The following is a 136517-nucleotide window of genomic DNA, read 5'->3' on the forward strand; positions in this document are numbered from 1 at the left end:
ACCCATCACAGCATGTAAAGAGGAGATTTAGACACACAGAAGAGAACCTGGGGTTGAATTAGCCATAAGTACAAAAATGTCCAGATTCCAGGGAAAACAAAAAAAAGAGGAAAAACTATTTATAGACTACTGCGCAGCTCAGCTGTAAACAGCATTTTCGTGTAAACTCCAAATACTGATTTTGCTAAAGTTGGATATATTTCTGGTGGGAGGATGGGGGAGGTGCAGTGTGTGTGTGTGTGTGTGTGTGTGTATGTGGTGGCTGATTGGAGAGGGGAGGCCACAGGGAAATGCATAAACTAAAAATCAAGAAGCAGCAATAAAAGTGTGCTATTTAGCAACACAAGGTAAACACCAAAAGAACCAACTAGAAGTTTGAAAAGGCTTGCCTCTGGGAAGGAGAAAAGAGAGCACTGTTTTTTGTAAAAAGCCCTATAGAATTATTTGGCTTGCAAGAACACTTTTGATAAAAATTCAAATACATATATGCATTCTCGTCCCCTTGCCCCCAGCCTGGTGGAGGGGAGCCCCTCGCAGCCCACTGCATCTGGTTAGAGCGTGGCTGGGGGAGCACTGCACAGCTGTGGCTTCTTGACCTGCCGACGGGGAGGGTGGATGGGACCTGCTTTCCTGAGCCGTTTCAGGGCCAGAGCAGCCCCGGGGCACTTCCCCACATTGAGGAAAACCTCAGGCTGCCGGAGTCCCCAGTGCCCCCTCTTTTGTGGACACCGAGGAAGGCTCCTTGGAGGGTTTGGTTGCAATTGCAAAGAGCCCAGGCGCTTGGCTGTGCCCTGGGGGCCGGGTCTGGCAGGAAAGGGGCCTGGGGGAGGCTCCTGAACAAGGCCCCGGGGCCGCTCCCTCGGGTTTGTGGAGCCTGCCAGCAGGGAAGGGTTGTGGGAGAAAGTGGGGTGGCCTCTCTCAATGCTGCCATCGTTGTCTGATGCCCCGCATGCCCTGGGGGTGCCAGGCAGTCGGCGCTGTCCATCCGTCCGTGCGGCCAAGTGTGGAGGGACAGAGGTGAGAGGAGCCATGCAATTTCAGAGGAAATCCCCGGTGACAGGACCCTGCGCCGGCCACAGAACACCCCGCGGCCTCTTTCTCTTGGCTCAGAGCGAGTTTCCAGCCGTCTCCGCATCCTGGGGCTGCCGGAGCCAAGTGCCTGCAATGGGTGGCTCTGAACGGCAGAAGCTCATTGTCCCCAGCTCTGGAGGCCGAAAGTCCACAACCAAGTGTCGGGGGTCCAGGCTCCCTCTGAAGGTCCCGGGGGAGGACACTGCCTGCCTCTTCCAGCCCCTGGCATTCGCTGGTGATCCTTGGCAGCCCTTGGCCATCCTTGGTGGCCCTTGATGGCCCTTGGCGATTCTTGGCCGTCCTCGGCCGTCCTTGGCCTGTAGTCACGTGGCTCCAGGCTCTGCCTCTCCCGTCTTTGCACAGCTGCCTCCGTCTGTGTCTGTCTGTCCCTGTGTCGGAATCTTCTCCTCAGTAAGGACCCCAGTCATATTGGATTAACGGACCCCCTGCTCCGGGCTGAGCACATTTTAATATCTAATTCCATCTGTGACGACACTATTTCCAAATAAGGTCACATTCTCAGGACCAGGGTTAGGACTTCAATGTGCCTTTTTGGGGGACACAGTTCACCCCCTAACACCAGCCATCTCATCCAGGCCCACCGCTGCCGCCCACAGCCCCCCGGCCCTTTGCTGAGGGGTGGCTGTGCTGCTGTCTCCCTGCTGCTGCAGGTCGTTGTGGACGCAGCAGAGGCAGAGGGGCTGGGCAGGGCAGCTGCTGCGGGGTCACAGTGGGTGCAGCCGGGGTGCCAGGCCTGGGCCGGAAGGTACAGGGGTGTGAGCTGGGTGGTGGGGTTGAGTCATGTTTTCGGGGTGAGGGAGCTGTTGTTCGGAGGCTCTGAGACTTACTGACACCAACACTTGTCTTTAACAACAAAAATTTAACTTGTTTTATTCACAGTGCTTTGGGGATCTGAGGTCTCCAGAACTCCACATGGAGGGCCCCCCGGCCCTTCTCTCTTATGCGGCCTTTGCACGGGCCCGGGCCCCCGAAGAGGACAGCAGCACGGCTGGGAGCTCCGGGAGCCCCTGAGGGAGGGGCTGGATGGCAGGGAGGGCTGAGTCAGACAGTGAACTGCTGCAGCGGCCCCCTGGGAGGGAACGTGGGGACCCCTTTCTTCAGGCCTCGTTTTGCCAATTCAGGGTAGACATGGGGAGATGCAAGTTGGGAAGTTTCTGGAAATTCTGAGTGAGGAACTCTGTCTCCTCCTGACAGGCCCTCCTTGGGACCAGACTCTGAGCCTGGCCCTGGGCCAGGGGACATCATCCTGTAACACTGGGGGATGGTGTCCACTTCTGTCCCCAGGACTGACCACACCCGAACCCCATGTGGGAAGGACCCCTGGGGGTGAGCCTCAGCCCTCAACAGGGGTATCTGGGCAGCTCACACAGCGGTGGCAGCAGAGCTGCAGGCTGCCCGAGGGGAGCGGCCTCCAGTGTCTGCCGGGGCAGCCCAGCTCTCATCTGAGGTGGCCCTTGCAGGCCCCCTGCTCTCTGTAGACAGTGTCGGCAGCTCCCCAGGGGCCTCCAGGGGGCAGGGGCACCCCTGAGAATCTGAGAGACCCTAATCTCCAGAGCACCGAGAGGAATCTCTTGGCAAAGACTGGTTTTAATTTAGAGTGGGGTTTTTTGGGGGGGGCAGGGAGCATGCCTCTTCCTTGGGGTGGGCTGACGGGCGGCTGGAGATGCAGAGGCCCAAGGCCACGGTGCCCCTGAGCTGGCCGCCCCCCATCATGGCTGGGGAGATGGCGCCACCTGCTGGCGCCTCCCACGACTGACCGCGCGTGCTGGGGGGACCTGGGCTTGCACAGGTCAGACAGACAGCGGGTCCCCAAGGGGGCTCCGGGTGTGGCAGGCGCCCGCGTTTGGGGCTCGGCGGGAGAGGGGACAGCAGCCCCACCCTCCACAGTGGTCAGCGCCCCTGGGTGGAAAGCTGTTTTTGCAGTGTATGGGGTGCAGGGGAAAGAGCAGCCCCAGAGATCCAGCATGCGGTCCCAGCCACCACCTCCCCAAGGGTGACCCCTGCCCAGCTCCAATGACCTCCTGGCTTTGCCTGTGGCGGTAGTTAAAATTTTTTTTTATTGAGGTGAAATTCACATGACAGAAAATTAACCATTTAAAAGAACTCAGAGGCATTTAGCCCCCAATCTTGCGCACCATCTAGCTCAGGGTAGATCTCCATCACCCCCGGAGGAGACCCTGTACCCTGGGCACCGCGCCCCCAGCCCTGGCCCCAGTGGGACCTGTCTCTGTGGAGCTGCTGGCTCTGGGGCGTTTGCAGATGGGGACTCAGGGACTCGGGGCTGGCCACTTTCACCTGCATCCACCGCTTGGTCACTTTGGAGGTGGACGGAAAGGGGACACCTGGTGGCCACACTGCCGGCTCCCTCTGCCCTCCTCACCAAGGCGCTGTCCCGCAAGGCGGGGTGAGGGGCTCATCTCCAGGTGTGCATGTCCCAGGGGTCACCTGTGCTTCAAAGAAGGGCGGTGCTGGAACCAGGCCCACTCCCCATTGAGCTGGCTCAGCTGGTGGCTACCGGGCAGCCTGCCAGGGACAGGGGCACTGGCTGTGGTTCACGCGGGGGCGGGTGTCAGGGCGGAGGGCAGGCCCCGGCGGGGGTGCTGGCAAGTGCCCGACACCCTTCCCCCCTCCCCACCCTGCTCCCTCGGGCTGGGGCTCAGAGCGACCCAGGTGTGTGCCCCCCCAGGGTCGGGGCGGGGCACGCAGGTGAGGTCCCCAGCGCGTGGCGGGCGGGGCACCAGGTCCCCGGGGGCTCTGCGAGGTGGGGAAGAGGAGGAGGAGCCGGCGCAGACGCGGGGGTTTCTCTGGCAACGCCGGAGCAGCGCGCGTCCTCCCTGCGTACCTGGCTGCGGGGCCCCGCGCTCTGTGCATGGGGTTTGCGCGCCATGGCTGCCCCCCGGCGACCTCCGGTGGAGAGGGGCATCCGGGGCCTGCCTGCTAGTGAGTACCTGAGGACGGGACGCGGGCAGGGCCCATGGGGGAGGGTCCTGGCCTGTCCTTCTCCACGGACTTGGCCCTGCGCGACTAGGCACCCCCCACCCACAAGCTGCTCTCCCGGAGAGAGGAGTCTTCCCCTCCGGGGGCTCCATCTGAGGGCTGGGGTCTCAGAGCCAAAACGAGGCTGCCCCTGGGAGTGGGGTCCTGCCAGGGGTCTACCCACTGGACCACCCCACTTCTGGACTCCACACACTGGGCCACCCCACCACTCAACTCAGGACCTCACCCACGGGGCACACTGTTCTGGGCTCAGGACCCCACTCACAGACCCCACCCTTTGGGCCACCCAGCCTCCAAGCTCAGGACCCCACCCAATGGGCACCCCACCCCTGGGCTCAGGTCAGGCCGAGTGGCCCAGGCACTAGAGCATCTAATGAACTTGGGCCGTCGTTTGCCATCTGTCTCTCAGTGTCCCCCTTACGTCAAGTGGGGGTGACGCTGGGTTCTGCATTTGGCCCAGGCTGCAAGTCCTGAGCTTGCTCCCTATTAGCATGACAATGGCGGGGGTGGGAAGAGGTTGCCCTGGCTGGAGGGCCCCCACCTCGGCAAGCACACCCTCCAGCGGATCCCCTGGAGCAGAGGGCCGGGGCTCCTTGCGCCAAGCCCACTGCTGGAAGGGCTCCCATTGGAGACGTAGAGAGCGGGAGTCAGAGTTCAGCTCACCCAAGGAGCCCCTCGGCCATGCTCCCCAAAGCCATGGCCCCTGGGTGCCCACTTGAGCCCTTGAGGATGGTTTTGTCTCGGGATTGGGGTTCTGTCCGCACAGGCCCCTCTCCTGGGAAGCATTTCCATGTCAGGGGTTGCCGGGTGGCAAGGCGCCCTGGCCGCGGCTGCTCTCAGCTCCCCTGGTTCGGGGGGCGGGGGGCGGGACCGGGGTCTGCTCTGCCTCTCGCGGTTGTGTGCCTGAGGCCAAGGACCTTCCTGGGGGGCTGTGACGAGCGGCCCGAGGTCACCCGGGCAACTTGCTGGGCGCAGGCCTGGCCCCTCGTGAGGCGCCCTGTGGGGTGGCCGGCTCCACCGCAGGTCACGTGTCGCTGGCTGTAGCCTTGGAGGAGGCCACCCAGGCGGGTGGGTGGGGTGGGTAGGACCCGGAGGGGGCTGGGCCCGGCCCTGGGGCTTGAGCAGCAACTGTAGGGTATGGGGGGAGGGGGCAGAATTCGCTGACCCCCTCTCTGACTTGCATGGCCTGGTCTGGCTCGGGCTCCTGGACCTGTCTGGGGCTGGGGGTGCCCTGTGCGGCCTGTGGGCAGGTAGGTTTTATTGGACGGGGGGATCCTGCCTGATTCTCAGATGAGTGGCCAAGGGGGCTTTCAGGCACTGGCCCAAGACGTGGGAGGCGGCCGTGGCAGCTGGGATTTCATCCCCTAATGCCCTCTGTCCCCGAGCCCCTGTCTGCAGCGGCCGACGCTAGCGGATGGAGACATCGGAGCACGTTCTTGCTCTCTGCTCGGCCATCTGGTGTCCCCCACAGCACCTCCTCCCAACGCTCTCCCACAAATCCCTGGCTATTAAGCTACCCTGTTCCCGCCCCTGCATCTGCTCCGTGGGGCCCAGTCTCCAAGGGGCCCCTGCAGCCAGGGCATCCGTTGGTTTCCCTGGGGAGCAGCTGGTGGGGTCGCCGGAGTTCAGACCCCTTGGCAGCCCCAGCTGCTGGCCCGGCCCCTGTCATCTGCATGTCCTTCCCCCTCGAGGTGGCCCAGGCCTGCACCAGGCCCCACAGAGCTGGGGCTGCGGTAGGTGCTTCCCTCTGGACCCTCAAGCCCCAGAGCCTGGAGACCCCACTGCCCATGACTTCAGAGTGTGGCTTGACGGCAGCTGGGTCCTCAGCAGGGTGCAGTCCAGTTAGGGTCTGTCTGAAGCTGGGGTGGGGCGGGGGGAACAGGGCCCCCGGCTGGGGCCGAGCGGTGGCATCGAGGCCTGAGCCTGGCGGTGCCACTGCCGAGTTCTTTGTGGCAGCGCCGGGGGCGTGGCAGCCTCTCTCTCCGTCGCCCCCGGCTGCATCCGTCCCCCGAGCCTGCCTGGGCCTGCGCGGGGTTTGCCGTTCCGGGGCGAGGCGGTGAGAAGTAAACAGCGTCGCTAATGAGAGCCGAGGCGCTGCCAGATTCCAGAAGGAAGCCCCTCCCCGCCCTGCTGCCCGCCAAGCTGCCACCGAGGCTGTGGCATACACCACAGATGGGCGCTGCTGGGCCTTCCACTGTCACAGCCGGCTGGGGGTGTGGGGTGCCTGGCTGCCTAGGAAAGAGCAGCCCCTGGTGGCACCGAGGGGCAGGGGTGCTGCCCCAGGGGGTCCCCACTGGACCTGTGGAGCCAGGCAAGGGCCCAGGGCCCAGGCAGGCAGTGTGGGCTCCGGGTTGGCTGCCTGGGCCTGGCAGAAGTGCCCTGTGGGTCAGGCCAGAGGCCCCAGACCCCAGTGTCCTCTAGTCCACGTGTCTTCTAGCCTTGCAAGAGGCCTGTGAAGTGGGGCTGATGTGCTGCCCACTTTCCTGATGAGCAAACTGATGCCCAGAGAGTCTGGACAACTTGCCTGAGGCCACCAGCTGGAAACTGGCAGTGCTTCCGGGCACACGGGGCCATGGCTGGGAGTCGGGGCTCCTGACCGCTGCGCCCACTGCCTGGCCAGGCGGGCAGAAGACAAGCAGCTGATTCTGCGTGCTGCTCGGGCCAGCTCGTCCCTGCCGAGAGCACCCCACCACCATATGGGGGCTCAGGGGCTGTGTCCCTCCTGGGATGTGGTATGTGGTAGGGGCCAGCGTGCCAGGCACGCCCACTTCTGACCCTGCCAGGCCTCTGAGCTTCAATTGGGACTGTGCCCCTCACAGAGACTGCTAGGGATGGCGTGCGCTGGAAGTCATCAAGTCTTAGCACAGTGCCCGGCCAGCTCGGGGGCTTGGTTGACTTAGCCCTATAGATGTGAGTGTTTGCAGAGTGTCCTGTGAGCAGGGCCACCTCCTGCCCTGGAGGAGTCCCCAGCCCCGTGGGGGAGGCAGAAGAGGGCACAGGTACCTCCTAGGGTGGGGGCAGCTCCAGGAACCCACCTGCACAGAGCAGGTATTCAAGGAGCTGTCCTCCCAGAGCAGGTGCCGTCCAAGGTGATACTTGGAGCAGGAGCAGATGCAAGAGCTAGAGGGAGGCAGGGGGCTGCAGCAGGGGGCAAAGGGCCGGAGCCAGAGGGCCATTGCTCGGCCCCTCACTGAGCCGGGCTTAGCACAAACTGGGCAGCTTGAAACCACACTCACTGGAGGCCAGGAGCCCACGTGGAGGTGTTGCCTGGGCCGCGCTCCCTCGGGACCTCCTCCGGCTTCTGGTGGTGCCCTGGGCTTGGGGCTGCCCCGCCACCCCTGCCTCCATCTTCCTCAGCCCCTGTGTGGCCGGGTCCGAACGTTTTCTTCTAGGGAGCCCAGTCATACTGGACCCAGGGCCCCCACTCTGGTCTGGCCTCCTTTTAACTAGTCCCACCTCCCGCTCGCCACCCTCCTTCCTGTCACAGGTGCCGGGGGTCACCTCACAACCTGTGACAAAGAGGAAGCAACGAGGTTGTTGGGGGAGGGAGAGCCTGCAGGAACTGGCGCACGGGGTTGGGGGCTGGTGAGTGACTCTGCCGGGCGTGGAAGCCGTGGGCCAGCGGGGCGCAGCGGGCCGGGGTGCCAGGGCGAGGGGGTGCTGCCGGGCTGAACCCCAACCAGCGGCCTTCTGGGTGCCTGCCGCCCCCGCCTCCCGCTGCAGACCCAGCTCAGAGACGCTGCTCCCTTGGCAGGTTAGGGCGGGTCGGTGGGCGGGTCGTCGGCGGGGCGGGGGGGCGTGTCGGTGGGCGGGTCGTCGTCGGCGCAACCGGGGGCGTGTCGGTGGGCGGGGCGTCGGCGGGCGCGGGGAGGGCGTGTCGGCGGGCGGGGAGTTGGCGGCGCAACTGAGGGCGTGTCGGCGGGCGGTGGCGGTGGGGGTGTGTCGGTGGGCGGGGCATCGGCGGCGGGGGGCGTGTCGGTGGGCGGGGAGTTGGCGCAGTGGGGAGGGCGTGTCGGCGGGCGGGGAGTTGGCGGCGCGGGGGAGGGCGTGTCGGTGGGTGGGGCGTCGGCGACGGGGGCGTGTCGGTGGGCGGGGAGTTGGCGGAGTGGGGAGGGCGTGTCGGTGGGCGGGGCGTCGGCGGCGCAACTGGGGGCGTGTCGGTGGGCGGGGCGTCGGTGGGCGGGGAGGGCGGGTCGGTGGGCGGGGCGTTGGCGGCGCAACTGAGGGCGTGTCGGCCGGCGGGGCGGCGGCGGCGCGGGTGCCGCAGGGTCTCCTGCCCTGGAGCGGGGTTCCGGCCACGGAGGCCCCAGCCTGAGCTCCGAGCGGGCTTGGCTCCCGGGCCGCGCTGCTGCTTGCTTGGTTTTCTTTTCACATCCACCGCGCATCTGTTTCCGTAATTTTGCCTTTATTGACAGTAACGCGTTTCCACCGTCGCGGCCTTCCCCGTCTCCCCGGGAGGAGTGCAGACGCCGATGCCTGCGCGGGCTTCCCGCTAACGGGGAGACGAGAGCCAGCGAGCCCCGTTAGGGGAAGCTTCTCGTGGGCGGCTCCCACCTCTGCTGCTTGCACGGCCGGGCCCTTCCTCCCTTCCGGATGTCTCCTGATTTGGGGCCTGAAGGCCTGGCAGGAGCAGGGGATCCCTCTGAAAAGTTGCCCACCTCTGCGGGGGTGGGTGGGGTTGACCTGACGCTTCTGCAGGCTCTGGGGAGGGGCTTTGGGGGCAGAAGGAAACCTGAAATAGAGCTGTCTTCACATGTCACCTCCTGGTCATCCAGGCTCCGAGGGTGATGTGGATGGCCCGTGGCCACCTGACCCCACCCCCTTGAACTTCCCGTGACACCCCAAGGCCTGTCACCCCAAGGGCTACCTGCAACCCATGTACAATCGGAGGTGTCATCTCTCTGGTCCAAGGAACCTGCTTATTCCCTGCAGCATATACTGGAAGGGCCTGGAAAGTTCTGGAACCTTCTTCTGAATCTCCAGGGTTTCCCCATCTGCAGCCCCTGCAGGAAACCCCTGGGGCTGCTGATCTTTTTAAGTGTCATAAAGAAGCACACAGGCCCCCTCTGATCAATTTCAGCCTCCCCGGGAGACATCCCCAGTGGGGCTGGTAAGCCTGGGCAGGACAGGATCACCGGCCAAGAGGACGGGGCAGAGCCTGATGGTGGCCACGGAGCCGGCAGAGGGACCTGGCCGCAGAGGTACGTCATCCAGACCATGAGGCGTGATGAGCTGGGGCAAGCCCTGCCCGTCACCGGGCCCAAGGGTCTCCGAGCAAAGGGGAGGGAGGGACCCGCACTGGTTCATGGAGAGGTGGCACCTTCCAGGCAGGAGATGTCCTCACCACCCACAGGCAGCCTCTGGGGACTCCCCTCCCCTCCTGCCCTCTGGACAGGTGGATGGGAGGGTGGACCAGGGGGAAGGACTCGGTGGCTGCAGGCGGCTCTGACCCCATCCTCGGACAAGCGTGGCTATGTCTGCCGGTGGCCAGGCCCCCCCTGGCCTGTGCCTGGTGCCCTGTGCCGGTGTGGAGCTGGGCTCAGATGGCTGTCTGCCACCCTCTGCCCCCTTGTTTCCCAGGAAGGTTTTGTGGAGTAAGCCTTGAGAATAGCGCTCCATTCTCCGGGCCTGCCTTGGACCCAGGGGTCCTTGGCTACAGACCCTTCTCTCTGGACATGATAAGGAGGGAGCAGCTTTGGGGCTGTTCTAAAAACAGTGTTAACAATAATATACAAAGAATGTGCTTGACGCTGACGATTGCCCAGGTTGCGCCCAGCCCCTGCTGTGGAAGTGAACTCACCAAGTGCTCATGATGCCCGGGAGCCGGGGTGGGGCAGGGGGTCTCCCGTTGCCCGAGGTTACCCTGGCAGCTGGGGCAGGGCTGGGCTTCAAACCCGGCTCTGCCGGACCCCAGAACCCATACCCCTCCCCGGGGGCCACACTGGGCCCAGGGCCATCTGACGGCAGTGCCCGTGTCCTCACCCCCACACGCCCCACAGGACCGCTGCAAAGGTGACAGGGAACCCCTTGGAGGTTGGATGGGCCACATGCCCTCCCTAGAGCGTGGGGGCCGAGGAAGCAACTCCGGAGCGCCTGGCACTAGGGTGTCTGCTGCCTCGGGCTACTATTCCCACAGGCCCTGGCAGGCAGGCCCCAAGCACAAGCCAGGGTGGCCGAGAGGCCAGTGCCCATCTCCCCTGAGCCAGCCCAGAGAAGCGGGGTGGTGGCATCGATGTTTCCATGTTAGAATGTCAGGACTCAGCCCTCAGCACTCCTGCTGCTGGGACGTTGCCCCAGGCCACCTCCCCCTTCTCCCTCCTGTACCTGCTCCCAGCCTGACACCCGCCTTGGCTTAAGCCCCAACCCAGACCCCTCCTTGGCCAACCTGAGCCCTGCTGAGCCCCCTGCAGCCCCCTGCCTCCTCCTGGACACCCCCAGCTTGGCCCACTCAGCTCAGCACAGCCATCAGCCCTGGTACTGGGGAGCTGGGGAGGGGTGCTGCCTGGGCCCTGGGAGGCTTGGAGGCTGAGTTGTCGCTGAGTGACAGGGTTATTATGCTGTCACCAGCCCATCCAGAATTCTCTCCCACCCAGAGGCAGTTCACCAGGGAGGCCCCCAAGGCTGTGGCCAGCCCAGGACAGGCGGCCCTCCATGCCCACCCCATTTCGATGACTGTCCCGAAGGCATGCCTGGGGCCTGAGGACCTGCTCAGGCTGGCATCCCGGACAGGTCGGCGGCCAGCCCTGTCTTGGGCGCTGACAGCTGCAGGGAGCTAGACCACGAGGCTGCCATGTGAAATCACGGCAGACCCCTGGGACGGGGCTGGAGGCCGGGGGCCGCCCCTGGGGCTCACCACCCTGAGCCCTGCAGCCGCACCCTCTACCTTGGCCATGGGCGTGCCCCCCACCTGCCTGCTGGACACGCTCCAGCTCTGTCCCAAGGATGGCCGGAGGCAGTGCCCATCCTCCATCGGGACCCTGGAGGGACCCACGGGCAGGAGGGTCAGTGCCCATCCCAGGTAGTGTCTGCCGAGCACGGCCCAGGGGTCACTACACAGGGCCTCGGGCACAGCGTGGAGTGGGGGATGGCATGGCCCCCTGCAGGAAGGGCACCAAGCCCATGCGAGGAGCACAGGCTTGGGGTCAGGGTGCTGGATCCCCTTCCCAGCCCAGATGCATGCCCCTTTGGACAGGTGGCCTGGTCGCCCTGAGCCTCAATTTCCCCATCTGTAAAACAAGGATATCCGGCTTTGGGCCCAGGAAAGCAGACAGACGCTGCCCACCTTCCTCTGCTTGGGGCTTTTTATCCAAATCCTGATCCTTTTTCAGGCTGGGGGCTCGCTGAAACAGAAAAAGGGGGGAGCATGAGTCTGGAGTGCTATGCTGCGTGCCTCCAGGCCTTGGCGCCTGACCCCCTCGCCCTGCTTCTCTCTCCCAAGGGAAGGCATGCTCTGTCCTCCTGCAGCCAAGGCTGGCCTCGTGGCCTCCCTGTGGTGGCCCAAGTCCTCCTGGCAGCCAGGCGAGGCCCCGTCGGACAGCGAGGAGGCCAGGGACGGGGACAGCTTGGTGTCATCAGGCCGCCTGTCCGGCTGCTCGGGGGGCCATGAGTCGTGCAGGCCCTGGCAGGAGAGGCCCCCCCCGGTGCGGGGGCCCCCACGGCAGCCCAGGACCAGCGACCCCCGGCTGGAGCGGCTGCGGGACCGGATCCGGGCGCAGGCACGCTGGCAGGCGAGCTGTGGCTCCCTGGGCACCTCGGTGCCTTCCAGCGCCTCACGCCTATGCAGACCCTCCTGGCCGGCGCCCCAGAGGAAGGTCCGCAGGGCGGCACAGGCCCCCCCGGCCCCCGCACACCCAGGTCAGTGGCGCCTCTGCCCACGAGGGGCGGGAGGGGGGCACGGCTGCACAGAGAGGGGGGTGGCGTGTGGCAGACCCCAGGCCAGTGGCCAAGGTGTCCCCAGGGTACCAGGAGGGGTTCCCGGCCCAGGGAGTGGAGTGGAGTGGGGGTGGGAGTCCAAGACAGGGTGCGTTGGCGCGGGTTTCACGGGTACATAAGTGATCATGGGAGGAGATGGCGTGGGGAGGGGTCTCCGCTTCCCGTGGCTGTTGTGGCAAAGTGCCAAGGCCTGGGGGGCTTAATACAACCCAAGTGTGTTGTCTCCCACTTCTGGAGGCTGAAGTCAGGGGTCTCCCTCTGACACACATGGGGGGCTCCTTCCTGGCCTCGCTGCCATCTGGGGTTGGCTGGCACCCTCGGCGTCCCTCGGCTGCAGCTGCCACGTTTCCCTCTCTCCGTTGTCACACGGCCATCCCCGGGTCTGTCTGGGTCACCTCTTCTGATGAGGACACCAGTTGCTGGAGTTGGGGTCCTCATCGTAACAGACCCCACCTCCCGCAGCCCTATTTCCAAATAAGGTCACCCTCGCCAGTTTTGCAGGACTAGGACTTCGACGTGACTTTTGGGGGGACACATTTAGCCTGTGACAGCAGGGCACAGGCACTGCGGGCAGGAGAGGAAGCCAGAGGATGGCGCGGTGGGGAGACGGACGGGCCTGGAAGCCGTGCCAGGGCCGGCGCTGAGCCATCAGCCTCGGGGAACTCAGGCTCTAGGCCGGCAGGAGGCAGCGTCCGGCTGGGGAGGGCTCAGGCCAGCAGCACCCCAAAAAGCCTGTGTGGTATCACAGCCCTTCAGCTGCTTCCTATATGGGAAAGACATGGACTGTTTCCTGCAAGCGGGAGTGGTCATTTAAAAAATATCCGAACCTCAGTTTCCCGCTGGGACCACAAGGGGAGACCCAGCCCTGTGGCTTTGCTCCCTGTTGAAGGGCTTTTAAGTCTTCTCTAAGGAGGTGCGAGAGACGCTTTCTTCTTTTTGTATTTTTAAAGCAATAGCTTCATTTTCTGTGTCAGCGAGGAAGGCAGTACTTGTTTATTGTAGGATGTTTAGAAAGTGTAGATGAGCAAAAAGGATGCAATCGGTTCTTATCACAGCAGCTTTGGCAAACTAAAACAAAAAAGAAAAAGTATGCGATAAAAATCGTCTGTGTTCTCTGGCCAAACCCACCAGCCCTGGCTACCGTTTGGAGTGCACCTTTCTGTTACTTTCTGCGTAAACCTCTCCTGCTGCCTCACCTGCCCTATGAGCCCCCGGGGTTGGTGTCCCAGCCTGGGGGTGCCCAGAGTACCTCCGACTTGTCCCACGAGCCCCGGGCTCAGACGCTTCACCCCACGACAGCGACACGTCCGTAGCTGCTTCCCACCTTAACTGGGCACGGGTCCGGGTGGACCCCACGGGACGCAGTCCCAGACATGGGGCGGCCAGAGGCCCCGGGTTTAAAGCTTTGACGTGCTGCCAGTGAGGAGCTTTCCCTTGACACTTCACTGACTCTCTCTCCCACGCTGCCCCTTCTGGTCACCCTGCTCCAGGCTTCAGCATCCAGAGGGCGGCTGAGAGCAGAGTCAAAGAGAAGGCGTCCCCCGGCCAGGGGATCGAGCCCTTCCACGGCCCCCGGCGCCAGGCTTCAGGTGAGTGGCTCTGCAGTCGGGGTCAGATCCTTGGGCCGCAGTGCGGGTGGCATGGGTGCCGGACCGAGCACGCTTCATGCAGCTACTCACTTGCCCCACGCAGTGGGCTCCATTATGATCCCCACTCACAGACAAGGACACTGAGGGTCAGAGAGGACCCCCAGCCAGGAAGTTGGCATTCTCTGGAGCCCTCGTTCTAACTCTCTGCAGGCTGCCTCCACCTCAGGGAGGGAATCCAGGCAGACCCTGCCGGGTGGGGGGCTGAGCAGGGGTGTCTCCTGGCTGAGAGCCCTTCTGCAGAAAATGGGTGATCTTCCCTGACTGCCGCGTGGGGCAGGGCCCAAGGCCCTCGCAGTCCTTGCTGGTGGGAGACCCTCCCGCCTGTGCCTCAGTCGCCCCTGCCGGGTTGATGTGAGTCTCCCTGTGAGCCGCAGACCCCCAGCTGGGTGGGGAAGGGCTCAGGGCCAAGGCGACTGCCAGGGCTTTGCTCCCTCGTTCATTTGGCACCCGGGAGGGGAGAGGCTGGGGGGTGGACAGGAGCCGCCCCTGGGCCCCTGGGGCCAGGGTCAGTGCCAGGCAGCTTGGCCCTTATCCAGGGCAGCGAGGGATCCGTTGGAGGGAGGGACGGCGGGTTCGGGTTCCGCAGGCCCCCCTTGCTTACCGGGCAGGGACAGGGCAGAGGAAGGAAACCAGGGCGGGCGCCTGCTGCGGGCTCTGGGGGCCCCGGGGAAGAGCGGAGGAGGGGCTGTGGCAGGGGGAGCCGAGGCTCTGCGGGGGAGGACGAGGTGGGAGCAGGAGCCCCGAGGACCGAGGACCGTCACGGCCGATGTTGCAGCGGGAGCTGGGTGGCAGGGAGGTGGTCGACACCCCCCCCAGGTGTATTTGCAGGGGAGGGGGCTGCAGGGTGCTGGGGGCCGCCCGACTCAGGCCAGGGACAGAACTCTCCCAGCCGCCCCGTCCCAAGCCAGTCACTACTCCCTCGTCCTTGCCTGGGGCCCAGGGGCTGCCCCAGGAGGCCACGGGGGCCCATCTGTGGTCTTCAGGCCTCACGGCCTCGGTGGGCAGCTGTCGGCCCCCAGCTCTGACGCTCACACTTCCTCCTTGTGGTTTTGGTGCCCTCTGGTCTCCAGGTCCTTCCTGCCACTGGATTCTGGGCATCGGAGGCCCAGGGGCTGGGGAGGGTCAGGGGCTGGGCCTCGTAGCCCTCTGGAGGCCTGGGCCTGGGGGGTCCTTTGGGCCAGAGTTTTTCCACAAGCCTCCCCCTTGGCCCCCCCAACCTGACACGGCAGGCCCACCACCCCCCCCCCATGCAGCTCACTTGCCCGTTAGCTTTTGGGGGTTTCACAGACACAGCACCCACCCCCAGCCACGGACAGACACCAGTGGCCCGAACGAAGCGGGAGAAAGACGAGCGGGCCAGCTGCCTCTGCTCTGTACAGCCCTGCACATGCTCTGGGACTTTGGGTGACCTCCGCCCACTCAGGGTCCCTGTGTCGGGGTGCCACGGCCCCTTGGCTCCCGCACTCGCCCCTCCTCACCGTAGCCCAGGCCCACACTCGGTGCAGCCGGCCACCACGTGCTGGTGACTTGTGTTCACTTGTGGGCTGGGTCATGTGGTCATTTATTTGCTCAACAAACATTATGAGCCCCGAGAAGTGGGTTCCTTGCTTGGGGGGCAGCCAGCCCGGAGGGGGGCTGGTGCCAGACGTGGAAGGGAGGGTGGGAGTGCACAGAGGCGGCCTTGCTGGACCTGGCAGGGGAGACTCCCCAGGGTGGCCCTCACGCAGGGCCCTGGGGGGTGTGGGACATGTCTCCTCGGCCCAGTGGGTGCAGCACCAGCGTGCCTCACAGCCCAGGGTCGCCGTCTACCCAGATGCCCGGGTCGGGAGTGAGGCAGCCCCCGTAAGCCATGCCCCTGCTCACCCCCTCCCTGCCCTTTCCTCTTCTCTGCTGAAGTTCCACGGGGAAAAGGCAAAAGGACCAAAAGTTGTTCCTGCAAGAAAGAGAAGGCACCCACTTCGCCCTCCCTGAGAAGAGCTGCGAAAAGCAAAGGTAAGGTTGAGTAATCTGGGGGCCAGGCAGGGTCTGGGGACACAGTTCTACAATCCTGGCTCACCAGGGAAGTGGGTGGGCTTCGCATCTGCCGTGCACAGGATTCCGTGGCATCTGGGATCAGCAGGGCATGGGGCTGGGGGTGGAGTACGGTCTGCGTTGCACGGAGGAAGCCCAGTTTCAAAGGCTGTGTGGCATGCGTCTGGGGGACCTCAGCCACCACCGGAGAGTGGGGGGTTCCAGCCCGTGCAGGGGCACAGCTGGGCGTGACAGCCCACACATCCCTCTGGTGGAGAGGCTCCGTGACACGGATCTCTGCAGCCGCACTTCAACGTGCATTCGGCGCTTACTCTCCCTAACGGCAGTAGCGCACGTTTGTCTGGGTCAGAGGGGGAGTGCCGCTTCCTTTGTTACCCGGCGTCATTTAGCGAGCTGTTGCATTGCAGTCTTGCCACGTTCAGCGTGAGGAGCCTGGTGGAGGCACTGCGTCTCCCTCTCCAGCCTGGTCTGTGTTTGGAATGCAGACGGCGGGCACAGAACATCATTCTCACACCTGCTCTCGGTGGAAGGAAAGGGCTGGGGCTGGGTCCCACGCTGTCCAACAGCTTTGGGGACCTGGGGGCATCTGTGTGAGGATCAGTTTCAAAGAACTGTCCCAAGAAAGTCCTGTTAAGTGAGAATCTTATTGTTTCCAGTCCAGGAATCTCGTCTGAGGGATAGAGCTGTGTGTTGGTGGCAGGACCCCACCGCCCAGCCTGGGGATGGTCCCAAGGAAGGGGCGGATGTGCACATGTGTGTGTGGACAGGGATGGATAGAGGAAAGCAGGCGGAGTTGGCGGCTCCTCCAGGGATTTCTTCTAGAATGTTCTCGGCCATCAGCTTCGGTGTTGGGCCCTGTGTCCTAGCCAGGGGCCGGCTCTGTACCGTGCCCTCTGCAGGCATCAGTCCCTCTAACCCTCTCCGCTCCCCTCATGGGTGGGCGGGTTTGCTTCTGGTTTGCAGCTGAGCCAGGGCACGGCCGTGCTGGGCCCTTCCTTGGGAGGGTCCCCTGTGCTTACCTGGGCATCTCACAGAGGCCCACGGGTGGTGGGGCATCTCCAGGCGCCCCAGGTGGGGAGCACCCTACCTGCCGAGGCAGTGCTGGGATGCTGCTCACAAGCTGCTCCTGCTCAGCCTGTGCCTCAGTTTCCCCCACAGCCTGAGAGCACAGACCTGAGGGCCCTCAGATGGGGAGCGGGTGCCGTGGGCTCTGTCCACGGACAGCGCAGAGGCTCCTCGCCCACGCTCAGCAGCTGGCACTCGAGCGAGAGGAGAGGCTCAGGCAGGGCCGCGGGGCCCCGAGCGGGCGTGAGTATTCAGCAGGAGGGGCAGGAAAACCTGCAAGCCAACCCGAGGTGGGTGGCACAAAGGGACGCCGGGGAGCACCAAGGTGGTCCGGAAGGTCCTCCGAAAATGCATAAAACATAAATTTTCTGCATCCTCATCTCCCCCCTCCCCCAGCTTTTTGGTTTGTCTTATTTTAACGGCTCGCTTGAAAAACGACCTCCTTGCTGCCTGACACGGGGCCAGAAGGGCGCGCCAGGGGCCGTATCCATCATCGTAACCGCCGCGCCGCCCTCTCGGGGCCGGTCATTAGTTTCTGTCAGGGGCGAAGTCACAGCTGGGCAAAGGAGAGATGAGTCCGCGGTCAGAGGTCAGAGCCACCGGACTTGGGAATTGGATGAATTAGAAATCTGCTGTAGTTAACAAAAAATTAAATCACAATAGTTATAAAATATTCATCCATCCGGCCGAAGGAAAATGAAGCCGGATATTTAATTTCAGATTGTATCACCTCACTTTGCATTTTTTATCATAGATTACCTTGGCCCCGGAACTTTGACAGGGCACTTTGGGACTTAATCCATTTCCACAGATTAAAAATCCTCTCGTAAAAAAATTAATTGCTGTTAAACTGCTCGGCGGGAGGAAAAAATGTGTCCATCAGGACCCATTTATTTACCTGATCCCCTCTGGCAGGCTCACGGGGCAGCTGAGCAGCCAGCAGGGGAGGGGCCGTGTGCATCCCCCACCCCCGATGCAGGGGTGTCGCTGGGAGGGCCTGGCTGGCAGGCGGCACCCCCCCCAGCTGTCCACCCAGCAGGTCCTGGGTCCAGTGCTGCATTCCAGTGTGGGGGGGTCACGCCAGCTTTGTGCAGTGGAACAGCTGGAGGGGGCCAGGGCCGAGCCCCTCTCTGGGGTAGCCCAACCCCACTGGTCCCCCCCGCCGCCTACCCCCCAAACTCAGAAGTGGCCAGCGGGGCAGCCTGGCCTCTGACTCCACCCTGACCCCTTTCTGGGCTCAACTCTTACAGCGATGGTGACCCTGGGGGGGGGGTGCTGTTAGACATGTTCATCATTTTACAGGGGGGGAAACCGAGGCACTGAGCGGTTAAGGCACTTGGCCGAGTGAGTGGCAGAGCTGGGATTTAAACCCAGAGACCATGCTCTTCACCTCTGGAGTGGTCTGGAGCAGGGGGTGTGGTTCTGGGGGTCTTGGCTGTGGGGGTGCCTGGCAGAGAGAGGGCCCCAGGGGAGAGGCCGCTCCAGGCCTGTAATTGAGGGTGCTGGGGTCAGAGCAGTCCCAGGTGGGGGTGCCGTGTCCGGGCGTGTATGTGGGAGTGGGGGTCTCGGAGCCCTCCTGGCTGCCCGTCCTGGCGACATCCTCAGTGGTCCCTGCTGTGAGGTGCCGTGTGGCAGACCCTGTGGTGGGGGGAGGTCTTGCCTGGCCGCATGGAGTGGCCCATGTGTCGCAGCCACCCGCCGTTCCCGCCCTGCGCTGGCCTCCCAGGCCGAGGCATGCCAGGGCCCGCTGGGCAGGCGTGCGAGCGAATGGGGGGCCCTTGGGAATGGGTGTGTGAGGACGGTGGTGCCCATGTTGGCGTTGGCAAGTGTAATCTGTGATTATGAAATAAAACCTTGATAAATGATGTTTATTATGTGATACCAGTTATTAAAGAAAGCTCAGGACCCTCCTGCTGCCAGCCTGGGGGTCTTCATTGACCACCCCCCCCCCAGGGGCTGCTGACACCCGCTGTTTAGAAACAAGTCGGTTTCCTCCTCCTCAGCGCAAAGGGTGGCTGCAGCGTGGCCTGTCTCCTCCCCGGGGCGAGCCCTGATGTGCAGAGGCTCCCGGCCCAGCACTGCGGGCCCAGCCCCATCACGGCTTTCGCTGCCGTCCTTGGTGAAATTTACTGGGTGCCCATGGCGTGCCAGGTCCACGTTTCACTGACACAGCCCCGTGGAGAAGCTTTTATTTTCATTTCACCGAAGAAGAAACCAAAGCTCAGAGAACTTAGTCCCTTGCCCAAGTCCATCCAGAGACTCGGCCCCTCTTACCCGCTATGCCGAGGGTCCAGCCCCATGAGGTGCCTGGGCGTGACGTGTTGTCCCCCCCCCCAGCCCCTCTGGAGTGGTGTAAATTGGCCCCAGGGTGTGGGCACCCACCTCCCTCCCATCTGGCCCAGCCTCCGGGGGTGCGGGCTCCCTGGACATGTGGGCGTGTGTTCTCTGTTTAAGATCCCAAGGTGGTTGGCGTTTCCGCCTGGAGGAAAGGACAAGCTCTGGTCAGGTCACTGCTCAGGCCCCCTCCCGCTCCCCCCAGATGCCAGAGCAAGGCACCCTGGAGAGACCCGGCCCCCGCCGTGGAACTAGGTGCCTCGTGCCCTCCGCTCAGGCATCTGGGGGAGTGGGGGGCTGAAGGGGGAAACGGGGAGTCTCCACTCCATCTGGGAAGGACGGGACATCGGCCTGCGGGGACTTGACTGAATGTCTCCAAATCCGCTGTCAGAGAGGGGACTTGGGGAAATAATTATTTTTAAAAGCCTCAGGAAAGTAGCCTCAGGGAGCTCCTGGGGAGGCGGAGCCCGGCCGTTAGCCACCCTGCCTTACGGAATGCAGGATGGGATCCCCAATGGGCACTGCCACCCACCCCGTCACTGCCGCCCTCAGAGGGGCAGTCTGTGCCAGGTGCCTGGGCACTGCTGTGTCGCTCACATGTGGTACCCGCCCTCAGCTTGCATCTGTGTGTCCGTCAGGAGTGCAGAGGCCAAGGGGCACTCACTGGAGGGAAGGGCTGCACAGTCCCCTTGTCGACTCCCCTCCTGGGGCTGCCAAGCCCTCCAGCCGGCTGTGCCTTTCCCCACCGTGCCCCTCTCATGCTCCGCCCCTGACTGTCTTTGCAGGGGACAGCAAGAAAGTTCAAGGTGCCGAGGGCCGGCCGGGTCCCGCTCGGACGCGCAGCCCGGCCTCCACCTGCAGCGACCCACAGGCACCTACCCTCGCCCTCAGCCAGGCCTCCAGGGACCCGCCGGCCACCATCGAGAACGCCATGTCCATCCTGCAAGACCTCCGCCAGCAAATCCAGGCCGGGCTGGAACTGGCCCAGGACCCCCTCCGCAGGCAAAGGACTGAGCCCGGGCGGCAGAAGCTGCGGCTGCAGGACCCGGCCGCGTGGAGACAGTGGGGCTCCTTGAGCACCCCCAGTGTGCAGGTCCCCTTCTCCAAAAGGCCTTGGGCCACGACTGCGGGGAAGGGACCCCCTCTAGAGGGGGCTTCGAGCTTGCCTGCCCGGCAGCCCTGGAGCGCCTCGGCGCCATGGGAGAACTCCCCGCGGTGGGCCTGGGCGGCTGAACGACGGGACGTCCCCTTCCAGCGCCCTACGAGCCCCCAGGGGAGGCCGGCCGCCCGGCCGCAGCGGCCCTGGAGCGCCTCGGCAGGGCAGGTCTCCCGTCTGGACACGGCCTGGGACCCGTCTGAGGACTGGGACGCCCCCGCTCGCAGCCCATGGAGCCCCGCGGACAGGCGGAGCGCCCCCGCCCCACAGCCCTGCAGCGCCTCCGTGGCGCAGAGTACGGGCGCCCCGGACCCCGGCGGGGGCAGCGCCGGGCGCCCCCCGGGAAGGAAGAAGGAGAAGGAAGAGGGGCTGGCGTCCTGCCGGAAGCCCCGGTCCGTCCCGGGCAAGCCGCACAGCGCCGAGGCCCAGCGGGAGTTCCTGCCGCAGGGCGCGCCTGCCCGGCACCGCCAGGTCCTGGAGGAGAAGGCGGCGGCCGCCCGCGCGCGCGAGCAGAGGGAGCAGCGGCTGCGCGAGGTCCTGCGGCCGCAGAGGGAGGCCGCGCACGGCAGGGCCGCGCCCGTGGTCTCCCGCACCGCCCCCGGCATCGTGACCTTCGTGCCCCGGCCCGCGCCGTCCGGGGTACGCGCTGGGGTGCCCGCCGGGGCGTGCGGGGCCGGGGCGGGCCTGGAGGGCCTCCCTGGGCGCGAGGCGACCCCAGAGGGCAGCCGGGCAGGAGGGGTCCCAGGCCCTGCGCGCTCCGAGGGGCCCGGCCTGAGGCCCCTGCCTCGAGGCGGGGTGTGAGCCGCTTCCCTCCCACTTTAGGGCGCGGAGGCCACCAGCAGCCCGGACTCCCCGGTGCTGGAGTGGAGCAAGGTGACTTCCGGCGTGGTGCTGGGAGACCAGGAGGCGCAGGGCAGGTGGGTGCCGGGGGCCCCGGGCGCACTTCCGGGGCGGGGCCTCGCGGAGGGCGTGGCTTTGTGGGCGGGCCTCGCGGTGGGCGGGGCGATGTGGGCCGCACTCGCTCGTGGGGCGGGGCCTCGAGAAGGGCGGGGCGCCGGTGGGCGGGGCCTCGGGCTGACGGCGGGTCCTGGGTCTTTGGGCCCCGCCCGCCTCCCCCGCGGCCCGCAGCACCGCCCAGAGCGCGTGCTCGCCGCCGTGTGCTTTGTTTTTTTCGAGGTGAAATTCACATAAGAAATTAACCATTTTAAAAGCTAGACTTCAGTGGCATTTAGTACATTCCCGACGCTGTGCAAACACCACCTGTCAGGTTCCAGAACAGCCCCCCAAAGGAAGCCCCTCCCCATTAGCAGTCGCTCCCGGCCCCTCCTCCCCCAACCCCTCAGGCTCCGCGGGTTTCCTAATCTGGGCATTTCATATAAATGTAATTACATACAGTGTGTGGCCTTTGTGTCTGGCTTACTTCACTGGATCTGATGTCTTCAAGGCTCATCCGTGTTGCTATGTGTCTCAGAATTTCATTCCTTAAAAATATATATATATATATATATATATATATATATATATAGTTTTACTTATTTTTAATTGTGGTAAAATATATATAACATAAAAGATCATTTTAACCATTTTCTAGTGGAAAATTCTGTGACATTAAGGACATTGACAATATTGTATAACTTTCACTGCTGTCTGTTTCCAGACTGTTCTCAGCACCCCACATTGAAACTCGTACCCATTAAGCAATAACTCCCCATCCTCTTCCCCCCACCTCTGGAAACCACTATTCTGCTTTATCTCTATGAATTTGCATCTTCTTAGTATTCCATGCAAGAGAAATCACATGACATTTGTCCTTTGGTGTCTGGCTTCTTTCACGCAACGTGATGTTTTCAGGGCTCATCCGTGTTGTTGCATGTATCAGAGCTTCACTTCTCATTACAGCTGAATGATATTCCATCGTACGTATTTACCACCTTTTGTTTCTCCGTCTGTGGATGGACATGGGCTGTTTCCGCCTTTTGGCTGTTGTGAGTAAGGCCGCTGTGAACACGGGTGTACAGTATCTGCCCGAGTCCCTGCCTTCAGTTCTGGGTGTGAGCCTAGGCGCCGGGGCGCTGGGTCCGATGGTGATTCTATGTTTAACTTTCTGAGGAGCCGCCAGACTGTTTTCCACGGCAGCTGCACCATTTTACATTCCCACCAGCAACGCGGAGTGTTCCTATTTTTCCGCATCTTTACCAACACTTCTTATTTTCCGTCTGTTTTTTACTCCGTGTATTTTAATGGAACCAGAGCACCTTTCCAGAAGGCCCCCTGCCCTGGGCTCCTAGCGGCATTTCGGTTCCGGGGACCTCCCAAATTGGGTTGCGGGCATTGCGCACTGGTCCCTCCCTGGGGGCTTGTGTTCCCAGCATTTCTCCTCGCGGCGGCTTGGGAGGGGTTCCCTGGCCTTGAACTGTGGCCTTGGGCAGTGCCAGCCACCCTCTGGCTTGTAGTGGTCACTGCTGGGTGAGGGGCTGGGCGATAAGGACTCCCGACTGGGGGTGGCAAGTGGGGGCAGCCTGGCTCCTGCACCCTGTGGAACCCTGTGGGGATGGGGTGGGGAGCTGGATCCCCCAAGATGCCCACAGCTCACTCAGGACCCTGCTCCTGGAGGCTCAGGGTGGGGGTGGGGGGTCCTCAGGCTGACTCCCTCTGTGCTCAGCGCCCCCTTTGTGGCCCGTCCTGAATCCCCTTACCCCCTAGGTGGGACCAACACCCCTCCCCGGCTTCTCGCTGCTGGAATTTTCTCTCTGGCTCCCTTTGGTTTCACTTTGTCTTATTACCTTGTTCATAGCAGCCTTACTCACAACAGCTAGAAGGCAAAAGCAACTCAAGTGTCCATCCACAGATGACGGAGAAACAAAAGGTGGTGAATATGTATGATGGAATATTGTTCACCTGTAACACAGAATGAAGTTCTGATACACGCAACAACGTGCGTGAACCTCAAAGACATACTGTTGAGTGAAAGAAGCCAGACAAGAAAGGACAACTATTGTATGATTTCTCTTGGATAAGATACTTAGAAGATGCACATTCATAAAGCCAGGAAGTAGATTGAAGTTTTCCAGGGCTGTGGCGTTAGTGCTTAACAGAAACAGAGCAATTTTATGTTATATGGATGTTACCACAATTTTTAAAAAGACTCTGGATTCCTAGAACTGGGGGGCAGCCTGGCATTTTTAAACTCTTTCAAGGTGACATCTAGTTAAATGCAGCCAGGACACAGGTCATGGGTCACCTGCACCCATCAAGAACCTGAGCCCCCGCCACGCCCAAGGGCAGCCCCTCCCTGGCTCCCTGCAGCACGGATGGGCCTACCTGCTCTTGTTCGATGTTAAAAACTGGGGCAGGGAGCCCTCCTTGGAGCCCACTCACCCACGTCCACGCGAGAGGCTGCGGCCCCCTCACTGTATCGCGCGCCCTGCTCTTTGTACCAGCTGACGCAGGGTCCTGTGCACAGATGCTCCCACCCGTCTCGCCAGCCCCCTGAGCAGGCACTTGGGGCTGTCCCTGTGCCATGTTGTTTTGCATGCACGTGGGGTGCTGCTGAGCTCAGGACTGACCCCCCCGTCTCCCCCTCGCAGCTTCTGCCTGTTTTTGAACAAAGCCTTGAACCACCCTGACAATGTGGAGAAGGAAAGCATCCGGGACGGCTGGGATGGTGCCTCTCTCCTGGTGCCTGCCAGCTCCCCCCTCGGTCCCCTGGCCATCCGCTACCCGTCCCCAGGGCTGTGCATCTACCTGGACTCCAGCGAGGCCGGGCAGCCTGGCGTGTCCAGCTCCCCACACCTGCAGTACAAGCGGGCGCGGCTGCAGGCTCTGGAGTCCATGGCCAGTGTCCTGAAGCAGCGGATCGACGTGCTGACGGCCAAGCTGCACAAGCCGGAGGCCACGGAGGCTCCCAGGGACCCGGCCTCAGACCCGTTGCCGCGCCCTGGGGCCGCGCTCCCGGCCCCCGCCTGCCCTGGAGACTTGGTGTCCCACGGGGAGACAGGGCCCCCCCAGGGGGGCACACGGGGCTGGGCGGACATGCAGGCCAGGCCGCTTCTTTCTCCCACCTGCTTCCCAGATGGCGAAGCGCTGTGGGAGCCGCAGCAGCTCGGGACCCCGTGGAACCAGCACACAAGCAGGCTCTCAGGTAAGACGGCACCCGGGAGGGGCTGCTCCACATGGGGCGGCTCCAGGTAGGATGGAGCCCAGGTGGGGTGGTGTCCAGGTAGGGTTGTTCCCAGGTGGGGTGGCTCCCAGGTAAGAGGGCACCCAGGAGAGGAAGGATGGGAGCCCAGGTAGGGTGACTCCCAGGTAAGGCAGCTCCCAGGAAGGGTGGTGCTCAGCTAGGGTGATGCTCAGGCTGAAGACCACACATCCCACAGGGTGGCAGGGGGTCCAGGACCCCGTTTTCTTGCTGTGGGCCTTGTGCCTGAGGCTTGCCTTCCCTGTCCCTCTTTCCTCTCTGGATGAGGATGTGATACGATGAGCCACCACACTGTCCGATGGACTCGAGGAGGCCATGGCGGTGGACTGCTGCTCCCGTCTCAGGCCTGGGCTGGTGGAAAGTGGGGCCTAGCCATGGCTTGGCCACCCACCGAGGGCAGACTGCTCAGAAGTCCTGACATGGTGCCTTCTAGTCTCTTCCCTTGCTTGAGCCACTTGTAGCTACCGGCAGCTCCCTCCTGCTCACTTGGGAAATCACGGTGCCCTCTCCCCCAAAGGTTTCCTGGAGACTGGCCATGCTGAGCCGGAGAGGTGGCTGGCGAGAAATTCAAGCTCCTTCCACGCCGTCAGCCCCTTCTTGGGGAGGTAAGCTGGGCCAAATGCCCTTCACCATTGGCGACTGGCTTGCGTGCCCCCCTGCGCTGGGGCCAGGGCCTGGGGTCCAGAGCAGGCAGGCGGGCAGGGGGTGGACGCAGCCACTGAGCCTCAGGGCCAGGGCCAGGGGCCCATGCCACCGGTGGCTCCCAGCACCTCACGGGCAGGGCCCGGACCTGCTAGCTGGGCACACACCCCGAGTCCCCACCAGTGGGCGAGTAGCTTGTAGGGGCCCCCAGACGTGCCTCGGCCAGCTCCAGCCCTCAGAAGAAGTGTCAGCAGGGCTTGCCTGGGTGCTGGGCATTGGCTGACTCACGTCCCTGTGGCCCTGAGCAGGTCATCTCAAACGTGGCCGTGGCCTGGGACCATCCTCCACATACCCTTGTGCTTCCCTTCTGTGTCCAAGCCCCACCTGGCTGCGGCCTCTCTGGGGGCCGTTTACCCCCAGGTCACTTAACCCCTTCCCAGGAGTAACTGGGCCCGGCCTGGAGCTGGGGGCTGGGGGCCCTGGCCTCTTTCCTGGGGACCCTCTGCCTTCCCACCCCCAGCTCGCAGCTCCTTCACTGACCCCTCCCACCCTTCCTTCCTGGCATTGGCTGTGGCTCCTTCTCTGGTCTCCTCAGAGGCCAGCAGTGACCCCTGCACCCCCATGGCCCTCCGTCCTGCAGCCCTGGGCCCTCTGCGGCTCTGTCCCCGGCAGCCCCACATCCTCCTGGAACCGCCTGAAACTCAGAGCTGGTGCAAAGACCTGGAGTAAGGGTGGGGGGAGGGGGTGCCTGGGAGGTCAGGCCGGCGGCACCCTCCGGGGGCCTTTGTCCCCACCCAGCTGCAGCACTCTTCAGCAGAGACCCCGGGACCCCCTGAGCCACCAGCTGCCTTTTCCTTCCTTGTCACCTTCCACCACCCTGGCCTGTCCCTGGGTCTGACCCTGGGGTCATGGGCCTCGTGGGGTCGGCTCCTCCTCATGGTCTCCCCCGTGTGCAGCCCAGACCCCGGTGTGTGTTAACAGCAAGAACCTGCTGGGGGCGGGGGACGGGCTGGGGAGCGAGGACTCCAAATGGGGGGTGGGGGGCTTCTCAGACAGGAGGTTTCTCACACCTGGTGGCTCCCACCACACGGGGTGTCATCAGGCCAGGGCGCTCCGGGTCCGAGCCCTGGTCTCGCGCTTCCAGCTGTTGACCTTGAGCAAGATCACTCCCTTCCCGGTTGCCTCTCCGCTCCTTTTCCCCTCCCGTCTCTCCTCTCCCTCCCCTCGCCTCTCCTCTCTTCTAGATGCCCACCCTGCTTGTCAGCCCCCGGGAAACTACACCCCTCTTCTCCTGAAGCCTCCCTTGACCCCACAGGTTGGTGGGTGGGTTTTGTCCCGCGTCGTGGTTCCTTGGGGCCGTGTTTTGTCCCACCCCCACCCCCAGTCCTAGCCCTGGGCCTGCCCTGGACCTGGCGGATCCGCGACGGTGGAGCTGCCGGTCTGGTGCGGCAGGGGGCGGCACCGAGCTGCTCGGCCGACCTCCGCGGGCCCCGCCCCTCGCCCTCGCTCCGCCCCTCGCCAGCGCCGCTCTGCCCTCCGCCGGCCCCGCCCCGCCCGGCGCCAGCCCCGCCCCTCGCCCTCGCTCCGCCCCTCGCCAGCGCCGCTCTGCCCTCCACCAGCCCCGCCCCGCCCGGCGCCAGCCCCGCCCCTCGCCCTCGCTCCGCCCCTCGCCAGCGCCGCTCTGCCCTCGCCGGCCCCACCCCGCCCGGCGCCAGCCCCGCCCCTCGCCCTCGCTCCGCCCCTCGCCAGCGCCGCTCTGCCCTCCACCAGCCCCGCCCCGCCCGGCGCTAGCCCCGCCCCTCGCTCTCGTCAGCCCCGCCCCTCGCCCTCCGCCGGCCCCGCCCCGCCCGGCCCCAGCCCCGCCCCTCGCCCTCCGCCGGCCCCGCCCCCCGCCAGTTCTCGGGAGGCTGGACCAGTGCCCGAGGGGCCGAGGCGTCGGGCTGCGGCCTCGGGTCTCGGCGGTCTGGGCCCAGGCAGGCCGATGGGGGGGCGCCCGGGCCCCACGCGGAGGCACGAAGGGGGCCCATTCACGCCGTCCCCCGGAACTGTCTGTGTTCACCGTGACGACGGCAGAGGACCCTTCCCGTTTCCCCGTGTGCGCTCAGTCCGCTGGTGCCGCTGACGGGCACGCCATCTGCCGCCGCCACAGCCACGAGCGACGCTTCGCCCCTCACACAGCGACCCGGCCCCCGACGCCCGTGGGCCGCTCCTGACTCCAAGCGTGTGCGTGCTCCAGGAGTGTCATTCCGGAGAGGCCATGCGTTTCTGCCCTTCTGTGTCTGCCTCATTTCCCTCGACGTGACGTCTCCAGGGCCCATCCGGGTTGTCGCCTGCCCCGCACATCACTTCTTTTTCCGCCGAGTAAAGTCCCCTCGTCCGGATGGGCCACGTCCTGTTTCTCCTCGTCCGTGGCCGGCACTGGGCTGCTGCCCTGTGGCTCCCGCGCCCGGTGCTGCGTGGACACTGGTGCCCAGACTGCCGGCCCGGGCCCCGCTGCCGGCGCCTCTGAGTCCTTTACCCAGGAGGGGGTCGCCGGGCCTCGTGGTGATTGCACGGAACTTTCTGAGGCACTGACAGGCTGTTTTTCACAGCAGCTGCACCGTTTTAACTTGATATCAACAATGTAGGAGAGTTCCTATAGTCTGCATCTCCCCAGCACTTGTTATTTTCAGTTTTTGTAATAGGAGCCATCCTAGTGGGCATGACGTGTTGTCTCACTGTGGTTTTAATTTGCATGTCCCTAGTGGTTAATGATGTTGAGCATCTTTTTGCATACCTGTCAGCCATTTATATATCTGCTTTGGAGAAATATCAGTTCAAATCCTTGGCCCAGCTTTTAATTGAGTTGTCTTTTTGTTGTTGGGTTGGAGGAATTCTTTATATATTCTGGATATTAAACCCTCATCAGCTTTATGATTTCCGAATATTTTGGTTGTCTTTTCACTTTCTTGAAAATGTCCTTTGATGCACTAAAGTTTTTAATTTTGACGAAGTTCACTTTATCTCTTTTTTCTTTTGTTGCTTGTACCTTGGGTGTAAAGTCTAAAAATCCATTGCCTACTACAAGGTCCTGAAGATACTTCCCCGTGTGTTCCTGTAAGAGTTTTACAGTATTAGCTCTTATATTCTGTTGTTGATCCATTTGGAATTAGTTTTTGCATATGGTGCGAGTGGGGGTCCCCTTTCATTCCTTTGCATGTGGATTGCCAGTGGTCCCAGCACCATCTGTCATTTCCCCATCGACTGGCCCTGGCTCCCTTGTGGAAAACCAACTGGCCACAGATGTGTGGGCTTCTGTCTGGGCTCTCAGTTCTATTCCATTTGTCTGTGTGTCTGTCCTTACGCCAGGACCACACGGTTTTCGCTTACTGCAGCTTGGTGTAAGTTGTGAAGTCAGGAAGTGTGAGTCCTCCAGCATCACACTTCAGGATGGCTTTGGCCACTTGGGGCCCCTTGCAGGTCCCCTGAATTTGAGGGTCCAGCTGTTTCCCATTCCTGTAAGAAAGGCTGCGGGATTTTGATGGGGATTGCGTTGAATTTGTAGCTTGCTTTAGGCAGTATTGACATCTCAGCAATACTAAGTCTTCCACTCCATGAGCATAAGAAGTCTTTCCATTTATTCAGGTCTTTCATTTCTTTCAGCAATGTTTTGGAGTTTTCAGCCTACAAGTCTCTCATCCACTTGGCTAAATTTATTCTTAGTACTTCATCCTGTTAGATGCTACTGTAAATGGAATTGTTTTCTTGATTTTCTCTTCAGATTGTTCGTTCCTGGGGATGGAAACCCAACTGACTTCTGCGTGTTTATCTTCTGCAGGTTTATCTTGCATCCTGCTGCTTTGTGGACTACATTTATTAGTTCTCGTAGCTTTCTTGTGGATTCTTTGTGATTTTCTATGTATAGGATCACGTAATCTGCGAACAGAGATAATTTGACTTCTTCCTTTCCAATTGGGATCTCTTTTATTTCTCTCTTTTGCCTGATTGCTCTCTAAAACTTGCAGTACAGTGTGACTAACAGTGGTGACAGTGGCATCCTTGTCTTATTATCTCAGGGGAAAGCTTTCAGTCCTTCACCATTTAGTAGGATGTTTTCTGTAGGTTTTTCGTAAATGCCCTTATCATCTTGAGGAAGTTCCCTTCTTTTCCTAGTTGGCTGAATGTTTATCATGAAAGGATGTTGGCTTTTGCCAAATGCCTTTTCTGCATCAATTGAGAGAGCATGTGGATTTTTTCTTTCGTTCTATTAACATGTTGTATGTTATGGATAGATTTTCCTGTGCTGAACCAGCCTTGCTTTCCTGGAATAAATCCCACTGACCCATGGTCGATCATTCTTTTAATACCAGCATCTTCCCTTGAGGCTGTAGTTTTCCACTAAACTCCAGTGTTTCAAAATAGCTGATTCAGACAGTTCCTGCGGGTTCAGTGTTGTCTTGGTGGGGGGGCTGACTTCCGGAGCTCCCTGCTCTGCCGTCTTCCCCCAGTCCTTCCCCTGGGTGCCTCTGGTCTCCCCACACTTTCCCGCACCTCATGCTCTCAGCCACCCTGTGCGATGTATTTTCACCCCCATTTTATAGGTGAGGAAACGGAGGCTCGGACAGAGGTGGCTGTGGGAGGGCGCGTGAAGACTCAGACGGGGGGCCGGATGGCGAGGCGCCTGGGGGTTTCCGCTGCACCCGGTCCCTAAGCTGGCGGTTCTCTGGCCGGCTCTCTGGACCCAGCACCCCCTGGGAGTGCCTGAGAAGCGCCCCTGCCCTCGGGATTGGAAGCTCGGGGGTGGGCCCAGCTACCGTGCTTTCACGGGGCCTCTGGGTGCTTCCGGCACACGCTCTAACCTGAGAACCAGTGCCTGCAAGTCTAGATCCGCGGTCGGCAGGTCACTTCCCGCGTGGCCCTCCACCTGCTCTGTAGATAAAGCTTTACTGGGACACAGCCACGTGGATTTGTCACCGCCAGGGGCTTTCACTCCTACACCGCAGGGCAGAGATGCTGGGACAGAGGCTGAAGGGCCTATGAGGCCGAAAACATTTGGCCCCTCTGGCTCCTGACGGAAAATTTGCCGACCCCTGGCCTAGGTGACCGAGGGGCGGCCTGCCCTCCCTCTCGTGAACCCTAACTCGAACTCTGCCCGGCTGTTGGCCGAGCCCTGGAGAGGACTCTGGGCGGCCTCTGCCTCCTTGTGGCGCGGTCCACCTGAGCAGCCCCTGCCCACTGCTTCCCACGGGGCCTGGGTTGCTGACCCCCCACCCCAGAAGCCCCGGGGCATCACCCCAGACTCCTCCTCAGCCCTTCCTTCACCAGGACTGCTGTCTCAGCCCCCACGGCGTCTCTCAGCTCATCCCCTATCTGGAACATTCTTCCCACACCTGTCCTCCCACAGTGCCTTGCAGCACCACCACGGCCTCCCATTTCCCTTGCAGGGCTGGGAGCTCTGGGAGGGTGGGGACCAGAGCTGGGGTGGCCCCTGGCACATAGGGGATGATTCGCAAACGCCTGAGGACACAGTGTCCTGGGGTCCCTGCAGAGCTGCTGGAGGAGGGTGGGACCCCCCAGCCCCCACGGCCCCCAGGTGCGGCAGGCGGCTCCGGGTCATGCCGAGCTGGATCTCAGAAGCCAGACTGATGAAGACCTGATATGAGGCGGGCCGTGCCAGTGGCCGATGACACACGCGCCCCGTTTACAGGCCGCTTTTCTGAGCCTGGAGATGCCCCACACGCCCAGCGGCTGCTGCCTGCCTGTCTCTGCAGCTTGCGCACCCCACTGGGTGGCTGCCATCCTAGGAAGGTCCCACATCATGCCGCCTCCTGATCTCGGAAGCAGAACTTGCCGCCCAGGCAGGAGCTGGGGCTAAGGAGTGCACCTGTTCTGCTCCGGCCTGCGGGTGCTGCCCCTTAGTAGATGGCACAGCCTGTGGCCGAAATGTCCCAGCACAGCCCTTTTGTTCTTCCCCCAAAGGGCCTGGCGTGGGGGGCAGACCAGCGCTTGGGGCAGTGCCCCTGGGATCCACATGCAGAGCCCCCATGTGTCCAGACATGGCCTGGCTGGCCTTTCCCAGGCCCCACCCCTGTGCCGTGGACTTCCTGTCCCTCCGGCCACAGCCCCATCCCCTCCAGGCCTTTGGCCCGCATGGCTGGGACACTCCCAGTCTGGCCTGTGTGTGCCTGTCTGGCGTGTGTGGGCAGAAGGGGTGTGTCAGAGCTGCCGGGGGCCCAGGAGCCCAGACCCCTGCCCAGCGGAGGTGCTGCCCGCCGATCCCTCCAGCGCCCCCATCCAGGGTCCGGCCATGCTCACACGCGTGTTTGTGTCTCCCCCAGCTCCCTCAGTGTGCCCCCTATGTTGGATCCCTTGGGTGGCTCCCCGCGGCTGGAGGAGAGGCTGGCGGCCAGAGGGGCCGGCTTGCTGAAGATGCCCCCCACCCGGACCTGCGGTAAGGGCGAGTCTGCGGCCAGGCCCTGGGCTGGCTGGTCAGGGGGCCAGGGCGGCCTGCCGGGGACCCCCTCCACGGCTTGACTCACCGGGCCCGGGCCTGCGGGTGGAGGAGTCCCCTGTGGGGAGCACGCACGCATTGTATTAAAGGTTCTGGAGGCTTTGGTGACGGCTGTCTGCTGTGTGTGCTCCTCACGCCTGCCGTGGATAGTCTGCGGTGGGATAACGGCAAATCGGCTCCTTTTGGTGACGCCATGCTTGGGGTGTCACTCTGCAAGCTTGCATCAGCTTAAGGGATGCTTCGGCAGCTCGGGGCTCTGCTCCCCTCACGCTCTTCCATGTTTCCATCCCGTGTTACAGAGGACAAAGCCTGCCTGGGCTCTCAGAGCTGTCAGCTGGCGGAGGGCAGGGGTGGTGACCCCCACGTGCCTGCACACCCCCTTGAGGCCTGGGGCTGGGTGCAGGGGCTTTGTCTTGGGAGCAGGCTGGGCCAGTGCCCCGGGGGAGTGGGGTGTGGGCAGGGCACAGGGAGACCCCTGCCCAGGGTGGGTCCCAGGGAGGGGGTAGCTGGAAGGGACCGTCACACAGCAGCTGGGGTCTGGGTCGCATCTGAGCAAGGGCATGAGCCGGTTTATTTTTTATTTTCCCGTTGATCTCCTTCAAAAGAACATGCTGATGTCTGATTGCAGGAGAGCGGGGGCTGCAGGCCATGTAGAGGGCTGTAAATGCCCCGGCCCTGCCCCTGCCCCCGCCTCCCACCCCCTGGGGTGGCCCCCAGAAGGCTCCACCCTTGCCAAGGTGGGGTGCACCTACCCATTTGCAGGGAGGCCAGGAGGCCCCTGCGTGAGGCCTGGGTGGGTGAGCTCCATCCAGCCCTGGTTGGGGGCTGGGAGGAATCTAGGCCTGGGCTCCGGACCCCGAAGGGCCTGGTTCCCAGCTGCTCCTCCGTGTGGCAGCCTCATGCCCCTGCCCCGGCGCCCACCTTGGGCGCAGCAGACACACCTGGCAGGTGCAGGGTGGGCTGAGGAGGGGCGCAGTGGGCGGGACCTCCCCATGGAGACGGGGTGGGCTTCCCCAGCTGGCAGAGTGGCCCCTGCGTCAGGAGCTGGAGCTGCCCTCCAGGGGCCGGGCGAGGGTCCACGTGGACATGAGTGTGTGTGGGCAGAAGGGGTGTGTGTGGCTCGCACCTCGGGGCCCTCTGGAAGTGGAGGGGTCTCTGCTCCCCACCCCCAGTGGGTGCACGGCAGACGGGTGCCTCAACCCCCAAGGTCAGTCTCTCCCACCCTGGTATGGGTCAAGGTTCTCCAGGGACAGACCCTACAGGCAACCCACGCACCCGTCGAGGGCTGGGCCCGGCACTGGCTGTCTCCTCGGAAGGGAGCAGCCCGGGGTCTCTGTCCAGTTCCCTGTGCAAAGGTGCAGCCCCAGCCCCCAGGGACAAGCAGGAGGCACCCCCTCACCCTTAGAGGAACCCCACGGGGGCCCCAGGATGTCATGGCCGCTTCAGGGGCGCCTGTGTGGGGGACGCTGCCATCCCAGCAGTGAGGGTGGGGGGCAGGCCCATCAGCTGCCTGCTGCAGGAAGGCACATCAGGGCTTCAGGGGTCGGTGGGGACGGACTCCCTCTCTCTGCTGTCCCCAGACCTGGGGAGGTCACTGCCCGGAGACCCTCGCCAAGGCTGGTCCCAGGGCGGCGGGACCAGTTGCTGGTTCTCTGGGTACAGCCATACATTCCGGAAAGCTAGAGACCTCGCTGGCCGCCGGGTTCCCCATCTGTCAAACGGGGTGATGGTTCAGGCCAGGGGACTCGGCCCAGGAGTCGGGACAGAAAGTGGCTGGTGTCAGGGTGCCTCCCGCTGCCAGGTCAGCTCTGGGAGCAGGGCTCGCGGCCCCACCCTCCTGGGTGCACAGCCCTGGCCCGCCCACCCTCCCTCCGTCGAGTGCCCAGTGTGGGGTGGGCGCCTGTGGCGAGGGGCCTGGGGGCAGTGTGGGGGTGGACACAGGACCCTCCCCACTTCCCCGGGGAATCCATCGGTGGCTGATTGAAAGGACAAAACGCCTGAACAGTGACCCCAAGTCATCTCTGGAAGGCGTTGGCTTTTGCCTTGAATAATTCACCCAGGGGGTGTCGGGGAACTGCCTTGTGTGCCAGAGCTAGGGGGACAGCTGCCCCCTCCCCGGTTGGTGCTCTGGGCCTGGGTGAAGGACGAGCTCCGACCTTCTGAAAAAGGGCTGCAGGAGGGGCTGGTCAGCGGGAGCCCCAGCCAGGCCCACCGAGGGGCTTTGGGCCCCGGGGTCCTACCCAGGGAAGGGAGACAGGGCAGGGTGGTCGCCATGGAAACTGTCACGGTGTCCCCATGCTCCATGCCCCATCCCTCTGAGCTTCAGGCTGCGTGTCCACCTGAGCAGGCCCAGTGCCTTCCAGAGAAGCCTGCCACCTCCCTAGCTCTGCCCTCCAGCCGCCTCCCCATGGCTGGAGGAGCCTGGCGGGGGTGGGGGTGGGGGCTCACCCCAAGTTCTCAGTCCTTCTCTGTCAGCAGGGCTGGGCAGGCTCACGTTCTCCAGCAGGACTTTATCCTGCAGGCAGCCCCAAAGAGACCCCAAAGCTCCTCCCTGCCCTGAGGACGGTGGGAACACCCAGAGGGGCTGAGAGCAGGGTCTTCAGGGAGCTGAAGACCAGGTGGTGATCACAGAGACACCAAGAGGCAGGACACCTCCTCCAGGTAGCCTCCCAGATTCACCCCCATCGTAACCTGCCCTGTTTGCCTGGAACCTGTGTTTGTACATCCGTCTCCTCTGGGCACCAAAACCCTGAGAGCAGAGACCATGTCAGGTCCTCATTGCAGCCTGGTGTGAGGAGAGCCTGGAGAAAATTTGCTGAAAGAGTGAATGAATGAATGAATGAATGAGTGGATGAGCGAATGAATAAGTGAGCACCTGTGTACCCCTCGGCCAGGCTGTCTCGGGCATCCATCATCTCATTGGTCCTTGCTGTGCCTCAATGGCAGGTCCCATCCTTATGCCCCTTGTTACAGAGGAAGAGCCCGATGCTCAGAGAGGCACCCACCACCTCAGCCAGGATGCGAACCCCACTCCGCGTTTATCACTGTCCGATAGGACTTGCTGGACTTCAGCACCCAACACTGCATGGTTTGATGGAACAGTTTGCAATGAGGGGGATGTCACTGCTGGCCACACAGTTGAACCTTTGAAGTGTGGCCAGTGCCTGAGAAGTGGGACTTTACTTTTTACTTCATTTTAATTTAAGTTGAAGCCTAGCACGTGTGGCTGCCATGCTGGGCAGCGCTGCGCCAGCTTTCAGCGGATGGTGAGAATGCTGCCTGGGGGCTTTGGGGAGCCGGAGGCGCTAGACTCCCGGGCTCCTCACCGACTGTCGCTAAGGGGTGGGGAAAAGAGGCCGGTGGCGTCCTTCATTCCTCAGGGGGCTCTGGACCCCCCACATCCAGCTCAGGGGCTGCACACTTCTTCCTGGGTTCCAGCTCAGATTCCGGAGCCCAGGGACATGCAGCCTGGGCATCCCTGGTGACCTGTCCGGAGTGCGGCCTGGGCTGGAGATGACCGGCTGTGCCCCCTCCTTGGGCTGCATGGCCAGGGGACCTGCGGGGACCAGCCTGGCGATAGGCTGTAGCCCCTTCTTGGGCCTCGGCCTCTCTCAGGGGCCACAAAACAAAACCGCAGAGAATGTTCTTCCCTTGGAGAGGGAACTGGCTCAGCACAGACGTGTTCATCCAATTCCCGAAAGTGCCTTCACTTCCCGCGGTGGCCGCCATGGGAGAGCCTGGAAGTGGGTTTAGCCCTTGTGCCCAGCTCTTTGGCTGCTCTAGCCGTGGAAGCCCAGCAGGGGAGAGCCGCCACGCTCTGGGTGGCAGACGGGCGGCCACAGGCCCTCCACACACTCGCTAGCGACAGCCGGGCCACCCGGGGCCAAGGAGAAGGCGGAGGACAGGGACTAGGAGACAGCCCGCTCTGATCCCCCCTGTGTGGAGCCCCTCACGGCAGCCTCGGCGGGAGCTGGGGAGCACCAACAGCGTGCAGACCGTAGCTGGGGCCCTCAGGGGCCACCACGGGGCAGAGGAGACCCCTCCATGGCCCCGGAGGACTGTACAATCCGAGGCAAACTCTGCCAAGTTTCTAGAAACCCACCTGCCCACAGCAAGAGGAACGGCTCTCAGTTGCTTAGCTTCTGTGAAATGACCCGTGGAGCCCCTCACCCACCCAGGGAGGCAGGAGCTTCTGGGTCCCCACGGAGACTCTGGGGCCAGGGATCCGTTCAGGGTGACTCCGCTCATGCATGGCAGAGCCGCGTCCAGTGGTGAAGCCCAAAGCAGGTCCCTGACATCTGTGCAAACTCAGAAGGCACCTGGCCAAGGGTCGGGGAGGACGGGACCACGTGCAGCTGTCCCCTTCTCCGACAGGGCTCTCCTCGGGGTAGCCGGACGCCAGCCCACCCCCGGGGTCAGGAAGCTGGGCCGTCACCTGTGCCTCAGTTTCCTTCCAGGTCTACAGATGCGTTACCCTGGCCTCCAGCCTGAGGTGGCACTCCAAGGCCCGTGGCCCCTCCTGGCCATTTAGTGGCTCTCCTCCTCCGTGGTTTCCGTAGGTGAGCGGGGGGCTGGCGGCCGGCGTGTTGGAGACCCCTCTACTGCCCACCTCGCCGAACTCCAGCAGCAACCCGTGAGCTTTCTCGAGTCCCTGAAGGTACGTCCAGCCCCTCAGCTGACGGCCACTGTGTCCCCTTCAGGCCTCCTCCGTTTGGGGGTGAGCTGGGAGCAGCCCTTGTCCCCACCCCCTGGGGCTGAGCGGAAGAAGCCCCCAGTGTGGGAAACTGTAGAATTTAGACCCAGGGCAGCCGTGAGGCCCCGGCGAGGGATGAGGGCAGGGGGTGGGGGGAGCCCAGACTGGTCCCCAGGAGGCTCACCTGCCGGGGAGACGGGACGGGGGTGCCCCAGGCAGGGAGAGTAAGGCAGGGCGGTGGTGAGGAGGGGTCTTGCACCGTGGGGTCCACAGGGCTGGCCCCTGCGGGAGTGTCCTCAGTGGCGCCCAGCTGGCCCCCCTGGCTGGGGGTTGCAGGGAGCCGTGGGGGGCGGGCCCCTCAGGCTGGGCTCTCCCCGCAGCTGCAGCAGCAGCAGGAGCAGGTGCTGGCCCTTCTGCGGCGGCAGGCGGAGCTGGAGGTCTGGGAGACGCAGCGGGCCCTGGACGGCCTGCTCTTCAAACACCGGCTGCAGGTCGGCCAGGACCCCCTCCACGGGCTCCCCAGGCTGTCTGCTCCCTGCCCGGGCACAGGGTGCTGTGGAGAGCAGTGGCCGGGTGGGGATGGGGAGAGCGGGTGCAGCGGCCTGTGGCATGACGGGTGCCCCCCCGCTGACGGACACCTGGGCCACCCGGAGCGCAGGCTGGAAACGCAGGTGGCAGGAGCTCCACACGGAGGGAAGGGCAGGGGCTCTGCATTCTGCCCGACGGCCCGGCCTGGGCCAGCAGCACCGCGTCCCCAGTGGGTGGCCCTCGCCGTCAGCGCAGTGCAGAGCCTGCTCCTTGACGGGAAGGCGACTTGGCTCGGGGCGCGGAGGCCGAGGAGTTGTCTGGATGGGGTGGGATGACCTTCTGGGAGGGTGTCTTTTCTTGGGCGCTCAGTCCAGGGGCTGTCAGTGGGGAGGGGTCCCCATGGGATGTAAAAGGAGCATCCTGGGGGGCATCCCCAAGCCTGTGGGAGTCTGCGTGTGTGTTCATGCGTTCACACATGTCCACCCGTGCCTGCCTGTACTGTATGATGTGGATGTGCACGCACGTGTGCTTGTGCGTGTGTGCACACCTACAGGCACCCTCAGACCCACACGGGCACGGTGCACCCGGCCAGTGGCCCCGGCCCCCTCCCCCTTTCCTCCCACTGTCCAGCTTGTCTCCCGCCACACCCCGGATCCCAGCACCCGCCTGCTGGGTGACTGTCCACGACCCTGTTCCCTTGTAGATGTCCCTCGTGCAGCTGACACCCCTGCACCCCGCCTCCAACCCCCACACCGTGGGCTGCTCCTGCCCCTCCCCGCCCTGGCCTTGCTCCGTGGCCACAAGCACCCAGAAATCCACCTGCTGGGCCGTGCCACCCCCTTTGCCCTGCCAGCCCTCTGGGGAGGCAAGGGGGACGGGGAGCCCCGCTGGGAGGAGGGGAACGCGAGGCCCTGAGGTTAGAGACGTCCCAGGTGCGGGTCCCCCTCCCCACTCCTCCCTAACTCGGCGCCTTTCCGGCCCCGCAGCAGCGGATGCGGAGACACAAGGCCCAGGCCGGGCCAGAAACGGCGCTGGAGCCAGAGCAGCTGCCGGCCCGGGGGCGCCTGGGGCAGGCAGCCTTGCTGAACCCCGGGACGGTCGGACCCAGGTGGGCCCCCACCCCCACACGTGAGGAGGGTGGGGGAGGTCTTGGGGGGTCTTGGTATAGCATTGGGGAGCCCGAGAGCCACTCTGGCCTCTCCCTCCTTCCCTCCTGTCCCCTCTCCTCCTTCCCTTCGGGAGCCGCATCGTCCTCTCTCTGTGCCGGGTCTGCAGAGCAGCTTTATGCTGTTTCCCCAACGCCTTTGGGCCCCTTCTCCCACCTCCTGCTCGTTGCCCTCCAGGCCCGGGTGCCAGGTGCCCCCGAGCTCCCAGACCCTCTGAGCTATGGAGGCAGTTTCCCCTGTGAGCGGCCGTGAGGGGTGGGGAGCCCCTGCTGCTGCCTTCCATGGCTCGGGGCTTGTGTTTGTCCCTGGCTGCTTGGCCCTGAGACCCCCAGATCTGGAGGTGCATCTGCCCAGCACCCCACGCCACGGCCAGCCCCCTCCCAGCTCCTGCTCTGCTGGGGTCTGAATGTGCAGGGGCACAGGGCAGCCCCCGGGCCCTCCTGGAAAGGGCTTTCCTGCTTTTCTGCCCAGCCCTCGGGGCCCTTCGCAGTGGACGTCTGGGGCTCAGTGGGAGCTACTTCAGCAGGCAGGGCCTGTGGCAGCAGCTGGCCGGGGCAGGCGGGAGAGGGTGAGGTGGCAGGAGAGCGGAAGGGGCATCTACCTGGTCCGGCTGCAGGGCAGCTCTGGCCACGACACAGGGTTCTGGGGTCCCATCAGGCCTCCCCCACAGACCTGGATGGAGGCTCTGCTCTAGAACATTCTGTGCCAGAAATTCCGAGCTCCAAGTAAATAGCCTGGGAGGCACTGTCCACCTGGCAAATGACTGTCCTCCCAGAGGGGTGCGTCCCCCATCAGAGCTCAGGCCCGACTGGGAGAGGCCTAGAGCTGGGCCCTGGCACGCTGGGTCAGCACAAACAAGAGCCGGGGGACCCTCCTTCAGGGGCACCGCACTCAGCCCCCACAGCTCCTGCGGGCCCCCATGGGCTGGGGCTTCATTGCCCCCACTCTGCAGAGGCTCAGAAGGGGCCAGGGGCGAGACCCTCGCAAGTGGATTCAGACTCACATCCCAACACGGCAGTCTGTGCCGCATCAGAGAGCCCCTTCTGAAGTGGGAATCACTTCACTTTACAGACAGTGGGGGGCAAATGGCCTCCCCCAGAGCAGCCCCTGGGAGGGTCGGGCAGCCCGCAGCACCGGGCGAGGGGAGGCGGGCGGCTGCTGGCCCCGGGATTCTCTGACATGTATTCTCACCCAGCAGAGCACACTTTCTCCGGGGTGAAGCTGCCGTGCCCTCCGGGGTTCCCGAGCCACAGGGCAGTCAGCTGGGCAAGTTCGCATCTGCAGGTAAGAAAGAATATCCTCCAAACTCCACCACGAGCACCCCAGCTGCCTTCCCTAGGTGTTCTCCCTGCATCCGACCTGGGCGGGGGGATACTGAGTCAGGCACACGACCGAGCGAGGGGCATCCAGAGGGACAGGGTGGTTTGCCCATGGCCATGCCCTAAGGGTAAAACCGGGATTAGAAACCACGTCCGGCTATGCCGGAGCCCGTGAAGCCGACCACTGGGCCACACTGCCCTGGGTCTTAAGGCCGAGCTTGGTGTCCACTGAGCCACATAAAGCTAGGGGCAGGCGAGTCTAGACTACAGCGAGAATGCTTTGGGTTAGATGCCAGGTAAAACGGCCCAGCAGCGAGGGCAGCACAAGCTGAGGGGGAAGAATGTGGATGCCATGTCGTCCAGGAGCCGAGTCGTCCAGCCCTCCACTCCCGGCCAGCTCCGGGTTAGAGAGGGTCTCAGCGCAGGCAGCAGCAGCTCAGCTCCTCCCGGCTGACACCAGGACAACCGTCACCATCACCCTGAAGCCCTGGTCCCAGCCGGCCTCAGCCTCTCTGGGACAGGGCACCCCATGCTCTCCCAGGCCTGCCCATGTTCCCACCTCTGTCCCTTCAAGCGGCTTTCCCCTGGGGCCTCTTGGGTGCTGGCCTTGTAAACGAACTCCCCTTACACCTGATGCGGGTTGGCGTATTAGGGTCTGAGTTTGCAGGATGTGGTAGCAAAACCCCCAAAGAGCGCTTGGCACTGGGCTGAGCTGGCTGCGGCTGGGTCCGAGGGAGGACGGTCCCAGCAGGACACAGACTCTCCGTCAAGAGGCTTTGCTCCTGTGACTGATTTCCAGTTTAACTTCATCGTGGTCTGTCAGAAAGCAGACTTTGTATGATTTTTAAATATCTTGAGATTTGCGTTTTGGCCCCGAATGTGGTCTGTCTTGGTGGATGTTCTGTGTGCACTTGAAAAGAATGTGTGTCCCGCTGTTGGGTGGAATGTGCCACAATGTCAGTTGGATTAAGTTATTTGATAGTGTTCAAATAGTGACCATATCCCGTGGATTTTCTGCCTCCCAGGCCTATCAATTATTGAGAGAGGACTACTGAATTGTAACAGTGGATTTGTCTATTTCTCCCTGCAGTTCTATTCATTTTTGCTTTACGAATTTTGAAGCTCTGATAGTGCATAAACGTTTTCGATTATTATGTCCTCTTGATGAACTGGCCCCTTTATCATCATGAAATGGCCCTTTATCCCTGGCTTTGGTCAGAAAACTGCTTTTGAAGTTACTATAGCCACTCTAGCTGTCTTTGAACTAGTGTTAGCACGGTCTACTTTCTCCATCCTTTTACTTTTAACTTACTTGTGTCTTCGTATTTAAAGTGTGTTTCTTGCAGGCAACTGTATTAGTCAGGGTTCTCTAGGGAAACAGAACCAACCGGAGATATCTGTAAATATGAGATTTTATAAAAGTGTCTCATGCAACTGTGGGGATGCACGAGTCCACATTCCGTATGGCAGGCGGCAAGCTGGCAACTCTGATGAAGGTGTTCAGTGAATTCCACAGAAGCTGGCTAGCTGAAATAGGGATGGAAATTCTCTCTTCTGACTGATGAAGTCATCACTTCTCCTTTGAAAGCCTTCAATTGATTGGATTAAACATCTGTCATTGCTGGAGACCCTCTCCCTACTTGATTGCAGATGTAATCTGCCATAGATGCAATCAATTTACTGGTGATTTAAGTCCACAAAATATCCTCACAGTAGCAATTACGCCACTGTTTGCTTGGCCAGACAACTGGAAACCATCGCCCATTGCCTGGCCAAGTAAACACATGAACCTAACCATCACAGAAACGTATAGCTGAATCTTGCTTAAAAAAAAAAAAAAATACAGTCTGGCAATCTCTGCCTTTTAGTCATGATATTTACACCATTCACATTTATTTAATTATTGATATGGTTAGGTTTAAGTCTGGCTATTTAGTTTACTATTTGGCTCATCTGTTCTTTGTTCCCTCTTCTGCCTTGTTTTGTATTAAACAAGTACTTTTTATGATTCAGTTTTATCCCCTTTGTTGGCTGATGAGCTAAAATTCTTTGCTGTTTTAATAGTTGCTTTAGGGTTATAGTACACATCACTAGCTTATCAGGCTCTACCTCCAGGTAATGTCCCAGCACTTCTGCTTCTCCTTTCCTGGATGTGTGCTGCTATAGTCATATGTTTTACTTTTTAAATATTATCAATTCTATATTATATTGTCATTATTTTTAAAGTCAATTATCATTTGATAAGTTTTAATAGGAAAAAAGTTTTTCTGTGTGTGTGTGTTTTTCTTTTGGATAGTTTCTATTGCTGTATCTTCAAATTCATTCATCTTTTCTTCTGAATGTCTAATCTGCTGTTTATCCCATCTAGTGTATTTTTCATCTCAGATGTTTTAGTTTTCATCTCTCAAAGCACTTGGATATATATATGTATCTTCCATGTTTTTACTTAACTGACAGTTATGAAAACCATTTTAATTGTCCTTCTCTGCTAATTCTAATAACTGTGTTGATTCTGGGTCAGTTTCAATTAATTGACTTTTCTCCTCATTATGGGTTGTTTTCCTCCTTCTTTGTATGCCTGGGAACCGTTGTTTGGATGCCAGACATTATGACTGTTCGGTGTTGGATATTTCTGTATTCCTATAAACCTTCTTGAGCTTTGTTCTGGAATACAGTTATTTGGAAACAGTTTGATCCTTTTGGGTCCTGCTTTTCTAATGTATTAGGTGCAACCAGAGTGGCACTCATTTTGGGGCTGGTCATTCCCCATGACCAAGGCAAGGACCCCAAATCCTGAGGTATTCCCATCTGGCTAGTGGAAGCAGGCCCAGCCGCCAGACTTCTAAACCTCCTGGATGCTTCTTTCACGGCATCAGGCAGCTTCCTTCCATGCATGTGTTGATCAGTTGTCTATGAGCTGTCCTCTCCGATACTCTGTCCCATGAACTCTAGCTGCCTGGGTCTCCCTGGACTCTCAGCTCCGACTCCTCGACTCGGGGGTCTGCCAGCTCTGCCTCAGTTTCCCCTCTCTGTGCTGAAGCCTGGACAAGTTCTCAAGGCAGTGAGCTGGGGCCATCACAGATCTCACCTCATTTGGTTTCCGTCTCTCAGGGTTCACTGTCCTGAGCTGCCTGTTGTCCAGGTTCTTGAAAAATGATCTTTCATATAGTTTGGGTTTTTGTTTGTTTTAAGTTTTTTTTCATGTGGGAGGGTAAATCCAATCCCTTTTATTCTATCATGGCAGGAAGCGAAGGCCCTCAGTGATGTGTTTAGAGTATAGGATCCCTCTCCCATCACACCCGGCAAGAAAGCTGCAGTAAACCAGGGGGGGGCTTGTGACAAGTCCAAGTGACATGCACCCCTGCATGTTTTAGGCCCTCCTGTGAAGAGGCTGCTGGAAACAGGCAGCTCAGAACCCCAACCCCTGCCTGCTTTCTGCCCCCAGGGCCAGTGCAAGAGGCCTGGAGGCCAGACACAGCCCCCTCCCAGCTGCCCCAAGCCAGGCTCTGCCTTTGGGACCCCTGGGGGAGGCAAGATTCTACCTACCAGGTACAGGGAAAAGGGGGTGGTGGTGGTACAGACAGGAAGCCCAGCGGGAGGCGGGCATTAGCTGGGGAGCCCTGCACCAAGGGGGTCTGCTCCCCCTGCTCCCCCCCAGGTGACAGGCGCAGGCAGGCATTTTAACAGGGGGCTCCAGGCCAGGTTGGCCTCTGCCCAGATTGCTGATGCTCAGTATCCGATGCTGCGCATTTCTGGGAAGGTGCCTGGCCTAGAGTCGGGGTAGGGGACGGGCCCCGGGGGAGCGCACCATCGACTGAGGGATACCCTGCCTAGGGAGGGGATAAGCGCGAGGCGGGCAGACCAGGAGGGCTTCCTGGAGGCGGAGGCCCCTGCTGGAGGCTGAGCGCCGCTCCCACCCGGCGAGGCCGGTCTCGGGAGCGCCGGACAGCCCGCCAGTGACGGCCCGGCCCGTCTGTCCCTCCCCAGCGCCACCGGGAAGTGTCCCCGAGCGCGGGCCCGGGAGCCCCGGACGGCCTCACGCTCCAGCTGCTCCGGCAGAGCCGGCGGGAGGAGGAGATGCGCGCGCAGCACCAGGCCGAACTGCTGCGCCTGCGCGGGAAGGCGCTGCAGGAGAAGGGGCGCGCCGAGCTGGCCTGGCTGGCGCATCGGCGGGGGTGAGCGCACGCGCCGGCCCCGCCTCCCTGGCAAGCCCCGCCCCCGGCCTGGGCCTCGTTTTGGAGACTAAAATGGGTTAAACCCAACATTGACAGTTGTTCTTTGCGGAAATGTAGATAAGGCAGTGACGTACAAAAAGCAATCTCTGCGCGCATTTCCCGTCCATCTCAGCTCCTTTTGAGGGAGAGACATGTCCGGCCCTTTACACAAACTGGAGGCGCCGGCACCTGCTGTTTGTAACTTGAGTTTCCATCTGGAAGGTCGAGAAACTTCCCTATGACCACAGCATCTCAGGGCCCGCGGGGCGCGCGGGCGTCTGAAACGGCGCACTTTCCCCAGCCGGTGCCAGAGCCGGGCCTCTGCCGTTTCCAGCCTTCAGTTCTTACAAATGAACGTCCCGCGAGGTCGTTTCCTGGAGACACATTCCTGGAAATGGAATTGCTGTGTCAGTGAGAATGGGTTCTAAGCCTCTTGGTATTGCCAAGTTGGCCCCATAAGGGGTATTCAGTTAGAATTCTCGCCGGCAGCTGTGGGCCCCATGGGAGTGGGGGCTGTGAGGGGGCGGACAGCCCACCTCCCTCTCAAAGGACCCTCCGGCCTGGGCTGGGTCTCCTAGGTGAGAGGCGCTGCCCTCGGCCAGCCAGAGTGACTGTGGAGGGTTGGAGGGGACAGGCTCGAGCCTTGGCCTCGGCAGCTTGGGCTGGGGCCACCGGAGCCTGCCCGCGCCTGGCTGTGCCTCCAGGTGCCCGCGCTGCAGGAGAAGGGACCGCCTCCTTCTGCAGTGGGGGGTGGTCACCCCACTGCTTTCCCCAGGTGCCTGGAGAGCGATGGGGACCATGCAGCCGTGGCTGCCTTGGCGGAGCAGCAGCAGCAAGTCCTGGCCAATCTGTGGTGGGAGCAGGTAACACCCTGGCCCGGACTGGGTGGGGTGCGGGAGGCCGACACAGCGTCGGGGGCCACGGACAGCACAGCCCGGGGGTCAGGCCCGGCCTCCCACTGGACATGGCCTTGGGTTGCTGTGCTGGGCATCCTCTCCTTCCGGTCCCCCACATGCTCAGGGGCCCTCAGCCGGGGAGTGAGGGGCAGTGGGGGAGGGGGGCTTCCAGGCTGAGGGGACAATGAGAGGACACCCAGCTGCCCTCCAGGGCAAGGGAGGCAGAAACATCGGAGACCCTTTCCACAGGGAATGCCGGGGCCAGTGTGTCAGGAAGAGGGCTTGGAAGGGGCCCGGCTGTTAAATGGCACTGGGGGTGCTGGACGGAATGGGCCCTGGCTGGGGCCCCAGGTTGGCTGGTGGCCTGTACCGCTCACCCAGAGTGGGGCCTTGTACTGTTGGCAAAGATGCCGTGGTAGACGGTGGGGGCGGGGGGCTGCATGGACAGGCGAGGGGTATAGCCAGCCCAGTGCAAGTATTGGGGTGCCCCTGTGCACCCCCTTTCCTACCAGTCAGGCTTTGCCTTTTCAGGGTGGGGGGTCTTGTTGGGGTGGGGGTGGCACTGATCTTCCCTCTCTTTGGCCGGCTCAGAAGGAAATCCAGCACCTGCGGAACACCCACCTCTGGGCACACCGAGAGCGCAAACTGCTCCTGCAGCTGCAGGAGGGCATCCTCTCGCTGCAGCAGTCCACAGCCCGCCTGCGGCAGGACCTGTGGGCCCCAACCATGCGGCCACAGGTGGGCACTCTCACCTGGCTGGAGGCCCAGGTGAGCACCTGGGACCCAGGTTGGAAAGGGACTTGTGAAGGATGCAGAGGGGGGCCTGGATGCTGATAGTGCGGGGAGGCCACTGGCCCGGGTGGCTGAGAAGGTTTCTTGGACAAGAGAGGCTGGAAGGTGAAGGTGGGAGCCCCGGAGACAAAGGAGGAGGTGAGGCCAGAGCTGCCATAGGGATAGTGCAGGGCTGGTGGGGGAGCATGGGGGGCCAGGCCACAGGAGGGCTGGGCAGAGCTGTCCTGGGGGACTGGTGGGGGGCAGGGGTGCTACTGTGAACATGGCCCAGGCTCCTTGTGGAGGGGAGCTTCCTTGGAGACCCCGACAGTGAGGGGGCCTTGCTGTAGTCCCCACCCTCTGGCATGGAGGAGGCCACATGGGGGAGGGGCAGGGGGCCTAAGCCCCCTCCCCTCTAGCTGGGGTGACCGTGGTCTGCCCTGGTGGGTGTCCTCACCCTGCAGGAAGGTGCTGCCTGCCCATCCTGTAAGCCCCCTGTCCTGGGCCTGGAGGCCCCACCCAAGCCTCACCTCTGCACCTGTCATGGAGGGGTCACAGGCCTCTGCTGCAGGGTCCCACCCAGTGCCTGCTCATGGGGGGTGCAGGACTTAGTGCTCTGCGGTGGTGGCTGTGGCACGAAGCCCCCTGCCAGCTTGCCCGGAGGTGGCTGCCCAGAGGCACCCACGCTGGGCTCCCCATGTGCTGTTTCTCGTAGAGTTCCAGCCCCGAAGCCAAGGCTGCCCGGGAGGGGGGCTGCAAGACCAGCTGGCAGCCAGAGGGGCAGGCTCAGGACTCGTCATGCCCCCAGACACAGCATAGGCCCGGCGACCCCACCAGCTCCAACCTCTGGAGAAGCCCCCAGGGCCGCCACGTCACACAGTGAGTCCACAGGGTGGCCTGTCTGGGGCGGAGGGGGGAGTGGAGGAAGAGGAGGAACAGAGGGGAGGCCAGGGAGAGGAGGTGGGGGAGGGCCAGGGAGGGGGCACCCCTTTGGGCACCGAGTGGCATGGTCCTGAGGGGCGTCCTCCCTCCCTGAGCCCGTGTCCGGGTCTGTGAAATGGGGGTGGGTGGCCGGGCCTGGCTGGCGGTCACTGTCAGCTGTACTGCGCCAGGTTGGCCCGGGGACCCCACCGGCCTGGTAGGCTGGGCCTTTCCCCTGCTGCCCCCCGCAGCCCCCCGCAGCTGTGGCCCTCCATTTGCAGCAAAAGGCCCCCCGGGGTAGGGGGACCCCAGCCTCGGCCCTGGAAGGGGAGTGGAGCAGCTTTCCCCACCCAGAGCTCCGGGCATCCCTGCCCTGCTCTCTCCCTTCCTTTTGGATTGGAAGGGCTCTCCACAGCTGGAGGCCTCTCTCCTCATGCTGCAGCCCCCCGGCCGGCTGTCCGCTGGACTTCAACTGCAGAACCCTCTAGAAGCAGCAACCCCACAGGGCTCAGACGGGGCTCAGGGGTGAGGAGGCAGGAGGTGGTCCCCACCCAGGCAGGGGCTCATCCCCGCAGAAGCGGCCATTGCAGGGCCCCCCGGCTGTCCTCGGGAGCTCCCCGCCAGCCCCGGGGCCATTTCAAAGCCTCCATGAGGGAAGGGGGTCCTTGCCGGCTCCTGGGGGGCTCCTCACAGCCCTTCCTCAGCTTCCCTGGGGGCGGTTTGCAGATAAAGCTGGGCCTGACTGATCTGTAATCCACAGGTCCGAGTACAGGCCAACCCTCAGCTCTTATGACTGAAGGGTTTGCTCCAAGGGCCGGCGCCGGGCTGGGACCATTAGTGGACGGGATGTCCTCTTGGGTGGGGTGGGCAGGAGGCCATTAGGGGGTTTCCAGGCGTCCCCCTCGGGGTGGGACCAACATCCTCCCAAGGCATCTGGAACCAAAGATGGGCACCGAGAGGCCCTTGGGCAGGGACAAAATGCTGTCGGGGGTTGGGGGGAGGAAGGTGGGGAGGAAGGAAGGGGACGTGTCACACACAAGACAAACCCGGACTCGGGAGGAGAGACTTTATGGGAAGGGGTCATGGTAGGTGGGGTGGGGGGCAGGGGCCACGATGGGCACCCTGACATGAGGCCCTAGGCTGGAGGTTTGGGCTCCAGTATCACTGGACCAAGGCAGGAGGTTCTCTGCCCAGTGCACTCAGATGACCGATTCCTGAGACACGAAGGTTTCAAAGAGAGAGAACGTGTCCTGCTGGGCACCAGGCAGGAGAGCCGACTGCCTAGCAGCCCAAAACCTGCCTCCCTGAAATGCAGGAATTCTGATAGTTTTATAATATTATAAGATGGGCGGGCTTTAGGATAATGAGCCACAGTGGCCCCGGATGATGCAATTAGAAGTGATTTAATTATTGAGCATGCGCAGATTGATGACATGGTTAGTCAGAATTTATGTAAGAAAATGGCGGCCTTAATTGATGATGGGTGTGACTTTTAGTATTATGATGAGGTACAGGTGACTCGTAAGTTAAAGTCTAAGCTACTGCACATGGCAGGCAGGCCCATTTTGGTTAGATCCAGCTTCAGCTATCAAGATAACTTTGGACTTGGGGTGGGTGAGTTCTGGGCTGACCCAGAATAAATATCAGTATCATATATTATTTATCATTTATCATTCATAAACATCAGGAGCTGTCTTTGGTGATCATAAGATAAATGGGTATAAGTGAAGGTCAGTCACAAGGTTTTTATAACCACAAGGGCACAAGATGAAGGCTAAACAGTCATCATCAGAGATCAGGGCAGCTGGGTGACAGTTCAGGTTTCAGTATTTCTCTCTGTCTCTCTGATACACCAGGGAGTGAAAAGGAACTCTGTGTAATGATTCAGTCTTCACAGCCATCCCCTGAATCCTGACTTCTCGGTTACACCAGGACAGGGGCTGGGATAAGGGGGCAGGTCAGGCAGCAGCGCTCAGCGGCCTGTTTCCTGGGGGCACTGGGGGCTCCGCCCTGGGGAAGGAGAGACGCGTCTCCCAGGTTTGGTGAACGAGCTTTTTGTCCGATGGATCCATGGGGACGAGCAGTTCAGCTGATGTTGATGAGGCCAAGAGGAACTGGAGGGGCTGCGTCTGTCCCACGTGGAAAGCGGACCCCTGAGCCTCAGCCGCACGGGGAAGGGTCTTTGCAGGATGCCGTTTTCTGGAACACACAGAATGGGGGGGATTTCTTTCTCTTTGAAGATTTTACTGTGGTCACATATACCTATCATAACATCCCATTTTGACCACTTCTCTGGGTACAATTTCTTAACCTTCGCTGCCCTCTGGGACCCAGGGCATGGTACATCCAGCCAGCACTGTCAGGGGTGCCCCTGGGAGAGCAGCGGAATGTTCTAGGGCAGGCCTCGGTCGTGACCTGGCAGGGGGCACCCAGGGCCCACAGCAGGCTGGGCGGTGGGTGTCACGCTGGCTGCAGGGCCTTGGCCTCCCACGGGCTGCCGCCTTCCATGGGGACTTGGGGTACCAGGTGGGGGCACACACCGTGGGGGCTGACCCCCGTCTTCCTTTGCCGGTATGCAGACCACTTGGCTACCCACTGCCACCCCCCCAGATATGACGCAGGGCTGTCCCCAGGGGCAGGGCAGTGTGGAGCGGCGGCTGGCTGCGGTCACCCTGGGTGGCACTCACCCCGCTGTGCACTGCTTCGCAGCCTCCCTGCTCAGCAGGAGAGCGTGACGCCCCCCTGGGCACCCTCGGCGGTGGACGCTCCCTGGCAGCCTCCGAGGCCGGCTTGGGGAGAGGACACGCTTGCGGTCAGCCTTATCAGCCAAGGTAACTGGGCAGGGCAGCGGCAGCGGCCAAGGATAGATGGACAGACAGTCACTCCTCGGGGGCCCTGGGGCCATTTAGGGCCACATCCAACTCGTGGTCAGACAGCCGTGTGTTGCAGCCCCCTCCGAGCTGCGTGTCCTGGCTGTGCCTCTCTGTTCCTATCCGTGTACAAGTGGAGAACAAGGGGCCCGCAGGGGGACAGGGGCCACGCAGAGCTGAGGAGCCTCCCGGAGACTCAGAGCGGGGACTGAGCTGCTGGAACACGCTGTACAGACCAGCTCCCGCACCGCTGCCAGGCACCCCCTCGGGAAGGGGCCGAGCTGTCACGGGCTCCACATGGGGCAGGCAGGGACGGCCAGTCGGGGCATCTTTGGGGACCCGGCTGCCCCATCTCCTGCATGGTTGGGCCTTTCATAGGTGACTTCGAGGTCTGTCCTCATGCCTTTGACACCTGCCACCCTCCCCACACACAGCCCCCCACGCACAGCCCCCCCCCACAGCCCCCCACGCAAGCCCTCCACGCACCACTCCCCATGCACAGCCCCTCACGCACCGCTCCCCACGCACAGCCCCCACGCACAGCTCCTGCCTGTGTGCTGAGACTAGTATAACCCAGGGTCATGAATCCGGTGCGCTTAAAACAACAGAAACGGATTCTCTCACAGTCCTGGAGGCGGGAAGTCCCAGAGCTACGTGCGGGGGCCGTGCCCTCGGAGGCCCTGAGAGGGCTCCTTCCTTCCAGCCTCTTGGGGCTCCCGGGGGCCCCGGGCTAGCTGGGCTTGCAGCCCTGTCCCCCTGTCTCCACCCCATCCTCACTCAGGCTCCTCGGGGGTCTTCTCTCTTCTGACTCTCATGAGGACGCTCGTCAGTAGATTTAGGGCCCACTCAGACAACCCAGGGTGGTCTCAGCTCGAGACCCTTCACTTGCTCACACTTGCAAAGACCCTTTCTCCAGTGGGGTCACACTCATATCACAGGGTCTCGGGACATGAGTGGATCTTTTTGGGGGTCCCTTTCTACTTTAAAAGTCTGAAAGAGGGACAGCTTCCCCACCCCACCCCCACAGCCAGGTGGGGGTCAGGGTGACCCCAATAGGACCCCTCAGCCCGAACTCCAGTTGACTGACCACCCTGGTCCCCCCTTCTCACCCAAGGCCTCCAAGCAGCCACACTAACTTAAGGAAGTCCTCTGCAGACAGATAGGAGGACACGGTGTGAGTTGCGGGGGGTTCCCCGCTCCCATCAGGCCCCTGGGAAATGTCTCGGAACCCAAGGGTTCCCTGGAGCACAGTTTGGGGACCAGTGGGTAGGGGCGTTTCCGGGTCCGGCTGGCAGCTGCGGCTCCAGAAGCACCAGTGTCTAAAGCTAAAGGGAGTGACCGTGGATGGAGAGGACGGCGTGGAGGAAGGGGGTCGGAGTGTGGCCCTGGGTCCCGGAAACTGTGGGGTCCATGGGGGAGGGGCTTCAGAGAGGGAGGGGCGGGGGGACAGAAACGTCTGTGCGCCCCTTCCTCAGAGCCCAGCTCTGCTTCCTCTCCGGGCTGTGGGGGTCTTCCCCAACTACTGGGGGGCGCCTGGAGCCCCTCAGACCCATGTGTCTTTCAGATCCTGTGCTGTGCCATCAGCGTCCCGGCTCGCCAGAAGGCAGGAGGGCACGGAGCCGGCCCTCTCCTGTACGTAGGCCCCCAAGCTCCCCTCCAGCCCTCCTGGCAGGGTCCGCCACCCTGTCCTCATCCGCGGCACCCCCAGGCGCCCGCGTTCCAGTGCCATGCGCTGGCTGGGGTGGGGGGGGTGGTCTCCTGGCCAGTCCCATGGATGGTGTGGGGAGGTGGTCTCTGGCCCCCCCCTTCCCCACTGTGGCCCCCTGGAGGCTCCCATGCTGCATGGCTCCCTCCTGTCCTGCAGACACAGTCCAGCGAGGCGGAGGGGGGTGTTTCCGCGGCTCAGCTGGGGGTTCAGGAAATGAAGCCGCCACCAGGTGAGTGCCCGGAAGTGGCTTCGGGGCCTCCTCTGCGGAGACCTTCCAGAAGCTTCCCCCACGTCTGGCACATCCTCTCAAGGCCTCTCCCTGTCCACCAAACAGGCAGAGCCCATTTCCCCGGGAGTGGGGGTGGATCTGCCTGTCCTGTCCCTTCTCTTCCCCTGGGGGTGACGTGGCAGCTTCTCTGGGGAAAGAGAAATAGTGACTGGCTCCGATTGTTTCAGTGACAACTTTGTGTATCTGAAAAGAACTTTTAAGAAACTTGGAAATCAGCATGACCAGAAGCTGATGCCAGGTTTTTGCACAAATCAAATGATTCTCTTTCCAAACCTTACGCCTGGCCCCGAGGCTTCCCCAGGGGCCCGTGCTGAGAGCTGAGCCCGGAGTGGGGTGGGGGCGAAGTGGACTCCCCATGTGGGGAAGCCCTGGGGGCATATTCGGGGCCAAAGAGGCTAAACAGAGAGCGGCTCACCCCCCAGGCCACAGCCTGGCACCTGCACCCCACTCCTCATTTCCTGCTGAGGTGGATGCACCCGTCACCCCACTTTGTGGACGAGGAGACTGGGGTGCAAGAGGTGACCTGTTTGTGGTCACATGGCTTTTGGGTGGCGGCCTGGGGCCCGGGCTGGGTCATCTGTCCTGGCACCCAGCTCTCTCACTGCCGCGCCGGGCAGGGGTCAGGCCTGCCCCGGACGCGTGTCTGAGCATTAGGCGCAGTTGGAAGGGGGCTCCCCAGAAAACGCCCCTTCCCAGGCGCCATGGGAGTCCAGGTCCTTGCCACGTGACCCAGGGAGCCTCAGCCTTCCCCAGGGGCCATGACAGGGGTGTGGCTGTCCCGTTGGCGGAAGTTCCACCAATCCGGACTGTCACCACATACCTCCGGCTCCCTTTGGCTCGGGGGCCGTGGGCTTGTCCCGACGTCCAGGTCCCGGGGCGGGACGGAGCTCTGGAAGATCGTGATCGACCACCTGGGAAGTCCTTGGGACGTGTCCCGGCGATGGTGCTGTGACAACCCCCCCGCCCCCCTTGGCTGATGTTCGGCGGCGCTGAGGCCGGTCCCTGCCCGATGCGTCCGTGCCCGCTCCCTGCCCGGACGTGGCCGGGTCCCTGGAGGCCAAGCAGCCCCGGCGCAGTGGGTGCTCTCCCGGGCATGGGTGCTCCCCGCACAGCCGGTCCCGCAGGGGTGGGCACCAAGCAGAAGAGACCAGTTCTGGCCAAAGGTTTCTGAGTCACTTGGGGAGTTTCTCCCCAAAGTGGGAAAAAGGGTCTCTGCATTTAACGGGGCTTTTCTAAATGTTTTTTCCTGGGACGTCAGCACTGATGATCCCCAGACGGGGTAACTTTTAGGAGCAGCTAATGACACATTTTATATCCTCGTACTAACCAAATACCACAGGCAAGGTTTGCACGTATTTTGGATTTTTAGATGTTTTTCACGTGGCTTCAGAATCCCACATTCTCTCCCCCGCTTTCTGAGCCCGTCGGCACTGACTGTCAAAGCTTTGCCTTGCAGGAGACCCCCAGACTGACCCCAGCCCTGGGTTAGCAGAGGATGAGGTCCGGGCTCTGACCAGGAGGCTCGCCCGGGACGGCCAGGGGCAGAGCTGGCACTCCCCGGGCAGGGACGGCCCCCATGGTCCCCGGGAAGCAAATGTGAGTCGGGGCTCAGCCGGCCCCTGGCCTTGCTCTGCCGTGGTGCGTGGGTGGAGGGGACACGGTGTGTGGGTGGCTCCTTGGAGCTGCTGGGGGAGGCGGGTTAGGTGAGCAGGGTCTCCACGGCCTCTCTAAGGGGTGATTTTTGCCCCTGACCGTGGTCGCCCTGGAAGCCTGGAATCTTTGTCCCTGGCTGAAGGACCTGGATGGAACCTACGGCAGAGGGTGGAGTCCCACCCCAGAGGTGGCCGCGCCCTGAGCCCCTCATCTCTCTGTGTGTTCCCAGCAGGTGGCTGGAGGCACCGGGAGCCGAACGGGGTCAGAAGGGGGCCTGGACTCTGCTGGGAGCCCCCCGGGGCAGCCCCACGAAGTGGACAGCTGGCCGTCCCAGGAGCAGAGGTGTGGGAGCTCAGGGGGGCTGCCTGGCGATGGGAGGGGGCCCTGAAGGACTGGAGACGGGCCGGCCAGCGCCCCCCGTCGCTGCCGATGACCCTCGTGCCCCTTGCACCCATCGTCTGGAGGCCCAGCTGGGCACCTCCCCCTTCCTGAGCCTGGGGCCCCCTTGGGCAAAGAGGTACCGCCCAAGCAGTCCCACCCCCACCCAAGGCCCAGCCGTGGGGTCAGCAGGGGCCCTGCCTGGGAGCACGTGCCCTCCAGGGCTCTGTGGGGACGGAGATCGAGGGAGTGCTGCGGCCAGAGCCGCTCGCCCCCCCCGCGAGCCCTATGCATGGACAGTCCCCTCACGTTGGTGGCAGACGGCAGGCAGGGATGTTTTCAGGAGTACAGGGTGTCTTCTCAACCAGGTTTATTTAACTCCACTGAGGGACCCAGAAAGTGAGGCGGGGGTGGGGGGGATAGGGGGTGTCCAGACGGGGTCGGGGTCCTCCCGGGCAAGTGCTCCAGGTGCTCTCCATGAACGCGCTTGCAGGAGAGACACCTGTTGGCGAGGAGATCCCAGCGTCCCCTGCAGCTGCCTGGAAGCCACCCAGCTTGCTGCTGCTCCAGGTGAAACCCCCGCGCCCTTGTGGACCCCTCCGTCCCCACCCAGGAATTGCCCTGTAAGGGCCGGCCAAGGCCAGGTCCAAGCCAGAGCCGGCCTCTCCCCGGGCACACAGGCCCTGCCCCTCCTCAGCTGACAAGGTTGTCAGGGGGAATCAGTGATGGTAGGTTGGCTCCTGCCAGGGGCTTTCCACACCTCAAATGAAAATGAAGAAACCGAGCATTCAGTCTTTGAATAAAAACTGCAGTTGTGCGAGGCTGGGTCCCTGGGACGCAGAGGCGTCTGCTCGGAACGTGACTCATGTACCTGGGGGTGGGTTGGTGTGGGGGTTCGGCGTGAGGTGTCCTGTAGGTTGGCATTGGTGGCACCAAGTGCACAGGCCCTGTCTACCTTCCATCTGCCTCTGGGGTGCGCTTCTGGCCCAGCCGTGGCTTTGGGGCTTTCCTAGCGTTGGGGTGGGGTGAGCTGCCTCAGAGATGACATCCACTTAGAAGGCTCTGGAAACCACTGACGTGATTCCCGAACTCTCTTGGCAGCTCCAGTGGCTCCTGAGGGGGAGGTGTCCCCCAGCCAGGCTGAGGGCAGCCCCCTGCCCGGGTCCTCTCCCTCCGTGGACTGGGGCTCCGAGTCACTTCCTGGGACCTGCTTGGGGTCCTCAGAAGCCTCGACGTTTTCCGGCGCCTCCTCAGCAGGCTCGGCGAGCTCTCTCGAGAGCTTCCAGAAAGTGTCTGCCACACTGGTCCATGTTTCCGGGAGCTCAGTCTCCCCAACAGACCCAGAAGAGGAGGACATCCCAGATACAGACCTAAGCGGGTCCTGGGAGGACGTGGGCTGCCCTTTGTCCGAGACCCTGCCCGGTGTCCCCACGGACATGGCTGTGGCGGGGAGCCCCGGGCTGCCTCTCCCCGACACCCCCTCTGCAAGGTCGGGGTCCGAGCTGTCTGAGGCCTCCAGCGAGATTTGGCGAGAGGACCACCAGGAGGACGTGCTGGGGCCTGGCGCTGGGCCAGCCTCGGGGGGCTCCCCTCTGGCAGAGGGCTTGTCTGACCTTGGGAACGGCGGGGCCCCGTCGGCCATTCTCCCTCCCCTGGGCCTTGGGCTGGGGCTGGAGGTCTCTGGGACCAGCGAGAGACCGAGTAAAGGAAAACCTGTGCCGAATTCCCCGGCGGCCTCCTCCACGGCGTCCCCGTCCGAGGCCTCTTCCACCAGCGACCTGGACGCGTGGCTCTCCTTTCCTTTGGGGGCCTCCGTGTCAGAAGAAGCAGAGCTTGGCGGAGCAGGAGAGACTGGCCACCAGGAGGGTCCCCAGGACACTGACCGGAGGCTGTCCCCTCCTGGGCAGCCCTCGCTGACCATGCCCAAGCCTGAGGTCCCCACATCCCTGCAGGCTCCCACGGGGGACCCTGGGGAGGCAGGAGCCCCCTCTGCCCGGGGGGATGCCCCGCTCCTCCTGGCGGGCAGCGTCGTGGCCGAGATCCTGTCCCCCGTCGACGAGGTGCTGTCCTACGGCAGCGCCGACCTGTCATCCACCCACCGGGCCGCCACGTCCCCACCCCCGTCTGAGCCGGCCCTCCCGGTGGAGAGCGGGGCCGAGGACGCCCCCTCGGAAGACTCCCCGTCGCCCCCAGAAGAGCTCACGTTCCTGGGCGAGGATGCTTCTCTCGCCTCCGACGAGCTGTCCTCCCTGTCTGAGGGGCGGCCGCTGGGGGCCCCGTCCCCGGAGCTGCTGGGGCTCTGCCTCGGGGGCGCCGGGCAGGGTGGAAGCCTCGTGGAGGATGCGGGCGATGGGACGAGCCCTGTGGCGGGCAGCAAGGCCGGGGGCAGCCGGGAGTCTGACCCGATCGGCTGCCTGGGGTCCCCCACGTGCAGGGGGGCCGACATTGCCCCTGAGGGGCTCCCGAGGTCATCGGTGCAGCCCCCAACTCCGTCCAGGGTGGTCTGTGTGTCTGGGGAGGGTCTGCTGAGGCCTTCGGTGGCTGACAACAGAGAGCACACAGGGCACCCATCCTCTGGCACTTGGGGGGCCGGGGCTCCTGCGTTGGGTGCGGAGCCCCGGGCTGGTGTGGCCCTCGCTTGGGGCAGCCGGGGTGAGCCCTGGGATGTGGTGCCGTGCTCTGAGGCTGCAGAGGACGAGGAAGGGCTGGCAAGACTTTGGACAGGCCATGGGGAGCACCTGGGTGCCCCTTTGCCCCTGGCTGGGCCGCTGGGCAGCAGTGACTCCTTGGCCGAGGGCCAGGACCCTGGAGAAGTGCTGGGGGAGGGCGTGAGGGGGTCCCTACGCCTGCGGCCTGCGGCCCTGGCAGCCCCTCCCCCGGGCCAGCTGACCTTGGTGGCCAGCGGCCTGGCTGGGTCCCTCGAGGAGGCCGCGGGAGGCCTGGGCAGCCAGGAGGATGGCCAGCCCAGACCCGGGGACCCACGGGCCATGGAGACACTGCCCGGGCACGCTGCGGACAGCTGCCCTGCAGCCACCGAGGGCCACTGCGTGGAAAAAGCCGAGGCAGTGGACTTGATGTCCACCCAGCTCACCAGGAGGATCCTTTGTGACACCTTAGCCACGCTCTCAGAGCTGGCAGGGGTGGGCAGCCCGCGGGCAGGGGAGGCTCCCTGAGGTCCGGACTGGCCAGTCCCAGCCTCCCTGCGTCTACAGTGTGGCTGCTGGGCAATCTTGGGGGAGCTGTGGGGAGTCTGGGCCAATGAGGACCACAAGGAAACGTTGTATACTTGTGTGTGTGTGTGTGTGTGTGCACAGGCCCGAGGCAGCATCATGCTGGACAGCCACCCTCCAACTGGGCTCCACAGACCAGTCACCGGCGACGCAGCCAGGCTGCACAGGGACTCGGGCAAGTTGCATCTGTCTGCGTTTTCCTGGATGGAGGGTCCGCTCCTCCGTCAGGCCCTCACCCGAAAGGGATGTGGAGGCCCGGGCCTTCCAGGTCATGCAGGCCACTGCCAGTCGAGGAGCGAGTCGTCCCCAAAGGTGGGAGAGGGAGTGCCTGGGGAGGGGCCCGTGGGACACAGCCAAGGCACAGACAGGAGAGGGGGAAGCTTCTGGAAGACAGGGAGGCAGAGCCGGGTAAGGCGCAGGGGCCCCCGGCCTGGTGGGAGGACACACTACGATTCGCTGTCCGCGTCTGACTTTTGGGGGACTGCAGTGTTCCCTGCCTGCACCGTCCATGACTGGGGTGGCATGTCCTGCGCTCCTGAGCTGTGCCAGCTGGAGGGTGCAGCGGCTCAAAGGCTCCAGTGGGCCCGGAGTGGCTGTACTGGGTGCTGGGCGCTGGGCCACGGCCTCTTCCTGGAATGGGTCCAGGCCCCGCCGAGCCGGGTGTCTTCCCTGTGGCACAGGGTGCTGGGTGCGAGGGCTGGGGCCCCGTTTCCCGGGTGGGCCCCACGTGACTCCTCGGGCCACACACAGCACCGGAAGTCCCAGGAACAGAGCAGGCCCTTCCGTGTTTCCACTTTGGCTTCCCTTAGAGCAGATCTTCACATTCTAGGAAACAGATTGTGGATTCAAGAGCAAAGAGGATTTCCTGTGGGGAAAGAAGTCTCCAGAAGACGAACCATGAGAACAAAACATCTGCCCGGCCTCAGGGCTCACGCCGGCTGGAGAACTGAGCTCACTGGGGCGCGGGGGGAGGCCCAGGGTGTGGGGGTCTTGGGGCCCCAGGGCAGGCTGGCCCCTGAGAACAGCCTGGATGTGTGTTGGGAGGAGGGAGCTGGCTCCCTGACTGTCCTGGGCCGGAGGGCTGGCCCTGCTGCCCTGGTCTCTGCCCATGGGGGCCTCCAGGGCCCAGCTGTGGCCTGGGGAGGGTGGGCTGGTCGGGTCCCTGCAGCCCACCCTCTCAGGGTGGCCGCTGTGGCCTCGGTGACCTCCAGGCCTCGGGGCCCCAGGCAGCAGTGAAGCCCCGGGGCTGTGGCTCTGGTTTCCCCACGATGGTCAGAATGATGGTGAGTGGCAGGGCCCTTGATGGACGCTTTAAGAGAGTCCCAGCAAGAGGGCACACCGCAAGCTTGTGCCTAAGGATTCACGTGATGCCTCGGTCGGGGGGCTCCGCACGCGCGCGGGGGCCTGAGGAGGGGCATGGACTTCGGTATTTTTGTCCTGAACTGTGTCTTCCATGTGTAGGGGGGTGGCCTTTAAATGAGCCCAGCAGTCGATTCTCTGATAAAGGGAAGCAGCTTTCAAATCTGTTTTCGTGCCTCTACCATGGTTAGGAGTTCTAAGTGAGGCTCATTACACCGTGTGGACCTCTCCATGTTACTGTCCATGTTTTGGAGCCCACTCTCTCTCCATCTATCCGTCTGTCTGTCTGTCTTCCATAGCCATCATCCAGCTAGCTATCAGCTAGCTAGCTAATGCTCCTATCTATCTAAAATCTATCTATCTAATGTCTATCACTCGTTGCTCATCTCTCTATATATCTATCATCTATTGCTTGTCTATTTATCCATCTATCAATCACTCATCACTTATCTATCTATCTATATCTCTATCCATCTACCCCTTTCCAGTTGCTTCTTGAATTGGAAAATCCCTGCTTGACGGGAAGCCCGGAATTGGCCTTGGGGACCCCTGGGGGCTGGTTTCTCCAGGTCCCAGCTCTTCCCGCGCAGGCCCCAGGCTCCACGGCTTTGAGAGAGGAGCTCCCCAACCCAGCCGGGAGAGCCGGGCTTTTCCGGGTATGTAGTTCAGAAGAGAGCAAAGTCCTGAGGGGCAGGTGGGCAGGTGCCCTCCACTGAGTAGCTGTGGTGACCCTGCAGCCCCCAGAACCGAGCAGGGTCCCCTGCAGCGTGGCAGGAGCCCCCCCTCTGGGCCACAGCCGGGCCTGGCCTCTGCGCTCTGGGTCCGGGGCGGCCGGCGGCTCTCAGGGCTGCCCCTGTCCCATCCCGGGTGCGTCTCCCAGCCCGGGGCAGCAGCCTCCGAGCCCACCGCCTGGCTCTGCACCCCCTCCCCAGCGTTGCTGAGCGCACAGAAGTTTGCTTCCGGTGGGAAGGTGTTCATTCTCTGCGTACACAATTTCAAAATGAACTTTGAGCTACAGCTTTCTTATTGATTCCTTTCTAGTTTTCTGAACAAATTAGTCTGTAATTTTTTATTTTTTTTCTCTTTATCGCTGGCCCTTTTGGATTTATGAGGCCGTGCGAGAGGAATTATGTATTTTACACAGACGTGCTCGGCGCGGTAATAAATCTCCCACGTGGAAACTGCAGATTTGTCTCAAGTTCATTGTCCACCACCCCATAGCCGTGGGGTCGGGGGGTAACATGCGTGCTCGGGGGGCCTGCTGGAGTGACCTTCCCCGGGTGCCGAGGAGCTGTGAGCCTCCCCAGGGGCGGTTTTCAGCCTGTGGCTCCGAGTTCCTGAAGGACCGTCTGTCACCCTGGGGAGACGGTCTCCGGGGCTAAGGAAAGCGGCGACCACACCTGCCACGACAGCGAGATCTAGAGGAGGCCAGAGCCATAAAATGGCTCGGCTGCAGGAGAAAAGCCTGTCCTCCGACGGCGCGAGACAAATTTAATCTCCGCCAACAGAGGGCTTTGGCGTTCAGATATATTGACCCCGGGCCAGACTTCAATATCTGGATGCTTCTCCTCAAGGTCTGCGCTCTCTCGCCTCGGCTCCGAGCCACGGCCACCTTTCAGGCCGATAAATCTCGGTTCCAGCCTCGGAGACAGTCATTATCGGTCACAGAAAATAATTATTTCTCCGTTAAACCCTGCCTTTAATTTTCCCGTGCGCCGTCTCCTTCAGCACCCTCACTCCTGACTCCCACATAAAGTACCCCCAAATGTACCTTCAGCATCCACGGCCCTAAATCCCCACCGGCAGGCAGTACCGTGGGGCCTTTCCACCGTCCCAGCCTCGCCCATGAAACACACACGAGGACCACGGGGTGGTCACGATGTTCCCGGGGGCCCGGCGGGGTGGGGGTGGGTGAGGACACTGCCCGCTGGGTCCCCCTGCCCCGTTAGTGAATGCCCAAAGCTGGGCACAGGACTCCAGCCCTTTGCCACACCTGCTCACGGTGTCGGTCCTGCCGGCCCACCCCGTGGCGGCCATGAAACACCACACTGTTCCTCTGCCGGCCGGTGGGCTCCCACCAGCGTCCCTCTCTGCACCGAGCGGGGAACCTGCCCCGCCACCCTGGGAGCATGGCAGGGAGCGGGCCACAGTGTTTGCACACCTGACCTCAGACCCAGGGGTGGACGGGGTCATGCCCACCGGCCCCCGGCCCTGCCCACAGCCCCCTGCCACCCACCTGCTGCCACTCCCCTGTGGGTGGGCTCCTCTCGGGCTGGGTCCCTCCAGGCTGTGGCCCCTGCAGGGAGCTGCCCCCCAGCCCGACGCAGCAGGGACCTCAGGCCCAGGCTGCCTGCTTTCCAAGCCCTTGTCGGGGTGAATTGTGTGCCCCCAAAAGATGTGTTGGTGACTCCTCTGTAAACCTACGACTTCTTTAATTAAATAATAATAATTAAAAAAGAAAAGAAAGCTCAGCTCTGGGGAGCCGTGGGACAAGCTCCTGGGGCTGCCCTGGCCTCACCCCTCCCCTCAGCAGGGCAGCTCAGAGGCGAGTGGAAAGCAGGGGCTCGAAAGGATCGGTGCACACTAACGTGCGTCGCGGCATCATTCAGTCGCCAAGAGACGGACGCGACGCGAGTGCCCATCCACGGGAAATCGATAGACAAAATGCGGTCTGCACATCTACGGAAGAGTGTTCGGGTGGAAAAAGGAACAATGTCCTGACACGTGTGACAACAGGGGTGATCCCTGAGGGCATCATGGAGCGAAATGAGCCAGACGTGGAAGGACCTATTCCTGCCAGGGAGTAATTAGAATAAGGAAATTCATAAAGTTGCAAACCAGATGCAGGCGCTGGGGTGGGGGTAGGGAAAGGGGAGTCAATGCTTGAATGGTTTAGGGTGATGGTGAGCGTGGGTCGTGGATGGTGGTGACGGTGGCACGACGTGGTGACTGTAACAGCACTGAAGTGTGTATATGAACGTGGCTGAAAGGGGAAATGTTATGTTGTGTATATGCTACTAGAATTAAAATATTTTAAAAACCCACAGGACTGTACAACACACAGGGACTCTAAAGTAAACCATTGTGCCGGTTTGAATGCATTTTGTCCCCCAAATGCCATTATCTTTGATGCAATCTTGTGGGGCAGACAGAATAGTGGGGATTAAGTTGGAACATTTGAATTAGGTTGTTTGCATGGAGATGCGCCCCACCCAACTGTAGATGATAACTGATGGGATATTTCCATGGAGGCGTGGCCCCACCCATTCGGGGTGGGCCTTGATCAGAGGAGCCATATAAATGAGCTGGCTCAACGAGAGAAAACTGAGTGCAGCTGTGAGTGATGTTTTGAAGAGGAGCAAGCTTGCTAGAGAGGAACGTCCTGGGAGAAAGCCATTTTGAGGCCAGAGCCAGCCACGTGCCTTCCCAGCTAACAGAGGTTTTCCGGACACCATTGGCCATCCTCCAGTGAAGGTACCCGATTGCTGAGGTGTTACCTTGGACGCTTTGTGGCCTTAAGACTGTAACTGTATAGCCAGATAAACCCCCTTTTTATAAAAGCCTATCCATCTCTGGTGTTTTGCATTCCGCAGCATTAGCAAACTAGAACAACCATGGACTATGGTTAAAAGTACAATTATAACAATATTCTTTCATCAATTGTAACAAAGGTACTGCACTAATGCAAGGTGTTAATGTATTTCCTGCAGGATTTTTCTATAAAGCTACAACGTTTCTAATTAGAAGAAAAACAAACAAACAAAAAAACCAGACCTGCTGAAGTTCTGGCTCTCCCGTCCCTGCCAACGGGACTGATGTGGAAATGAAATGAGGCGACTTAAGGTCCTGGCGAGGGCCTGAGCCCCTGTGGCTGGTGTCTCACAAGAAGAGGAAATCTGGACACACAGACAGACAGACAGAGGGGCATGGCCATGTGACGATGGAGGCAGGGATGGACAGCTGCGTCCAAGCCGAGGAAGGCTCCGGAAGCTGGGACAGGCGGGAGCAGGCTCTCCCCAGTGGAGCAGGGACAGGGTCCCCAGTCTCCGCGCCCACACCCTCTGGTCACTCCGTGTTCTAGTTTGCTAATGCTGCCAGAATGCAAAACACCAGAAATGCATCGGCTTTTAGAAAGGGGGGTTATTTGGTTACACAGTTACAGTCTTAAGGCCATAAAGTGTCCAAGGTAACGCATCAACAATCAGGTACCTTCACTGGAGGATGGCCAATGGTGTCTGGAAAACCTCTGTTAGCTGGGAAGACATGTGCCTGGCATCTGCTCCAAAGTTCTGGTTTCAAAATGACTTTCTCCCAGGACGTTCCTCTCTGGGCTTCAGCTCCTCTCCAGAATGTCCCTCTCAGTTGCTCTTGGGGCGTTTGTTCTCTCTTAGCTTCTCTGGAGCAAAAGTCTGCTTTCAACAGCCGTCTCCAAAATGTCTCTGTAAAATGCAGCTCCTCTCTCAGCTCCTGTGCATTCTTCAAAGTGTCCCCCTTGGCTGTAGCAAGCTCATTCCTTCTGTCTGAGCTTATATAGTGCTCCAGTAATTTAATTCAGACCCACCCTGAGTGGGTGGGGCAACATCTCCATGGAAATTATCCAATCAGAGTCATCACCCACAGCTGGGTGGGTCATATCTCCACGGAAACACTCAAAGAATTACAATCTAATCAATACTGGTATGTCTACCCACACAAGATTACATCAAAGATAATGGCATCTTGGGGGTCATAATACATTCAAACCAGCACACCCGGGAGGCTTGGACTTTCCCTGTGAGTCCTCCAGCAGCCCAGGCTCTGCTCTTCAGCCCCAAATCCCAAAGCCCAGCTGAAGAGGCGGGAAGGGGAGCCGGGTCCCCGTCTCAGTGCCTGGATGCCTCAGCACCCCTCCCTCTCGCAGAACCAGCCTCTGCAGGGCTGAGGCTGAGCTGAGAGGACCCGAATCCAGGACAGCTGAGTGGGTGAAAGGGCAGTGTCCTGGGGCAGCAAGGGGGTTTCCACCCTTGCCCCTGCACAGGTGTCCTGGGCCCTCCCGGGTGCTGGGGTGCACCTGAGCTTGGGAACCCCCATCGCTTAAGGGTCAGGTGCCTCAGCTGCCCTCGATCTGGGAAGTAACAGCCCTTCTTTCACCAGCTCTAGATGCCTCCCTGCCCAGGCTGCATCCCTATGGGACCCACCAGGGGTGTCTCGGACCTGGGCAGCAGCTCGCTGCCCCAGGAGCACACTGGCTAACCTCTGCTCTCACAGCCGCCCATCCTCACCTCTGATGCCATGGGGACGCTGCCCCTATAGGGCAGCGGTACAGATTCAATGAGGCTCCAGTGTGGGCTCAGTGAATAGATGCTGTCCCCACCCCCCCACCCCCTTTAGTGTTCCTGAACTTGAGCTGCACCTTGCAGCCAGCGTTCGTTTGTCCTGAGAAGTAGTGATTAAATTGTGCAGCTGAAGGCCCCTGGAGTTGGAGAAGCGTCGGCAGTGTTTTTAGGGTGCAATCTCCTGGTGCTGGTCAGCCTGGCCCTGGGGGAATGTTCCAGAAGGACGAGCCCCACTGGAGGCTCCATTTCTCAGGGCAGGTTTGGGGTGAGGGATGACTGGTCGGCTCACAGCACTCTGGCCCCCAGCCCTCCTGCCCCCTGTGTGGGATCGCTGGGGATGGCGTGAGGTGGCCTTGTTTCTCCCTCTGCTTCCTCCCACCCTTGCTGTGACACCCTCCTTCCAGGTTTAAAAGGCACCTCAGATTTTACAGGCTGCAAGCAAGCTCTTGACTTCCACCCTTACCCCCCAGAAGTTGCTGTGCTGCCCCCTTCCCTGCAGCCCTCCCATCCCTGCCAAGAGCTACTTTGTTGCTTCTCTGCAGGCAGGTGAGACCCCCTCCGCTCTCACACCCTGGGCGGAAGGCTGGCAGCTCTCCCTTCAGAGTGTACCCCGAGTCTGCCCCTTCACTCCAGTGCCACCACAGACCTTGCCCGAGCCCCCACCATCTCTTGGGATGGCCTCTTGCTAATCTCCTGCGCTCCCCCTGCCCCTTCCACATGGCAGCCAGAGGGCACAGCCATGTCCCCGTTCAAATCTTCCAGGACCCCCACCAATTTCAGAGGTGAAGCCCAAGTCTGCTCTGGCTTGGAGGGACCCATGTCGTTTTGTTCTTGGTGCTTTTTGGACTTAGCTCCCAAGCCCCAGGGCCTTTGCACATACCGTCCTTGGGCTGCTCGGCTCCTCTCTCGTCCCCTCCATGTCCCTTCACAGAGAGGTCTTTGACCCCCCATGCAAACCAGCACCCTCCCCTGCCCATGGTGCCCTCCCCTGCCCGGCCTTACTGCTTTCTATAGCACCTGACTCTACCCTAGGTGCGATTTTAGTTTGCCAAAGTTGCCGAAATGGGTGGCTTTTACAATGGGGATTTATCAATTTACAAGCTTATAGTTCTGAGGCTCTGAAAATGTCCAAATCAAAGCATCATAAAGACAATACCTGGACTTTGGAGACCAGCTGCTGGCAATCCTGGGCTCCTCTGCCACGTGGCCAGGCACAGGGCTGGGCTCCCCCTTCTCTCTCGGTGTCGCGCTCAGCTTCCGGATTCTCCTCTGTGGCTTTCTTTCTCAGCTTCTCTGACTTTTTCTGTTTCTTATCCTCTTATAAAGGACTCCAGTAAGAGGAGTAAGACCCACCTGGGGCAGCCTCAACTGAAATGACCTCATCAAAAGGTCCTGCCTGCAATAGGTCCACACCCAGGGCATGGCTTAGCTTTAAGAACATGATCTTCTGGGGTACACACAGCTCCAACCCGTCACAGATGTTGACTTGTTTCGTGGCCTGTCTCCCTGGAATGCAGATCAATGGCACCAGGGGCTTGGCTTTGTTCTTGCTTTATCTCCAGGGCTGGGCAGGGGGCAGGAGCCCATAGGAAGGCGGACGGGAGAGGCAGCAGTGTGTCCAGGGGCCCTCTGGGTGGCGTCATCTCGTCCAGGGTTTTCTAACCTTCGTTAGCAGCAGAATCTCAAACGCCTCACGCAGATCCCCACAATGTAGAGAACGGGCGGATGACTGTATTGCTGTAAATGTATAAATGCAGTTAAAAGGACCAGGTTCCCTGTCCGATTAAATGAAAAATTCAGACGAAGCCTTGCTTCCCAGGTTTGCCCAAGAATTAACCTTGCTGCCTGTGTGCCTGGAACGTCCTAAACTTTAGCTGACTCTGGGTGGGCTCCTCACTACACTTTTTATTCAGTTAAGTTTTTTATATTAAAAAGCCAACGTCAGGGTGGCAGATCCTCGGCGGCCCCGCTGGGGTTGCCGGATAAAACACAGGACGCCCAAGTGGATACGAGCTGCGGAGAAACAGCGAATCGTTTGGATGTGTAAGTATGTCCCATTCGATGTGCATTCAGGATATGGGCCATACTTATACTAAAACCCGGTTCGCTGTTCATCTGAAATTCACGCTGTTCATCTGAAATTCACGCTTAACCGGGAGAGCTGGGTTTCCATTCTCTCCTGGTGGCCGCCCTCCCCCAGACCAGGGGCGGGGCCTGGCCGGAGGGGGCGGGCCCTGGCTGGACAGGGGGCGGGGCCGGTATGAACGGGGCGGGGCCTGTCGTGGGCGGGGCCCGGCGCGCGGCGCACGTGACGGCGCTCGCCGGGGTGAAAGGTCAGCAGGCCCGCGCGCCGCGCCAGCGGCACTTCCAACATGGCGGCGGCCGAGGCGGCGGCGGCGGCGGCGGTGGCGCGCCTCCCTGGAGCCGGAGCGGGCGCGACTCCCCGAGCCCGGCGCCCGCCCCCCGGCCCCGCCGCGGGCCGCGCGGCCGCCGTGGCTGCTCCTGCTGCTGGCGGCGGCGGCGGCGGGGCCCGGGGCGTGCGGCGCGGCGCGGCTGTACCGCGCGGGCGAGGACGCCGTGTGGGTGCTGGACAGCGGCAGCGTGCGCGGGGCCACCGGCAACAGCTCGGCCGCGTGGCTCGTGCAGTTCTACTCCTCGTGGTGCGGCCACTGCATCGGCTACGCGCCCACCTGGCGGGCCCTGGCCGCCGACGTGCGAGGTGAGCCCCGGCGGGTCGGGGAAGGCGGCTGCTCGGCTCCCGGCCCCGGCCGCCTCTCCCGCGTCGGAAGGGGACCCCCTGGGATCCCCCCAGGCGCGCACTCCCATCCGCGGTGACTCCGTGTGAGTGCCCAGAAGCCTCATGCTTCGGGGATCCCCCGTTCCTGTCCCGGCTTGGGTAGCCGTGGGGTGCCCCTTGGCAGGCCGTCAAGGGGAGCCCGGCTTAGAGAGCCACAAACGCTGGAAATTTCTCTACAGAGGGAACACATCCTCCGAGCGTTTCACTGTGAGGGCCCTCCTTCGCACACACTCATTTCTGATCGCTCACTCACCAGACGACTGGTAATTTCTCCGCACTTTCATGTCGCGCCCCATGGTTGGACAGTCACTGAGTTTACATGCTTTAAATGGCAGAGTTGTATCTGGAGGGGACATTTGCGCCCCTGCGAGCTGGCAGCGCTTTGAAATGGCCTTTAATTCCTGGAGAGGGGAAGCGTGCTGCCGGCAGGCCCTCTTGCCAGGGTAGGACTTACCTCCAATGATATGTTTCAGCAACCAAGAGAATTACAAATTGTTGCTCTTTCTTCTTGTGCTATTTTTTTTCCTTTTGTCTTGTTTCCAACTCTTGTTCCGTTTTTCTTATATCTAAACAAACTTAAAAAGCAAGTTTTAGTTAAGTCTGAATAGAGCTTTTGAACCTAATTGTCAAAGTTAACTTTAAAATGTATTCTCAGCTCGTTTTAGGGCACTTGGTTGGGGCTTTTGGATGTAATGGGTTTGTTCTTGTTGATCTAATGATTTTGAAAGTTCCTACTGTTCTGTGGGAGTTGTAATGGAGACCAGAGACAGTAAGAAACCAGACAGAAAACTCATTAGTGGGTGTTTTTTTAGCCTTTGCCTTTAGAAAAAATGAACAAGTCAATAATAAAGAGAATTGCTCAGTTCTTGTTAATTATTTATTCAGTGGCAGAAACTCAGATATGTAAATTAAAATGCAGGTAGCCCTGGCAAGACTTGTCAGCTATTTTACGCATGTTGGCTTTGATTTTTTCAGTTTAGTATCTGAAATATAAAAACCATAAATCAGATTCAAATATTGCAAACTGTTCCATAGTTGAACCAGCAGGTAAGAAGCCTTGAAAATTGCTCCCGGAACTTGGAAAGAGTTTACTTCTAAAAGTGCAACTAGAAAATCTATTTCTAAGTAGGTGTGATTAACTTAAGTGAATAAGGATACCTTCCAAGGGCTGGGGCTGAGCCGGAAGAGCAGGGCCCTGAAACCAAAGTCAGGTGGCTGAATGTGAAAGGCCGCTGTGAGCTGACCGTGACCTGCTCCCAGATGCCTTCTAGGGAGGGGGTTCTCAAAGCTCACCCCAGACCTGTTGGCTCACACTGGGAGCCCAGCAGTGTCTTCACAAGTCATGAGGCTGGAGGCTCACTGTTGTAAGGGACACCAGCTCTGGAAGAAAGGGCCCAGGGCCCAGGAGCCTGGGAAACTCTGTGCCTTAACTGCCCCCTTGGATGTCCACCCACGCGGGCATCTTGGAGTGGGAGCCACTCCGCGCTGTCTTCGAGCCCTCCTCCTGCAGGGGGCACTGTGCCCTCGCCCACAGGCAGGTCTGGCCCGTGGACCCTCACGGCTCCCACTGCTGGTCACCCTTGGGTGGGGCCGGCCGCCGACCCCTGGGGCCCACAGTCCTTGGACCGGCCCCCTCCAGTGCCCCTCTCCAGCCCGCGGACCCCACAATCCTCCCTCCCAGCTCTCCACCCAGGTGGCTCCTTGGAAGCCAGGCTGGTTACGGTGCCCATTGCTGTTCTCTCCAAAAGCTGTCCCCTGGGCTCTGTCTCCTGGCCAAGATGGCCTTGGGGTGCGAGCAGCACGGAGCTGGAGCTGGCCTGATGAGCGCTCCAGCCGCCCTGCTGTTGCCTTCGGGCTCTGCTGTTCCATGTGCTCAAACAGGGTTTGTCTGGAAAGGGGGGGTGGTGGCAGAGGGTGGCCCCCTCCCTGCATGGCCTCTTCACTCACAGCTTCGGGGACCTCAGTTCTCCCAAAAGGTTTGGATCAAATTTTCTTTAGCTTGTCACTGACTTGTTCCGGTTTTTTAAGTTAAATGTTTTTCCTCCTAAGAAGGTGGCTTAACAAACAAAAGGCCTACTGTTTGGGGCAGCCAAATGTTACTTTAGTGTTTATGTAGACAGGGCTCAGGCCTGTCCTTCTAAGAACTTTGCAAAACAAAAACCTGCGTGTTTTTGAAAACCATTTGCCCTGGAGCGGCAGCAGTTAGCTGGGTTTTTGATGGAAGTTGGCGCGCCCGCACAGCAGGTGGCAGAGGGCAGGTGCCTCAGCCTCCCCTCCCGCAGAGACAGCCCTGGGGAGGCGACAAAGTGGGTGGACGCTTGAGTGAACCAGAGGAGTGCGCCCCAGAGGTGTCCCTGGTACCTCCTCCCACCCCCTCTCCTTCCATCTCGGGAAAGCGGAGCGCCAGCGGGAGCAGGGCGTCGCTGCCCACCCCAGGCCCTGTCCCCCGGGCCCCCTAGCACCTCTCGTAGTGGGGTCCTGCAGCCAGGGGCAGGGTGCTCTCGCCTGGCAGGCTGAGGGGGACCGGGTCACCGCAGGCACACCACCGTGGGTGTCGGGCCCTGCGCCCGCCCGGCTCTGCTCCCTGGGTCTCCGGGGGCCGCTGTGGCGGGGACCGCCAGTCTGCCTGCCTGACCACAGAGCTTTTCCCTCCTGCTTGGCCTGTTTCCTTGGCCACGTGACTAGGTGGTGGGCCTCTTGCAGGTCAGTCACACTCCTGACCGGAACAAGGAAGAGAGGGGCTCCTCGGGGGCTCGAAGGTGAGGGGGGTGCAGACGGCAGCGGGGAGGGGGTCGGGTGGACACTGGACGTGTGATATGACCCGGCAGACAGCAGGCGGCTCCCTCCTCTCCCACAGGCTTCAGCGTTTGCTCACAGGATGTGGTCAGCGTCAGTGGCGTTGCCCACGCCCCAGGCGCCTTGAACGCGGAGGATTTCCCGTGGGGTCAGTTCAAGGGCACCTGGCTCTGATGGGAGACTAGGGTAGAGCCGGATGTTCTCGGCCAACTCTGGGCAGCTTCCACCCAGCCTGTCAGCCCCAAACTGTGGCTTGACCGGGAGCCTTTGCTCGGCCGGGCAGAGCCTGCCCTCAGGGAGGGGTGTCTCCCATGGCCGTCCAGGTGCTCTGGCTCTCAAACCACCGTCCAGCTCACTTGGACCATGTTCTAGAACCTGCTGATGCTTGGCCGTGGGTCTCTCACAAGACTTTATCATTAAAACACTAAAGCTAAGAGATTCCTCCTGTGTGGTGAAATAACCTAGGTGCTCAGCAGCTGAGTTCAAAATGACACGTAGCCATTGTCGATGGGAATGTGTAAGTGTTCCACGATTATTCCTGAAGCCTGGAGCTCTAAAATCAGCCCAGCCTGGGGAGGAGGTGAGGCGCATGCCCAGGAAGCGGCCCAGGGTGCGGGTCCGGGGTTTCTCCCCCGAGGTCACCTCTTGGCAGGCGGGGTGGGGGGTGCAAGTTGAATGAGGCACGGACCCTGGAGCTGAACCTTTACAAGTTCTTGCATTCGGTTCACAAAATAGGCTGTTGGACCTTTTGTGTTGTTCTGAATACCCGTCCATCTGCCGGGTACTCGCAGTCGCCCGCTCGGCTGCTGGCAGCCGGCGCAACCGACATTCCCGTCATCTGCCCCAGCCTTCCCCTGGAACGGGCGGGCGGATTTCAGAGGCAGCCGGAGGCCTCGAGGGACTGTGTCACCCACCGCCTGCTGGCCAGTGCTGTTGGGCTAGGACGACGGTGTAGCTGCTGCTTCCCAGGACACCCCCAGGGCCGCTGCGCCTGAAGCCGGTGGAGCTGCCCCTGCCTGTGCTCTCCAGAGGTTCGCAGGTGAAGGGAGCGTTTGAAGTCCGGTCTACGTTCGTGTCTTCCCACATTCCAATGTCTTGAGCACAGGAGGCCCTGGTGTGGCGGAGCCCCCCTCAGAGGGGAGAACGGCGCTAAGCCCAAAGCCCCACGAAATGGAGAGGCGCCTGCAGACCGCAGTCCTGGCAAGCCCAGCAGGCGATGTGGAAGAGGGCGGGTCAGCCCTGGGGGCCAGGGAAGGCCCTGCGGGAGGTGTGCCGGAGCCTCGGGATGAGCAGGGTCGCCGAGCACGGCAGGCCCTGAGGAGGGACGGCGAGCAGCTGCTGTCGGGTGCAGGGTCGGGGAGACCACCAGGTGCCCCCGTGGGGGGGTGTGGCTCCTTCTTGAGCAGCAGAGGGCCCAAGGGTGGTTTTAAGCAGGGAGTGATATGATCCGGTTTCCCTGTAAAAAATTCCCTGAGGCACTGAGGGCCGGAAGCTAAGGAGGGATAGTTGGGGCTCATCGGCCACCACCATGTGGGTGGGAGCGCTGGCGCGGCGCCGACAGGGAGGAAAGCGAGGCGGGGGTAGGGATACGTGTCTTCCTGGAGTGAGCACCCCTGTTTTAGGGTCGACCTTCAGTTTAAGAAGTCCCCCCAGTGAACGGGGAGAGGCTGCCCGCCAGTGGAGTTGCATTGTTGCCCTGTACAGACAGGTGGTTTGCTGAAACCTGGCGCGTGAGAGAGCAGAGGGCTGCAGGGGCACGTCCGGGGTGTGGCCCACGCCCCACCCCAGGGCCTCCTGTTCTCACGCTGCCTGCTTTGCTTCTGTGTGCTGCTCAGAAAGGATTATTTAAGCTTGGGGCTAGGATAGAAGGTCTTTCATGGTCATATCCACCTTGTTGCACAGTCTCTCCAGGACGTTTGTTTCCTTCCGGGCACCCCCTTGTGTGACCCTCCTGTGTCCTTTTGAAGGCTCTGACCTGCCAGGTGACCTGATGTGGGGACGTCACCCTGAGAGACACGCCTAGGGTCTGTCCAGCAGGGCGAGCCCATGGACTGCAGGCTCTGACCAGGACTGCCTCTCACCTGTTCTGGGGGCTGTGGCTCTGCCCCCACCCTCCCCTCAGCCCACTCTGACTGGCTTCCTCTGGCATCAGAGAAAGATGCCTTGGACACCTGTTCACCTGTATCTGTAGGAGTCACACCTTTAGTTTTTTGAAGAGTATACTTGATACTGGCTTGGGATGGACTCAAAGCATAACTCCTCCAACTAGTAGATTTACTGACTATTTTCTTTATTGGCAATGTCAGAGTAAAGGTTTGTCCGTGTCCGCTTTGAGAACACTCCGGCAACCCATTTCAAGAGCAGGTGCGCCAGTGCTGCCTGCTTTCTCGGTCCCCCTGCACCTGTGGCTGCTCTCACCATTGTCATGGAAACAAGGAAGTGGTTATATAAATTTGGGGCAAATCAAGAGTTTCTTTTCCGTGTCATTTTCATTTTTAAAGCAGCAGTTGCCGAAGCACTTGGGGGCAGCCCCTCCCTGGCCTCCTGACACAGGCAGAGCCTCGGGGGGTGTCAGGCGATGGTCACGCTCAGTCTTCACCCTCTGTCCTGGCCCCTGGTGAGTTGGGACACCCTCTGTCGTCCAACTCCCTGAGGCCCCTGAGGTCAGGGTGTGGTTGATGAGGTGAACGTGTTAGCAAATGACAGGGTGCTTGGCTGGGTGGGGCCCAGAACCTGGGGTGCTGGTCTTGGCTGCGCCCTGGGAGCTCCTCGGGGAGGAGCCCAGTGGGGTTCACGCTTGGATGAGAGGCCCAATCCCTGGCATGGCGGGGATCAGAGCGTGGGCAGGCTCGCCAGCCGGCGGCTCAGGGTGATGCGAGGCCAGAAGCGCCGCGTCCTGCTGAGCCAGCCTCAGCCCCCGATGGCCGTGGAGCCCTCTGAGCGCGGGGTGCAGTTGCTAACCGGCTGGGTGGGGGGCCCACCCCTGAGGGAGCCCTCTGGGCTGGTGATGGCAGGGTCGTTTATTTTTCCAAAGACTTGATTTTCGATACGTTTACAAAGGTAATCTGTCAAGCAGAAGGAAGGTTTTTTTAAAAACCGGTGATTTCTTTCCTCCGTGGTTGTGGGGGCTTGGAGGAGCACGTGCTTGGGCTGCGGCATCCCTTGTGAAGGGTGTGTCTGTCGGGAGGAGAATATTCTGGCAGTAGCCTCATCGCCCCCTGCTATTTGGCACTGCTGCCCGTCCTGATCCCGAGGCAGTGGTGGGGTCTCGGGGGCTTCGGGCCCAGGCCCTTCCTCACAAGTGCTGACCCCCCTCTGTGTAGCCTTGTTCCCAGGTTCCCAGGCAGGGGGACCCCGCGAGGTGACGGTGTGGAAAGCTTTGTGATCTGTGAAGCGTGTGAGATGTATTGCCTCTTGGAAGCTAGACTGGCCAGTAGCTTCTCTTGCTACTGTGGCTCTGCCCAGGAATGGGGTCAAGGGCAGCCTGCCTGTAACGAGCTGTGGTCTGCAGTGACCTTGGTGAGAAGGCAGCCAAGTGCAGGTGGAGGAAGGAGAGGCAGGTGCAAGGGCCCTGGGGTGGGAGTCGGGAGAGCCCAAGGCGGCTGAGTCGGCAGGTGTCACCAGTGGCACTGCCTGGACCTGGGGTCCCTGGGGCCGCACAGCCCCTGAAGAGAGGATTTACAGAATTAGATGCTTCGGTCTTGACCTGAATATTTACTTTCTCACAGTGGAAAACACAGGTGGGGTTTCCAGAACTACTAGCAGGTATCTGTGCCTCCAGCAGTTTGCATCTAACTGGGAAGAAGGCACAGAAAGCCGTGCTGAGCTGGGAGCCGCTCAGGCGCCTGCACCCAGAGCCCCTGGAGCGTCCCCGGGACTGAGAGATGAGGGTCTTTTTCGGCAGCTCTCTGCAGCGGGTGGGAGGGCGAGGGGGGAGCGCCAGAGCCTCCAGCCCCCGAGCTCTGCACTTGCTGCCTGGAAGCTGCCCCGGCCTGTATGTCCTCAGCAGCCGCACTGGAGCCACCGTGCCCGTCTCACTCATGGTGGCTGTGCTGCGCCGGGAGCCCCTGGTCACCCCACGAAGCACAGAGGGGACCACAGCGCACACAGCCGCCTGTGCCCACATCTGAGAGGGCCACGTCCTGGCAAAGGGCAGCATGGGGCGTAGAGGGCCGAGTCATGGCGGGCTTCGGGGTGTTTTCTTTCCACCATTTTGTTTGGACTAGATTGTTGCCCACAGCTGTGGTTGGGTTGTGTTCGGCCTTAGCTCCAGGGGCAGTTTCCCGTCTTCTCATGGACCCTTTCTGGGCAGGGGGACGCTGATGGTAGGTGAGGGGTGAGAGCGTGTCGTGAAGTTTCCCATAAGCAGGGTGGGGCCCGGGGGAATTGAGAGCCGGGGCTGAGGCCACGAAATGGGTCACAGGATGCAGCTGGTGAGGTGGCTGGGGAGGGCGGGCAGAGGGCACCCCGTGAGATGGGCTGGGTGGTCAGGCTGGGGAGAGCAGACAGGAGGCACCCTGGGGAGGGTGGACAGGGGGTACTGTGGTGAGGGGGGCAGGGGGTGGTGGCCGTGCTGCCCCCACATGACCCTGCTGGAAATCTCGTTGGGCCCCGCGTCCTGTCGCCATCTGCTCCGTCCCCAGCTGAGAGTATTAACTGTTCCTTCTTTATATGCAACTTGAGACTCTGGAAAGATGTGGCGCCTGAGTCGGGAGAGTTGCCATGAGTTTTCTTTAATTATCCTTCTAAAATGGCCTTAGGACGTCAATTGGTTTCACTTGGGCAAGTCATCAGTCATTGATTGTGACAGATGTCTCTGTCCTTTTTCACGTGTTTATTAATATTAATATTTATTAATTAATATTTCTATCTTTATAATTACAGAGGAAAAGACAATTATTTTAAGCAAAGATGGCCTCAGGTGGAAAAATAGCAGTTGTGGAATTGCTACTATAATAGTATTTTCTTTGTCTTATTCTAGGCGTATTTTAAAAATTCAGTCTCTGAAGTTTTAGATCATAGCTAGTACTCAGAGAAAACTCATGATTTTTTAGCCAAATTGCAGGTTTCGACAAGTGGTAACTCACCAGAACGCGGGGCAGCGGGCATCATCAGTTCCGCTGAGCAGTCACTGAGCTCTGCAGCGGGAAGGCCGCGGCAGGAGGAGTGGCCTTGGGGTCCCTGCCGAGGCCACCCAACAAGAGCCCGTGTCTTGCCCCCTAGCGCAGCCCCTGCTCCCGTGCCCGGAGAGGCCTTGTGCTGGCGGTGACTTGAACACCCCGGGGAAAGGAAGCAGATCTTTGAACCCTCATGGGAAACCATCATTTTGAACCTGTAAATAAAGGGATGTGGCAAGCATTTGTCCTGTCCCCTGTGGACCCTGCCAGTGGGTCATGCAGAGGGGGGTTTCTTCCTGCAGCAGTGCCCCAGCTCACACACAAAGTAGGAAGGGGACATGAGACCCTCGGCAAGGAGTTGCTGCTTCGAGGGGAGACCGTGTGTGGTGTCACAGGGAGGAGGCAGCCAGGTGTGCTCGCCCCCATGGACTGTGCCACCGCCTCCAGCGCTCTCGCCAAGAACATAGGATGCAGCTCTAGATCCTAGCACCAGTTTCCAGAAAGCGCAGGGGCCGGGGGGTGGTCAGTAAAAGCCAGACAGTGGGAAGCACGGGATGAAGGACCCAAGCTGTTCAGCAGGTAAACCTCAGAGAAGGAAGGCACAGGGCAGGCAGCAGGTCAGGGGTTCAGAGATGCAGCCCCCCCCCCCCCCCGGTGCCGGGGGCAGCCGTGTGGGGGTCCCGAGCCCAAACAGCTACCAAAACAAAAGCAAGACACCGGAGGAATGTGAACTGGGGCTCGCAGATACCTGATGATGTTACTGGGTGTGTGTGTGTGCGTGCGCACGCAGGCCTGGTGGTGCGGCACGATAGTGGTAGTGTGTTCATGCTGGGGGAGGAAAGGGTCCTTCTCTCTCAGCACTGCAGGCTGATAGACTGGGGGTGAAGTGACACTCCGCCCGAAACCAGCTTCCAGATAATTCTGGGAGTGAGCAGGGCATGGATGTCACAGCCCCAGCTCCAAGCTGATAATTCCTGAAGCTGACAGGAAGGACATGTGGGAGCTTGTTGCCACTCTCTTTCATCTGTATGTTTGAGATTTTCCATATTAAGAACTTTAAAAATAAAGATAAAAACAGATATTTAAAACCTTGCTCCTTTTCCTTTCCCAAGCCCAGCAGCGTTTCCCAGGGTTGGTGGGGAGGCTCTGGGATGGTTTCCCTGGAAACTGCGCCATGTGCTTGCAGAGCAGAGTCCCGGGCTGGACAGGCCGGGCCGGGCACTGCGCGCCATGTGTGTCCTCCCCTTGGAGCGGGTGCGTGGGAGGATGCTGAGGAAAACCGCCCCCACCACGGCGGGTACCCTGCCCCCGCGGGCTGGCTGCCTCCATCGGGCCTCGGGCTGCCCCCGGCTCTGTGGGGGCAGGTGCATCAGCCCCGCCATCAGCCGGGCCCTTGGTGAGCTGCTGAGCGAGGTGAAGCTCAGCAAAGACCGGTCTGCTTTATCCTCGGCGGCGCACGGGCGGCCATTCTCTGCTTGAGGCTTTGTTCCTCCTTCCAGCTTGACCCGGAAACAGTTTGGTCCCTGAAAGGTCGTCATCGTCAGTGTGAAGGGCGCATCATGGGCTGATTTCTCATGGCAGCCGCGCACCCATTTTGCTGTGTGCCTGGGGAGGGCGTGTGATGCCGGTGGCCATGGGTCCTGGTGGCCAGGGGTGCTGGTGCCCGGCGCTGCCAGCTGAAGTGAGCCCATGCTTTGCAGACTGGGCAGCTGCAATCCGCGTGGCAGCCCTGGACTGTGCAGATGAGAAGAACCACGGCGTCTGCAGGGCCTACGATGTCCACTTCTACCCCTCCTTCAGGGTAAGTTTGCATGGCCCAGCTGCTGCCCCGGGTTGAGGCCTCTGCCCTGTAGCACCTGATGTTGGCGTGTTTGGAAGGGGCCACCTTGCTGTTAGAGTTCTGCTGTGGGACTACACATATGTGCACACAGCCCCCCACTTGCTCATGCACACACACTCACACGCACGTGCACCACAATCGCATACCACACGCAGGCACAGGTGTAGCAGATGTGAAAGCCGTGCACAGCGTGGTGCTGGCTCAGTGCCCAGTTCCTATTTGTGCAGGGGGGTGGGGGGGTAGGGGCAGAAGGCAGGGGAGAAGGAATTTATGTAAAATTCTGTAACCTACTTGCTGCTTTGTTGTTGTTTTTCTATTTCTTTTTATATTACTTTTAATTGCACACTCCAGACCCACTGACACCTGCCTTGTTTTGGAACAGGCCGGTGCCTGTTGGTCTCCCCCAAGGCTGTGTGTCCCTGGAGGGCAGGGACAGCCTCTGGCCGGCCTCTGTCTCCAGGGGCCAGGCCCTGACAGGGGCTCCAGAAATGGGGTGGCTCAGTGCCTCGCAGTGCCCCTGGGTCCTTGGGAGGATCCCGGCCTCAGGCCTGTGCTCATTGCGGTGTGGACGCACGGGGCAGAGATCCTCCCTGGGGCTGCTGAGGGTCTCCTGAGAGGGAAGCAGGCGGGGTGCCCCGGCGGGGTGCACGTGTGTGCACAGTGCCTGCTGGGAGCGGCCGCACTGCTGGGGATACTTCCTGGGGAAGCCCCCGCCCCCTTCCTGGGGCGCTATGTCTGCGGTGCCCCCTGCTCACATAGGCTGTTGGCTGTTTTGATCATCACACAGCACCCCTGACCTGCCCCCGAGTCGACTGCGGCCGGGCACATTCTGCGACGTTGCGCACGGCCATGGTGTTCTGTGGGACGTGGGGGCTGGGCCCCGCCCATCAGGCCAGGTGTCGCTGTGGGTCATCAGCTGTGACACTGAACGACAGGTCCTGGGTGACAGAACCCCTGCTCCTGCAGCCCCTCCCACCGCGGGGCGCTCGGGCTCTCCCAGGCCTTGGCTCACTGGCGCGTGCCTTCTGGGTGCGGACCTGGGAGGGGAGCAGCTGCAGGACATGCCGTGCACTGCAGGGGACGGTGGCACCTGTGCTGCCAGGGCAGCTCCCGCCCGCACGCCCGCGGCCAGGCAGGAGACGCCGGTGGGCCTGCTGCGGCTGACGCCTGCACGCTCCCCCAGCGGGCGCAGTGCGGAGCTCACGGTGGGCCCGTCCCGGAGGCCTGTCCCCGCCACCTGCCTGTTTTCCTCTCAGCCTGTTCCTTTTCAGTTTACAGAAGCTCTTGTAGTTTCTTCATCCCGTCTTTTTTTTTCCTAGTTGAGAGTATTGGGAACACTTGCACCCCATCTGTAACTTCTCTTTTCACTGTCTTTAATGTGTCTTTTGATGGAAAAATTTTTTTTAATTTTAGTATAAAACTCTTTTTCATCTGCCTAAAATACTCGCTAGTTTCTTGTGCTCGCTGTAAATCCTTCCTGTTGCCATAGTCAGCCGCCGGGAGGCACGTTTAGTGCCAAAAGTCAAGGGACGTGTCATCTTTTATGATTCTGGCCCCACTGATCAGTCTCATTTCTAGCCCTTTTCGGTCAGAAAATGTAAATAATGGAATTCTGATGGGCCTGGCTGCCCTGCTCATAAATCTGGTAGGAAGCATCAGTATCCACAGAGACACCAAGACGGGTGGCTCGTCAGCCGTCCACAGAAACTTCCTGAAGGAAATTGCCTGCCACTCTCTCCAAGACAATGATCTTTTGTTGCTTGAACATTAAACATATCCCCGGACACCCACACGAGGCTATTTCTTATTTGTTCTGTGTTTTTCCTCTCAGTATTTTAAAGCATTTACAAAGGAGTTCACACCTGGAGAAAATTTTAAAGGTAAGGACGTAGCATCACATTTTAATCAATTGGAGTCCCTCGTGGACCTATTAAGATGGAAAAGGTCCCCCGAGAGCAGGACCCCCGCCCAGCGCCAGCCTGTGTGCCCACACTGCCCTGCCTGCATTTGTTCAACTTCCAGCATTAGCAGACCCAGCGAGAAGTTGTTGTTTTGTGTTTTGCTTTCCTTGGCAAATGTGGTAGTGACGTTTTTTGGAAAAGGAAACTAGCGGGAGTGTAACGTGTGTAGGGAGAAATGCGCACGTGCCAGGTGCACGGCTGACGAGTTTCTGTGCAGCCACACCCCACCCGGTGGCAGCCCCCAGCAGGAGCCAGCCCACACCCGCCCCGTCAGCCCTCGGGTCTCCCTCCAGCGGTTTGTGGGGCCCGTGGCCCTGTCGACGGGCCGGGGACGCCCCTGTCGGGCGTGCGGGGCATCTCAGCGGCTGGCTGAGGCTCTGTGGGCGTTGGGGTGGGAGGGTTGCTGAGAGCCTGCAGCAGCCTGTGCCCGGCGCAGGGGGACGCGGTTACGACAGTGTCTTGGTTTCTAACAGGACCCGACAGAGAGCTGCAGACGGTGAGGCACGCCATGGTTGACTTCCTGCAGAACCACACGGAGGGGGACAGGCCCCCTGCCTGCCCGTCCCTGGACCCTGTTCAGTAAGTATCTCCTCCCAAAGCAGCATACGCGATTGAGCCTAATTTTGTAAAATGCAGATTTTCATTAAGCAATGAGCACTTGTAGCTGATGGCCATCTCTTTGTTCTTAAAAGCACTAAAAGCTTCTTTTTTCTCTTAAAAGGCCCAGTGACATTCTTTCTCTCTTTGACAACCGTGGTGGCCATTATGTGGCTATTTTATTTGAAAGCAATAGCTCCTATCTTGGACGAGAGGTACTGTGTCGCGTTTTACCCGGTTCTTACTGTACGATGTAATGCAGCGTGTGGGGCCACGATTAGATTCTTCTGCAGGAATAATTGCTGCAGCCTAATTGGGGTATAAATGATTGTGCTTTCGAGAATAAAACAGTAGTAGGAATTGAGCATGTCATCCTTAAGGTCTAATCTTAAGTTTCAGGTAAGAGAGAATCCTGAAGAAAAACTAGCTCCCCGGGCACACCAAGCCCTTTCCTTGATGGAGATCTTTCGTGCCTTGTGCCCTGCCATCCAGGGCCTTATACACTGTATCCGGCACTCTTGGAATTGTTGCCTCACCCAGGATTGTTTAGAGCACCGTTTCTGTGAGGAAACCTGGCTGTGCTCCGTCTCATGTAGGCCACCCCGGAGCTCTGCGGGGCCCGAGCCAGACCTGGGGGACCGCCAGCTTCCGGCCGTCCTGTGGGCATGGGGGAGTCGCACCCGCCCCATGGCTTCTCTGCACTGGGCACCCGCTTTGCTTCTTGTCTCTCCTCCTTCCTGCCACTGGCAGGAGCCTCTTTCTGTGTGGGGGGGGTGGTTTTTCTCCTCGTCAGGAGCTTCTGGAACTAGGTTCCGAAGGAGGTGGCTGACCTCAGAGCTTTAAGACGCTCTCCCCGCATCTCCTGGCTGCTCCTCATGGGGCCTTGTTGCCGCCTTCGTGTGGGGTGGTCCCTGTGGCTGGCCAGGGTCCTTGAGGGGTGAGGGAGGCTATGGCCATGGGCAGCGGACCGCCCTTCCAGACCCCCTCATGGGCCTCCTTCCTTTCCCCACTGTTTCTGGTGGCCTCGCTCACTTGCTTCACAGGCAGTGCCCCCATGCTACCCTCAAGTCCCCGTACGCACACAGACCAGGAGCAGGGACCCCCTGCTGTTGGGTTGGCCACCCTGGGCTAGCACTGTTGGCCCACGCGAGGGGACTGCTCGCCGGTGCAAGCTCATGCACTGTGTGCAGTGCCCATGAGCCCTGGCCAGCTCCTAGCAGAGGCACTTGGCTCTGGAGGGGTGTGGCCATTGGTTTGGTGCGGGGAGCAGCCAGCTCACCCTTTGAGCAGATGCCCGCTGTTCAGCAATGGCAGGTCTGTTGATTTCTAAGGAAGGTGAAGAGAAGCAGGTTCTGCTCCGGGTCTGCTTGGCAGGTGCACGCGGGGCTCGGGCTGGCCTTTTGTCCTGCTCTTGCTCCCTTGGTCCCGAGGCCCCTCACCGGGCCTCAGTCTGAGCAGCACCAGGCAGGGCTGGGCAGGGCAGGCGCTTGGGTAGGGACACAGGGCACCACCTGGCAGCATTTAGCTGGGCTGACCCTGCTGGCTGCGTGGTTTCAGGGCAAACGTGAGACTGCAGGTTAAGAACGGGAAGTGAAAATCATCCACACGTGTTTTCTTTGGTCTGTAAAACTGCTAAATGAGGTGGTCCTTTCTGCCCACAGACACGGGTCCACTCAGCTGCCTTAAAATCCAGTAAAAACCACAGTGTGGATGGTGGTCTAGCTGGTAGGGGGTAACTACAGGTTTCTTCCAGAGGATATTGTCTCCAGACAGAATACATTTATCCTTTCTCGGCATTCATGGGGAGCGTATCTCCTCCTAACACGGCTTGCCTGAGAGTAGAGCACATTGGCGTGCCGCGTGGCGTCAGGCCGACCGTGCGCTGCCCCTGCCCCCGTGGGGCCCCTGGGGCTCTGGGGCTCTGATTTCCCGTGTGAGGGTTGCATGCAGGGGAGCAGGTCTACTCCCTGTCACTGTGTCTGAGAAAACCTTTGCCAGCTGCAGTGACGGTGACACGCTGTCCCCTCGGCACCCAGGTGATCCTAGACTTGATCCCGTACGAAAACATCGTGGTGAACAGAGCGCTGAATTTGGACAAAGCACTTCTCGAGAAACTTGGTGTTTCTTCGGTTCCCTCGTGCTACCTGATCTGTCCAAATGGGACCCATGGAGTGATTAATGTGTAAGTGGTGGTTTGGCTTGGGGGCTGTGCACCCCTGGGTGGGATCCGGGACACTCAGGCAAGTGTGGAGAGCCAGCTGGCAGAGGCTTGGAGCAGCTGAGGGAAGCTGTGCAAGTGGAGACAGAAACCTCAGGGCCCCACTCCTGCCTCCTCCTCCCCGGGCTCCCGCGATGGTCCCGCTCCCTCACCACGGCTCGTGGCCTCAGCCCTTAGCTGCTGGTGCCGTGTTCCTCGGGGTCTCTCTGCAAGCACCTCACCCAGCAGGTACCTACCTCAAAGTTTGGGGAGTGCCCGAGGCCCACACGGGGGGCCGGCACCCCCTCCCTGCCTTGTCCTCCCAGATGCCCCGCTCCAAGGCGGCAGGTGTGGCTGTCGGCAGAGACTCTTGGGCAGTTGGAATAAAGCTGACCTTGGCAAGTGGTCATACCAGCTTTGCAGGACATCCTGAGGTCCCCACTAAATACAAGCCAGTCGTAGTTGTATGAGACTGTAAGCCCGTGACCGTCCGTGGGTTCCTTTTATCACGCCCTCTGGGTGGAAGGTGTGCTCCCCGAGGCCAGGCCGCGTGCACCGGGCTCCCCGGCCCCAGCCCCCAGAACCCGCAGAAAATGCTTGAAGAATGAATCAGGGACGGCGTCTGGGACTGCGGGGGGGATTCTCTCGGCTCTGGACACCAGCTGACGGGGCAGCTGAGCGGCCTCTCGAGGCTGCAGGTGCCTCCGTCCTGGAAGCCGCCGCTGCAGCCCACACCCTCGCTCTCCCTGCCCAGGGCCAAGCCGCTCCGCTCGTTTTTCTCCTCCTTCCTGAGGTCCTTGCCGGGTGTAAGGAAAAGGGCCCCTTCCCTGCCTGAGCAGCCACGCAGGGAGGAGGATTCTGACCCCGTGGCCTGGAGAGAATTTGACAGGCAAGTATTCCTTTGGGAACAAGCCCTGGGCGGTGACTGCGGTGAGGGCGGCATGGCCAGGACGGCTGCTCCAGGTGGCCCTGACCCCCTGCCAGGCAAGAGCCACTGGCTTGCTGCCCCTGGGAGCTGGGGTCCGCGTGGGGCTGAGGGGCGGGAAAGGAGGCTGTGGCGAGGCGAGGCTCTCTCAGGTCCCGGCTGTACATGGCGGACCTGGAGTCGGGGCTGCACCACCTGCTGCGCGTGGAGCTGGCTGCACACAGGTCCTTGGTGGGTGCCGAGCTGAAGACCCTCAAGGACTTCCTCACCATCCTGGCCAAGGTGCGTGGGGGGCCGGGGGCTGAGCACAGAACAGGGCTGGTGGGGCCAAGGGGTGCTGAACACAGAGCATGGCTGGGGGTTCTGTGGGGGCTGAGCACAGAGCAGGGCTGGGGGTTCTGGGGGGGCTGAGCACAGAGCAGGGCTGGGGGTTCTGGGGGGCCAAGCACAGAGCAGCACTTAGAGATGTCAGCCAATGTACATTAGACAATACACTTTTTCTCCAGCCATACATGCCTCCACTTAGATCAGCCAAGTTAAAAGAACTTGTGAGACAGGCAGGGTGTGGGGTTTGGGGAGCTGCAGCCGGAGGAGCTTTTGGAAACTGTGGGGGTGGGGCAGAGTGGGGTGAGGCTTGGAGCCCCAGGGACCCCACGAGGAGCAGGCCCGTGGGGCAAGGAGCCCACCAGGCAAGGCAGGGGGAGGACTGGAAGGTGCGTGGCAGCTGTGCTGAGGGGGTGGTGGCCTTTAATCACAGGTGACCCCTGAGCGAGGGGTGAAGGGAGAAGGGTGGGGAGTGGGTGGAAGGGGCCCGGCAGGCTGCCGCAGGGTAGGACCCCCACTGCCCGAGTTGCCTCTGGAGCCACGGGGCTGATGAGGGCACTGATGGGGGGAGGGGGAGAGACGGGGATGGAGCCCTGGGGCCCTGCAGTGTCAGAAGTCAGGGGAGTGGTCAGTGTTGGGGGGAAGGGCAGTGGCTCGCAAGTCCCTCAGGGTCCAGGGAGCCCAACCCAGGGGCTCTGGAGCGGTCTGTCAGGGGGGGAGCACCAGCCGCCCTGTAGAAGCTCCAGAGAGGAGGAGGGGCCGGGGCCCAGCTGGGGGGTGTGGGGTGCTGGTGTGTCCGGCAGCGGGAGGCCACTCACCCGAGGGCTGGACGGTCGGTCCCCTGCAGCCGTGGGCGGATCAGGAGGGAAGGCTGGCGCGGCAGTCAGGTTTTCCACGTTGTCTGTCCCTCCAGCCAACAAGGGCTCTTAGCTCCAGGCTGAACCCCAGCGGCCGGTGATCGTCTTGGTCGGGAGCTGTCACGTCCAGCAGGGCGGGGGCCGGCCGGGGCTCCTCCACTTGCCTTTGGCAGGCCTGGGCCCGCAGCTCCGCCTGGGCCTGTGCCCAGGCATCCTGGTCTCCCCTCGCAACCTCACCTCCGGCCACCCTGGCCAGCTCCAGGCGTCACCTGCACAGTGCTGGCAAACCGGAAAAGCCCCTGCCCCTTGGACGTGCTTTTTCTCTCGTTTCTGTGTGTCTCTCGCTCTTGTTCCTTGTCTTGGTTAAAAAGCATTTGAGGTTTTCTGCATGTGGCATAGTCATCGTGGAAGTAAATCATTCTTACCATGCTTTTTCTAAAATTAACGGTCCTTTGTAGCCTAGGTAGGATTAAGATCCTAAAGCTCCAGCTGTTTGTTTTAGAATCGCCATTAGTAAGATCTTAGTTCAGATTTTTAAGAGTTCTTTGGGAAGCCTCTGTCTTGCCCATTTAACAGGGTGGCCTGTAATCGAAGTTGCTTTTAAAGGAGGCAGCGCCGCTGGGGTGCTGTCGGCTAGACTCCTCCAGGCGGCCACACCGCCCGTCACCCTGCTGCTAACAAGCAAGTCGCTAACTTGGCAGAAACCCTCGCAGTGCGCGCTCGCCTCTTAGAAATGGTTGGGAAGTCGGCGCCGGCAAGGGAGGGCGAGAGGAGGGCGTTTGTGTGAATGGCTGTGAGGACCGTGGGAGAGTGAGCAGGCCACCCAGCGCCTGCAGCCTGTCGCCGTGAAGGGGCCGCCCGGCCTCCGACAAGGCGCCGGGGGAGGGCTGGGCAGTGGGCGGGCTCTGGAGAAGGAAGGCTGGACGCCGGCACGGGTTTCCTGGGGAAGGTGTGGCCCCGAAGCCTGCCCTGCAGCCCCCCAGTCTCCCCATCTGGAGAAGGCCTAGTGCCTGCAGCACCCCCACCCCACTTCTAAGAACAGCTGTACATTGACAGAAGGTGTTTCCCTGCAACCCTGGGGTGTCAGGGCTGGGGGGACGAGGTGGGTCCTTCTAACAACGAGTCCTCCCTGCTCAGCTCTTCCCCGGCCGGCCGCCGGTCCTGAAGCTGCTGGAGATGCTGCAGGAGTGGCTGGGCAACCTTCCTCTGGACAGGATCCCCTACGACGCCGTGCTCGACCTGGTCAACAACAAGATGCAGGTGAGCCCTGTGGGATCCTGGGGCCCCCTTGCCCTCCGGCCTGCGCCTCGTCCTCCCCAGGCCTTCTCTCTGCAGGACACCCTTGCAAGAAAAGCCAGGCAGCACTGGGCTTTATTGTTCTGTTTTTTTTAGTAGTCTCATCTGAATGTGCTCCCTCACAACTAATAAAATGTTTGCATTTAATGAACAACGGTGGCAGCCTATGGGAGCTGCCACACGGGGTGTGTCGCTGACCTCAGTCCCTCCCTCCCTCGGCCCCTGCCTGGCTGTGCGCCCATTTCCCACTGGACAAAGCCGGTCACCATGTTGGTCACGCGGCCCATTGTGCCCCTTGGCGGCACGCATCCTCTGGGTGCCTATGGGGCTCGCCTCCAACCACAGTCCCATCTGCTTCGCCATTCACTGTTCGCAGCTTAGAAAGAAGCAGCCAGCTCTCCTGCCTGGGCCTCCACCCACCTTCACCCCGGGCTGGGGTCACAGCTGCATCCCCACGTCCCCTGGGCCACCCTCCGCGGGTGCGTTGAGGCCTCGCTACCCAGCCGGGCTGTTTCTCCCGGGCTCTTATGCCCTGCCCGGCCATCAGCCTGCACCTCACGGCACGAATGCTCCTCGTCCTCACCTGTTGGTTGCACGGCTGCACATTCTCATTTGCAAGCAGAGGTGCAGGCCTCCTGTATGCTTCGCATTGCTTACATCGAGATACAGATGAACGCCTTCCTTCTCCCCAAAGACGGGTACAGAACGGGTTGTCTTTCCATCTTTTGAGAGCTCCTTCCATAAAGTAGAGTTTTTCTCAACTTTTTTTCCTCTAAAATTTGTTTCTTTTGACGTCTGCACCTGGCAGAATGCACGGCTCGTGTGCACCCTTGGCTGAGCCCGGTAAACACGCCGTCGTGGAGCCACCACCTCAGCCAAAATGGGGGACATTTGCCAACTATTTTTAATTTTTGAAATTACCTTTTTTTCTTCCTTCCTTTTCTTTTTTTCCCAGATTTCTGGAATATTCCTTAGCAATCACACAAGATGGGTTGGCTGCCAGGGAAGCAGACCAGAGCTGCGGGGTTACCCGTGTTCTCTCTGGAAACTGTTCCACACTTTGACGGTCCGAGCTGGGACGCACCCGAAGGCGCTGGCTGGCACAGGTACCGTCCCGGCCACAGTGGCAAGTGCTCACCCAAACACGTTTTCCACGCGTGTGCCGCCTGCACAGAGGCTTGCTTTGCTGTCACCTGAGGCAGCGGGTCTCGGGGTTAGGATGAGGCAGGGAAGTGCTTTTCAGAAGCTCCGACTCGTCCACACGGGTTCCAGGAGGCAGGGGCATGAATTCTTGCTGCCTCAAACCTTCTGATGTGTGGGGAGAGACTCAGAGACGAGCTTTGAAAAGATGTAAGAATGCGTGAAACATGTTTGGAGTAGTTATCTATTGTTGCATTTTAAAATGTCCCCAATGTGTAGCCACTTCTAGTGGCACACTCACCCCCTCGTCCTCCCTGCGGGTTGGCGACCCAGGTCCGGCTGCCTGGGGCCTTCTCAGGGTCCGCCAGGCGGGTCTCATCTGAGGCACCACGGGGGCTGCTCCTCGTGGCCTCGATCCTCGCCGGCTGCTGGCCAGGGGTCACCATCCGGGCCCTTGTTTTCAGTGCCCAGGGGGTCTCTCCCCAGGGCAGCCCACTGCATGGTGGCCAGTTCCTCCGAGTGAGTGGGGGCCCATCCCAAGGTGGCGGCCTTTGCACGCTGTGTCATCTGGGGGAGGAGGGAGGCCTAAGATCGCCCACACTCGAGGGGCCACCAGAAGGCTGCTTGCCCTAAAGTTTATTGTCAGGCAGCACCGCGACGCTAAAACACGCACCTGCCTCCTCAGTCACCCCTGCGGGCTGTGTGGTGTGAGTGCCACCCAGGGGAAGCCGGGCCCTGGCAGCCGAGGGAGGGGGCCTTTACCTTTTAGTTTGTTTTTCTGTGTTTACATTACGTTAAATCTTGTGGAATCTTTTGAATCACACAGGCCAGCACTGTTTCCGTAGGTGAGAGTTATCTTTTACTACATAACAAACTAGTCCCAAAGGCCACAGCCATTCTGATTGCTCATTCCCCTGTGGTCGGCAGCTTGGGCTGGGCTGTTTGGGGGTGCTTCTGTTGGTCCCCCCGAGCTCGCTCAGGTGGCTGCAGAGAGCTGACAGGAGCTGATACCATGTTCTGGGGTTCAGGGGTCTCAGCCTCACACACCCTGGCCCCAGCCCGGGTTGCTGGCAGGCAGCAGGATCCACCTGCAGATGGAGGGGCAGCAGGGCCCCGATGCAGGGGGCCGTGCGCAGGTGGGGGGCTGCATGGCCAGCTTGAAAGCCTTCTCAACTTATGCCTTTCCTTGGGGGTCTCACAGGGCAGGGGTAGGCTTTAAACTTCAGGTTCTTTTGAGAATGACACAGAATGAAAGGGTAGCGTGTTTCTCAGGAGAAATCTCAGGAGCTCCCGAAACAGAAATTGAAATGGAAGTGCTGACGCCGGATTTAACGCGGGCCGGACTGTTCAGCCCCTCCTGAAACCTGAGCCTCGGTCAGGAAGCCTCGAGGCTCCCAGGGACGGGGAGGCCTTTAAGCCCTTCCCAAGGAGCCGCACTTTGGGGGGCAGGGCCGTGCATCCCGGGAAAGGCAGCTCAGCCCCCGGAGAGTTGCCCCAAAACCACGATGGCACGTATCTGTGGGGTGGGACCCTGATGGCGGCAGAAGGGCGGCCCCGGGCGGAAAGCCCTCGGGTTCCTGCCTGTTGTCGGACAAACGGCAGCAGCACCCAAGGGGTGCGTCTCACGCAGGAGAATTAGGTCAGGCCGAGTGTGCAGATTATGTCTTGGGAGGTTTTTCCTCTCCTTATTGCTTGTCTAAACCCCATCTAGTAAAAACCCGCGGCGCCTGCAGCCCCCCTGGCCGAGCTTTGCCGTTCTTGTGCACTTTAAAGATTAGGCGGCCCGAGCAGCACTCTGCTGGGAAGAGGAGAGGAGGATTAGCCGGTGCGCGGCAGATGTTGCTGGACGCCTGCTCGGCTGGGATGAGAACGGCAGAGGGGGCTGTGGTGGGACAGAACCCCCAGGGTGGCTTGTCCCCTGGCCGAGCACACAGGCGTCCACCCCAGGCCCCCCGCCTGCCCTTGGCTTGGCACAGACCTGAGGAGGAGGGCACGGCCACCCCAGTGTCGGCCGGCAGGGCCTGTGGGTGCCGGCTGCCGGGGAAGGCGGGCTCCTTCCCTCGCAAGTGTGTCGGGTTGCTTTCAAATTTTCTTGTTGCATTTCTTGCTTTCTTTTAAAATTCAGTTTTATTGAGATGTACTCACATATCATACCATCAACGTGGTGTACAGTCAGCTCTTCAGAGTACCATCATAAAGTTATGCTTTCATCACTCCAATCTGTTTTTTAACATTTTCCTTACACCAGAAAGAACCAGAATAAGAAATAAAAGTAAAAAAGAACACCAAAATCATCCCCCCCATCCCACCCTATTTTTCATTTAGTTTTTGTCCCCATTTTTCTACTCACCCGTCCATACACTGGGTAGAGGGAATGTGATCCACAGGGTTTTCACCATCATACTGTTCACCCCTTGTAATCTACATTGTTATACAGTCATCTTCAAGAGTCAAGGATACTGGGTTGGCATTTGATAGTTTCAGGTATTTATCTCTAGCTATTCCAATACATTAAAACCTAAAAAGCATTATCTATATAATGCATAAGAATGTTCACCAGAGTGATCTCTCGACTCCATTTGAAATCTCTCAGCCACTGAAGCTTTGTTTCGTTTCATTTTGCATCCCTCTTTTGGTCAAGAAGATGTTCTCCATCCCATGATGCCGGGTCCATATTCATCCCCGGGAGTCATATCCTGCTTTGCCAGGGAGATTTACACCCCTGGGAGTCAGGCCTCACTTAGAGGGGAGGGCAACACGTTCACCTGCTGAGGTTGCCGCATTTCTTTTAATACTGTTGTAGTCTGTTTTAACCTCCTGGGTCTCTTCTTTGCATGTTCAGTTCCCACTCTAGACATCTGGATGGGACTGCTGCTTCCTGCTGACTTTTCCTTGGCGTGTGCTTTCCACATCCCCAGTGTTTTGACCCGGGCACACCGCGCCCGTTAGCCGTGCCCACACACTCAGTCTGTGATGCGGCCTGTAGGCTCTGGCGTGCTCTGTCACGGAGTGGCGGAGCCTTTTTAAAGAAAGCATGTGGCCCCTGCCAGCCACCACCTGTGTGGGCCTCGGACGAGGGCTGGCCCCCGAGCAGGCTGTGACCCTCTGCCCTGGCATCAGCGGCACGAGCTGGTGGCTATATTCACACTGGGACTTGTGTTTTGCAAGAATTTCAAAGCAAAAAGCCCACAATTTCCGAATGAGTAGCCACCACTGTCCTGGAACCAGCCTCCTTGTTTGCAGACGTGTGCGTCTGTCCTGCCAGCTGTGTGTCGAGCAAAACCCGCTCCCAGCTCTCAGACGTGCTGAGGCCCCTACGTTCTGGGTTCTGTGCAGTGAGCCGGGTGCCCGGCACCAGCTGTATTTATTCCCTGGCAGGTTTTGAAGACGACCCCCAGGCAGTGCTGCAGGTCGTGAGAAGGTACGTTCGCACCTTCTTTGGGTGTAAAGAATGTGGCGAGCACTTTGAGGAGATGGCCAAAGAGTCCATGGATCTGGTGAAGACTCCAGACCAGGCAATTCTCTGGCTTTGGAAGAAGCACAACGTGGTGAACAGCCGCCTGGCAGGTGAGAGGGTCCAGCCCCGCGCTGCCTGCCCTCCGGGCAGCTCGACCGTGGCCCTGCCTCCAGGTGTCCAGGAGGCCGCCCCGGGACGGTGGCTCTCATGGGCTGCTGCGCGTCACAGGGGCACCTTGTGCCACTAGGCTGTGGGCATAGCCGGGGGGCAGAGGCCACGGCTCCTGGGTTGGCCTAGACCAGGCTTTGGTTCTGAGAAACAGCTGCCCGGGCTGGGGCCCCGGCTCTCCTGGCCTCTCACCCAGCAGCCCCGGGCCCTGGTCGGAGGCAGCTCCTGGGTCCCCCCCCCCCCGACCTCCGGCCACTCCCAGGGCCTCTGGGTGGATTTCACCTGGGAAAACTTGGAGGAGAACCACCCGTTGGTGAGGAAATTCAGTGTCGTTGGTCTGCTCTCAGGCCACAAACCAAGTCCATCCAAGCAGTTTTGTTTAAAAAAAAACTAAATAGGGCACATGTTTTTTCTTAGAGTTAAGTAATTTAAGCCCTTCCTAAATCAATGGCAGATTAAAATTAGGCTTAAAAATAATCCCACTGGGAATAAATCTTAATAGAGATGAATAAAAAATGCTGCTAAACTATTGGCTTTTAGTTAATCCTCTATTATAAAAACATATTATAAGTAAAACACTAAAGAAAATTGGTGTTGTTTTTTTTTTTTTGCACTTAAGGCCATGATTCGTGTCCCTCACCGCCAGCTGCTGCTTTAGGGTGCTCCCAGTGCGGCCCTGAGCTGTGGTTTCTCGGCGCCCGAGCGCCCCCTCCCTCCTTCCCTCCTGCCACCCTCGCTGCCCACAGAGGCCGAGGGGCCCCCAGGAGCGTGCAGCCCCACAGCCACCAGTAGGCCCCGGGCAGGCCTGTCCTGTTCTGGAAGCCTCCACCCTCAGCCTGTGCCCCCATGGCCTGTGTGCACCCCGTGTCATGGCGCCGGGCAGAAAAGGGCCCCCACTGCCAGGCCAGGCGTGCCCCTCATGTCCGACTCCTGAGTGTGGCCTCCCTGTCTGGCCCCCTCTGCAGCACCTCTGCACCCACCCTGTGACGCTGCATTCCCGTCACCTGCTGGGTGGCAGAGCCCTGGGAACAAAGGCTGCGCGGGTGGCAGCCCCCATGTCCCCCTTTCCTGGCTGTGGTGAGCTTGGAGCATGGGTGGTGGGAGAAGCCGGCCAGGGTTACTCTTGTAGTGCATGGAGAGGTGCCGGGGGCCTGCTGGTCGGGCACGGGGAGGGTGGTCCCGAGAGCTGAGGAGCCCCGTCCCTGTGGCCCGAGCCAGACGAGAGAAACAGCCACCCCAGCACGGCCGGCCAGGTGTCCCAGAGCCCCAGGGACAGCGAGGAGTGAGGGCAGGGCAGGCACACACGGTGGCCTCCGGTGCAGGGCTGGGGGGTCCCCGCAGTCCCCAGAGGGGCTCAGCCACCGGCATTGGAGCCCTTCTGTGTGGCTGCCCTTTGAATAGAAAATTGCACTCCTGGGACTTCCACCTGCGCAAGCCGTCGCAGAGGTGTGCGAGCAAGTGTGACAGGCTGTGTGTGCGGAATTGTTTCTGATGGCCTCCCGCGGCGGTGACCAGAAAAATGGTGACACGGGTCGTCACCAGAAACATCGTGGTCAGTAACAAGCAGACATCTCTCGCACAGTGTTTCAGAACCCTTGGAGCTTTTACAGTTGTGGGGGTTTGGGGTGCAGTTGCAGCCCCGTGGCCTGAAGTGCCGTGGAATGGCCAGTCAGCAGGTGCTCAGGAGGAGGGCAGGGGCTCTGGGGGGGCTTCTTTCAGAAATGGGGGGCAGCAGAGGCTGGGGCGGTGGGCTCACAGGGCATCCATGCGGTCCAGGACCTGGCAAGACCTTTGCATGGCCTGTCCGAGGTGACCTCCTGGTGGGTGGGGAAATGGGGGTGCCCTTAGGTGAGTGGGGGGCAGGCTGGCGAGGACAGTGTTCCCTTGGCTTGGAGGCCCAGACCGGAACCCCCCAGAGGGGTTAGGGAGGAAATGGCCCAGCTCTGGGGCACTTTTAAAAGATGGGGGCCAGAGAGGGGGCAGGAGGAGACTTGGCAGACCCCGGGGAGGGAGCCCCCAGCCCACAGGGTGTGCTGGGGAATGGGGGTGCCGGGCACTGCCCCTTCTGAAAACATGCCAGCCAGGCTGACCACAAGACCTCCTTGTGCCCCCCCTCTTCTTCCCCCAGGCCACCTGAGTGAGGACCCCAGGTTCCCGAAGGTCCCGTGGCCCACCCCAGACCTCTGCCCAGCCTGCCACGAGGAAGTCAGGGGCCTGGACAGCTGGGACGAGGACCAGGTGCTCGCGTTCCTCAAGCGGCACTACGGCAGGGACAGCCTCGGGGACCCCGACCCTGTGGGCCCAGGGGAGCCTGGGGAAGGACGTGCAGCCCCCAGGAGGCCAAGTGGAAGCCGGGGCAGCGAGGGCTCCAGCCCCCGTCCTGCAGGGCAGTGGCACCATGGCCCTGCGGCCAGGCAGGAGGTTGCCCCGTGGCTGGGGGCCAGCTTCTCCAGCCTGGACATGAGCCTCTGCGTGGCGCTCTACGTGGCCTCCTCCCTGTTCCTCATGGTGGTCTTCTTCTTCTTCCGCGTGCGGTCCAGGAGAGGGCGGGCGAAGCACTTCCCCCCGGCCGTGTAGCTTCTCGGCCACAGTTTACGCACGGCCTCCTGGTGAGGGACGAGGGGCGGGTTTTCTGTGGAAGCGTTTGTGCTCCCGGCACACTCTGTGCCTTTTACAGACCTGGTCGCAAAAGGAACATCCATGTTTTCACTCTTCTGGAGCTAAGAAAGGGCCGAGGGATCCACGGCCCACAAACAGACTGTCCCCCCACTCAGCTCGGTGGCTTGCCCTCACATCGGCCTCACGAGGTCTCGCTCTTGCTTCTGGAGACCAGAGCCCCTCCCCACGGGAGCTGGTGTGCGCCGGGCCCGCTTGTGCCCAGAGGGGGCTGGCAGCCGGCACCTTTGCAGGGCCCTCACGGAGCAGCTCTGCCCGGTGGTCCATGCCTCCAGCCGCCTGGCATGTCAGCTTAGCAAGGGCTGTTCCGCACAGTCTCAGGCTGCTCAAAACCAGAGAAGGAAACAGCCCTGGAGACCCAGGCAACCGCGGCTCCGACCCGGCCCGGCCTTGGGAACCAGGGGAGGGAGGCTGCCGCCGCTTCGCAGAGATCTTGGCCGGGGCTGGCTGAGGCTTCAGGGCGGGCCTGTCTGTCTGTCTGAATCCAGTGACCAAAGACAAAATGATGTGGGCCTGGGGCCTGCCTGTCCGGTGGGGAGATTGGCACCCCGGCGGGGTCCGCGGTCAGGTTGCGGGGGCATTTCCCGGAGGGGAAGTGGCCGGTGGGAGAGGCAGGCCTGTCTGCCCTGGGGGGCAGGGGCAGACCTCGCAGAACAAGCAGCCCGTCCTCACCTATCCCGTTGTCTTCGGGACACCTGGTGAGGCACCAGCAGTTCCCCATTTTTGAGCAGGATGGGGGCTAAAGCCCGCCAGGTGCAGGTGAAAGGCCCAGGCCAGGATGGCCGCGCGGGGGCTCTCCCGGCAGCCTCGCGTTTACCGGAAGCCACCTTTTTGGAAGGGCCCGGCATCTGGCCCTCCCCTCCCGGGTTTTGGTCAACACTTTTTCACCATTTAATATTTTAAACATCTCATTTATAAAACCCAAAAAGCATTTGGGGGAAATTTGCCTCTGAAGACTTAAATAAAATCAAACAACGCCCTGGGATGCATATATTCAGGTTCTCTGTGGCTACTGGTTTGTCACAAGCTCAGTTTTATTTGGATAAAATGTAGGGTTTGTTGGTATCACACCTGGGTGCCAAGATTTGCGTACCCATGTGCGTGTTTGCCTCTGATAGTTGTATTTTTTTCCATTTCGCTTCATCTGTTTACTAATTAAAGTTGGTCACGTGGGTGTATTCTGCAGACCACTGTATCTTCGATGCTGCTGGTAACGCTTGAGGGAAAGCCGAGAGCTTGCTTTCCCCGCCGATGCCACAGCTCCTGCTCTGCCTGCAGGGGGGACGGGCCGAGGGAGAGCGGCGCCCTGCGCTCTGGGGCCCGGGCAGCAGCTCCAAGCCAGGCGGCTGCGTTTCCCTCCACAGCACGTGCTGCGTCCTGGGTTGACACTTGCCTTTTAACCCCTGGGTGCCTCAGCCTTGTAAAAAACACAAGCTTGTCTTTCTGGTTGGTTGTGTGTCTGGGTTACTGGGAACACTGTCTTGTTCCTCTTTTCAACTTGAAAACCAGGTGATTTACACACGGGTCCAAAGGACAATATGCAGAGCCATTAAGCTGCCTTTCGGTTCCTGCCAAACGTCTTTCTCCCCTTTCCCCTCTCACCACCGTTAGCCAGTGTGTGGGGGGTGCTGCCGCCTGCCCTACCCCTTCCACCCTTTCCTAGAAACCCGCTTGAAAGGCAGGGTTGCCTTCCAAGTTCCATCGTAACGTTGCAGTTTGAGGCGGCCACGATTTGGGAGAAGAGCAGGTGACTTCCTGGGGCGGGTTTTCGGTGGGTTGTCAGTGGCCTGTGTGTCACGGGGCAGGTGAGACAGCAGGCAGGCGGCCGGGGGACCCCGCCTCGGGCAGGTGAGCAGGGTGCAGCCATGCACGCCTGCCAGAACCGATGCTACCTGCTGCAAAGGTGGAAGGTATATTTTCTAAATTTTTAATGTTCTAAGAGGTATTGAAACTAATGAATATACTGGTTCAGTTATTTAAATGTTTATTTATTTTTATTGGAAGGATTTTGATTAAAAAGAAGCTAGCTGGCATGGAAATGTCAACGAAATTTCTTACCTGCAAAGAAAGTGAATGTTTTGTATTTAAAAAAAACAATAATGTGCACATTTTAAAAATAAATCTATTTGAAAAAAAATAATTCTTTTGAAACGTGAATCAGCCCTACAGTGAGTCTGGGGGAGGGGTGCAGACTGGAACCCTTGCCTTTTGGAGTTTATGGAGTTTTAGAATCCGAATGTTTTTACTGAACTGGAGGCTTTTTGGAAGACAACCCAGGGGTCAGGTGGAAAGTGAGAGATGGGAGGACGGGTGGAGTGGTCTCCTGGGGGCTGATCTGGACTGAGAGTTGGCTGCAGGGAGGTAGGCGGCCCCCGATTGAGGGCACCTCTGAGAACCCTCAGGGAAGCAGCTGCCAGCCTGCCCTGGCTGGTCTTTGCTGGATCCGAGGGGCTCCCTGGGGGACCAGGCTGCCCTCCCGCCTACCGGCCTGGCCAGCCCCCCACTGTCCCTCCGCACCTGTAGATTCGCCTTCCCAGGCTTCCGCACCAAGACTCGGGGGGGAGCAGCCCCTCTGTTTTGCCCAGAGGTGCAGGGGGCAGCGTGGGGGCACAGGTGTCCTGTAGGTGCCTAGTGACTCCCTGTCAGGGCTCAGGATCCTGAGCCCTGCTCTGTCTGGGACCGCAGTTGGAGGTGGGGGGCTGGGGTCTCCCACAGGTGCCCTCACCCCGGCTGAGCCTTCAGCCCGAGAAGACGCAGCCATGAGTTGAGCACATGGGGTGGGGGCTGTGACCAGGGAGCCCCGAGCCCAACTGGAGGCCACCTCTGGACAGGCCACCAAGGCCCACTCAACCGCCTGCTTCTTCCAGAAAGAAGGCCGTGAGGCGTAAGGGAGGCAAACTCCGCAACCCGCTTGCTGCGAAGACGCGGCTTCTTCAGCAGGGCCGGGGCTCTCGGCGGAGTCATCCGGGCGCGGCTGCCGGTGGCTGCGGGCAGCGAGTGGCCCCGAGTCCGGCTGAGCGAGCGCGGGCGGGAGGTGCGTCTGCCACTGCCAGCGGGGTGAGGGCGCGGGGGCGGGCTGGAGGGGGGCGCGGGGAGGGGGGCGGGGCGGGGGGGGCGGGCGCCTCCTTCAGCACCGCGGACAGCGCCCGGGCCGGTGCCTCGGCGGTGTCTGTCCCGCGCCACGCAGCGGGTCGGGGAGGCGGCGGCGCCCACGCGCCCGGGCGTCTGCGAGCTCGGAGCCCCCTTGGGTGCTGCAAGTAGGAGAGCGGCGTGCGCGGCGCGCCCCCCGGCCCGGCCCCTCTGCCGCGATGCTGCTGGAAGCCGAGCTCGAGTGCGACCGGGAGAGGCCCGGGGTCCCGGCGGCCACCGCCGTTTGCACCCTCAGCGGGACTCGGGGTAAGACCTCCGCCGCCCCTGCCCGGGCAGGAGGACACTGGGCAGGGGTGTGCCGGCGGGACGGCAGAGGGGGAAAGTGGCCTCAGGTTGGCGGAGGGCCTGGTGCTTTCCCTCGAGGGTGTTGGGGGGCTGTGGTTTGAGGGGCTCTGTAGCCACGGAGGCCCAGTGTGAAGAAAGGGAGCAGGGTCTCGGGAGCACTGCTGGGGAGAGGGGAGGCCAAGAGAAGGGCGCCCACTTCCCCCAGGGGCCTTCCGCCCCTGGGCTTCCCCCCTGCCGTGGAGCTGGAGGGTCTCCTGGGTGGGCTCCGCACAGCCCGGGGACGCCTGGCCCGCCGCCTCCCCGGGGGCCGCCCACTGCCGCGGACGTTGGGACATAATGGAGGCTTTGTTGGCATGGCGGCCAGATGCCCAGCGGGTGGGGTGGCCTCCCCTCCTCCCGCCGGCTGCCCGCCGCCCTTTCCCCGGCCAGGGACGGGCCACACATGGTCCTCGGGCACCTCCATGGCAGCGTGGCTGGGACCCACTCGGCATCGCGGGCTGTGCACCTCGCCCTGTCCCTTCTGGGGTCGCAGGTGCAGTGCAAAGTGCGTCTGCGGGAAGGGGTTCAGGCAGCTGCCAGCGGCCTTTGCTCAAAACTGAGCGACTGCGGGTCCGGGGGGGCCTCGGCTGTTAATTCTCAGACCAGGAGAGGCCAAACGGAGAAGCAGGAGGCAGGGTCGGGTCAGGTAGAGGACACAGGATGGTGGCCCGACTGCTAGCCCCCAGCCCTTCCGCGGGGCCTCCCTGTCCTGGCTGTGCCCCATGCAGCCAGGGGCCCACACACCGCCGTGTCCTGATCATGGGCACCTGTTGGGAGGCTGGCACTGGCAGTGGCCGGGCACCTGTGTGGGCAGCGGCAGCCTCTGGGGTAGGTGCATCTCTCCACATGCAAGGACGGGTGGGTCCCAGCGGGCCTACCTGTTTGGAGTGGGGGCGGGATGTTGGAAAATCAGGCACTGGAGCAAGGACTGGGTGCCGCTTTCTGCAGAGCCGCGGTGCTGGGGAGGGAGTGGAGAGAGGAGGGCACCGCGAGTGGGAGCGACCCAGGGTTTCCAGGCTCGGCCCCTCCTGGCCCAGGGGCCCCGCTGTAAGGCCATGCCAAGGATGCGGGGCCTGACTCCCGCTGGAGAACTGCCCTCCTTCCCTGCGCCCACTCCCAGCCCTCAGTTCAGGGCCGGCCCTGGAGACTGTCAGAGCCAGGAGTCGGGGGCGGCTCCTCCCGGCTTGGCCACGAGGCCCTGGACTCCGCACTCACCCTCTTGGGGTCTCAGATCGCACTTGATGCCGACCAGGCGTGGCCAGGAAGCCTCCCACCGCTGGCCCCCGGGGCCCGAGCCTCAGCGGGGAAGGCCCCAGCTCCCGCCCTGACCCTCCTCCAGGACCCCCAGCCCTCCCGGCTACACACCTCAGCCCAAGCCTTCACCGGTGCTGGGCAGGAAGCTGCGGGGCCCAGGAGAACACCTGGGCAGCCCTCTGCACCGGGATCCCGGGGAGCAGAGAAGCTCGAAGCCCACGGGTGCCCCACGGCACATCCAAGCGACCCCCGGGCCCAGCCCCGCCCCTCGGCCACCCCGCCCTCCGCGGCTTGGGGCCCAGGGGCTGCCCGCAGGCGAAGCGCCCAGGCAGCGCCAGGAGCAGCTCGGTCGCAGACCAGGGCCGCTGCAGCTGTGGCCTCGCTGGTCCCCGGAAAAGTTCAGGACCATGGAGGCGCGCGGGGAGCTGGGCCCAGCCCGGGAGCCGGCGGGTGGCGACCTGCTGCTGGCACTGCTGGCCCGGAGGGAGGACCTGCGCCGAGGTGGGTGCCGGGCCGGGAGCTGCACCCGAGGAGAGAGGGTCCCCGAGACCCACCACAGGGACGGGAGCCCAGGTTCCCCGGCGGGAGTGAGGAGAAGGCCCCTGCCGGCCCCCAGCCCAGGCAGCCCCAGGCCGAGTTTCTGCCGGACCCGAGGTCATGTGTGCACCGTCCTGGTGCTGCAGGTGCCGGGGGTGGGGCGTGGGCTGCTGGGGCCCGGGCCCTCTTGGGGTACAGGACTGGCCCAGGAGACCCCCTGCTGCCCTAGGCCCAACTCCCTAAGCAGGAGGGGTTCAGGGGCAACTACCCGACCCAGTGCTGGAGGTGCAGGAGGGTCCCCAAGAGGCTGTCGCCACCCAGAACCTCCCCACTTTCGGGGAGCAGGAGTCCAACACAGGGACCAGTGTGACACCGGCCTTCGGGAGATTGCTCCCAGTTCAGGCCTCGGGCTCAGCGCCTGCAGCACCCACTCGCACCTGCTGACTGCACCCCGCTTCTCCTGGGCCCCCGACTTCCCGGTGCCACCAACCTCATTTCCCGCGCTTCCGCTCTGTGGAACTGGGAACCTGGCCGCACCGAGACAGGCCGCCGGGCGGGTGGGAGGGACCAAGTGGGCGGGAAAGGGGGTTACATCCAGGTTGCGGGGTCTCTTCCGTCCCCTACTTATTTATTTTCCGAGGGCTCCTGGGAGGAGGGGAGGGTGGGAGGCCGCGGAGGGAGGGCGGGGAGGAGGCTGGGGGCGGCGGCTCCCGGGAGCCGCGGGGAGCCGGCGGGTGCGGAGGTGTCGCGGGACGCTCCGCCCGCCAGCCCCGGGGTCGGGGTCTCCGCCGGGCGGGAGGCGCCATGCAGCGTAAGGCGGGGGGCGCGGGGCGAAGAGGGACGGGGCGCGCAGAGGGCGGGCGGCGGCGCGGCGCGAACAGCTTTTGCCCGATGCGGGCTCCCGCGGCCGCACGGCAGAGGCGCTGTCCGGGCCCCGGTGCTGAAATCCCGCCGCGCGGGGCCCTGTCCGACCGCCCAGGGCTGTGCGCGCGCCCTCGCTGCCCCGCGGCCGCCGGCCGGGGACGGGGACCCCAGGCACGCGCGCGGGGCCCGTCTCTCCGCACCGGGGCCGCGGTTTTGCCCGACGCGGGACGTCGGCCTCTGCGGTTTTCCCGCCGCCTCAGGGGCGCGGCTGAGCCGGGTTCTGTCTGTTCCACGGAGAGGAAACCTCTTCTCACGCGCGTCCTCCTGCTCCCGAGGGAGGGACGCCCGGGAGGCGAGCATGGGTGTGAGTGTGTGTGTGTAAGATTTGTGTAGACTTCAAATCCATCCAGCTCCAGTTTTCCATCCTCCTGGAGGCCATTTTAAAATTAACTGGGCGTCGCACCCCTCCAGCACCCGGGAAAGCCCCTTCTAGATGCTGCGGCTCCCACGGGCACCCACGAACACTCCCCCAGCCTGAACCGCCCCAGGGGTCTGCAGTCGGGGAGCAGACCCAACGAGAACCTGGGTTCGAGAGACGGGCACTGGGGAGCTAACCAGCTACCATGTGCTCGGGGTGCAAGCTTGAGGGCGAGGGTGGTGAATTCTCAAGTCCAGCCCGCTCACAGATGCCCCCGCTGCTGCCCAATGTCGGGAAGACCTGAGTGCAGGCAGGACCCCCTCTCTGGCCGCCATGATGCTAAATTGTGCAAAGTAGTCAGGGCATCGGGCGGTGGGTGCCCACATGTGCCCGGCCTCCGGGCGTTGGGAACGACCCGTTTTCATGTTGGGAACGACTGGTTTTCTGTCTTGGCGCCGGGAGCAGAGCCCCTGCGCCAGGTTTTCATTTGCGCTTAATGTAGGCTTTGCGGGTGGCTGCCGTGTGCTCCCAGGCACATGTCCGAGCGCACTTCAGTGTTTCTTCCCTTTGGTGCGGGCCGGGCGTAGGAAGCGGGGCTGTGGCACTCCCCACCCTCGGGGAGCCAGGAAGCCCCTCGAGCAGGCTGGGCGGGGGCTGCCAGGAGGGGAGGCAGCCAGGCCGGGCTAGGGGGTGAGTGCAGCCGCATCCCGCCCCGCCGTGCCTGTGACCCTGGCGGCTCCTCGCGCCCGCAGAGCTCCCGCTGTGCGCCGGCTGTGACCAGCACATCCTGGACCGCTTCATCCTCAAGGCCCTGGACCGCCACTGGCACAGCAAGTGCCTCAAGTGCAGCGACTGCCACACGCCGCTGGCCGAGCGCTGCTTCAGCCGCGGGGAGAGCGTCTATTGCAAGGACGACTTCTTCAAGTGAGCTGGGGGCACCGTGGGGGTGGGTGCAGGCGGGACTGGGCTCCACTGGAGGAAAGGAGGCCTGGGGGTGCGGCCACACCAAGGGAACCCCCTCCCCAACAACCAAGTCCAGAGGCCCCTGGAAACCTCCATCTCAGGCCAATTCCGGACCTCTGCCACCCAGGCCGGCACACCTGGAGGTCTCTGCAGGTGGCTGGGCCCAGGCTGGGACATCGGCAAATATTATTTGAAAATAAAATAATTTAATATATTTTGTAAGTCATGGAAGAAATCGTTAAAAAAAAAAAAAGAAAGAAATAAACCCTGAAATTTATTGGACAGATATCCTGATAACCCACCTCTGTTTGTATGGCTCAGCCGGGAGCGCCCAGGCCTCTGGGGTCTCCCGCGGGCCCTGCCGTCCCGGGTTCACCTTCCCCCAGGCCAGAGCGGAGGGGCGGCTGTGCTCCGCGGGCCTCGGGCCGGGAGCTGAAGTCCCTTCTCGGGGCGCTCCGTGTGCGCCGAGCCGGCCCTGGAGCGGGAAGGGGCGCGCCGGGACTGCGGGGCGCGCGCCGCTCGGAACCCGCTCGGCGCGAAGGAGCCGCCGCGCTGAGCCGCCGCCGTGTCCCGCAGGCGCTTCGGGACCAAGTGCGCCGCGTGCCAGCTGGGCATCCCGCCCACGCAGGTGGTGCGCCGCGCCCAGGACTTCGTGTACCACCTGCACTGCTTCGCCTGCGTCGTGTGCAAGCGGCAGCTGGCCACGGGCGACGAGTTCTACCTCATGGAGGACAGCCGGCTCGTGTGCAAGGCGGACTACGAGACGGCCAAGCAGCGAGGTCAGTGGCACAGGGCGACGGTCGCCGCGGCGGCCACCCCCACCCCACCTCGCTTCCGCCCCTCCACAATGCGGCCGAGGCCAGTCCCGGCCCGGGCGCAGGCCGCTCCTTGCTCAGCGCCCCGGGAAGCCTCGGAGGGGCCCCGGTGGCGCGGACGTCGGCGCCTTCCCTTCGGGCTGCGGCGGGGGCGTCCCCGGGAAGCGGGGACCTCGGTGCGAGCGCAGGGGGCGGGTCTGCAGGATCCGGAAGCAACCCCGAATGCTGCCCGCGAAACCTCTAAACAAAGGGGAACCCGGGGAGGCCGCAGGGGCGCTCGCCAGTTGCGGGCCGAGGCCGGAGGAGGCGGGATCCGCTTAAACCCGCAGCGAGGACCCGCGTGCTCGCCCTGCGCGCCGCTGCCCCGACGCCCCCGCCCTCCGCGAAGCCGATCGGGCCCCCACGGGCGCGGCGGCGGGTCGGCCCCGGCTCCCGGGGGAGGAGAGGGCGCTGGGGCCCCGCCGTGGCCGCTCCCGGGGGCAGGAACCTGAGGGGCGCAGGGGCCGCCCGGCCTCACCCGCTCGCCCCGCGGCGCAGAGGCCGAGGCCACCGCCAAGCGGCCGCGCACGACCATCACGGCCAAGCAGCTAGAGACGCTGAAGAGCGCCTACAACACCTCGCCCAAGCCCGCGCGCCATGTGCGGGAGCAGCTCTCCTCCGAGACGGGCCTGGACATGCGCGTCGTGCAGGTCAGCGGCCCCGCCCGGGCCCTGGGGCGCCCCGCGGGCGGAAGGGGGTCCCTGCTCCCTGCCAGTCGCCAGCGGAGAGAGGCAGCCCCGGGTGGCCCAGCCCCGGCCCGTGGCGGCCGCTCAGCCCGCGCGCCTCCCCCAGGTGTGGTTCCAGAACCGTCGGGCCAAGGAAAAGAGACTGAAGAAGGACGCGGGCCGCCAGCGCTGGGGGCAGTATTTCCGCAACATGAAGCGCTCCCGCGGCAGCTCCAAGTCCGACAAGGACAGCGTGCAGGAGGAGGCCCAGGACAGCGACGCCGAGGTCTCCTTCACCGGTAGGGCAGCCCCAAGCCCTCCTTGCAGGTGCTACCCGCCCGCTGGCCCGCAGCCCCCATCTGCTCCTGCGCTGACCACGGACAAAGAACTGAGGCCTGGGTAGTTGCGGGGGCCTGGAAATCTGAACCCTGGAAGTCTCCCTGACAGAGAAATTGCATTTCTCGGCCCTGGTGCCTGCCCCAAGCTGAGTCTTGGGAACATGGCTAGGGCTTGACCACTCGGGGGGTGGCCGTCCCTCTGGCAAGTCCCTGTGACCCGTCCTCTCCTTAAACGGTACCTGCCAGGCTTTCTCCTGGGAGAAAGGCAGCTCTTTGACCCCAACCGTTATAATACTTTTTAGGAGAGCAGGTAGCATGTTTCGGGGGTAAGTGATATTTTAGACGCCTGGGCTGCTTGGAGTCTGGGGGAGGATTCCACCGTCCCGTGTTTATTTCCTTCTGGGAGCCCACCACCCCACCTCGCAACACCTGAACTCAGAGAGTTTGTTGCACTAGCTCTCTTTAGCTGCACCAGGGCCTCAGGCTACTCACGCAGCCTTTCTGGGCCTCGATTTACCTTTCTGCAAAGTGGAGGTGGTGGTGTCTGTGCCGTCCTCTCTCCGGGCTGCCTTAGAGGTCTCCCTGGGTCTCCAGGACTCTTCCTGACCCTGGCTGGTTCCACCATCCTTAGACACCCGCTGGGGTGCAGGGCGGTGGCGGAGGGCAGCGGGGGTTCTCAGAGCCGGAGGGGCTTGTGAGCCGCAGGGCAGGCCCCCCAGCTGGGCCACAGAGCCCCCCACCAGCAGGAGAGGGACTGAGCGGCTTGGGATGGGGCGGAGGGGGCAGCCCTGAGCCACGCACTCTGCTTCCCTTGCAGACGAGCCCACTGTGGCCGAGATGGGCGCCGCCAACGGCCTCTACGGCAGCCTGGGGGAGCCCACCCTGGCCCTGGGCCGGCCCGCGGGAGCTCCTGGCGGCTTCCCACTGGAGCACGGAGGCCTGGCCCGGCCAGAGCAGTACCACGAGCTGCGCCCCGGCAGCCCCTACGGCGTGCCCCCGTCCCCCGCCGCCCTGCAGAGCCTCCCCGGCCCCCAGCCCCTCCTGTCCAGCCTGGTGTACCCCGATGCCGGCTTGGGCCTCGTGCCCGCAGGGGCCCCGGGAGGGCCCCGGCCCATGAGGGTGCTGGCGGGGAATGGCCCCAGCTCTGACCTGTCCACGGGGAGCAGCGGGGGCTACCCCGACTTCCCAGCCAGCCCTGCCTCCTGGCTGGATGAGGTCGACCACGGCCAGTTCTGACCAAGGCTGCTGCTGGGCCGAGCATGGGACATGAGGGGACTCAGTGGTGGCGGGGCCCGGGGTGGGTGCCCAGCCTTGCCGTCTCCCGTCCCCAAGCCCTGGGGCTCCACGGAGAACAGGCGCCAGCGGCGGGTGGCCGGGCCCAGGCCGGCAGGGACTTGTGTCTGCAGAGCCGCCCGACAGCTGGGCCCCACGGCCCCTGTCTGCGTGGGCCTCACTCGCTGTCACAGGGCGGCCTGCCAATGCCACCTGCAAGCCGGCCACTCTCGAGCCTTGTTTTGTAAGCAGATCTTCCCCTTCACCAACCAGTTAACCGAGCTCTCAGGTCTGTCCGGAGACACGAAGCATCACTGCCCCCATCACTGCACTGGCCCTCGCCCCAGCCCAGGCCAGCACAGCCCTCAGCTGGAAACTGCTTTAATTTCTAAAATTAAAAATAAGAATTGTGCTTTCATTTCATGGGCTCGATATGTCTTTCTGTCGTGTAAAAGCCCCTGACCCCGCAGTTCAAGCCACAGGTCAGCCTTGTGTGTCCAGGCCGGAGGCAGCAGCTGGGGTGCAGAGGGGATCCCTTGTCCGTCCCGGTAGCTGCCAGAAACGACGGGGTCACCAAGTTCCCAGCTGAGGACCTGCTCTCTCCAGGCGTCTGGGGGCTCCTGCCACTAGCTCCCTCCTCCCCAGGGCTCTCCCCTGCCCCAACAGCCCACCACCCTGGGGAGGAGACAGAACTTCCCAGGGTCTCTCCTCCCTGATCAATACTTGGAGCCCATCCAGTGCCCCCTCTGAGAGCCCCAGCCTCCGTTTGCAGCCCCTCCCCCAAAGCCACAGCAGCCCTCAGCCGCCCAGCTCCTTCCCACTGAGGTCCCCGGTCTGCCACCAACAGCCCACCCTCCCTGTCTGGGCTGGCCCTGCCTGCCGGGAGGGTCCCCCCACTGGACGAGGCAGGGCCGGGGGGCTCATCTGAGCCTGCCCCACCTCTGCCACCAGGTGCATAGAAGTGTTTCAGGGAGATGCTGGGGACCCCTGCCCCAGACACAAAGGCCCATGTATAAGTTGAACCCACTCCCATAAACCCAAATCTCAATCTACCTGTTGGTTTTGTGAATGTCTAGTGTCTTTTATTTATTCTCTGGTGATCACCTCTTTCCAAGACTTCAATAAATTTGTCACCGCCAATGGCAGGTCAGTGTCTTCAGTGAGGCCGGCGGGGATGCAGGCCGGGGGTGCGGGGCGGCCTTTGGAGGTTGAGAGGCCCCTGGTTCCTTGCCTAGGCATGGCACCTGGTGTGGGGTCCGGCTCCCTGTGCCCCTGGGTCTTGGGCAAATTTCTGAGCGTGGGGGAAGATGTGGGAGGCCAGAGTGTCAGCCCATGATGGTGTGGGAGGGGCGCGCACGCTGGCCCTGGGAGAGGGACCGAGGAAACCCAGGGCTCGGCAGAGGCCAGGAGGGGATGGCTCGAGTCGGCTGGTCAAGAGGTTCAGGGCACTCGCCCTGGGGCCTTTTCCGCTTGGAATCCGAATCCCAGTCCCCGCTGTCTGCTAACTCGCTGTGTGGCTCTGGGCAGGCTAGATGACCCGTCCCAAGTGGAGGCAGTGGTCACGGCCACCTCGAAGGGGAGATGGATGCCGAAGCACTGAAGGTGCTGGGGATGGGGAGCTGCAGGGGTCCCTCAGCCCGAGGAGTGGGGCTGGGAGCAGATGGGGATGGAGGCAGCAGTGGGGCAGAGGCGCGGGTGGGGGTCCTGCTCCTCAGTGGGGAGGGGAGACGGTCGGCTGGGGGAAGGGGACAGGAGAGCAGCTTTCCCTGGGGAAGACCCTCAGGGGCAGGGAGGGCCCAGTGATGGGGGGTCACTATCCTGAAGGCAAGCCCGCTGCTCTGTGCTGGGGTGGGAGCTCCCTTCGTCACCACCACCACCACCACCACCAAGTTCGGGGGATGGCCACACTCTTTTCTCTCCAAGCTGAGTCCCCTACTGCTCTCGTGCCCCTCCCGTCCCATCTCACAGAGGAGGAAGCCGAGACCCAGGCAAGAAAAAGGAAGGGGAGCCCCCCCCCAGACCTGGCATTGATGGGGGCAGGTGAAAGGGCCCCAGGCACACACCCCGGCAAGCAACAGCAGCGCAGGAAATCCGGACGCCTCGGGAGAAGGGGCCCCGGGTGGCCATTTGGTCCCACCCCCACCTCCGTGTCCGCCTTCCCAGGTCCTGTGTCCACCTCCCCCCACGGGCACCAATTCTAGGCGCCACGGGAGGCCTGCGGGAGGGACTCCCAGACAAAAGCCCCCGGGAGTTCGAGGGCTCAGGGCGCCGTTGGGGGCGGCGGGGAGGAGGCCGCATCTGAGCTGAGGGAGGAAGCGGGATGGGATGGGGCGGACGCGAGGGACCCGGGAGAGCCAAGCAGGAGCTCGGGGCCGGCCGGAAAGGGGGTGGCGTGGGGATGGGGTGGGGGAGGGGTCGAGGGGCAGAGACTTTCCCGCCCTGGAGCCGCCGGGGGCGGGGCCGTAGAGGGGAGCCCGGGAGGGTGAGGGACTCGGGGGCGGGCGCGGGCCGCCGAGCGGCAGGAGCCGCGTCCTTCTGGCCGCCCGAAGGGGGGGGGGGACACATCCTCGAGCTGCGCCCTCCCCCCCCACCGGCCGCTCGCGATCCCTCCCCCGCCGCCTGCCGGGCTTCCCGCCCCTCCCCCGGGCCTCCCGGGACCTTTTAGGCGCTGACAGGTTAATAGAGCGCTAAGTGTCCCCGAGGGGCCCTCCGCCTGTTTGCAGTTCCCGGCGCTGGCGCGTTCGTTCCAGCTGGCGGCGGCGCGTCGATAATCCTGGAGTCTGAGCCAGCCCCCCTCAATCGACCCTGCCCCCCACCCCCGCCTTCGGACGGGGCGGGGCGGCGCGCGTCCAGCAGCCGAGGCCCCGCCTCCCAGGGTCCCCGGGACCCCCGGCCCCACCCCGGGGAGCGCAAGGACCGAAGCCAACCGGCAGGCCGTCGGGGGCAGAAGCGCACGGACGCTCAGGCCCGGCCTGGCCGACCGGGGGCTGCTCAGGGTGGGACCCACGCCCACGCCGCGAGCCCGCTAGCCACACTTTCCCCATCTGTAGTGGGGCCGGTCCCTTCTTCTCCCGTGAGCCCCGCGCCCCCGGGGCCAACGCTGAGGCTCCCCACCTCCTCCGGGGCTCCCATTCAGGGGGCGACCTGAACCCCGGGGCGCCCGGGGAGCGTCCACGTGGCCACTGGTGTGGGTGGGGGGCCGGGGCCTCAGGCGGAGAGGGACCTTGGTGTGCGGACCCCGAGCTGGGGACCTGTCGGGAAGGAAGAAGACCGATCTCCCCTCAGTCCGAGTACCCCGCCAGCAGGAGTCACATGGGGGCAACGGGGTGGGGGCGCCCCAGCTCGAAGGCTACAGTCGCACTCACTGGCGCCCTGGGGTCTCCGGGCCTCGGACCCGCAGTGGGGGGGGGGGGGGGCTGGATGGTGGAGGGCGGGGCGGGGGGCCCCGGCGAGTGGACCGACCCGGCCGCCCCGGGGACTCTCCGGAACCGAGAGAGGAAGGGCGCTGCGAAGCGGGTGGGTGCGGAGAGCGCGGGCGCGGCGGTGCGGGTGTGCGATGGCGGGTGGGGGGGGCTGCCTCTTCCTTCCCGCCTTGATTCGCGGGAGGCCCCGGCGGGACGGGCGGCCGGGTCTGGGGAGGGAGACCCCGCTTGCTACCAGGAACCCCGTGTTGCCCGCAAGCAGGAGAGTCGTGGGGGCGGGGGGCGGGACAGAGAGGGGAGCCGCGCCCACCCACTAGGGCTTGTTAACTTTTGAATCCGGTGACTATTATTATACATCTCCAAACAAAAATTCCTGAATAACAAAAATAATTTGACCGATACATAAAAGGGCTTCCTTCTTTTCAAAATCAAATACACAGGAAGGGCTTCTTTAGCCCAAAGGATGCCCCCAAATCAGGGGATACCTAGGAACTTCCAGCCATCTCACCTCTCCCTGGGCCCTCTGGATTTATATTGGGGACGCCCCCGTGGGGCTGGAGGGGTTGGGGTGGGGACCAAATCCCCAAGGCTTGCCTGCCAGAGCTGAGCGAGACGATAAATCTGTGGCTTTTCAAAGGAATCAGCCTGGGGCGCTAAATCCAGGGGCTGTAATGATCAATTCTTTAAGCCCATAATTGTTCAAATTACTCTGAGCAACATAAAACATTAATTTTAAGGAATTTAATAGAAAAAGCTCTTTAACTCCGCAACGAGATAAATGACACCCAGCATCACGACCTTTTTTCCATACCTTGGTGACATTGAATAATCTGAAAGTTATTTACATTTTCATTCTTCGTGGAAAAATGTTGACAAGCTTTCGGCTGTGGGCAAGGTGCACCCCCTCCCCCCTAATTAATGGGGGAGCAGCGACTTCATAAGCAGAATTTTCATCAGTCTGCCTGGGCCACCTGATGGTGACGGCTCCTACCCTTCTTGGAGCTGATGCAACGTCGGGTCATTTTTTGCCATAAAAATATTCCCTCTTGATCAGCGGAGCCGGCTCTCAGCATTCAACGTCCGTGTGAGCAGAAGTCGCGGCCGCCGCGATGGGGCGAGGGGCTGATGGAGTCAGAGACCAGGCCTGGGAGACAGCCCGGATTCCGAGTCAGTGGTGCAAGTGTGTGAGGGTGCAATGCCCGTGTCCGTGGGTGCGAGGCTGTGATGCATGAGGGTGTGTGAAGGTGTAAAGGTGTGGTATGTGTGCGAGTGTGATGTCTGCATGAATATGCAAATATGAGAATGTGATGTGTGCACACGAGTGTGCATGGGTGTGCATGGGTGTGTTGCAGCCGGCATAAGGGTCACTCTGAGGGGCGGCCATGGGCACAGCCCTCCAGTCCCCAGCTCCCTGCACTTTCCTGGGGACCCAGCCCAGCAGCGAGGCTGCGGGATGTGCTGAGCCAGGGTGGGCCACTCACCCTTATCTGTGGGGCTGGGCTGGGAGCTGGGGAGCTGGGGGACGTGGGGTGGGGGTACCCGGGCTCCCTGCTGAGCCCCAGGCCTCTCAGGGACATGGTGGAGCACCGGCTGGGGCGAATGCCCTGGTGTCCCCCCAGCCATGCCTCCCGCCCACTGTGGCTGTGTGACCTTGGGGAGCCTCCCACCCTCCCCGGGCCTGCAGGGAGCAGCTGAGCCGCCTCCTGTACAGGTCTGTGAGGTTCGGGGAGGCCAAGCGGGGGTGGCCAGGGGGGCTGTGGTGCGAGCTCGGCCGCCAGGTGCTGAGGGGCGATCCCGACTGGCCCCGAGGAACTGGGACGGGCTCAGCTCCCACAAGACCCGGGACAGGCCTCAGGGCTCCAAGCCCAGCGCCCCGACCAGCATGTGTGCACACACCCACGGACACACCTACTTGCACACACGTGTGCACATGCTCACACTCTCTCACACTCACACATACACTTCCCCACACCCCACTCTCTCCGGGTGTGTGGACGTTGGAGCCATGGCGGCCAAGGAATGTCCTCGTCAGTGGCCTTTCCTGCTGGTTGTCGCAGAAGCCGAAATACCTCAGTCTCCAGCCCTGGGTCTGGTCGGGTCACAGCCGCGCTGAGGCAGGGGGATGGCTGGGCTGACCCCAGAAATTCCTTTCCCACTTCGGTGGCAGGTCGCTAGCTGGGGCTGCCGCTGAGGGAAAAACGGCTCAGACTTGTGAGATCTGGGGCTTCCGAGGGGAGCGTACCCGAATCCGGGGATTCTCCGATCTGGCTCGGGGCAGTGTCAGCCCGTGTCCATCTGTCCCGTGTCCATCCATCCCACTCCAGCCAGTGTCCACTGGTAGGGGGTTGGGAGGAAAGCAGGTACGGGGGAGGAGGGGACACCCCAGGTGCCTTGTCTGGGTGGGCCCCACCTAGAAACTGGGGGTCCGGGAGGGAAGCCACACCGTCCACCACGGCCCCGCTCAGCCGCCAGCAGGTGTGGGCCACCCCACCGCTGCAGGCCTCAGTTTCCCCCTGTAAAAGGGGACCAAGTTTGAACAATAAGCACTTGAAGAGATGCTCAGAATCATCAGTCGGGGGAAACACAAATCGAAACCACAGCGAGGCCCATCTCACAGCGCCGGGAGGTGGAGTCACCGGGACACAAGGATGCACTGCTGGTGGGAGCGGAAAATGGTGCAGCCGCTGTTTCTCCAAGAGAGAAGTGAAAACCGGGCCCGAAGCTCTCCCAGCAGCGTGAAGGGGGCCGGGCGAGGAGGGGGCTCGCCTTCCCGAGAAGGGTCCCTGCTCGTGCAGCTGCCCGCTAGCCCACTCCCAGGAGAGCCTGGCCTGGGGCGCGGAGGGAGGCTCTGCCTGCGGGCAGAGGCCGCTTTGCAGCCGAGGGGCGCCCACCCCCCAGGGAGCCGGTGACGGGAACCAATGCTAACCTCTTGGCCCTTGCCCCCGGCTTCTCCAGCAAGGGACTTCAGGCCGCTGGGGTCCCGGGAGGGGTGCAGAAGGACCCACCCTGGCGGGAGGAGGCCCTTGGGCACAGCAGGGGCCTGGAGGTCATTTATAACGTGGCCCTGTTTTGTCCCCAGTGAAAAGCTCCACACAAGGGCCCTGGCCATTGTCCCCGGGCCACCAGCTTTGTTTGGCCTCCAGAAAGGTCAGAGGTCGAGACCTGTGATGTTCCAGGGGTGACGCTGTGACATGCACCCTCTTCCCATGTGCCCAGCCCCCTCCCGTTTTCTTTCTTTGCTTGGGGAACAATGCTGGGCTGCAGATGGGGGGGGCAGGCAAACACTCAGGGTGCGGCACTAGGAGCTGGAGCTCTGAGGGGCTCGGCCTGGCCTCCCTGGGGGCACCCGGCCACCACCTGCTCTGAGCCGGGGGAGGGCGGCCCCCCACGAGGCTGGCCCTGAGCCCCACTATAGGCCCTCCTGCAGACCCCCGTGGTTGTGGGGGGTCTCTCTCATTAGTGGGGACCCCAGTGCCCCATCTCCATCCCAGTCCCTGGCACCCAGGGCTGGGGTATGGGGACACACCCCCCACCATTTCCTCAAGGCGATGCCCCTCACCCCAGGGCCAGGCCGGTCCCTGGGGCTGCCTTGGTCTCCCCCGCCCCACCCCGTGCTCTGTGGCCCCTCGGGTGCTGGTGGGAGTGGGCTGGGTGCAGGGCTCCTCTCCCAGGGGGGCTGCCTTCCGGTCTCTGGACAAATTCTTTGTTCAGAGCTTGCTTGGGTTAATCCTCGGAATGACAAGGTTTAAAATTTAATTAGCAGGTTCCTCTTATGCAAACTCTCCTCATTAAGCTAAGTGTCCTATTAGTTAAAATGAAGCCAGCGGGGGTGGAATTTGGCTCCCGCCTGGTACGTGGAGGAGATTGATAACGCGTGGGGGATTTTATGGGGGGCTCTTCCCGTCTGGTCGGGCCTGACTGGCTGCTGCTGAGTTGGGTTATAACTTGGGGGCTGGGGGGTTTTCTCCCAGCCCCTCGGGGGCATGAAGAGCTGGGTGGGATGTGCGGGGGCGGGGGGGGGGGTGGCAGGACCCAGTCCTCAGCCCTGCAGATGATGTCACCGGCCGATCCCATTTGGCAGGCAGGTGGGGGCTGGCTGGGGGCCTTCCTGTGTCCTCCTGCCCAGGGGTCCTCCCCGCGGGACCCACAGCCCCCGCCCACGACGTGAAACTCTCGTGCATGGCTGATTTCTTCTGCTTGCAAAAGCAACACACGCTTCTCACGGCCGAGCCACGTCCCTCCAAAGCCGTGTTCAGTCGTGCGGGTCCCTGAGTGCGGCCGGGCTCGGAAAAGGGGTCAGAAGGATGCAGTGAGTTGAGGGGGGGCCCAGCAGGGTGGCCCCGGCCCAGTGTGACGGGCGTCCAGGTGGGAAGAGGACATCTGGACACGGACACCGGGGAGGCGGCCACAAGCGCCAAGGCCACCACGTCCGGGAGAGGAAAGGCCAGGGGGGTCCCTCCCGCAGGACAGCCCTTCGATTGTAGCCTCTCGGTTTGTGGGACACGAGGCCCAGGGGCCCCTAACAGCCTAGAGCAGCACCCCCAAGGCCCCCTGAAGGTGCCGCTCGGTGAAGACCATCTGGACCCTGTCTGTACGTCTGTGGAGGGGACGGTGTGTTTTGTCCCAATGAGCTTGTCCAGCACCTTCTGCTTCGTCAGCTGCTGCTTCTCTTCACGTCACACTGTGAGCATGGCCCAGGCTCCCACCGCCCTTCCAGAGAGCGCCTGGCTGGTGGCAGTGTCACCACCGTTTCTCGGGGACTCACGGGGTTCCATGCTGGCTGGAGACGTTGGGGGCCGCTGGGCTCACTGCCCATTCCCCACCCGGAGTCAGAGATGTTGGCCCAGGACCCACCCCAGGGGGGCCGCGATGCCTGCCCTCCCCAGAGCCACTCCCTGAGCTGAGGGGACAGCCCAGAGGTTCCCCATGCAGCCTTCCTCTTCCTTTCTAGAAGGTTCCCTGGCCCACCCCATGCTAAGGCCACTCCCCACTCCAGTCTAGAACCCTCCCCATCCCTGACAGGGCCTCTGGGCGCTGGGGAGCCCATGGTCACCTTCCTGGGGTCAAGGCTCTCTAAGGTCCTGCCCTCGCACCCCACCCCGTGTCCCTGGCACCATTTCTCAAACTTCAGCCAAGGGCCCCAGGGCTCCTGACGCCGTGTTCTTCAGCTGAGACGTGATTCTGCTCCACGTGGGAACCAGCTGACATAGCCAGGCCTCCCCAAGACCCCCGAGGACTGGTCTGAGGCTCGGGCTGGGGTTCCCAGAAAGCCCCCAGATAGCATCTGAACACGGACCGGACTCTAGACACGTATCGTGTCCTCATCAGAGTCGCTGGGGGAGAAGACAGCGCGGTGCTGGGGTGCGGGACCTCCTCCATGGGGGTCGGGGCGTCCCGGGGTCTGACGCTTGTTTTCCAATTGCTCAACAAAAAAATAGAGAAATAGGGGTGACAGGGGCTGGGGCTCCTTCCACTTTCCCTTCCACTTTCCCGCAGGCTGCACATTTCTCAGAAAGGCTCTGTGGGCGAGCAGGGCGAGGCCGACACCCCCACTGGGTGAGGCCACCCTGGAGGCTCCCCAAAGGCCCCGCGAGGGGTGGAACGTTCCAGACCTGGTCCGAGGAGGGCGGGTGTGGCATTTGGGGTGGGCGTCTGGGTTGTTTGGGGTCGCAGGGGCCTCGTGTGGGGCCCGGGACATGGCGCCGGACACGCCTCTCACTTGTGCATGATCCGCTGAAGGAAAAGCCCAGAAACGCCGGGCCCGGGCCCTGCGCTGGCAGCCCCGACACGGGCCGCTGCCACCGCGGACTCACTGGTTTGGGATTTAATTTCCGAGTGTGCTTTGGTTTTATGGTTAACTGAAGAGCCGGGAGCAGATGGATTTTCACCACGTTCTCATTTTCACATTTTTACATGAGAATAGGTAGTCGGAGGGCCTGAGAGTTTTCCCTTCATGTTTCCAGAACACTGGTCCACAGCCTCGGAGACCCGGGCCTGTGATTTACGGCTCTGACCGCACCGGAACCTTCTGGAAGTCCATTTTCCTGCTTGTCATTGCTTCTCGGGTGGACTTGGGTTCTGGTTAAACGAGCCCCAGGGAGGTGCCAGCCGACGGGAAGGCCGAGCCCCTGCTCCCAGCTGCAGAGTGGGTGTCAGACAAGGGTCAGGGGCGACGGGGCCCGGAGCGCGGGAGCGTGGTGGGCTGGAGGGTGACGGAGGGCGGCCACGGAGACCCTCTAGGCAGGTGACGCCGGACAGAAACCCGCGTGACAAGGAGGAGCCACACCTGACCTGGGGAGTGAAGAATGGAGGCGCTCAGGTCACGGGGAGGGTCACGGGCGGGAGGCTACAGCCCACAGGGCCCGGGGCAAGGCCCCGCTGAGGCTGGGGCAAGGAGCCGGGGGCTTCTGCCCGCGTGGGGGTGCCACCCCTGGGTCTCGGCAGAGGAGCGACTCGGCTGGTGCTCGGGCCACCGCACTATGGTGGGGCGGGGGGTGTGTGGCAAGCAGGAGGGGACCTGAGGAGTCACGGTGGTGGGGGCTGTTATGGCCACGCAGGTGTGAGTGCGCAGGTGGAGAGTCGTGGGTGGATGTGGGTATGTGCTTGGGGGAGATTTGGGGTGCGCCAAGAGAAAGCGAGGGGCTGGCATTCCTCCAAGCTTCTAGCCCAGCCTGGGGAGGTGCCACGGCCCATCCCGGACTTGGGGGATGGGGGCAGGGAGGGTGGCGTTTGGGGTGCGACATTGGGTTTTGGCAAATTCCAACCTGACACCCAAAGGTGGCACAGACCCCTGGGGGGCGAGTGGGCAGGTGAGGAGGGAGGTGAGGGGCATCATGGGGAGGGGCCAAGAGGAACCCTCTGACGCCCCGAGAGGAAGCTGGAAAACACCGCTGCCAGGACGTGGCTTCCGGAGTAACGGCCCGGAAGAAGGCAGCCGGCAGCCACCACTGTTTTAATTCCACAGACAGTGTCCTCTCGGCCTCCTCCAGGGGCAATGCCACCTGCCTGCTGCCATCCCCGGCAAACCCCCAGGATCTCAGGCTCCTGTTCAGCCGCCCCCCTCCCACCCTTGCGCCATCCTTGTCCTGGGGCCCCCGTCCCTGGGCCACGGCCTCCCCCATTGTGTCCTGCAGCCCCCAGGATGCAGGCAGGCCCCACAGCCTGCACAGATGGGGCAGCAGGCCCTGAGGTGTGTGGGATGAGCTGGATGTTACCCGGTGGGCCCAGGGATCAGGAGGTGGGCTTGGGTCACCTGCAGGCAGGTGAGGCCTGGCGGCCCTGGGGACATGGCCGGCCCGGGAACTGGACAGCGTGGTCAGCGTGTGGGGGCCGCGTCCCCACCCCTGCGTCTGGCCTCCCATCTGGCCCTTTGTGTGCGCAGCCTCGGCGGGCGCCTCTCGGGGGTCTAGGGAGGGTCAGGGCCCCTCCCCACCAGTCCTGGGCCACCCCCTGTCACCTGCCACCGTCTGTAACAGACCTCGAGGAACTGACTTCTTCCAACTTCCCCTGTGTCCTGGGTCCCGGCGTTGAGGGGGTCTGGCCGTGAGGGCCTGGGGGCCTACAGCCCCCTCCTGCACCCCAGGGGGACCCTGCCTGGTCATGGCACTGGGACCCCCTCCCCATCCGCCACCCGCATTGCTGTCACCTGCCCGGGGTGGGGAGGGCAGGTGGGTCCAGGAGGTGCTGGAGTGGCAGGTCACGGCCCTCGGGGTGGGGTGCAGGGGGGTACGTCCCGCGGATGCCTGACACCCCCCAGCCGAGACCGCGCAGCACGGACCTGGCTACCGCCGGCTCAGGGCCCCCACCTGAGGTTTCCTTTGGAAAAGCAACTTCCAGACAGCTCCCGTTTCCTTAACTCTGGAAAACTGCGAATTAGGTGTAGGAATGTTTGGGTGGTTCTGGCTCAAGGAATCTGTGTGTTTGCTCTCTTCTGGCGTCGGGTGGGTTAAAGTAATAGTCGGCCTCATGATTCCCACAAATCATTTTCTGGGAGTCAGAAAATGATTCAAACCCTCACGTCAGTCTCTCATTAACTTTGTAAACCAGAGTGGACATTTAAGAGGACTGAAGAGGCTCCCTGTTTGCAAGTTTCATGTTGGGTTTTTTTGTTTTTTTTTTTTAGCAGAATAAGAATGGCTTTCCTGATTGGGAAGGTTCCTTTGTGTCCAACCACCAAAGCGATTAAAAAAGAAATAAAACAATAACGTTGTAAATGGAGTTTCTGCATTTAAGGGGATTTAATTAAGTTGTGAAATCTTTTTAACATGGTTCTAAAGATCAGCTAAACTTGCTAGTAGAATCCTGTTTGTACACTGAACCTACAAGCTCGGTGTACAACCAGAGTTTAGCATAAACGGAGCATTTGAGAAGCCGCGGGGCCCACCCGAGGGGTGTCCCTGTGGAAAACCCCAGAGCCTGTACCCCTGCCGTTAACCGATCAGGCTCTCAGTGCCCACCTCCGCTCGGGGGCTCCTGCATCCCGTGAGCATCGTGTGGGTGTGGGGTGACGGACCCCGGCCCGGTCCACCGCCCGCCCCGGAGGTGTGGGGTCCAGCTCCACCGCGGCCGGTGACCCCCAGCAGGCCTGCCCCCGCCGGGCCTGAGTGTGCCCGCTCGGACGCAGGGTGGGCCCAGGCCGGGCGCCGGCTGGGGGCGGGGGGCTTCCCGCAGGTGACACCGGCCCGGCCTCCGACCCGCTGCCCGGCGCTGCCCCGGCTCCCGGGCTGGGGGTCTCCTCCGCCGCCCCCTCTGCCCACACAGCTCCCCCGCCGGCCCCGGCGACCCTGCCCCGGCCTCCCAAATGCTCCGATGTTACAAAGGGTTTGCGCCCCGACAAACGCTGCAAAGTTAAATTACACACGCTCCGGCTTCAGGGTTCACATTCCTTTCCCTCCTCTGCAGAAGGAAACGCCGCTGCAGCCTAATGAAATTGCTCCTCCCGGCGGGGCGGGCGCGAGGGCGTGGGGAGGAAAGGGTAAAAGGCCGGAGTTCAGATTATTTATCTCCCTAATAACTTAATAGATCACGTGCATTAGGTGTCGGCTGGACGGGCCAGGGGTGGGGAGGGTGCTGACAGATGAGGAGGCGGGGGGGGAGGGGAGGAGGAAGAGGGGGGGACGCGACCTTCAGGGCAGCTCCCCCCACCCCCACCCTGGCAAGGACACTGCAAGGTCGCACCTTGCAGTTGTCCCCGAGTTGGAGACCACCCCCCAACACCCAGGGAGAGACGGGGTGCCTGGGGGCCCTCCCCGCACGGCGAGGGAGCGTGGGCCCCCGGCACGGAGGCGGGACGGGGACAGGCGCCCGTGGTGCTGGCCGAGGTGGGGCCGTGCTCGCGGGGTTCCCACCAGCCCCGAATCCGAGTTTCTCGGGGACCCCGTGTGCTCGGGAGCCTGGCCCAGGAGCCAGAGGGTGCGGGTGAGGGGAGCCCGGGCCTGCCCCGTGGGGGCTGTGGGGGGCGGGGGGCGGCCAAGAGGCTGGCGCTGGGGTCCACGTCTCGCCCTTTTTTAAATTACCGTAAAATCCTAACCACGCGCACCCGACAGGCGTCCTGCTCGGGGACAGCGGCTGCTCTGAAAAGGCTGCGCGACTGCAGCCACGTGACGTCCTGGGAGAGGAGAGCGGTAGAAACGGTGAACAATCGGGGCTGCCCGGGGCTCCGGGGAGGGCAGTGGACGCGGACCCTGCGCTGTCACCCGCCCGCGGGCAGAGCGGACAAAGGGCCTGGAGGAAACCGGAGACAGGAGTTACCGACAGTGGGTCGCCGGGTCCGTCTGTCGCAGCAAATGCATCAGCTGATGCAACAGGCCGAGGACGGGTGACCTCTCCTGGGGGCGGTTACGGGGGAGCTCAGCACTTTTTTGTGCAGTTTTTCTGAAAAACTAAAGTTTTTCTAAAAATAATTCTATTTATTAAATATATATGTAAGCTAAAACTTGCCATTTTAACCATTTTAAGAGTAGAGTTCAGTGGCGTTATTTACAGTCTGTGTTGTGCCACCATCACCATTTCCAAAGTTTTTCATCTTCCTAAACAGAAACTCTGTACCCTTTAAGCAAAAAACTCCCCATCCCCTCCCTGCCTCCACTGCTCCTCAAATCCCCTCTCTGTGCCTATGGATTTGCCCGTTCCCGTAAATAATTTTTTATGATTAAAAAAAAAAAATGCCTGGGTACACCGGCCTCTTACAGCTCCAGAATCTTCCGGTGCACGGAGGCCCCTGGTCCCTGGACGCTGTAGCCGGCAGCTCGCTGGTCCCTCGGGGGTGTCGTTGGAGCGTGTCCCTCTCGGCCGGGACCCCCAGCCCGCTTTCTGGCTTCTCCAGGCCTCGGCATCCTTCAGTCCATCCGGGCTCTCGCACCCCCAAGAGTCTCAAGCAAGCCCAGCATCCTCAGACCCCTTCCTGCGTCTCGGCCCCAGCCCCGCTCTCCCTCCCATCGGGCCCAGCGCCTCGGGACACCCCCCTCGGGGCCCCCAGACCCAGTCCTCAGGCAGCCCGCGACCCCTGCCCCGTGGCCTCCTGCCTCCCTCCCCACCCGCCCCGGAAGCTGCCGGCCCCCCACCCACCCTATATTTATGGCCACTTAATCTGTGTGAGCGGCCGGCCCCCAATATATCTCCAAGTATTGATTAGCCTGAGGCTGATAGAAGTTCAAGCTCACCAGGTCTCGCTCTTTGACCCCCAAATAGGGTATGAATCTCCATCGAATAGACTGATATTCACGCGCGGCTTCTACCCCGGGCTGGAGGCTGCGGGTAAAAATCAATGGCGAGCGCTAATGACGCACGATTTATAGAGCACCTGCCATTTTAATATTAGAATAAATGTTATATTGCAGAGGGAGGGGGGTGCAGGGGGTCACCGGGAAAATATTTCTTACAGAACCTTTTCTGCTGGAAAATGATGTGCGTGAAATTTTATGAAGTCAAATTTATAGACCTCATTTAGCTTATAATTTAAAACTCCTTATGAGAAAGACATTAAGCAGAGTGCTGGAGCGGGCAGGAGGGGCTGGGCGAGTGGGTGGCCCCGGGCCCGGGGGGAGGAGCCCCGGGGAGGGGGAGGGGTATAGGATGGTGGGGGGCCCGGGGCAGGCGGCAGTGGGGGCTGAGCGGCTGGGTGGGCTGCGGGAGGGGGCCGTGGGGGCCGGGTGGGTCCACGCAAACCCAGAGCGTCAGGTCCCAGGAAGTGGGCGTGACTGCGTGCATCCTGCTACAGCCAGGCCAGGCGCGTGGAGGCACACCCACACGTGGCAGCCCCGCACACGGCCACACGGTGCCCTTCCACATGCACACACGCAAATATACACAGTCGTGTGTGAGGCACGTGCAAGGCACTCGCATGTGTGCACGTGTGTGTACAAACATGGCACAGGCACTCATGTGCACACACACACACGTGCATAACACAGTGCATTCACACACGTGCATGGACATGCAAGGCCTGCACCTGTGCACACACCGTGCTTTCCACGCTGGCCCTCCGCTCCCAAACTTCCCTGCTGGAGAAAGTTCTTGGCTCCGAGTTCCCATCCCAGAGGGGCTTCAAGTCACATTTGTACTCGGCTGGGTGGGGGTCAAGGGGGGCTCCTTAGGTGTTTTGTTACTTAGTTACACTCGCCAGAAAGCACCAGTGGGCAGCTGGGGCTCTTGAGGTGCATGGTGTGTCACCCTTTTTGGTAGAAATTGGCTCAGGCCAAGGAAAGGGCTTGGATGTTGGGTCTGACACGGGAGAAAGCAGCCAACGTCCTGCCCCGAGAGCAGAACAGGGGCCGCGGCCTGGCCCCCAGGCAGGGGCACAGGGTGGGGTGTGGTACCAGGAGGCCGTGCCCAAGGCCTCAGATGGTTCCTGCGGGGGGTGGGGGGGCTGGCTCATCCCACCAGCAGTTCCCTCCCAAACCCGAGCCGAGGGCTGTCTGGCTGCTGGGGGGCTGCTGGGGGGCAGCTGGGGGGCTGCAAACCGGCCCTGTGGCTTTGAGCCGATCCCTTCCCCGTGCACCTCGGTTTCCCCAACTGGAACTGGAGAGATTCTGACTAGCTGACCGCCTGCTGCACCTGACAGCTGGGAGTCCGTGATTTGAGGCCTGCACCTCTGATTCTGGAACCTTCCCCTGGGGAGGTTGGTTCAGGCCCTGCTTCTGTGCGAGATCCCCACGGTCCCTGCAGGAAACACACAAGAGCGGCCTGCGCCGGGCACCGGGGCCGACCACACCCCTGCTTCTCCGTGAGGCCTGGGGCTTGGGGAGCAGCCCAAGCGGTGGATTAAGGCGGGACGGGCAGCGATTAGCCATTCTCAGGGGTATCGCCTTCCCCAGAGAGGAGAGCCGAGGAGGGGGCAGGGCAGCCTGAGGGGGGCCCCTTCAGGTTGGGGGTTCACAACTGGGGGCCCAGCAATGTTGCGTTCAGGGCCAGGGTGGGGGCAAACCACAGAGCGGGCAGCGCTGGCCCCCGGATCCACTAGATGTGCCCCTCCCCCCACCTGCCGGCCTGGCCCCGTCTGGGCACGTGATGAGAACCCAGCTCCCTGCTGGGTCTGTGCCCTGTTTGGGGGGCCCAGCAGCCCCTTCACATCTCGGCACTCTGGTCCAGCAGGGGCTTCTCACAAGAACAGGCCACATGCTCTCGGCAGCCACCAGGGAAGGGGGTCCCCGCAAAGTTCTCTTGACACCCCTCAAACGGCATCAGGGCCCCCTGGACCTGAGGGGCAGTGGGCTTCCTTGCCCTGGCCCTGCCTTGGGGATCAGGGCCGACCCCCGATGCCGACGGAGTCCCTGGAGTGTGGGGGGTGGAGGATTGAGCGGGGGCCACGGGGTCTGCGTGGACCCTGAAGCCGGGGTGGCTGAGGAGCCCAGGGGCCAGGCGTCCCTCTGGTGACCGCAGTCAGGGAACTCCCCTTTTTGGGACTTGGGGTCTTTGCATTAGTCGGGGTGCAGGGATGGGAGCGGCGCTCCATCTGGCCTGTCTCCAGGATTCTAAGAGATGGGCATGCAGCACTGGTAAGCATGTGCCTGGCAGGCTCGGAGGGCATCGGTAAACACCATGACCATCAGCTCAGGAACACAGCACAGCCACCATGGCCGTGTCGTCCCCGCTCCCTTCCATGCCAGATTTGCACTCCCTCTTTGAAGTGTCTTCCCAAGGGTGGTCGCAGGCAATGGCTCCTTCCCCGGAAGGTTTCCAGGTGGCCAGCAGGCTGGGTGCCAGCTCCCGCGACCGAGCCACCAGCTGCGGCCCCAGAGGCCAGGGAGGCTTTGGAAACCCCTTGGCCTGGAGCCCCCCAACCTCCACCCAGGACCACCCCCCGTCCCTGCGCTGGCACCATGCCTTTTATCACCTAAATCGTGAACATCCAGGTGGCACGTGGGGGTCACAGTGTCCTTCTCCACAATGAGATGGCGCATCCGGCGCTGCTGTCCTCCACGAACTCGCTGCCCGCTGCCATCGGCGCCAACGTGGGCTGGGGCTGCCGCACGGGGCGTATTTCACATTTTCAACTTTATTAAAGGAGCCTGGAAAAGCTGCCTTCTCTCCATGGTCAATTCAGTTCCTGAAGGCGATAAATCTCAGGGCCTATGATTTGTGACTCTGCGCCCGATAAATTAAATTGTTCTGGAAGGAAGGTTGGTTCTCCCGCCTCTGCTTTAGGTCACTGTGTTTGTCCAAAGAGGCTGAGAAGGAGGCGCCCCAGCCAGGAGCCGAGCCGCGGCCTGGGAAGAAGATGCCAGGGGCCCCGACACCGGCCAAGCCCCCTGGGCCCCTCACCAGCAATGGGCACCCAGGTTCTTGGTCTAAAAGTTCCATAAATCTCCGTGGGAATAAAGAATGAAGCCGACCTTGCCCATCTCAGACGGCAGGTTTTGGGGTGGCCTGCAGTGGTGCCCTGCCAGGGCCTTCCACACCCTCTGCCACTCGCCGGGCTGTCTGGGGAGAGGGCCGAGCTGACGCTCTGAGATGGGGCCCTCCCGGGCTGCCCTGGCCGCCCCCCAGCCGATGGGGGACGAAGGTGTGACCCCAGAGTGAGTGGGCCGGCTGCCTTGGACACAGTGAGCGCTGGCACCGGTGACCCAGCCACAGAGCCAGGACGTAAGAGCCTTCTCTGGCTTTGAGGGAGGGGCCAGGGGCAGCAGGCTGGCCAGGTGCTGGCGGGACCACCGGGTGGGGGGTGGGAGAGGGCCCCTGCCTTTGGGGAGCGTCCAGTCCTCTTGCCCACACAGTAGCAGTGTGGCGGGACCCCTCTGGAGCTGGCCCTGGCTGGCCGGCGGGTGGACAGGAGCCAGGTGGGCTGCACGAGCAGCTTGTAGAATCTGTAAGGAGGGCAATTTCCCACCAGCCCTGCTCCAGGTTAAGGGTGCCCAAGGAGTGTCCCCTCTCCACCCCCAGGCCGGGGGGACAGGGCGAGCCTCTGGCCCCAGGGGGTAGAGAAGCCCCTGTCAGACTGTCTGCACTGCCCCTTGCAGCAGGGCATCCGGGACCTTGCACCCCAGTGCCAAGCCCCAGGGGTCCTCTGTGGGAAACCCATCTCAAAACCCTAAAGCCAGGAGGCCTTGCCATTCTGGAACCAGAAGGTTTCTGGCCTGGCTGCGTCTCCATCGGTGGGGGACAGTGCCCAGGAAATTGGTCTCCCCAGAAGACTGAGAAAAGCTCAGCCTGTTGCCCCCGGGGCCCAAGTCCAGGGCACCCGAGCCCAGGAGGGGGGCGGGGGCTGGACACGCGGTTTCCGGGAGGTGGGATTGGGCCAGGGGCCAGGAGCCACATTCCTGCCCCAGACAGGGGCTTAGGGCTGGCCCTGGAGACAAAAGCGCTAACTCCGGCTTCCTCCATTACGCTGATGAATGGAACTGTTTCCCAAGTCCGCAGGCCTTTCTGGCTGATTGCGTTGGGGGAGCCGCGCCTCGGAAGCCCCCACATGGATTTATTTCACTGAGCTGGGAGCAGGTGGGGTGGTGGGGAGCGGTCCCTGGGTCTCCCTAGGCTGGCCAGGGCCAGGGCGTTGGTGGGGGGGTTAACTGCTGCCTGGAGGGAGCTGAGGCGCAGGGACAGCAGGGCCTTTGGATGCCGGTGGCCTCGCGTCAGATCCCACCAGGTGGACACACGGCACCTTTGTCCCCGGCCTGCCGAGCCCAGGGAGGCCGAGGAGAGGGTCAGGAGAAGACACAGGGTAGAAACCCCTGAGGACCAGGCCACCTCCCTGGGACGCTGCCTGGGGGGTTGGCCCCAGGCACTGCTGCCCCACTGAGGAGACAGGGTTGCAGGTGGGATGGCTGGAGGGGAGCTTTCTGGGGTACCCTGAGTCGTGGGGGGGTGGAGCCTGGGGATGAGAGGGGCCCAGATGGCAACCCCAGAACGCACTACCCCCAGGACGTTGTTACCTCGCCCTTCCAGGTCCCTCCCTCGGGAGGCCGCCCTGACCCCCTGCCCACGTGTGAGGGAAAGGATGGACACACCCCAGGAAGGTGTACTGGCCCCACCCACCAGCCCCGCCCACTCCAGGGCCCCGCCCACACCCGGCCCACCCCACCAGCTCCTCCCACCAGTGACATGTCCACTGGCCACACCCACTCACCGGATCCCACCCACTCCCTGGACCCCCCCCACCAGCCCCGCCCCATCCAGGCCCCACCCACTACACCTGCCCTGCTCGCGCCCGCCCCCCCCTTTCCGCATCCCGGTGGCCCCTGGGCCTTCGCACCTGCTATCTCCTCTGCCAGGACACCCTCCTCAGGCTCCCTGACGTGGGTCCGCCGACCCCACACCGAGCTCCCTGAAGACCCTTGGTGCTGCTCACCCCCTCCCTCCCCGGGAAGGACGGCGCACGGTCCAGGCCCTGTAGGGACACGTCAACAAGGACAGGGGTGAGGGGCCGGGTGGGAGCCGGCGGGGACCCGAGGGTGCAGCCAGGCTGGAGGTGGCTGCAGAGGCAGAGCCGCTCCGCTCAGGCCGCACAGACCCGGGTTTGTGTCTTAGTGCCCTGGGGGCCTGGGCCGCTGCGACAAGTAAGCACAGGGGTGGGGGGTGCAGGGGGACCCAAATGTGCACCCTGGGTCTGGGGGCCGGGGCCTCGCCCTCCGCAGGCTCTGGGGGCTCCTTCCTGCCTCTCCCAGCTTCTGGGGCTGGGGCGTCCTGGGGGAGGGCAGCACCCCGTCTCACACTGAGGCTGGAGCGGACAGCACCCAGCTCACGGGAGGGGTCCGTCCACCAAAGTGAATGTCCAGTGACTTTCGCACTGTGAAGTCACCCGCAAACAACAGGCCAATGGGCAGGGACGGTTTGTGGTTTGTGCCTTCGAGAGTCCACCCCACCCGGGGTCCACCCCTGTCTGGGTCACTAGGAGGGGCTTGGGCAGCATCTCTGTCTGCTGATGTCCCAGGGGCCTCTGCCGTGGCTGCCCAGCCTTGGCCTGTCACACACACACGGACACACAGACACACACTCACACAGACACACACAGACACACACACACACACACACACACACTCTCACACACAGGGCCAGCCGGTCACTGCTGACCCAGGGCCGTGCCCGTGTCCTCCGCTGGCTCTCCTGACGGAGCCGGGGCTGTGGGTGTCCCCCCACGTGGCCTCTATCGCCCCCACAGTCAGGGCTGCTGCCCACGAGCCCGGCCATGGACCCGGCACCAAGCGAAGCCCCTCGCCCTGACGTCTGACAGGATTCGGGCACAGACTACGGGTCCAGGCACTTCCACCCCATTTGCAGATGAGCAAACCGAGGCTCCCAGACCTGCCAGCCCCGGCTCGAGCTCACACGCCAGCCAGGCGGGTGGGCAGTGGGTCCAAGGCCACGTCCAGCTGGGGTCTAAGGCCAGCTCTGCCTCTTGCCCCCTCCCCCACGCCCTCCAGGTGAAGTTCTCCAGCAGAGCAGGAGCCCCGGGGTGGCTGACAACCCACAGGGACCACCAGCCCCCCAGGACCCCTCGGAGGCTTCAGCCTGGGAGGTGGTTTCAGAGGCCCCCGAGCACTGCGCCCCAGGCGGGGCCCCTCAGTCCGGGCACCGCACCCACCTCCCGGTCACCCAGCACCCGGGGCTGGGGCAGGTTCACGGAGTGTGGGCAGAGGCCACGGCCCAGCGCGGGGTCGCTCTGCCAAGGACCTTTGGAGCCAGCCCCATAGCCCGGAGCTCTCTCGATGGCCGGGGAGGGGAGGCCGTGCCAGGGCCTCGGGGGCTGGCATCAAATTGCCCTGGACGGAAATTAGAGCCTGAGTAGCCCGCATGGGAGGCGGGGGAGGCTTTGTTTGCTCTCGGGGGTAAATTCCCAGCCTCTTGGCCTCTCCCTGCCATTCCGCTGACTTCATTTGGGCTTTTGTCCGGGCGGCCCCCAGAGGGGATTACCTGGGGTTCCTGTTACAATTCCCAAGCCTCGGGCCCTGCTAATGAGCTCGGGGCAGGTGGCAAAGGTGAGCGCGGGGCCTGTTTCCACATTGCCCGGGTAACAGCCCCCGCCACGGGCCTGGGGAGGGAGCCCCCGCCTGGCCTCTCCCGGGCCCTGGGGGGCTTTCCTGGGGTGCTGGCTGAGCACACAGAGGGGCTGCTGGGGTGATCTCAGCAGGAAGGGCCAGGGCTTGAGCTCAGGCATGAGAGAGCCAACCACCGGGTCCCGGTGCAAACAAGCTCCCACCCCAGGAAGACGGTCTCGGTGGGGACACCTGCTTGAGGCAGGATCAGGCTGGAGCCGGACGAGTGAGAGAGGCCGAGCCGTGGTGTAGACGGGGCCCTCGGAGAGAAACCCCAGGCCGTGCCAGGACAGCCCCTCAGAGATGCACGGTGGGGTCAGCTGGGGGCATCAGGGGGCAGGGAAGAGGAAGCCACGGAGGTGGGAGACCCCCCAGCAGGGTGGGCACTGGGAGGGGCCACCACGGCTCGGCAGAGGTGGGCGAGCAGCCTCTGTGCCCAGATGGGGCTCTGAAGGGGGTGGGCGGAGGTGACACAGGTGACAAGTGACCAAGCTGACATTTCACAGCCTCCTGTTGGGACCCCTGCGGCCAGCACCCACCACACCAGGGATCCCCAGAGCAGCCAGCTGGGTGCCCCCCCATGCTGGGCACTCACACCCCCATGCCGGGTGGTCTCTGCTGCCCCTGGCTGCCCCCCAGGCCTGGGCAGCTCCCACCACGGCCATATATTACCCCAGGGCTGCCTCTGGGACCCAACCTGGGATTTTCCAAACAGGTCCGCCAAATCGTCAATTAAGTGAAAATCGATCCCGCGTCATCCATCACGGCTGCCCGGGCCTCGCTCCGGCCGCCACTGACCGGCCCCTGGGGGGCAATTGAGGCCAAGTGCAGCCCCACATCTGCTGCCTTGGGGCGGCCAATGCGATTCATCATCCCAAACGGCCGCTGCCCCCCATGGGCTGGGGGCTGCCTGCTGGGGTGAGCGGATGGGGCACCCACTCCCCAAGGCATCCCCCAGCCCCCGTGGCCCGGCCCTGCCCTCCCACCAAGCCCCTCTTCCAGGGCCCTCCCTGGGGTCAAGGCAGGGGCCAGGAAAAGGGTGTGGGAGGGGACTGGCCTCCCCCCCACCGTGTAGCTCTGGGGGGCAAGCACTGGCAGCAAATACTAGGCACCCTGACCTCTGACCCCCTCTCTCTGACTGCCCCCTCCGCCCCCTCCACCCAGCTCAGAGCTGTGACCCTGTGCAGCCACCTCAGATGCACCAACTGAGCTCCAGACAGCAGACTGGGGGCTCCCCCAAGAGACCAAGCTCCCTCAAAGACCCCCCGCACACCCGAGAATCCTACGCACCCCAGAACTGCTCGGTTTTCTGTAATTCCTGTATAATGCAGCACTCGGTCATAATTTTTATGTCGAGAGGAAATAAACCATCTCTATCCCCCTTGCACATGGCACCAGGCTTTCCCCAGGCCCTGCGTGCTGGAGCCGTGCCAGCCCCGGCTCCTGGGCCCTCCCAGCTGGTCGTCCAGGGCTGAGCGTCTAGGGCCTGGTGGGGGGCAGGGCAGCTCCCCTTCTCCAGGACCCCTAGCGCCTGCCACCAGCACTGCATGGCCATCGGGCTCTGCACCCTGTAGGCTAAGAGCAGCCGTAGTTGGGGAGCCCCCTCTGGGTCTGGAGTTGACTGGCTGCCCCAGTTATCCCCGCTGGACAGATAAGGACGTGGAGGGAAGAGCCGCAGCCCCTCTCCTAGCGCTCCCTCTCCTCCTCTCCCCCTCAGCCAGAGGAGTCCAGGATGGACGTGGGATTTACTCCATGAAGGCTCGGAAGGTGATGGGGCCACATGGCTGAAGGGCCTCGGTGATGTAGACACACGTGGACCTTGCACTTGCCAGCCAGCCCCGAGCAACCAACACGGCCAAGTCCTGCAGATCCGGAAGCAGCGAGGGCACCCCTCCTCCATCCTCGGGAGCCAGGGCAATAGCAATCAGCCTGAGTAGGAGAAAAGCTTTTTGCTCAAAGGCATTCTTTGAACATTATTCATTGATTCATTGAGTCATTCACTCATCAGGAAATATTTATTAAACTGTTGGAGGACTTTTCCTTCTGATCACGATGTAGAGCAGGGACCAGATTTTCCCTCATGCTAAAAAACAAGCCAGTGTACAAATGCATGAAACAATGGTTTTCAGATATTGGAAAAAGGGCTGCACAGGACACTGATCTCCGAGAGACAGGAGACAAAGAAGATGAGCCCAGTACTGGCCCCAGCTCACTGCCCAGAGGGCGTCACAGTGTGGGAAGGGGGACAAAGGAGTCCAACAATCTCCTGGGGTTGAGGAGGCAGAGTTGAAGATGGGGGGCAAGGACAGAGTCCTGGAGAGGAGGTGTTTCACGGAGGGAGGGAGGGCTCTGGGACATGTTTCCTCAAATCTCCAGCTGACTATTGATCAGTAATTGCTGGCAGAACATCCTCAGTGCTCACACAGGCTGCAGCAAGGTTTCCACCAACCCCAGTGGAGAAAACCATAATACACGGGCACCAGGTAGAGTACTCGGAAGGGTATTGCCTCAGGATTGGGCAAAATCATCTCTAGGTTAAGGTGCTCTGGTACTATGTAACAAAGCTCAAAAGCAAGCCTCAAAAGGATCAAACTGTCCCTGGTAATCTAGCTGCCCCCCAAGAATATTTTGAGGAATACAAAAATACTCAGCACCCAAAAAGGTAAAGTTCACAATGTCTGGCATCCAAACAAAAATTACAAGGCACGATAAAAAGGAATGAAGTGCTGACCCACGCTACAGCATGGAGGGACCTTGAAAACGTGCCGAGTGGAAGAAGCCGGGCACAGAAGGCCACGCACCATATGATTCCATTCACTTGGAAGTCCCGAGTAGGAAAATCTGTGGAGAGAAAGTGGATTCTGGCTGGTTAGGGCTGGGGGAGAGGTGGTGGGAATGAGGATCGATGGGTGACAGCTAAGGGGCACCTGTTTTTGAGGTGATGGAAATGCTCCTCAGCTGACTGTGGTGATGGTTGTGCCTTTTTGTGAATACACTAAAACTGTCAAATTGTACACTGTAAATGGGTGAATTGTATGGTATGTGAATTATATCTCAAAGCTGTTTTTAAAAATAACCAGACATGCAAAGAAGCAGGGAAATGCGTTAGGTAATGAGGAAAAAAATTAATCAATAAAATGATCCAGAAATGACCCAGATGAGATAATTTAAAATAAGGACCTTAAAACAATTAATGTAGTAACATTGCACATGTTCAAGAAGGTAGAGGAAAGACTGAGCATGCTACGGAAAGACATGGAAATATAAAAAAAGACCCAAGTCAAATTTCTAGAAAAAAAATTATACTGGATGGGATTGACAGCAGAGTAGATACTAAAGAAGAAAAAGGTCAGTGAATGTGAAGACATAGCAGTAGAAACTATCACAAATGTGACACAGAGAGAAAAAAAAACTGGAAAAAAACAGAATAACTTCAACTGGCCTGTACATGTAGGCCCTTGAAGGAGAGGAGAAAGAAGGGGGAACAGAAGAAGTACATGAAGAAATTATGGCTATTTCAGTTTGCTAAAGCTGCTAGAATGCAATATACCAGAAATGGGTTGGTTTTTACAATGGGGATTTATTAGTTTACAAATTAACAGTTCTAAGGCCATGAAAACGTCCCAGTTAAGGCATCAACAGAAAGAAAGGCTGTTGGCACCAGGGCTCCTCTGTCATGTGGGAAGGCACATGGCTGGAGTCTGCTGGTCCTTCTCTCCTGGGTTTTGTTGCTTCCAGCTTCTGGCTCTTTCAGTTTCTGTGGGTCCTTGCTTGCTTCTCCTGGGGCTTTCCTCTCCAAGCTCTCTTGGTGTTTCTCTGAGCTCTCTGGCTTTTTTCTGTCCTTTATCCTCTCATAAAGGATCCAGTAAAAGATTAAGACCCACCTTGAACTGGGTGGGTCACATCTCAATTTAAACAACCTAATCAAAAGGTCCCACCAACAGTGGGTCTGCACCCACATGGATGAATTAAAAGAACACGGCCTTTCCTGGGGTACATAGCAGCTTCAAACCAGCATAATGGCCAAAACCTTAACAAATTTGAGGAAAACTATAGCCCACAAATCCAAGAAGCTCTCAGCAAACCCCTAGCAAGAGAAAGAAGACGAAAACTACACCAAGCCACAGCATAAGCACATTTCTTAAATCCAGCAATAAAGAGCAGACTCTTCAGAAGAGCCGGAATAGGGTCACACTACATGCAGAGGAACAAAGAATGACAGCAGATTTCAGGTCAGAAACCATGCAAGCCACAAGACAGTTGGGCAACATCTTTTAAGAACTGAAAGGAAAAGAAAAACAGCATGTCACCAGAGAAAACAATCAACAAAAATATCTTTCAAAAGTGAAATGAAGTCTTTTCAGACATACAAAAGCAGAAAGAAATTGTCAGCACGCCTGCACTATGACAAATGTTAAAGGAAATCCTTTAGGGAAAAGGAAAATTATACCAGTTGGAAATGTAGACATATGCAAAGCAATGAAGAGCACTGGAAATGGTAACCATATGGCTAAAAGGCAAAATACATTTTTCTTATTTTAAAAATAAGTGACTGTTATCCAAAAAAAAGGACCAAGGAAATAATTCCATTTACAATAACATCAAAAAGAATAAATAAAATATATAGGAAAAATTTAACCAAGAATGTAAAATACTTGTCCCCTGCAAACTACAAAGCAGTGCTGAAAGAAATTAACTAAGAACTAAATAAATGGAAAGACATCTGTCCCGGTTTGCTAATGCTGCCATCTTGCAAAACACCAGAAATTGATTGGTTTTTACAAACGGAGTTTATTTGGTTACAAAGTTATAGTCTTAAGGCCATAAAGTGTCCAAGGTAAAGCATCAACAATCGGGTACCTTCACTGGAGGATGGCCAATGGTGTCCAGAAAACCTCTGTTAGCTGGGAAGGCACGTGGCTGGCGTCTGCTTGCTCCCAGGTTGCATTTCAAAATGGTGCTCTCCAAAATGTTGCTCTTGGGGCGTTTTGTCCTCTCTAAGCTGCAGCTCCTCTTCAAAATGTCACTCTCAGTTGCTCTCTGGTCCTTCTGTCTGTGAACTCCTTTATATGACTCCAGTGATCCAATTAACACCCACCCTGAATGGGCAGGGTAACACCTCCATGGAAATTATCCCATCAAAACCTTTCATTCACAGTTGATTGAGTCACATCTCCATGGAAATACTCAATCAAAGAATTCCAATCCCCTCAACATTAATATGTCTGCCCCCACAAGACTGCATCAAAGAACATGGTTGTTTTGGGGGATATAATACATCCAAAGTGGCATAACATCTATGTTCATGGATTGGAAGACTTAATATTGTTAAGATATCAATACTACCCAATGCAATTTGCAGATCCAACACAATCCCAATCAAAATTCCAGTAGACTTTTTTTTGCAGAAATGGAAAAGCCAATTGTTAAATTCATACAGAATGACAAGGGATCCCAAATATCCAAAACTATCTTGAAAAGAACAAAATTAGAGGACTCATGCTTCCTGACATCAAACCTTATTACAAAGCTTATACTTACTTATTACAGTAATCAAAAGTGTAGTACTGGTATAAGGATGGACAAATAAACCAACAGAATAGAATTGAGAGTTCAGAGATAAGCCCATACATACCTGTGATCAATTGATTTTGACAAGGGTGCCAAGTACACTCAATGGGGAAAGACTCTCCCTTCAACAGGTGGTGCTGGGACAACTGTAAATCCACATGCAAAATAATGTAAGTGGACCCCTACCGCACACCATATACAAAAATTAACTCAAAATGCATCAACTACCTAAGTAGAAGACCTAAAATATAAAATTTCTAGGAGAAAACATAGGAAAGCTTTCAGGACCTTGTAGTAAGCAGTGGATTTTTAGACTTTACACCAAAAGCACAAGCAATCCAAGGAGAAAAAAAAAAAGAGAGATAAATTGCATATTTTTCATCAAATTAAATTTTAATTTGAATGAATTAAATTGGATTTAATTCATTAAATTAAAAACCTTTGTGCATCAAAGGATATTATCAAGAAAGTGAAAAGACAGCCAATAGTATGGTAGAAAATATTTGGAAACCATATAGTAGATAGTGGTTTAATGTCCAGAATATATAAAGAACTCCTACAAGTCAGCAACAAAAAGAAACAACCCAATTAAAAATGAGCAAAGGACTTGATAGACATTTCTCATAATAAGTTACACAAATGAACAATAAACACATGAAAAGATGCTCAACGTTATTAGCCATTACAGAAATGCCAATCAAAACCACGAGATACCACTTCACAACCACTAGGATGGCAGTCATTTTAAAAGATGGCAAATAACAGGTGTTGGCGAGGATGTGGGGAAATTGAAATCCTTGCACTCTGTTGCTGGCAATGTAAGACGGTGCAGCCGCTGTGGAAAACATTTGACGGTTCCTCAGAAAGTTAAACACAGAATTGCTACATGACCTGGTGATGTAACTTCTAGTTATATTCTTGAAAGAACTGACAACAGAGGCTCAAACAGCTGTTTGCACACCGATGTCGGCAGCAGCGTTCTTCACAATACCAAAGGGTGGGAACAACCTAAGTGCACACCAGTGGACCAAGGAGTAAGAGGCAAAAAGTAGATCACAGGCTGCCAGGGCTGGGGAGCTCGAGCTTAATGGAGACAGAGCTTCTGCTTAGAATGATGAAAGGGTTTTGATAATCAATAGTGTTGATGGTAGCACAATAATGTAAATGTAATTGGGATCAGTGAATTGTACATATGAAAATGGTTAAAATGGGAAATTTTTTGTTGTATATATATTATATATTATCACTGTAGAGCTATATATATATAACAGTGTATCAGGATTTATAATATGTAGTGGCATGAGGAAAACAGCCCAAAGACTGGAAGAGGAAAAGTGGCATTTGACTATTGTAAGGTTCTAATGCTGACATGAAGCAGTGTAGCATCACTTGAAGGTAGATTGTGATAACTTGATGTATAATCCCTAAAGCAACCACTAAAAACACAAAATAAAGAATTATAGCTAATAAGCCAATAAAGAAGATAAAAAGGAATCATAAAAAACACTCGATTAATCCAAAGGAAGACAGAAAGGGGGGAGAAGGGAACTGAGTAGATAGGGAAGATACAGAAACCACAGAGCAAGGGATACGAGTAAGTGCATTAAACATAAATGGTCTAAACCCTTGACTAGAAGGCAAAGGTTGTTGGGTTGGGTTTAAAACATATCAAGCAGGCACAGTGAGCCAGGCTTCGTTCCTGGCAATGGGGATGGAGCAAGTAACAAACCCGGGCTTGCTGTCCCGCCCCAAGAGCTCACATTCTGGGTGTGAGACAGACGGTAGCCAGGAAATGCTGTGCAGAAAATGGTGCAGATGCAGGGGCCGTGGGGAGCGGCGGAAGGAAGGTGGGGCCAGGGCTGGCCTCTCCAAGCGGAGCCTGTGGGGCATTGGGGGACCCTGGGGACACTGGGGAGAGAAGGCAGGGGCAGAGAGCGCCAGCAGGGGCTGCCGGACGGAACCCAAATGGCCAGTTTTAGCAGCATTATTTATAATAGCAAAGAAGGAGTGCCCCACGAATGTCTAAATGACAGGGAAACAATAGGTTCTGTGCTACAATCCATTGACTTTCTTGCAACCATTAAAAAAAATATTTAAAAAGAGTATTGAGCTCTTTGGTCTTGGCTGCAGAGACGAGATGACAAAGGGGACGTCATCGTTTGGAAAGCGTCGCAATAAGACGCACACATTGTGCCGCCGCTGTGGCTCTAAGGCCTACCACCTTCAGAAGTCCACTTGTGGAAAATGTGGCTACCCTGCCAAGCACAAGAGAAAGTATAACTGGAGTGCCAAGGCTAAAAGAAGAAATACCACGGGTACTGGTAGAATGAGGCACCTAAAAATTGTATACCGCAGATTCAGGCATGGATTCCGTGAAGGAACAACTCCTAAACCCAAGAGGGCAGCTGTTGCAGCATCCAGTTCATCTTAAGGATTTCACTGATTAGTTGTGCAATAAATGTTCTGATTTTAAAAATAAAAAAAAAAATAAATAAATAAAAAGAGTATTGAGTAACTTGGGAAATGTGTATTATGATGGATAAAACATTAAATAAAACTGACTGTGCTATGATCATCATGCAGCATGCACGCACACATATGCTCACACTCACGCATGCACACGCCCTCACACTTGTACACACACAGTCATACTCACACCTGTCTCCTCCCCCAGTCTTGCAGATGAGGGGTTGAGGCCCAGGCTGGCCCGGAACTGCCCTCTGGCCCCTGGGATGCGCCTCCCACCCCAGCTTCCTCCCAAGGCGAGCCGGGCCCCCGGAGGTTTGCTGACACCTCCCCATCGCCCCCTTGGAAGAGCACAGCAGTGGCTGAACAGCGCAGCTCTGGCCCGGGACCCCTTGCCAGCAGCCCCCCACGGGCTTGGCAGGGCTGTGTCCCCTTGTAAGGGCATTTAAATAACAAGGGCTCCGCCGTGCCTGCCACACACCAATCCTGCCGTCTCAGGAACAAATTAGAATCTTACTCGAATCCTCATAAATCTTCCATCGCTGACAAATCCAAGGGAAGACGAGGGAGAGGAAGAAGGGGGAGGGGAGGGCGCCAGAGTCCCCTGCTAATTCTTCCAAACTGCTGTTTATTGAAATTAGGCACTAGGGATAAACCAGAGCCGGATCGATGACGCTCTGTCTGATACAATCAGCGCTGGCTGCCCTCCTCCCTCTGCCCGCCCCCCCACCCTGCTGCCCCTGCTCTGGGCGATGGAGGGAGAAGGCAGGTCTGCAGGGCTGGTCCCAGGCTCCAGACCCTGGGCCTCGGCCCCGCGTGCGTCACCCAGAGGGGAAGATTCTCGGTGAGGCAGTGCGTCTGCTGCAAACTGAAAGCTGCCCACGTTGCGCCCTGGCCTAGCCACAGGCCCTGCTCGGCCTCCTGCCTGCCCTGCAGGACCCAGAGGGGACAGCGGGCCCTGCTGAGGCCCAGGGTCCAATCCGTGGGCAAGCAGGGCCGGAACATCCCGCCCAGCCGTCGGCGCGGCCACTCTGCGCGCTCCCTGCACGGTCAAGGCCGCCGAGGCCCTTTGCTGGGGAAGGTCAGAGCGGGACACTGGGCCTGCGGCAGCCCGGCCACTGCCTCCTGGCCTGGGTCCTCTGTGCATGTCCCCCGGGCCTGGGCACCTGGCTCCTGGTCGGTGTTTGGTATAAATGGAGCCGTCAGAGGCTAGCAGGTCTCTCAGAGCCGCGGGCCTCGACGCGGCTGTGCACAGAATCACCCGGGCTTTCCCAGTGGTGGCGTCCTGGGGAGTCTGACTGCGCAGAGGCAGCTCAGGGGGACGGGGAACCTGTCCTGGGGCAGCCGCCAGCTCCAGCTGGAGGCTCGCTCCCCACAAAGCAGATTTGACATCTTCATCCTCTCGACCCCCTGATCCTCACACTCAGATTCAGACCCTGGAAACACCCAACCTCTCCCGGGGTGGACACGGGAAAACCCGGAGCTTTTCCTGGCAGCCCGCGCCCTCCGCTCACCAGATCCGCGGAGGACAGAGGGGAGCCAGGGGTAGGAGCACTGGGGTCACCTGGGCCCAGCTCCCCACTTTCCCTCCACTGATTCTGCTCTCTGATCGTCCCCCTTCGCCTTCCAAGCTGACATCTAAAAATAACGGTGATGGATGACCTCAGCCAAGCCGCGAATTAGTCTTTTCGAGAGAGCCTTCCCGTTTCCGCCCATCAGCTGTGGAATATTAAAGGCAGGCAGGAGGGACCGGGACCCACGGCCGTGGGGTGATCTACTGCCGAGGGAGCGCTGCGGAATCCATCAATTGTCTGAGGAGCAGGACGCGTGGCGCACCGGCTGGGCCTGCTGTGGGGTAGCCGGGCCCCTCCGCCAGCGGCCGCCCCCCGTGAGGCCCGCCCCATGCATGAAAACGTCTCTTTGAAATACGCCTGGGTTGGGGACATCCCACTGTGGAGATGGGCCTGTCCTTGAATGGGGCGGGGACCCCCTGCAGTTTACAACCTCCCAGTCGGGGCTACGGGCGAGCGTGACCCTCCCCAGGTGAACGGGAGGGGGAGCCGCAAACCCTCTCTCCCCTCTCGTGTCATACCCAGGGGCAGGCTCGGTCTGCTGCTGCTGCTGGGCCCACGGGGTGCGCTGGGAAAAGGGTCTGAGGAAATTGCACATCAGTCTATTGATTGATTGATCACTCAGCAAACCCCATGCCTACCAGTGCCAGGCACTATGCCCACGGCCGGGATAGACCAGCCCCTCCCTTCGGGAGCTTGCAGCCCAGGGGGACAGCCTCACCGCTTGCTGCGGACGAGCGGGGGTGCTGGGAAGCTTTCACCAGCCTTGAGGGTCGGATGTGGCTGCCACCCAGGCTTGCTGGGTGAACAGCTTTGGAGGGTTTAGAGTCACCTCTTTCTAGAAGGCCCTGAGACCATGTAAGGTGTTGAGCCAGTGCAGTGCGCGTTGGTGAGGGGTGCAGACACTGCAGAGGCCCGTCTGCCCCAGAGCCTATGGGCCAGGCAGGCAGCTCTGCTTCCTGACTGCAGAGGCAAAAAGGGAAATAAGTTGATCCTCACCTTTGTTGGCAGAGACAAACCTTTCCCCAAAGCGAACAGCCCTGGGCAGGGACGGGCCATGTTTCCTCCTGTAGGGACGTGGCTCCGAGGGGTCAGCCAGAGAGCCCAAGGCCGCGGCCTCTAATGGTCATGAGCTGCACTGGCTCCTCCTTCTCCCCTGTACTGGCTGACTGAGGCCCACAGGACAATGGTGCTGGGGAGACAGTGGCCTGCAGGGGACAGGCCCAGAGAGGGATGGCCACTGGGTCTCCCAGTGACTCAGCAATAATGCATCTGGTCCCCTCCTTCTGGAAACTTCAGCTCTAGCACCCCTCTCTCAGGGCCTGTTCCATGGGCAGCCGCCCCTTTCTTCGGCAAAACGTGGCAGCTGCTCAAGAGCAAGGCCACGGGGCCACCTCCCCGGAGACCCGATCCCAGCTGCCTTCACTCACAACTCCACCGGCCCGAGACCTTGCAGCAATTCTCAGGCTCTGCCCGGCAGGACCCCCTGGACTCCCCAAACCTGTCCGCCCAACCTTGGCCACGTCAGCAGCAAACCTGCGAGGGCAGAAAGTTCTAGCAGGTGGGATTCAGTGGCATCTCCGGGAAGACGTCGGTGTGTCCCCAGGGCACGTTCATGCATTAGTTCATCGAAGGGGTGACATGTCCCCAGAATGCACCAGACATGGCAGCTCCAGCGGCAGCGCTTTCCTCACCTGCAGCAGCCTTACCTGGAGAGTGCCACAGGTGAGTCCCACCCCAGACCTGGGACCCCGACTCTGTGGGCCTGGAGGCCCTGGGGGTCTGCCGTTCTCCAGCCCCGTGCCTCGGCAGCTCTCCCCGGGGCTGGAGTCCTGGGCTGGCACCTGCGTCTTCTGCCAAGTCCCCTCCCTCCCGGCTTACCTCCACTGCTGTCCCTGCCTGGCCATCGTCTCCGGCCTCGGTTTCCCCACCCGCAGAGGGAGGGTTTGGGGTGTCCCTCCCTCTCTGCTTGTGACGGGCCGATCTTAATCATCAACTGAAACGTGGCCCAGGATGCCCCGTGTGGGGAAAGACTGTGCAGTTGCTGCAACTCTCCCGGGTGGTAATGTCGGGGCATTTTGCTCGGACACTGTTTAAAAATCCCCGCAAGGGAGCAAGCAAATTGGGAAATACTGTCTGGGGACGGCTGGAGCGGCCGTGGGAGGGGGCCGTGCCGTGAGCCCACCCCATGGCTGCTCTGTCGACTGAGAAAAGGCCCTCTCTAAGTAGACCCCCCGATTCAGGCAGTGGGCAGCCCCCACGGGCCGCCGGCCTGGGATGTCCCTCTCCCGTGGCCACATGCGCGAGGGACACCTTCCCGGCTCCGGCGGGCCTGAGGGCTCCTGGAACGGGGCAAGGGGGTGAAAAGTAGCGGAGACTAAGCGGAAATCAAAAGCAAATTATTTTCGGGATTATAGCTCTTGAGCTCCGGCGAGGTATTGCCCATTTTTCACGGCAGACAAAAACATTTTCCGAGGGATCAATTGTGCCCGTGGAAGTCGCCTTCTCTCAAGCCACAATCCATCATATCTCCCCATCTGCAATTTCTCGGTGTCTGAGTGTTTTAAGTTTCCTATGAATTATTTCAGCAAGCTGGCTTTGTTCCCGCGGAAACGAGATGTCCCCGACCCTGCCAGGGGTTCCCGATACCACGAGGCTGTGGGCTGAGGGCCAGCGGTGTCTGCCCAGCGGGGGCCGGGCCATGCGTGGTCCGGGGTGGGTGCCTGGGCTGGGAGAAATACCAGCCCCCCACCCCCCACGGTCCCGGGGGCTGCGGGGACAAAGGCGCAGAATCACGGCCCAGTGAGAAGGGAAGCTGGTGGGGACGGACCCCAGCAAGGGGACGGGGAGGCCGTCCCTGCTTGGGGCCCTGGGGGAGGCGGGTGCGGGGGGGAAAAGTTTTTGAAGAGATTTATTCTGCTGCGCTGCCGAGGCTGAATCATCCTCCGAGAGGCAGGGTGTATAAAAATTTCCCGGCCTGTTGATTGGTCTGTCAGGGTGATTTGTGGCCCTTCTCCAGAGGTAATGGGGGGCAGCTGGGCTGGTAAAAGGCAGCCGGACAGATTGCTCAACAGAGTGGGGGGGGGCGTGGTGGCCGGCGAGATTTATTGACCGCGACCCCCAGAGGTCCCCTTGGCGCTTTTAATCTGGCCTTTCAACCTGTCAGCGGCCCTGATTACAGCCGCCGCTCCCCGGGGTCTCGGTGCAGGGGTGCCGGGGAAGGGGTGCCGCGCCTGGGGGCTGGACCAGGAGATTGTGGGGTCTGCAGTCGGCCGGGGCTGCCGCTTCTCTTCCTGAACAGCCTGCTGGAGATGCGACGCCCTGAGCATACGATGCACCCCTTAAAAGGTACAATCCCATGGTTTTTGGTATATTAGCAGAGTCGTCCAACTCTTGCTGTAGTCTATTTTAGAACACTCTTCATCCCCTCCCAAAGAAACCCCATGACCTTTAGCCATCACCCCCCATTTCCCCTCTCTGACCCCCAAGCCCTAGACAGCAGCTAATCTATGTTCAGTCTCTGTGGATTTGCCTACCCGGCCACTTCATATAAATGGGATCATACAATGTGTGGACTTTGGCGTCTGGCTGCTTTCCCTGAGGATGGTGATGTGAGGTTCACCGTGTCACGGCCTCAGAGCTCAACCCTCTTCACGGCCGAGTAATATTCCTTTGTGTGTTTGTACCACATGCTGTTGACCTGTTTCATCTGCTAATGAGCTGCCGTGAGCCTTTGTGTGTGTGTATGTGTGTGTGTGTGCGCGCACGTGCGTGTGTGTGTGGCCACGTCTCCTGCCCCCTGGGGCGCGCCTCTGGAGTGGGGTGCTGGTCTCGTGTACCCTTATGTCTAACTGTTAGAGAACGGCCAGGCTGCGGCTCCTGCATTTCAACTTTCCACATTTCCCTTGAGTATTGACGTCAGACTTGCTCAGTGTCCCAAATCTGTAAAATACAGAAAAGTGTGAAGAAACAAAATAAACAAAAATCCGCTGTCGCCGAGCCCCGGGAGGCCGCTCAGCTGGCCGACCCGCCTCCTTCCGTCCCTTTCTCAGATCCTCTTCCTTAACCCACTTGAGCCCACTCTCTGCCTGCAGCTTTGTGGCTGCACAGTTGGCACAAGGCTTTGCCCGCATCACCGAACACGCTCCCCTGGCCACTCCGAGGGGCTGCCGAGTATTCTGTGGTATGGCGTTCCCACACTCTGCTTCCAGGGGCTCCTCGGGGCACGGAGGACGTGCTGGTGCCCGGGGGCTCTGGACTGCAGGGTCCTGCCAGGGACTGGCCGTGAGGCATCCACACTGTGTGCCCAGACCTTCTGGGCTGTGCAGGGCCATGA

The 136517-nt window shown here is 61.1% G+C and overlaps 4 protein-coding genes across 13 annotated transcripts; all 4 read left to right on the forward strand.

Moving 5' to 3' along the window:
- The first annotated feature begins 3903 nt into the window (after positions 1 to 3903).
- CCDC187 (coiled-coil domain containing 187) lies at positions 3904 to 58767 on the forward strand. 10 transcript variants are annotated; one of them, XR_005210630.1, is made up of 27 exons: positions 3904 to 4032; positions 9170 to 9290; positions 11528 to 11943; positions 13512 to 13610; positions 15567 to 15662; positions 19886 to 20895; positions 21079 to 21173; positions 23844 to 24397; positions 24972 to 25059; positions 31414 to 31526; positions 36146 to 36243; positions 36660 to 36770; positions 37794 to 37915; positions 39169 to 39257; positions 42738 to 42841; positions 43280 to 43467; positions 44282 to 44369; positions 44994 to 45170; positions 45889 to 46052; positions 48804 to 48925; positions 50529 to 50596; positions 50829 to 50901; positions 52418 to 52557; positions 52844 to 52956; positions 53486 to 53562; positions 54094 to 58237; positions 58514 to 58767. XR_005210630.1 is itself a non-coding variant. In XM_037797305.1 (27 exons), the coding sequence occupies exons 1-27, from the start codon at positions 3978 to 3980 to the stop codon at positions 56163 to 56165; spliced, it is 6393 nt and encodes a 2130-aa protein (XP_037653233.1). In that variant the 5' UTR covers positions 3904 to 3977; the 3' UTR covers positions 56166 to 58767. The 10 variants fall into 10 exon arrangements, 8 of the variants coding, with proteins under 8 accessions (XP_037653233.1, XP_037653229.1, XP_037653230.1 ...); XR_005210629.1 differs by having other exon boundaries at positions 54094 to 57767; positions 58070 to 58767; XM_037797305.1 differs by having other exon boundaries at positions 54094 to 54951; positions 55012 to 58767.
- QSOX2 (quiescin sulfhydryl oxidase 2) lies at positions 57491 to 93179 on the forward strand. Its single transcript, XM_037850860.1, has 16 exons — positions 57491 to 57505; positions 58151 to 58237; positions 58378 to 58543; positions 59531 to 59833; positions 65097 to 65615; positions 75307 to 75407; positions 77278 to 77326; positions 77881 to 77986; positions 78129 to 78219; positions 80041 to 80186; positions 80956 to 81090; positions 81279 to 81408; positions 83445 to 83567; positions 84559 to 84709; positions 88122 to 88310; positions 90497 to 93179. Exons 1-16 carry the CDS (start codon positions 57491 to 57493, stop codon positions 90943 to 90945), a joined length of 2760 nt encoding a protein of 919 aa, XP_037706788.1. The 3' UTR covers positions 90946 to 93179.
- A 1064-nt stretch (positions 93180 to 94243) lies between these two features.
- On the forward strand, positions 94244 to 102057 carry LHX3 (LIM homeobox 3). The gene is made up of 6 exons (XM_037797698.1): positions 94244 to 94440; positions 98344 to 98515; positions 99131 to 99333; positions 99907 to 100058; positions 100201 to 100372; positions 101229 to 102057. The coding sequence occupies exons 1-6, from the start codon at positions 94353 to 94355 to the stop codon at positions 101645 to 101647; spliced, it is 1206 nt and encodes a 401-aa protein (XP_037653626.1). The 5' UTR covers positions 94244 to 94352; the 3' UTR covers positions 101648 to 102057.
- A 28199-nt stretch (positions 102058 to 130256) lies between these two features.
- LOC119505479 (60S ribosomal protein L37-like) lies at positions 130257 to 130632 on the forward strand. The gene has a single exon (XM_037798286.1). The coding sequence runs from the start codon at positions 130282 to 130284 to the stop codon at positions 130573 to 130575; it is 294 nt and encodes a 97-aa protein (XP_037654214.1). The 5' UTR covers positions 130257 to 130281; the 3' UTR covers positions 130576 to 130632.
- Positions 130633 to 136517: the final 5885 nt, after the last annotated feature.

This window comes from Choloepus didactylus, chromosome 10, assembly GCF_015220235.1.
Source record: "Choloepus didactylus isolate mChoDid1 chromosome 10, mChoDid1.pri, whole genome shotgun sequence".
NCBI lineage: Eukaryota > Metazoa > Chordata > Mammalia > Pilosa > Megalonychidae > Choloepus > Choloepus didactylus.

What these genes read in the sequence shown, in the direction of transcription:
- CCDC187 (XM_037797301.1), top strand. Translation starts at nt 3,978, where the DNA reads ATGGCTGCCCCCCGGCGACCTCCGGTGGAGAGGGGCATCCGGGGCCTG. An exon ending in ATGGTCCCCGGGAAGCAAAT is followed by an intron (nt 52,558 to 52,843) that starts GTGAGTCGGGGC and finishes GTGTGTTCCCAG; the next exon opens with CAGGTGGCTGGAGGCACCGG. An exon ending in TGGCCGTCCCAGGAGCAGAG is followed by an intron (nt 52,957 to 53,485) that starts GTGTGGGAGCTC and finishes ACGCGCTTGCAG; the next exon opens with GAGAGACACCTGTTGGCGAG.
- LOC119505479 (XM_037798286.1), top strand. Translation starts at nt 130,282, where the DNA reads ATGACAAAGGGGACGTCATCGTTTGGAAAGCGTCGCAATAAGACGCAC.
- LHX3 (XM_037797698.1), top strand. Translation starts at nt 94,353, where the DNA reads ATGCTGCTGGAAGCCGAGCTCGAGTGCGACCGGGAGAGGCCCGGGGTC. An exon ending in TGCAAGGACGACTTCTTCAA is followed by an intron (nt 98,516 to 99,130) that starts GTGAGCTGGGGG and finishes CGTGTCCCGCAG; the next exon opens with GCGCTTCGGGACCAAGTGCG. An exon ending in TGGACATGCGCGTCGTGCAG is followed by an intron (nt 100,059 to 100,200) that starts GTCAGCGGCCCC and finishes CGCCTCCCCCAG; the next exon opens with GTGTGGTTCCAGAACCGTCG.
- QSOX2 (XM_037850860.1), top strand. An exon ending in CCTGGCCGCCGACGTGCGAG is followed by an intron (nt 65,616 to 75,306) that starts GTGAGCCCCGGC and finishes CATGCTTTGCAG; the next exon opens with ACTGGGCAGCTGCAATCCGC. An exon ending in TGGTCAACAACAAGATGCAG is followed by an intron (nt 83,568 to 84,558) that starts GTGAGCCCTGTG and finishes TTTTTTTCCCAG; the next exon opens with ATTTCTGGAATATTCCTTAG.